The sequence below is a fragment of the Anolis sagrei genome, chromosome 4 (assembly GCF_037176765.1).
Source record: "Anolis sagrei isolate rAnoSag1 chromosome 4, rAnoSag1.mat, whole genome shotgun sequence".
NCBI lineage: Eukaryota > Metazoa > Chordata > Lepidosauria > Squamata > Dactyloidae > Anolis > Anolis sagrei.
In genome coordinates this window covers 214,081,431-214,225,609 of record NC_090024.1, presented here as the reverse complement: position 1 = coordinate 214,225,609, position 144,179 = coordinate 214,081,431, and the positions used below count along the sequence as shown (strand labels likewise).

The following is a 144,179-nucleotide window of genomic DNA, read 5'->3' as shown; positions in this document are numbered from 1 at the left end:
CTATGAAGACGTTACCCAGGGGACGCCCGGATGTCTTGCAATCCTGCGAGGATTAACCAGTAATGCACCACCTGACATCCGCCGGGAAGTAGCAGCCAATAGTGAAAGGACCAAGGCAGAGACATCTCCAGCTCATCCCCTGTTTGGGTATCAACCAGCACGTCAACGACTTAAATCTAGAAATAGTTTTCTAAGATCTACAGAGACACTTGCTGGAACACCTCAGCAAGCGAGAGTCCAAAAGTGGCAGGCTCAAACCCAGAACCTCAACCAATGGCAGATACCAAATGAGAGACTCCCCCCTGGGCACACAGAAAACTGGGCAACTTGGAAGGCGCTGAACAGACTGCGCTCTGGCACCACGAGATGCAGAGTCAACCTCAAGAAATGGGGCCACAATGGAGGACCACCTTGCAGCAACACCAGAAGCACTCCAAGTGGCCAGATACTGGTCAAAGGACATTTAATCAACTACCAAACTCACAAATTTTGTATTTTGTATGTTTCTTTGCTTTGTTCTGTTAGAAATGTAATATAATTGACTGGTTGCCCTGACACGACAAATAAATAACAATATGTTTACATAGTATTTTATATCTCAAGCCTATTGGTCTGAAATTAAATTCATCTTATGGAGGAAAGCAGACATTTGGTCTATAGATAAAACTTACAGTGGAAGTCAGTTTCTGGGTGCCTTAACATTTTGTACTGCTAGGTTGCTGAACAATCTCAAAGCTGAACAATATCGGTATACGTTAATTAATCAACAAAGTAAGGAAGTCATTGGAGACACGTCTAATCGAAAGCAAAAGGTTGGAGGTCTTTGTTGAAAATAGTCAATTGTAACCACTAAACTACAAGGCCAAGGCTCAATCAAAAGCCTGTTTGGGTGATGATAGTGCATGGAGCTTTCTCTCCACAAGGCCTTTTGAAGTTCATTAGTGTATTTAGGGGTCAGAGCTTTAAGTACAACTGACAGAGAGAGGGATTAAACGAGCAGGTCTGTTAAGGTAAGCTCATCTCTACTGGTATTTATTAGAGATCTCCCATACCTACTTTGCTCCAGGCTTACTTTAAGGGCCATGATAAAAGCAGTAGCTAGAGTTGATATTCTTGTTGCTGTTTCCTGCATAGAATACTGTAATTGAGTATTCCTTTTTCCAGCTGGAGATATTTCCTTATGCTCTTCTCCCCATGTTGCAGTACAGCCACAGTCTACTAGAATACGGGTGCCTCTTTAATTGACACGATTCAATGCTGTGGAATCATGGGAGTCATACTTTGGTTGAGGCACCAGCCCTCTTTGGTACAAAAGGTTAAAGACCTTGTAAAACTACAACTCTCATGATTCAGTAGCATTGAGCCATGGCCATTAAACAGTACGGATACACCGTCCAACTTCAGTCCTCTCTTCCTTGACTTGTAACTACAATTTCACTTTTTTTAATAAACTACACTGCAGCAAATGCCCTATTTTTTGTCTCTGGGGAACACTCAGGCCAGTATGGATTCAGCTCCAATGCGAAAACTACAACTCTCATGATTCAATAGCATTGAGCCATGGCCATTAAACAGTACTGACACACTCTCCAGCTTCAGTCCTGCCTTCTTTGACTTATAACAATTTCATTTTAAAATAAACGACATTGCAGCAAATGCCATGCTGTTTGTCTCTGGGGAACACTCAGGCCAGTATGGATTCAGTTCCAATGCGAAAACTACAACTTTCATGATTCAATAGCATTGAGCCATGGCCATTAAACAGTACTGATACACCGTCCAACTTCAGTCCTCTCTTCCTTGACTTGTAACTACAATTTCACTTTTTAAAATAAACTGCATTGCAGCAAATGCCCTACTGTTTGTCTTTGGGGAACACTCAGGCAACTATGGATTCGGCTCCAATGTAAGAACTACAACTCTCATGATTCAATAGCGTTGAGCTATAGCCATTAAACAGTATTGACACACTCTCCAACTTCAGTCCTGCCTTCCTTGATTTGTAACTATAATTTCACTTTTTAAATAAACGACACTGCAGCAAATGCCCCACTGTTTGTCTCTGAGGAACACTCAGGCCAGTATGGAATTGGCTCCAATGCAGTAAGAGCATTCTTTAGTAATAAACCTCAACAACAGGTTAGGGCAAAAAACCCATTTGCCCAGCTCTTGGGCCTGATGACATTAGATATACAGGAGACTTTCATGGCATAATGGTAAACAGCATGATTAGTTCATTCAAGAGACAGAAATTCTCCTAAAAGCATGACTCCAACACTGTCATTTAATAATGAACCTTCTGCAGGTTTGGCTTCTCTCTTCCCTATTAAGGGAACAACACTTACACAAATGCAGAATCTGGGAAAGTCATTTCTGAACTACAACCCCTAAAATCTCCTGACCAACATGGCTATTGAGGATAATTGAGTTACAATCCCAAAATTTATTTTTTCTATATAGTGTTGGCTGGTAACTCCCCCTTCAATAGGGCTATGGATCTGCTCAGGGAGTACTTTGGACTGGATGACTTGTGTGATGTCTTCCAGCTCTATGATTCTACAATAGCCTGAACCTCTTAAATTGCTGTAATACAGCCTCATCACATTGGTCTTTAACACAGACAGCCCTGGTATTTTGAAGCAAGCAGAATTCTGGGATATCTAATTTAGCGTGTGGCCTTTTGAATTCTCTGCCACAGATCCTCGCTTTCCCAAACTACATTTCCCAGAATTCTGTTTGTGCAAAAAGAACGGGGCTGTCCACATTACTGCCTTAATGTGATGGGGCTACAAATATCAGAAATCTGTCCTGCAAATAGATTCAGAAGCCAGGACTAAAACCCAAAACAGATCACCATTCTACTGACATGGGAACCACCAGCATCCACTCTTCCTGCTAAAATTCCTTCTTCTGCCTTTTGCAAGAATTGGATTTGGCAATCTGCTGCCTGGGGTGGATAAATAAATAGTAACCCATTTCCCCAGGTTAAAGTGCACATGCCTTAAGCCAGGTCATGTTATTTTGGTGCTTGAGGCAACTCCCCCACAAGTGTGTTTCCTTCTGTATAGCAGTAACAATATAGCAAAAATAAATCAATATCTCAGAAACTGTAACCTATTCATGACACTCTAAACTAGGTGCTTGCAGTAGTCACCTTATTCTGCCAAATGGTGAGGCTGGGCTGGACATCCTTTTGGTTCAAGGACAAAATAAGCCTTACCCATCATTCACTTTGCTCCGAGAAAACCTAAGCAGGCCCTTACGGCTACAAACCCATTACTTCTGAGCAGCAGAAAATGGCTAACCTAAATTGGTATGCCTTCAATGTTCCATGAAAGATATGAAAGTGAAAAGTAAACCATAAATCTCAGAGGATGGGAGAATCTGACAAAGCCTTCTGACCCAGATGGAAAATTAATGTGCTCAACTACCCAGCCTAAAAACAGAGAGGAAAGTTACAGACTAGAAGAGACTGGGGGCCTGTCTATACAGACTGGAAAAAAATCTGAGCTCACCTTGTAGCTGCCTTGATCCTGTCACACGGCATGCAGTGAAAGCACTTCATTTAGGCTTCAATGTAATGTAACAAAACTAATTTCTTGCTCCATGATTTCCAGGAAAATGCATTACACATGTGTTTTGCTACATGGGTATAATATTGATCAAGCTGGCTTTGAGGAAAGGAATTGGATTTGTTGGATGGTAAGTTTTGCTATATTATTCCCCTGATCATCTCCTTTTCTGCCAGGAGTGCCATGCTTTAATTCCCATTCCCAGCATCCACAGCCACATTTCCAAGCCCAGTCCAGATCCCCACAGCACTCTTTGTGCTGCAGAAGGGGACAAAAAATTGGTGTTGATCTGGATTTGGGGTAGAGACAGTAATATGAATTCAGTGCGGCATATGATGGGTAGGTGTACTGCTATTGGAGAAACAAGGTCTAACCAATTTCAATAGCAGTTGGATTATTTTGGTAGTGTAGACAGGCAATTCAAAGCAATGATTTACTTAAGATAAAATCAATATTAAAATGTAGTAAGGAATAAGTCCCATTACAATCAGCTGAACTTCTTTGGAAGCATATGTAGAAGTGGATGATGTATAGAGCAACATTACATGCAATATATAATGTACAAGATCTCTCTTTGTTAGCACAAATCACAGCATCTCAAAGTGAAATACAGCATGTGATAACCTGTAGGCACCAACATAAGTGTATTTGCCTTCTGTTTTACCCCTTTTATTGTTGCGTAACATGTATTCTATTGCACTTATTATGCCAGTGTATTCCATTGTTCTGTAAATAGCCTTGAGCAGTTTGCAGTGAAATGCATATAATAAAGGACAATATGTAGAACATGATTTTCCGTATGTTACAGTGGGAAGAGGAACACAGTGTGAATCTACTTGTAGCATTTATTTGAATATCAGTAACAGATGTAGTTATTTTTTAATTTTTCCAGTGGAAATAATAACACTTTAGATGTCATAGTAAATATCAGTCAGTATGTAAAGTTGCAAATACTGAAGCCAACACTGAAACAAAATACAACAAACACCCAAAATAAAATACACACACACACACACACAATCTTTAAGAATAAAAGCCTTGGTCCAAATTCCTGTATAAACTTATCTGGAAGCAAGGCTGCTCAAATTTACTGGGTCTCTGAAGATGCTATGCAAAGGAAAAGACAATTAATAGCATTTTCATTGTAAAATGAAATGGCTGTAGTCGCTGAAAGTTTACAGTACAATGTATCTATTAACTTTTAAAGTGTAACAAGATGCTATGCCCTACATTAAATGATTAAAGAAGGAGACCAATCGAACCAATGCAACTTAAATGTTGCCTTACCAAAATCTCATTGATTCAATAGATTTGGTCTTATTATATCTAATAATTCTGTGTGTGCATGCAGTAATGTGATAATCCCCCCCTAAAAAAAAACTTGCAAAAACAGGACTGTGGATATAATGAGTAGGATCAAGTATACCTATTAGAACAATTTAAATCAAATGCCAGTGTTTTGCTCTAGATCAGGGCTAGCCAAAGTGCCTTTGGGATGCCTAAATCCAGCCTCAGAAGTCAGCCAATGTTTGGGCAAGTTATTTCTGTCTGAAAGCTGCCCCAAACTGTGCCAGAACTATAGCAGTTTGCTTCCCTGACTCTCCAAAGCCACCCAAAAGACCTTTAAAAATTCAGCCACAGTGGCAGCCATAAATGTTGCCGCATCATTTTGGGCACATCAAAACATGTCAATGAGGACAGGATGAGAAAATGTCATCCAACCCCTCCACAGATGCCCTCACTTGCTTTAGAGTAGTGATTCCAACCTTGGTTCCCTAATGTTGTTGGCTTCCAGGGGTTATGGAATCTGAGATTAAACAATATCTGGGAATTCTCAGGAACTTCTGTGCTAGACTCCTTCTTTGGTGGAGGCTCCTTCTTTGGAAGCTTTTAAACAGAGGCTGGATGGCCATCTGTCAGGGGTGATTTGAATGCAATATTCCTGCTTCTTGGCAGGGGTTTGGACTGGATGGCCCATGAGGTCTCTTCCAACTCTTTGATTCTATGATTCTAGACTCAATGGGTTCACTGATAGTTGAGCAGTAGTTTATGGACTTGAGGTTGAGGTTTAGTGGGCATCTGCAAAGGGCAGATAAGATGATAGAAGAGATACTTCTGTCTGGTTTCTGAGTGAGAGCACACTAGACTTGAGGGTTCATCTTCCCTGTTCTACAAAATGTGATACGTACACACAGTCTGTTTGTGATACTCTTTTTTTCAGAACCTAAATGTTAAACATCTGTAAGTTTCACATTTATCAGAGATTTATTACAAAAATGCAGGACTCATCTTTCCCAAAATAGTTAGGAGAATTTATTACAACAGAAAATAAATGAACATCTTATTATTACAGCCTTTCTCTTCTAAAAATTTCAAAATGACAGTATTAATGGTAAAATACAGTACTCCCACTACAATCACACAGTGTTCCCCTCACTCATATTCTTGTTACAACTACACTCCTAAGGGTTACAATGTAAGAAGTCCTAAATGAGTTAATTGCTTTGCATGGAGCAGGGTTAGGAATCATGCAAACTTCTGGATGTTGTTTGACTCCAAATATTTTCCGTTATTGTATATGTTAGGAACTGCAGTCCAGCAACATCTGGAGAGCCATATGATTTCCAAGCTGGCATAAGAACAATCAAGCAAAGTGGAGCTAAGTTGCAAGAAATCCTGAAAAATGAGATAAAGAACCTGCATTTTAGAGAATAAGCAGATAAGCCGTAGTCTTCCAAGGACAGAGCTGGAGGAGTATATGTGTGAGAAAAAAAGCAGATCACTGCATATGGTACAAATTAAAATGCTTTCATGACCTTTCCAGCATTGACATGGAGTTCCAGATAAGTAAAGAGCAATGGTTAGATTACAGAAGTGATAGGGCTGCCCCCATAACTCCATCTTGTAGAAAGCTACATCAGAGAAGAGAAAGATAAATTAGTGAAATTTAGAGGACTTATGAATTTTAAGTTTCTCTTTGTCTTCCCTCTCCTTTGAAAATGGATTAAAAGTTTCAGGAATGGACCCCCACCCCACCATCTAAAATATGATGTGAAACCGATTGCAAAAATTGGAGGTGAAGCTAACTTAAACATGAAATAACAAGAGTTATCCTAGACATGTTGTCTCATAAGTTAACCCACTAAATACAGTAGTTTTCTTTCTGGAAAGGGTTATAAGATCATACCTTTGAATTCTGAGATGTATCCTTGCTTATCTTGTTTCTAGGATTGCAAAGCAGCTGAGGGCATTAAATACTGCTCTTGGGCCTCTACTATTTGTTGTTATGACTCTCACCATAGTATAGAAATAACCATGATTAATAAGTAAACACTAAACAGCTGCAACGATTACAGTAGCTGGTTGAAAACAAAATAATAACTCTGCTATAGTTTGTGGGGAAAATTGATAACTGCTCAAATAGCCAAAGGGGGCTGACCCCCATATGTGTTAATCCAGGATTGGTTGTAAAATAAGAGGATTGGAAAGGCTTTAGAGATTGAGAGGGGCAGTAGGAGGGAATAAGAACAGAGAAATAGAAATGGAGGTTATTTAAGGTTTTGTTGAGGAGGGGATGGAGTTTCAGAGCACTGTGGTGTAGAAGATGAAGGGGACATCTTAACAAGGGAAGAGGATGGATTTATCATCTAACTGATTATTTCAGAGTGATATTAATGTTTTTTAAAAAAGATTCATACAGAAATGGTTGTAGTCAGAGATATATAGGTCAGGCCAAGCCCTATAATCATCAGTGTCTTTGGACATCTCAAAGACTAACAAATGTTATTATGAAACATGCTTTCATGGATTAAAGCCCACTTCAACAGATATATGAAATATTACTTCCATTTGTAGATTATTGTATATGTAGGTGAGTGGAGAGCCATCATCAATGGAGTCAGAGGAAATCGAAATAGAAAAAGACAAAGGGTAAAAATTGCATTTAAAAATGGCTCTTTGAAAATACTTGGGTAGTAATACAGTAATCTCTGTATTGATGAGTAGCTTGAAACATGCAGTATTTTTTAAAACCAAAAAAGCCACTTCATCCCTATTCAGGTCATAGGTGGTCGTGTTGAACCACTTAATTATTGTTTGGTTCTTTTTGAAATCAGAGACAGAGTGTCCCAGGAGACTGATACGTTTTTCCTGGTTTTTTAACATTGCCATGTCTGAATGTTTGTATCCGTTTATTCTTTTTGAAGAAAGGGCTTAATGTCCCGACTCAAAGAAGACCTGTTTATATCAGCTAAGCACAAGGCAAAATAAAGTAAAAAGAAAAAGAAAAAGAAAAAAGATGATCAGTAGGACAGAGAAAATTAGCTGTTTTATAATCTCATTGATTTCAACAGAAAATATTTAAATGCACTTTTAAAAAAAAAAGCCAATTATTTAAAACAGTCTCCTCCAGTTGGATATGGAAATAATCACCTCCAACAGAATTAAGTGGTATTTGTACTTATTTGTTACATTAGATGATTTGGATATGAGGAACATCAGGTCCTGAGGCTGAATTCAGAAATCTGGATTTGCCAAGGCGTCTATGTCTACTTTCTCATCATGGTCTCATACTTTTCTGATTTTAGTATGACTTCCGCCAATTTCAACAGGTTGGAAGACTTCTCTTAAGTCTAAGATGGAATGTCTTACCTAAGGTTGGATGTTCCCTATTCTCTACTTTTCTACCGGTTCACCTCATTTAAAAAAAGATAATGTGAACTTGTGTACAAATAAATGTACATATCTAGTTTTTATTTTAAAAAATCAGACAGCCTGCCTATTGCAGAGAAACTAGTGCAAGAATATATCTTAACATTGGATGGCCTAGGAAGGCCTTGACTTACTGCTATATAGGTATTAAACATGCAACAGCTAACACTACAAACAAATAGCCTTATAGTGACTACTGTTGGAATATTAAGTCTGCCTGCCTGCCGATACTGTCAGCTTAGACAAAAAAAACAAAACAGAGATAGTTGATCAGAGCTCCAGTTTCTCTATAACTTTGCAAATTATATAAAAAGCTCAAATAATTGAAGGGCTGCCAGATACAAGAAGACAGACACTTTAAGAAGACCTTTCTAGCATGGGGCTGCAGAGGGACAAATATATACATATATCACGACAATTTTTCATGCTCCCTAATCTTTGTGCACTGTGTGTGTGTATGTGTGATTGAGCCCAATTTCATCCACTTCCCAAGACTCAATTCAAATTACAGGTCCTTCTTGCTAATGTGCAATTTCTCTACACCCATATACAAATCTGGGGCCACAGTATACCAAAAGTGGACTACAGCCCCTAATAGTTTTTGTCAGCAGAGGCAATGGTGACAAATGCTGAGTATTGTAATTCAGTAACATATAAGGTAACTCCAGAGGGTTTTGTGCTAGATACTTACTCGGCGCTCGGCTGCAGGCACCCCAGCGCTTTGGGCCTATGTGCCCATGCCTAGCAGGGCCTGAAGCCAAGCTCTGAATAAGGCGTACTTCTTACCTGTAGCTCGGCTGCAGGCCCTGCCAGGCTTGGGTGTGTAGGCCCAAAGCACTGGGGTGCCTGCAACCAAGCGCAGAGCAAGGTGCGCTCCTCACACGGTGCTTGGCTGAAAGCCCTTTGAGACTCGGGTGCATAGGCCCAAAGCCTGCACCTGTAGGCCTGGGCACTTTGGACCTAGTGGTGAAGTCCCCGTCCCCCCCTAAAGTGGGCCAAAATAAAAAACAGATATTTTGGCCACAAAAACAAAAAATAAATATCTGACCTCCTGATTTCGGGAGACTCAGACTAAAATGAATTGGGGTCCCTCGAAAGCCGGAACACAAACGGATCAAGATAAGTCCTGATTGCACATGACTACTAGATACCTGTAAAGTCTGGTTTCAATTTTGTAAAGATGCTACCTGCTCAGTTTTGGCAATCCATGTTGCTTCTACTTGGCAACCCCTGAACACTCATCCCATGCCAGGATCTCACTCTTCTCACTTTGCTGCAGAGGTGTAACTTGGATCTATGCTGCAAGATTAGCTTGCTGTAGTCAAATGATGAATAATTTTCACAGCTCTCACTCTGGCACATTCAGAGCAAATGGCAAACAAAAACAGGGTGACACTGTGATTAGAATGAGAGGCTCCAACTGTTCTTTTAGTCTTTTCTTTTTTTTAAAAAAAAGCGAGAGACACACAAACACACACATACACACACATTATATATATATATTGGTATAGAAATTATGTTTTTTCCCAAAACACTCAAAGCAGTTTACATACTTTAAGTCAGTAGCCTGGAAAAGTGAAACGAGCTCCCTGCTGAAGCTCATTAATTGTATGCTGCTATTGGATTTCAGACTGGAGAGAAACTTAAGACTGGAATATACCTGCTAGCTGTTCAGCCCCTTGAGGAGCCTGCAAGTGTCGTACTAAGATGATTCTGTGCTTGTCTTTGTTTTATTGCTCTTGTCCTTTTCTTGAAAATTTCCAAAATGGTTTTAGATACAAAAAATGTAATGCTTTCCCTTGCCTCAAACAAAGTAAGATGCAAGATATACATTATCCCTAGTCTTGAAATACAGCATCTCTGGCAACCTACTGAGGCCAGACCTCTCCCTCTTGGCTCTAAGCCTCCACCTGAAATTCCCCACAAGAAGTCTGTTTCAGAAACAGAACTGAATGAGCTATTTATCTGGTATTATTAGGCATTAACATCATATCAGTCCAGCTACCATAGTGGCATTTCCACTCTACAGGTACTTTCAACTTCATGTACGCAAGGAAAAAGACAACAATGGAAAGGTTAACTTTCTCAGTCTATAACTCCCAGAAACCAGCTTACATCATTAAAGTTGATGAGGGTTGTAGGCTAAAACACCTGGAAGGATCCAAGGCTGACTCTTGACATTTTCACCTTGAGGTTAAGGGCACACATCCACCAAATCACAATATCATGGGTACAATCTGACTGAACTGCCAGTTTAATCAGATTGGTGTGTGCATCTAATGCCACTGAGTGCATCTCTAGCACCATTCCTGAGACCTTTCAATTGTGTTTTTCACGAACACAAAGAGTGTACATCAAGTTTATCAAGAAAAGGCATATTTTATCTAGTACTAGATTCTGTGCATCTCTGTAGACAGAAATGCAACAAAGGCGCAGTAAGGTGCTTTAAGATAATGTTTTGTCTCCATCTACTATCTGATTTACTCTTAGCAAAGAGACAAACTTCACCCCTTGCAGACAAATCCTCTGTTATTGCACTTCAAAACCACAGGGGAAGCTGACTAATAAAGAAAGAACATTTTACAGCTGGGCCTTTTCAGCACTATAGAAAACAGGCGGGTTGAAGCAAGAATGAACACCATAGATAAGGCAAAGAGGAGCTTGGTGGCATGAAAGGCTGAAGTTCCATTGGTTTAATGGAAGTCCAGAATGACAAGTTCAGCTCCGACAAATCCTTCCCACAGGCATTAAATGACAGAGAAACCCCAAAAGTCCTAAGCATTACAACTGAGGATTTTTAAATGCACTGAAAAGTAATTAACTCTTAGAATGTAATCCTGTCTAGGCCGCTAATGTGACAACATCAATTATTAGAAGTATTTCAAAGCCAGGTGGCCTATCCTAGGCCTGCTTATTCGCAACTAAGTTCTATTATATTAACCAAACTTGCACCCCATCCTTCTTACCCCAAAGAGGGCTCAGAGTGACCTTACAAAGCAACAATTCGATGCCACATATATACATATTAACAAGATATCAATAAAATAAACAATTACATTAAAACTCAAAACAGTTAAAAATATCAGACATTAAAACTACTGAGTTCAGTGTAATTTATCCTGAGACCAAAACAGTTAATTTTTGAATTGTCGTTGCCCAGATTAAGAAACAGCTTGCTCAGATTCCTTTCCAATTTAAAAGCTGTATAGATGGGAGTGCAGAAATATAAAGGTTATGGAGAGTAATTCTTTCCAAAGCAAGGCATGAGTATAAAATCTTCTGCTCCTGTTGGAAATTACAACCTCCTTCAAGCTTCCTCTAGTAATTTGTTTGTATACGATCCTGTTGCTTACTTATTGTGTGTATGTTCTGGTATGCAACTTTCTTTCCTTTGCTCTATGTTTTCCTGAGAAGCTGTGAGAGGGGCTGCAGACCACATGATCAGCTCTGAGATGAGCACAGAGCTCAGACTCCATTAGACTTTGGGACTGCTCAGACTTGCTGTTATTGTAAGAAAGATGTCTTGTGCCATCTGTAAAGATATCTGTAACTGGACTGATAAGTTTTGAACCTGTGTATGCTGAACACATGAAGTTACGAATAAACCAAATATGTTACTTTTAACCAAAACCTATTTCATTTTTGTCTCTTGAGTGCATGATACAAAACAACTTGTTTTTTGGGAGAGTAGATATATTTTTGGGCAATTGAAAAAAGAAACATTTTTGAAACTCTGTTATTTTTATGCACTGGCATGATCTCTGTTTTCCTAACAGATCAGAGATACGTTACTCAGTCTAATAACTGAAAACATTGCCTTGAATATTACATTTGGTTGTATACTATATGAGAAGATGCTATTCAAACAGGTTTTTGGCTCTTCTCTGAAAGATCAAACTTTTCCAAAAGGTTGTGATCTCCAAATGGTTACGAATGACATTTTCCAAAAGTTCCTTCTAGATTTGGGGGGAGAGACAGGAAAGGGAGGCCACTTGCAAATATTTCAATACATTTACTGTATACACCAATGGAAGCAAGTACCTGGAAAACATGAAAACCAGCATCTTTACACTATAAGAAAAACCATGCCTGAAATGAATTTGAGAAAATCCTGCTACATATGAATATTTGTTTCAGATTGTTTGACACAATATGTATGATTTTGGTATTCTCATAATATCAACTTATGCCTCAAGAATAGAACGCAGGTAGGGACTTGGATATCAAATATAAGGGCAAAGCCACCCTGGCACCCTTTCAGAGTTCACCAAGACATTTATAATCTTGGAAAACATTAAAGGTGAAAACATTTTTTAAAAACTACATCAAATTCAGAAGTATATGTTGGGACCATTTTCTGTCACCACTTTTCAACAGGAGCAATATTTATGGTTTTGGCAGACACAAAATTCATTTTATCATGTACATGCTCAAATAGTTGATCAGAGAGATGTTTTGCAGAAATAATCAACACATATTCTATGTATACATCCTTCCTTCTCACTCTTCCTAGATTGATTTACTACTGTATAAATACAGAGGCAGCCTGACCCCCAAATTCCTTTTTTCTGATGCAGGACAAGATATCCCAAGAGCCCTTGACCTTTGATGATTTGACACAGTTTTTCAACAAAAACCATCTTTAAAACACTAGCAGAAACTTGAACGACCTAGAAATAGGAATGTATGTCAATTCTCAAAGTATTTTCAAAGACTTGAAAGGAGTTCAAAGCTTGCTGCTTTCCTTTTGCCACACAACTGCTAAGAAAGCTGCATCTAACCTAGCGGATCAATAGCTATAACTATACCAATGCTGTGTTTCTTATACATTATACACAAAGGACTTGCATGATGGTTATTTCAGCCCAAAAAGAACATTACTCTTAATAGGGTGAACAGGAGTACAAAGGCAGGATAAGAATACTTAATCCTTTCACCACCTGTTTCCCAACTACAGAGGCCTCTAACCTGCTTTACCTCCTCTCATGCCACCTTCTTTAGTGTCTTGGGGTGTATGATTATAACGACCGTAAACTCATTTGAACCTCAGTGACTGGGAAAATATTTTTTTTCCATGTCAGGAGCAACTTGAGGAACTGCAAGTCGCTTCCGGTGTGGGAGAACTGGCTGTCTGCAAGAACGTTGCCAAGGGGACGCCCAGATGTTTTTGATGCTTTACCATCCTTGTGGAAGGCTTCTCTCAAGTCACTACATGGAGAGCTGGAGCTGACAGAGGGCGCTCATCCATGCTTCCCTCTTGAATTCGAACCGGCAACCTTCAGGTCAGCAACACAATCTGCAGGTCAGCAATCCTGCCAGCACAAGGATTTCACCTATTGCACCACTGAGGGCTCCAGGAAAGACATCGAAGAGTAAGATAATTCAACTTCATTAGTTAAATGATTTTTATTTTTGTGTTTTATTGTAAGGCACCTTGAGAGGACTTTCCCGAAAAGATGGGATACAAAAATATATTAAAGCAGTTAATGAGACCATATTGGGGTAAAGACACTATAACATTTAGCAATAGATAAAACTCAAAGGTGTTCTGTAAGATTACAGCATTCAGTGCTGACCAGTCATTTAGTGCTATTTTCCCAAATGAACCCACTGAAATTTGCATGACAGCACTCAGTGTTGAAATCATGTGGCATCTATAAAAGAAACAAGTAACTGAATTATGGACTCTAAAGGACATTCCTGAGGTGACTTACAGCCTGACTAAACTACATCTATTCAGGTATGTTTTACTCTGTTCAAATGAAACATTTCCCCTGGAAGTTTGCACAAAATTGCTGCCTTATTTTGTAGTATGTTGTATCCTTCAACTTAAACGTAAGTATCTACTCCTGTACTGTTGATTTTCAAATGTTCCACTTGCCAAACCTTAATTTTCTTTTATCTAAGGGGAGGCAGCTGAAATCAACACTTCTCTTGTTATTTCCTCCTCATTACTTCCTGGTACACTTAATTGACCATTATTGTACTTAATGGTAGAGTTCTGGGAATGGTGTTTGATGCCAAAGTGCTGTTAAAAAGCTTGCCAAAGTAAGAGGGTGGAATAAAAATAGTAGCACCTGTTTATGCCTGCTTGATCACCATAGAACCAAGTCAAGGTACACGCCTATCCCATTTAAAATCAATGGGACCTAGTGGGAAAAAGATTAGCAGAACAAATATTATGTGAGTAGAGAAGAAGGAATGATGAGGTGTTGGGAATCATTACTCCTTTTTCAAGATATAACCCACCAAATTCTAGTAGCGAAACCAGTATGAGATTGGTCGAACAGATCTTTCTATAGGTTAACTACTGGCATTTTTAGTAGAACAAACACCATTCCAGAAATGGGCCTCCTTTTCACCCACAGAGCAGTGCCTCGGGATTTAGTATTGGAGCCTCAATCTCTTAACAAACTGGTAAATTAACCAGTATGGCAGCATATTTGAATCATAAAAATCATTTAAACTGCCAGGTGCCATTTTCCTCCATTCAAAGCATGTACAACAATTTTAAATAAGAATCTTATTTAAAACCATATTTCTAATAGCTGCCATTTTAAAGAGAGTGCAGGAAAATGGGTAAGTGTTCTAGCATTTAGGGAATTCATAGTTTGCCTGTGTTCTACCTTGGTTTCTGCACATCGCACACTCCTTTGAAGTGCAGTACAGAGGATAACGCACAAAATCTGAAGAGTTTGTTTAGCTTTCCAGTGAGGAATTACGAAGTTTACAAAATATGTCTTATTGTCTATCAAACAAGGACAGAAGAAATAAACCATCACTACCTTAAGTTGTGTTATGAGAAGCACTCCACATTCATGAACTAGAAAGAAATAAAATCCCTCCAGCAGTGAATACAAAGGATCTTATATGCAGCATTACATTTGGTTTTGGATACCATAATTCAGGAGTAATACCAAGAAGTTAAAACTGTCTTTGTATAATTACACATGCAAAATAAAGAAAACTGATGCAGAAACTAAACCATCTGGCACTTCCCTTGATGCTGTAATTTCAACAGCTACTCTTCCCTAGAGAATGGACTGGGATCAAATGTGTAATTTATTGCACAGGCTGATCTCTTAATAAGTAAGCAGGTGTCATGTTAGGTAATGCCAGAAAGACGTCATATTCTGGACTATGTGTGCATGCACAACATTACATAGATATTATACATGATCTCAGTCAGGTGTCTCTCTTTAAACTTTAGACAAATGTAATGAATGAGTGAAAAGCAATGACAGGTTTTTGCTTGAATCTATATAGGTCCACCAGAGAAAATATAGATATACCTACATATCTAAATTATATCTATATTATATTATATCCAGCAAAGGATCGGCACTTTGTCGTGGTGCTGGAGCTTGAGCACCTCAATGATGTCATAAGCGAAACCGTGAAGGACCACCCAAGATGGGACGGTCGTGGCAGAGAGGACAGACCAAGTGCGATCCCTGGGGAAGGCAATAGCAAACCACCCACTCTAGTATTCCTGCCAAGGAAACTAAATGGACCAGCACAACCAGAGATAAGTCGGTATGCCAATGGAAGATGGGACTCCCAGGTCGGAAGATGGTCAAAATGCTACTGGGGAGGAGCAGAGAATAAGTTCAACTAGCCCCAGATGTGATGGCACAGATAGCTCAAAGCCGAAAGGAAGGCTAGCGGCCGACTGTGCTGGAGGTGAACAATGAATCCAATGCTCTAAAGATCAACACACCATAGGAACCTGGAATGTAAGATCTATGAGCCAGGGCAATGGATGTTGTTGTTGGTGAGATATCAAGACTAAAGATAGACATTCTGGGGATCAGCGAACTGAAATGGACCAGAATAGGCTACTTCACATCAGATGACCACCACATCTACTATTGTGGACAAGAGGAACACCAAAGAAATGGAGTAGCCTTCATAATTAATAAGAAAGTTGCTAAAGCAGTGCTTGGATACAATAAAAAAAATGACAGAATGATCTCAATTCAAGTGAAAGGAAAGCCTTTTAACATTACGGTGATCCAAATATATGCCCCAACTACAGCTGCTGAAGAAGCAGAAGTAGATCAGTTCTATGAGGATCTGCAGCACCTACTGGATAATACACCAAAAAGAAACATTATTTTCATTACAGGAGACTGGAATGCCAAGGTGGGAAGTCAAATGACCACTGGGATCACATGCAAGCATGGTCTGGGACAACAAAATGAAGCAGGATGAAGGCTGATAGAGCTTTGCCAGGAAAACTCACTGTGTATAACGAACACTCTCTTCCAACAACCTAAAAGACGGCTCTATACATGGACTTCGCCAGATGGTCAACACTGAAATCAGATTTGACTACAGTCAAAGGTGGCGGACATCCATCCAGTCGGTGAAAACCTGGGGCTGACTGTAGTTCAGATCACTAACTTCTTATTGCTCAATTTAGAATAAAACTAAAGAGATCAGGGAAAACACACAGACCAGTTAGATATGATCTCACTAATATTCCTAATGAATATGCAGTGGAAGTGAATAACAGATTTAAAGCACTAGATTTAGTCAAAATAGTCCCAGAAGAACTATGGACAGAAGTCCGCGACAAAGTATGTCCCAAAGAAAGAGAAAACCAAGAAGGCAAAATGGTTGTCTGCTGAGACACTGGAAATAGCTCAAGAAAGGAGGAAAGAAAAAGGAATCAGTGATAAGGGGAGATATGCCCAATTAAATGCACAATTCCAGAGGTTAGCCAGAAGAGATAAGGAACTATTTTTAAACAAGAAATGCATGGAAGTGGAAGAAAACAACAGAACAGGAAGGATAGAGACCTCTTCCAGAAAATTAGAAACATTGCATTGCAGGTAAATTTCAGGCAAAAATTGGCATGATAAGAAACAAAGATGGCAGGAACCTAACAGAAGCCGAAGAGATCAAGAGAAGATGATGAGACTATACAGAAGATCTGTATAGGAAGGATAATAGTATCGAGGATAGTTTTGACGGTGTGGTGAGTGAATTAGAACCAGACATCCTGAGGAGTGAGGTTGAATGGGCCTTAATAAACATTGCTAACAACAAGGCAGCAGGAGACGATGGGATCCCAGCTGAACTGTTTAGAATCTTGAAAGATGATGCTGTCAAGGTGATGCCCATGAAATGCCATATAACACCAGTGCTGCAACATTTACAATGGCTTCCAACTGAGTACCGTGGCCTGTATAAGATGTTAGTTCTGACCTTTAAAATTCTTTACGGCCAAGGGCCATTGTACCTTAGGGACCGCCTCTCCTTCTCCCATCATCGGAGGTCGCGACGACCAGCCTAACGTGACTTACTCTATATACCGGGTCCTAGAGAAGTGCACTTGGAAAGTACCAGACACAGGGCTTTTTCTATTTCTGCCCCTGCCTTATGGAATTCCTTGCCACCCTATATGAGAGCCATGCGTGACTTAAGACCTTTTACTCTAGCACTTAAGACCTGGCTTTTGACTAGAGCATTCGATCTCTGTTAATTTTTAATTTTTTATGTATGTATTTTATCTTTTACAATTTAGCTGTAAATCGCCTAGAGCATTCTCGGATGGAGGGCGATTAATAAGTAATTAAATATGATGATGATGATGATGATGATGCATGCCATATGCCAGCATATATGGAAAACACAAGAATGGCCATCAGACTGGAAAAAATCAACTTATATCCCCATACCAAAAAAGGGAAATGCTAAAGAATGCTCAAACTTTCGTACAGTGGCCCTTATTTCTCATGCCAGTAAGGTAATGCTCAAGATCCTGCAAGGAAGACTCCAGCAATACATGGAGCCAGAGTTGCCAGATATACAAACTGGGTTTAGAAAAGGCAGAGGAACAAGAGACCAAATTACCAATATCCGCTGGATAATGGAGAAAGGCAGGGAGTTTCAGAAAAACATCTATTTCTGTTTCATTGACTATTCCAAAGCCTTTGACTGTGTGGATCATAATAAATTGTGGCAAGCTCTTGGTGGTATGGGCATACCAAATCACCTTGCCTCTCTTGAGGAATCTGTATAAAGACCAAGTAGCAACAGTAAGAACTGACCATGGAACAACAGGCTGCTTCAAGATTGGGAAAGGCGTATGGCAGGGTTGTAAACTCTCACCCAACCTATTCAACTTGTATGCAGAACACATCATGCGATGTGCGGGGCTTGATGAATGCAAGGCTGGGGTAAAAATTGCTGGAAGAAACATTAACAACCTTAGATATGCAGATGATACCACTTTGATGGCCAAAAGCGAGGAGGAGCTTCTAATCAAGGTGAAAGAAGAAAGTGCAAAAGCTGGGTTGCAGCCAAACATAAAAAAACACAAGATTATGGCAACAAGAATGATTGATAATTGGGAAATTGAGGGAGAAAACGTGGAGGCAGTGACAGACTTTGTATTTCTAGGTGCAAAGATTACTTCAGATGGAAGGAGAGCAATGACCAATCTCAATAAAAGAGTAGGGACATCACACTGGCAACGAAGATCCGCATAGTCAAAGCAATGGTATTCCCCATAGTCACCTACGGATGTGAGAGCTGGACAATAGGGAAGGCTGAGCGAAGGAAGTTAGATGCTTTTGAACTGTGGTGTTGGAGAAAAGTTCTGAGAGTGCCTTGGACTACCAGAAGATCCAACCAGTCCATATTTCAGGAAATAATGCCCGACTGCTCATTGGAGGGAAGGATAATAGAAGCCAAGATGAAGTACTTTGGCCACATCATGAGAAGAAAGGAAAGTTTAGAGAAGACAATTATGCTGGGAAAAGTGGAAGGAAAAAGGAAGAGGGGCCAACCAAGGGCAAGATGGATAGGTGGCATCCTTGAAGTGACTGGATTGACCTTGAAGGAGCTAGGGGTGGTGATGGCCGACAGGGAGCTCTGGCATGGACTGGTCCATGAGGTCACGAAGAATTGGAAACAACTGAACGAATGAACAACAAACAACATATTATATCTATATATAATATAGATATAAATTAGATAGATAGATAGATAGATAGATAGATAGAGATATAGATATATAATATGGATAGGGATATGAGATTATGACTCAACATTTTATATAGTTTTTAATCTGTTTGATTGATTGATACATGTTTTAATGTTTTATATTAATACCCGTTTAAATGTTTTATATGTTTAGAATGTTTTATATTTTGATGTGTTTTATTGTTTACCTGTGCGGCACTGAACTTTTGCTGAATTTGTAAGCCACCTTGCGTCCCCATCAAAGTCAAGAAAGGAGGGGTAGAAATGACGTAAATAAATAAATTAATAATAATAAACTTAAACAGCTGTATGAAGTCAGTGAGGTGTAATGATATGAGGGATGGCCTAAGACAGGGAAAGTCACATTTTCTCAGCCTTAGAGGAAAAAATAGCAAAAATCTCTGAACAGATACTGCCAAAAAAAGCCCATGACAAGTTCACCTTGGGGCCACCTTCTAAGTCAGAAATAACTGGAAGGCATACAACAAAAATATGAACTCAGCCAGTCCAAATCCTGAACTCAATCGTATTAAAGAATATAAACACTACAACATTAAGATCTACAGCTTTGATCGTTGCCTAGAAGAATCATGTTCTGTTTTTACTGAGGTAGTGCTTCAGTTATTGACTGAAACTAGAACAGTATCTGGGCTAATTGCTTTCTCTATATTTTCCCTGTGGCTTAAAGATTACAACTTTTTAAAATGTACATCTGAGAGTTTGATTAAACAGAGATGAAGTACAAGTGATTTACACATTCATTTAGAAGTAAAGTTGTATGGTAGTATGACAAGCTAAAATGCACACGCAAGAGCAAACAAAGAAGTGGTTTGTTTTGTTGTGCATACAAGGGGGCATGCTAGAGGGTCCAAAGCCATCAGCAGATCTGAAACTATATTCAATTAATAATCACACTATTGTAGGATGCCTTAAAATGAAAAATATTTTTCCCAGGGTGCATCTTCACTGTAGAATTAATGCAAAGAATTAAGAGAAAATTTCAGATGGTTTTAAAATATATAAAGATGTTTGAGATTAGTAGTATCTAAGGACATAGATAGATAGATAGATAGATAGATAGATAGATAGATAGAATAAAACTAGTGCAGTTTAACATCATTTTACCTGCCACTGCTCAATGCTATCCTGGAAGCTGTACTTTGGTGAAGCTCCTGCAGTCTTTGGGAGAAAAGACTAAAGATCTTGTAAAACTACAACTCCCAAGATTCCACAGCATTAAGTTAAAACTCTACAGCAGTGGTTCACAATCTGTGCTCCGTGGACCACCAGTGGTCCGCAAGAACAAAAATATGGTTTGCGGCTTCACCATTACGACACTGTTGCCTCGAAACCATGTGGCAACGAGAGCAAGTGGTCTTGCAAAACCCTATAATAGTACCGAGGCAACCAAGATGTCGGGAGGGGAGAGGCTAACTACCACATCAGCTCTAGATTATTAAATATGGCGTTCTGTGGGTAAGCAGATGACCACTGGATAGCATATGTTCTGTATCATAAACTAGAGCTGATGTGGTCTATCCAATGCAATTTTTTGAATCAGCACTCCAAATAACCAGATCGAATCTAAAATTGACCAAAAACTGATTTGTAACCCTTTCAGTACTAATGTTGGAGAGTATTCAAGTGGTCCCTGGTCAAAAACAGGTTGGGGAAGCACTGCTCTATAGTACTGATGTATCCTCAGATACCACTCATCTCAAACATCTTTATCTATTTTAAAATTCACCTGTGAAATGTTCTCTTCTGACTGGCATTGAATCACTTCTGACATTGAATCACAACTTCTTAAATTGCTGTATAGATGAGATCCCTTCCTTAGGGGACATTCTGGGGGTGGAATGTCCAACTATTTTTCCCCCCAAATAGATTTGATAGCAGGATATTTTTAAAAATCCACTAACTGGAAATCCCAATTTTGTTGATAGTTGTTCCCTTGCATATTTTTTCCATTGGACAAAGGCTCCCCCTTCTGGACAAGCATAGCCACTGGAAGGTCTGTTGAAATGGCCTTTACTACAAATGCGAACAAACAATTTAATACGAGTAATTAATTTAAAGGTGACAAAACCAAACCACAAGGGGGAAAATTGGACCACAACTCCCACAAGCCCCCAGCCTGTAAGATCAGTGGTTGTGCCTCCTAGATTTATGGAAATGATGATTTTGGTATGTTAGAAACACAATGTTTTGACACTGAAAGATTAAAAAAATTCCAGAGCTTTTATTTACATTGTTGATATATTTTACAATGTTGATTATTTTTTAAAAATATATACATTAAGACAATAGCCTCAAGGAGGCCAATAAGCATTTTCTCTGAAATATTTGTTTTGCTCTTTTCTCACCAAAACCTGATGCAGAGCATATAATTATGCCATGGTTACCACAAACCGGGCATATCAATGTGGAGACTAGACAAAGAGTTTTGTTACCACTTCAGAAGTTTATGTGTCCTGAAAATATCACATATAGTAAGCCAAGCAAGAAATGCTGAAGCTAAAATCATGTTCATTTGTGTTGAAAGGCAGCTACTTCACAGCTCTGAGAAACAGTATCTTCCACATGGTTCATTCCTATTTCCAGGTTACATATCCCAGCAATCTGCAGATTATGCCTGCTCAGGAGGATTGCTTGTGACTGTTCCTGGCACTTTAGTTGATGCTGATGTTTCAGCTGTCCTTGGGGCCTGCTTTGGAAGACGGATCGGTACGTAGATGTTGGAAGCACAGTGCTCCTGAAGGTATTCGCCACCTTTCTCTTCATAATCCTTCCGAGTAATCCAGCCTTCTTCTCGGTTCATGTACTCCAAGGCCCAGGCCCGAGCGCCATACCATGCATCCAGGACAGGGTTGGAAGCGAGATGCACCTTCATGGCAGCAAGACAAGAACAGAAGTCTTATTAGGGCCAGAACCAGAATGGCAACAAGAAGCCCAAAAAATGGTATATAGAGCAACCATCTGAAAAACCATTGTCTTCTATGTTAACCTATTTCTTCATATCCTATTCTTGGGCCTTTCTTCTCTAAGTGTTCCCAACCTTCTGCAGTCATGTATACTGATAGTCAATGATAAAGACCTAAATCCATTAATATCAGCTTCAGTAGCAATGGGGCTTTGATAGGTCAATACCTATGTATGTTTTATTGATTCAGTGGTTTACTTTAAGACTAACAATGACATTTAGATTAAAGACTATGTCCATTTATCCTTGTATTTTTCTTATTGGAGAGCTTCTCCAGAAAAAAAAATGTTTAGTGTCATTATATTCCAAAATAAATGTTTTGATTTTGTTAAAGATTAAAGAAGCATATTATTATTATTTACATTTGCTTTGACATTTGAAGTGTATTTTATTAGTTTTGCACACTAGGCTCCTTTTATGTTATTCTTCTTATGTACAGTGTTCCCTCACTTATTGCGGGGGTTCTGTTCCAGGACCATCCACAATAAATGAAAATCCACGAAGTAGGGACACCGTATTAATTTTAATATTTATACATTTTAAAATATATTTTATAAATTATTTTCTTACCAGCGCTTCCTTACCCACCTCCCAGCCCATCCCAAGGATGCCTGCCTGCCTCCCTGACCTCTGCAGAGCCTTTGGAGCCACGCAGGCAGCAGCAGGCCAGGGAGGCAGGCCTTCCCTGCCGTGCCTCAGGCCGCCACACTTCCGAGGTCTGTAGAGGCCAAGGAGGCAGGTCTTCCCCACTGTGCCTCAGGCCGCCGTACTTCCGGGGTCCCTGAAGTTTTATTAAGATTTTCAAAAAACCCGCGAAACAGTGAGTCTGCTAAAAGCGAACCGTGAAGTAGCGAGGGAACACTGTAGTGGCTTTGGATGCTGGTATATGGGATAGAAGTATATGTTTTTTTTAAAAAATACAATAAAGCAGAAACCCTAGTCTCCTATTTATCATTATAATTAAGAACATTGAGAGTCTTCCTGTATCAAACCAAAGATCCACATTATTAAGCACCATTTCCCAATAAAGGTTGGATAGATGTTCCCATAAGCAATGGCCAAAAAAGCAGTAACTTTCCTAAACTGTTCCTTCTCAGTAGATGTGTGCAATAACATACTGTATCTGACTACAGAAATCAAGTGTTTAGCTCACTTGTATTCAGAATAGTAATAAATTACTGTATATACTTGAGTATAAGATGACCTAAATATACGCCAAGGCACCAAATTTTACCACAAAAAACTGGGAAAATATGTTGACTCAAGTATAAGCCTAGGGTGGGAAATGCAGCAGCTACTGGTAAATTTCAAAATAAAAATAGATACCAATAAAATTACATTAATTGAAGCATCAGTAGGTTCTTAAATATTTACATTAAACTGTAATTTAAGATAAAACTGTCCAACTCTGATTAAACCATTATTCTAACCTTCTTGAATGTAAATGTGCTTATGTATCCTTCCAATAATAGAGTAAAATAATAAATGTAATAATAACAATAATAAAGTAAAATAATGGAAATGTAATAAAAACAGTAACAACAGAGTAAAATAATAAATGTAACAATAATAGAGTAAAATAATAAATGTAATAATAAAAATAATAAATAGAGCAAAATACTAAATGTAATAATAATCATAACAATAATAGAGTAAAATAATGTACATGTGATAATAATAGAGTAAAATAATAAATAACTTTGACTCGAGTATAAGACATGGGGGGCTTTTTCAGCCTAAAAAAGGGCTGAAAAATTTGGCTTATACTCAAGTATATACAGTACATTTCTGTAGTAGTTACCATAAACCTCCAGGCTGCCTAGCCATATGGGCTGAGAGATACTGAGAACTGTAGTCCTAAAATGTAATGGTCCCAAGCTCTAAAATCATACCTCATTTAACAAGGACTCTGACAAAGAAACTCCTTTTAAAGCTTTTTATGCTTGCCAGCATCCTTTTTTTTACTTTTCATCCTCAGTCTAGCTGAAAGAGGGGTTTTTTTTAGGTGTGACACTGGGAGGATGCTGAGAGAAACTCAGACCTTTAGGGTTAACTTCCAGTAGCACGTCTGTAGTGAAAATGGAATCACGCTTGAGCTAGGAAAGAGTGGTATTCTACAGCAACTGTTGCAACTGTAGCTATGTAAGCCTTGCCTACAACAGGGAAGGTAAGCAGCAGGTAGTTCTAGAATCCTCTGCTGAGCATGAGTAACCAGCAAAACAGAGAGAAAATGGAAGGACCGGAAAATCTGTTTCATCAGCTATTCCCAATGTTTTAAAAAAGCATAGATGCGTAACTTTGTCCAGAAAAATGAAAATCATAAGTGAAGTCTAGTGAAAGAAAAGGGATTTTAAATTACTGGTAAAAGGTTCAAAAGTTTGTCTTTACTTATTCAAGATCCCGCTAAATTCCTTGAGTTCACATGTGCACATTTTTGGTTTTAAATAAATCATTTCTTAAACCATGGTTTGAGGTTGGCTTGTTTCAAATTATAGTTAAAATAGACCACAGGTTTATTGACTGAATAAACTGAAGCATAAGCTTGAAGGTGACTGAGAATGAAGAAAGTCTACAGTTTATATATCGGATATATTATATCAGCATCTGTCAATAAATGGCTGAATTTCTGCTAGCATATTCAATCAATTAAAAAAAGCCTTCTAACTAACAATTTCACATGCATGACAATTGATCCTTCACTGATACTGGCATGCAGAATATTTAGATAGAATATGCAGCCACCACTTTGCCAAAATCAATACTACACCTGAAAAGATGACTGGAATGGTCTCATTTCAAGTAGTTCCTTGCAGATTCGTGCTTTCATTCCGGGATACATCACGTTGCCACCCGTAAGGAAGACATTCTGGACAAGCTTTTCCTGCTGCTCTTTAGGGTACCTTTAAAAAAAAACCAAAAAATCTATCACAATTTCCAGTTTCTAACAGCACCTCACTGACCTGAAAATAAATCTGTGGAATTTGTTCTTATATAAGGAATCATTTAATTCTTCTAATACAATGAGTTAGTGCATGCCAATCGTAAGAGAAAGGCTCTCTACAATAATGGTAGGGTTAAACTATTTCAACTACTGTTTTTTTTTAAAAAACCATTCTTATTTGTTTTTTCTATTTATAAAATCCTTCCACAGGTGACTTATTACTTCTTCAGTGACTGCACTCGGACATAAGGTTAAGATTGTGTGTTAGGTTCATAGTTTCAGTTTTGCACGTGTAGCTTTTCTCTCTCCACCTTTTGAAAAAAGTGAAACCGCATACATGTCTTAGGCCCCTTCCACACAGTTGTATAAAGTCCAGCTTATTTGCTTTGAACTCGATTATATAGCAGTGTAGACTCAGATAATCCAGTTCAAAGCAGATAATGTGGAATATCTGCCTTGATATTCTGGATTATATGGCTGTGTAGAAGAGCCCTTAGACTTCCAGGACAGTGGTTTAGTGTTATGTCTGAATGTAGCCACTGTGTAAATCACATCTGAATAGAAATGCATGTAGAGGCTTAATGGTCTCCCTATTTTTCTTATTTTTTTTCCAGGTTATGACTTGCCTTTGTACTATGGTCAAGACAGCAGATAAAACAGACAACAATACAATGCCCCATGTAACATCTAAACTCATGATTTCTCCAAATTCCTTCCAATGTGAGCTGTGATGCAGTCTCTCTCTTAAATAAATACAGGAAGTGTATTCCTTTGGATTCTACAGAAGATTATGAAACTATGCAAACAAATATTGACAGGCTTCCTGTCACTTACTAAACAATTGGTAGTTCAACACAAACCTGTCCAGGACTAACTGCATGGTTTCAGCTATTCCTGCCTGCTCTTCTCCTATCAAGGATGGCTGGAACAGAATTTCAGGAACTCTGATTCTTTCTGTGCCAATGAAAAGCTGATGGTACTCCGCCAGGTTAAATACAGGCTGTAAAGATATCAAAAGTTTCAGAAGAAGGCTTCACGACTATTCAAAACATCTGCCATGTTTTAGATTTTACTGTAAAAATGCTAGCTATATGGATCAAATTATTCACTGCCCATTTCCAAAGAAACCTCATATTTTCAATACTCTCTTATTAGCTGCCGTTTCATATGACTGCAACAGAGGAAGACATAAAGTGGTGAAATGAGACTGTCAAGTGTTTTTTTTCTCTTTCTCAAGTTTTTTTTTCAGTGACCACTCCACCTTATCATTAAACATTATCAGGATTTTAATTCTGTATCTTCTATGTTTCCTTGTTGTCATGCGCAGTTCGGGGGATAGAGACAGTGATCTGTAATCTTTCATGTTTTGTAGCCTATACAAGAAGACAATAGTAAACAATTTCTGAATATTCCTTGCCTAAGAAATTCATGGAGCTGCTTTAAGTAGACAGTCTGTTTTTGAAGGCATGTGTATCTAAGGTTCGGTGCATTAATAATAATCCATACAAGGCATAATTTGTATCGAACATGATTAAAATGACATACAACTATTTCTTCTTCTGTATCTTTCACATTCTAAATCCCTCTCAGGGCCATTAAAGCACTTAATGCTTTAGAAATGCAGTGTTCATGTGCAGAGAAACAATATCATCAAATACCAGATATGCCTAACATATTGAAAATGGCACCTGCATCTAGAGCTAACACAAGGAAACTTTTGAATCCAAATGTGCTAATCCAAGGACCACAATTCCTCATAGTGACCTTTCTACAGACTACATGCCAGTCATAGGTGGCTCCTCCTGCAAAACTCTTTAATATTATGTGTGCACATATCCCTTCTTAAATACATTCAAACACAGGAAAGACCATTTCAACCTCCCTCTGAGGCAGTTACACTTGGTAGAAAGCCACCAGTAGGAAGTTTTCTACCCCATTTACTCTCACGTTTCAATAGTTGCCCTTGCAAAATAAGCAACAGAGTTTAACTTTCAATAGAACGGTGGTTTTCAAATACAGCCCAGAGCAGTGGTCCCAAAATATGGGTTCCAAATGTTGACCTTCCATTCCCAGACAACTCTGCCAGCATGGCCAATAAGAAATTCTGGGAATGGCAATCCAATAGTACGTATCTGAAGACTGAGTGGATGCTTCACAAAAGATGCTTCATACAGATATTTTATAGCCACAAGAATCTGTTCATATACTGATTGAGACTCATGGAACGACAGGACGATGCAATGGAAAATGATTTTAATGATGAGATGCTGAGAACTGTACTTTATGGTTTTAATTGTTAATTTTTTATTGTTTTTACATGGTTTATATTATATGTATGTTTTTGACTGTATTTATCTTGTGGGGCATTGATTGCCAAATGTAAACTGCCTCCAGGCTGAGAGGGGCGGTATACAAGTATAATAAATAAATAAATTCGTATGAAGACAAACCTGAACGGTAATGACCGGCTTTTCTGCTTCAGGTTGTTCTTCAGCAAATAAAGGTTCAAATTCATTTATGCTTTCCACGTCTTCTATAGCTTGTTCACCACCCAATGGATCCAGATCAGGAATCTTAGAAAAGACAGATCACGGCTATGTCAGTAAACAGGAAAACCACACAAGCTAACATGGATATGTCATGGTCTAAATCTACCTGTGACAAGGATAAATGATCCTTTCCTGTCAGCTGAATATGTGCAGTATTTAGTTCTGAAAAAGGCAAATATTTTGAAAATTCTCACATTTACTTGAGCCTATGCCTACCTGACTTGGTTTAAGAAAATATTATTTCCAGTTACTCTTAAGTAACATTATTATTTGGTGGGGGTTTTGGAAGAAAAAAAAGTGTAATAAAAGTAATTTAGCTTTTCAATATGCCTTCAAAATTTGGTACATTTATAGAATCATCAACATTTCATTCTGTACCTTATTTATATGATCCTGGAAAACAAATATTTGCTGAATAAGCAAACATTCTGCATTTTGGAAAATTACTACTTTCAGACTGCCACATTTTTTTCGAAGTAATTATTATGCCCTCAAAGGACCGCCAAAACCAGGCTGCTAAAATGAAGACAAGTGTATGACTTCTCAGTTCTCTGTAGGCTTAAAACCATCATCATGTTAAAATATTATTTAATAAGAGAGGTTTCATACCCAAGGTAAACTCCTTTATTTAGTGCTGTAATGCTAGGCTAGGGAGGATTTATGCCAAGGATTTCTTTTAGCCAACTATAAACCAAAAGTGCTATTTTTATATTTAGCAACCATGAACAAAAGAAAGTTTACACAAGTTAAAAATAAAAACTTACATAAGAATAAGTATTAAACATTTCTCTGTATGTAAACAAAACTTGTCCTCAGAAAACTCCTGCTTAAAAAGATGTAAGGATTTTTAGTCAATTGTCCTCTTTCACCTACTTCAAAGGGGATGCACATCATCAATTCACAAAGCTATATACATACAAATGTCTACAAATTTACATATGCCAACAATAGCTGTTGTGTACACCTTTGCACATTAATTGTGGCAGACAAGTAGTGTTTTTTTGGTTGTCTCTAAATCAATAATAATAATAATAATAATAATAATAATAATAACTACTACTACTACTACTACTACTTTATTTTTATACCCCACCACCATCTCCCTGAAGGGACTTGGAGCGGCTTACATGGGGACCAAGCATATAACAAAATTTACCAACTAAAACACAGTTAAAATAATAACATATAATATAACATACGGAATTTAAACCCATTTAGAACACCCATTTATAAAAACACTGTAAAACTGTATCAAACCAACCTCAACACCCAGTAACCAGGGATATGATGGGCATAATCAGATTAGAGAGGGCAGGGCATGGGCTTGTTCCAAAAGCAAACTATAGGACCAGAGCTGTGGATAAAATGCTGAATACAACTTTATCAATAAATTAGGGCTGGGCATTCATAAAATCTAAAGTTTGTCGAAAACCTTGAGCTTTCTGCTTCAAAATTACTGGCACCGCCATCTCACCCTGTACTTCTACATGCATTCCTTTGTGGCCACACACGTTTTTCTATTGTTACACTCTTTATAATGCAATGTTAATATTTGATCAGTCTTATTACTCTATATTTATAGAAAGTGTTCATGATATACCATGTGATTTGACATTAGAGACCAACAGTAGACAGGTTATTGGGCCAAATCTTATCTCCTGTGTTTTGTTGTCCATTCACTTAGCATCATCCAAATTGCTGTTATGCTATAGAATTCAATAGTAGGACAGGAACAATGGCTGAAAAGGCCATGGTTTCCTTTTTTTAAAAGGAAGAGGCAGCATGATAGTGGTTATTTTTATAATTTTATAATTATAAAATTTTATATTGTTTAATTTGTATAATTTTATATTGTTTTATACTTATGTATCATTTTATGTTATATACTGCACTTGGTGTGCCTTGTAAGCCGCCCGAGTCCCTTTTGGGAGATGGTGGCGGGATATAAATAAAGATGTTGTTGTTGATGATGATTATTATTATCATGTCTAAAGGAAGAAAAGTATACTCAAAAGGGTGATTTTCCTTTTTTTTAAAAAAAGAACACATTACTTTTATACCTTATCATTAAAGACAAATGAAGATTTCCAGCCACTACTGCATTTCTGAATGTTAGTAGTGTCGCAGTTCGACTGAAACAAAGCACATTTTATAATATTAATGCAGTAGCAGGACAGAGGCCCCGAGAAGCTGATCAGACTTTTTCTCTATCTGGTTCAACAACACCAGCTAACAGTCAGCTCAGATTGCTGGCTTTCTGAGGCAAACAACTCATGATTTGTCTTCTAAGTAAACCTATGTATGCAATTATGCTGTTGGCATCTCAAACTACTATCAAAAATCTGTTTGGAAATGAAAATACGATTTTTTCTGAGAGTAAATAAGAAATGTCAGTTAAATATGAAAATGTCAAAGAAGACCTGGGCACAATTCCAATTTATACTACCTTCTTATTTCCATCTTCTCTTTCAAAGAGGTTACAGTAAAACTATGTGGACAAAACGTTGGCCCACACCTCCGGAATCCATTGATACACTGATAAGAGCTACAGTTTAATAGTATCACTGGTCTTTCCCACCTGATTTAAACTCTAAACATGCCACTAGTTTTCCACAAGAGTTTTTGAAATAAGAAGGGATTTTTATAACCCACAATTAGCATCTGTATCTATATATGGTGTGCCTGTCACTCCTTTCCACCTGCTACTAAGGAGGCTGTCGAAGTCCTGAACCGGTGCCTGGCCGCTGTGACGGTCTGGATGAGGGCGAACAAACTGAAATTAAATCCAGACAAGACAGAGGTACTCCTGGTCAGTCGCAAGGCCGAACAGGGTATAGGGTTACAGCCCGTGCTGGACGGGGTCGCACTCCCCTTGAAGGCACAGGTTCGCAGCTTGGGTGTGACCCTGGACTCATCACTGAGCCTGGATCCCCAGGTTTCGGCGGTGACCAGGGGAGCATTTGCACAGCTTCGGCTCGTGCGCCAGCTGCGCCCGTATCTTGGGAAGTCTGACTTGGCCACGGTGGTACACGCTTTGGTCACATCCCGCCTCGACTACTGCAACGCTCTCTACGTGGGGCTGCCCTTGAAGACGGCCCGGAAGCTCCAGCTAGTCCAGCGTGCGGCAGCCATGTTGTTAACCGGAGCGGGACGCAGGGAGCACACAACGCCCTTGCTGTCCCAGCTCCACTGGCTGCCAATTAGCTACCGGGCCCAATTTAAGGTGCTGGTGTTATCCTACAAAGCCCTAAACGGTTCCGGCCCAAAATACCTTGAGAACCGCATCTCGGCCTACGAGCCCACGAGGACCTTAAGATCATCCGGGGAGGCCCTTCTCTCGGTCCCGCCTGCCTCACAGGCACGCCTGGCGGGGACAAGAGAGCGGGCCTTCTCGGTGGTGGCCCCCCGGCTGTGGAACTCCCTCCCTGCTGAAATCAGACAGGCGCCTTCCCTCATGGCCTTCCGCAAGGGCCTGAAAACCTGGCTCTTTGAGAAGGCCTTCAACTAAGTGCTATGTTTTTGGAATGACCACCGGAATGGACCATGACTACGAGATTGATTATGACCCTAAACAAGACGAAGCGGATTTTTAGTTAAGTAGCTGTGTATTAGTAAGATGTGTGTTGTGGTCCTGATTTATTGTAACCTGTTGTCCTTTGTGTTCTATGTTCTGTACACCGCCACGAGTCGCCTTCGGGTTTGAGAGTGGCGGTTAACAAGTGCAAATAATAAATAAATAAATAAATAAATATATTCCTATACCTATTTGCACTCCTGGATACCAGTAAATCTGCTTCTGAAAACCTCAGGATTCCCATGGACATAATGCAATTCCCCTCTTGATTCTCACTTGCCCATTTTGGGATGCAATCCTAACATCCTTCAACAGCTGATTTTTCTATTTGAGTAAGGATGGCAAAATAGAAGACAAAGCAGTAGGAGTTAGCAGTAGAGAAGCCTGCATGCACTGGTAGGACAACATATTGTAAAATCTCAAAACTCTTTTACTTATGGTTATGTATTGAAGATAGTAATGTGACCACACTATCATACCTCTGGCTTGCTATCCACAACATCCACTTCAGCAGTAACTTCTGCTTGTAGAATTTTCTGCTTAGTTTGCTCAATGGCCAAATTCAGCTTGTGGATATAAGACTGAAGTTCTTCAGCAGAGTCCATGTTCAGTTCCACCAAAGCTTTGTGAAACTGATCCACCTGACCATCTTCCAACAGTTCCTGTACACAAAGCATAAAAAGCGATATAAATCTGATAGTTTTATCTATACATATACACACAAGTCATAGAGATAGTTGTTTTTAATATCTATCATTTGAACATAAATTCTAAATCCAAATTAGGTTTAACTAGAGCAGACTGATTCAAAAGATTTTAAGTGTCAATTTAATATGCATCAATTAGTGGGTCTACTCTAAATGGAATTAGCAACTGAATTTAAGCCACAGCTTATATTTAGTTCAACATTGCATTTTATGTACTTTCACCACCTATTTTCTCTCCTTTTCATTTCCTTATATTTTTAGATCTATAGTTTAAAACTTAATAGAAGAAAGGAATCAGGTAATTGTTAGCATTATTAGTATTGACCCTAACATATAGATGTTGCCTGTTAGATGTTATGCATTATAATTGTGGGAAATACTGAAAGAAGTCCCATCTGCTACAGAATCACAGAGTTGGACCACAAAGGCCATCCTGTCAAGCCCCCTGCCATGCAGGAATACACAATATGCTAACATATTCCCAAATAAATAACACACACATTATTATTTACTAGAAATCATGTGATATCTGTCTCTCCTTAATTGGTGTGATATCCAACAGACCCTATTAAAGGAACCTTTTCCACAGAATGAGGTTTGCTATTTGTGAGCAACAAAACTCTACTTATCCATTTATTTCTCATTCCACATCTCTCCCAGCATAGAACCCAAGTCAGTTTACAAAGACTAAAAACAAAGTTAACAAAAAGATTAATTAAAAAAAATATTAACACAAATAAGCCATCATCTCATTAAAGTACCACTGACCTTTAAAAAGAAGAAAATAATATTTTAAAAGTGTAATAATAAAGTTAAAAATATAGAACACACAAGCCATAAAGGGCTCCCTGACATGAATTAGTCAATAACAGCCTGTTGGAATAAAAAGGTCCTTGTCTATCAGCAAAAGGAAAGCAGAGAAGGAGCCAGCCTAGCCTTCTGTAGAAAGGAATTATCCAGGCTGGGTGCAGCTACTGAGAATGGTATCTCTCATGTCCCCAACAGACAAACGCTTGATGTTGGCAGGAGCAAGAGAAAACCCATCTCTCGGGCATCTTAGGGCTCTATCAGGAATACATAGGGGGAAAGCATTTTTCAGACAGTTTGAACTTAAGAATTTTCCCTGTAGCTTCCCTTTTTTCAGTCCTCACAAACTGGAAGTGCAACACATGCACACTGTGCAAAGCTACCTGAACATAAAGCAGCCTGTCCAACCTCTCTTGATCCAGTTGAAGCTTTTCCTCTCGTCGGCGAGCATTCAGCTCTTGGAGACGTCGAAGCTGCTGCTGCCTCCTCTCCTGCTTCTCTTCAGAGGTGAAAGTGCTCCCCAGGAGTTTATTTGAAAAAGGCAGCTGCATCTTATGCACATTGTTTTCATAATATTCTGGCGATCTCCACTTCTGCATCTCTGTTCAAGTGTTTTGAAAGCACAACAATGAGTTTCCCCGTCTAAGCATTAATGCTTTTGGAAGTATCTACTTAAGCAAATTAAGAAGAAAGTAATCTTGATAAAACAAATACATGTTACTTTCTATGCTCACTATTATCTCTAGTATTTTTTTAGAGAATCTACCACTGGGAGAATAATTAAAAGCATTAACAGATGGGTCTGCATCCACTAGAAGATAAGGAGCGATGTTTGCTCCAAAGTAGCTCAGTCATACGTAACAGATATTGGAACCCAACATGCCAAATTCTGGTCCAGAGAAAACTCAGACTGCTTGATACAGAAACATATAATCAAATAAGGGTACAAAAGGCATGCAGCAATGGAGCTTGCTAGAAGTGTGCAGTATAGTAGAAAACAGGGCTATGTATTGTCCCCGAAATGACTTCAGCATAAACAGTTATTATGTCATACTGAGCTGGATCTGGACTAAATTAGTTGGGCATAGGTCCCACTGTTATAAAGTCATAATTAACTTTGGCTGAATGATTTCAATTCAAACCAAGTAAAACTAACATTGTGTTTTGCATTACTTCAAGTGTGCATATAATTGTTCAAATTTTTTTCCACCACAAAGTTATTTCCAATAACCTGGGGAAGGGAGGGGAAAAGGTTAGCTAGTATATCTGATGGGTTGAGAAACACAGGCCTGATGAAGTATATTCAGACTCAGTTTGAATCTTAAGTCATGACATAATGTTACACTACTGTTTGCTTTTATTTTTAAAATTTGGTTACAAACAACCAAATTTAGAAATATATGTCTGAAACAGAGACAAATTGAAATATAATTCACGATTAAACAGATAAAATACTACGCAGTTAACTGGTCTGTTGTTGTTGTATTTATTTATACCCACTTTTCTCTCTTGATTGAGACCCAAAGTTCCTCACAAACTTAAAAAATGCTATTTAAAACCCAAAGAATAAAAACATTAAAATAGAATTAAACATGAAATTACTAAAGCAAATAAGTAGAAACCACATTAAATAAGTAAAAACTTTAAAATAATTAAAAAACAATGCAGCACACCATGGCTTTTTCCTTAAAACTTTCTGCTTTAAAAGCCTGCCTGAATAAAGACTATAGCATGCTGTTGGAAAAACAGCAGGGCAAGGGACATTTTAGCCTCTCTGGAAAGGGAGTTCCAAAGCCCAAAGGCAGACACTAAGAAGAGAGTGTATCTACACTTTACAATTAATGCAATTTGACACCACTTTAACTGCCATGGCTCAATGCTATGGAATCATGGAAGTTGTAATTTTACAAAATCCATGTATAAATCAACCCAGATCTTACTGAAAAAGAAACCACCCCTTTTCTGAAAGGGGAGAGCTTAGTCCAGGCTGGAAAATGGGAAAATTACGGTGACTGCTTTTTGCTGCTTCCTTTCAAAGGGGCACAAAATAAAAGAGAATGTTGGTGCTTGTTTTTAGATTTAAGCCAAGCAGTGTTCTCCACCTCAGTCTCTGACAATGTGCTCCGATCTGGACAGCAAAACTCTGCTCTTCCTCGGTATCTTATCAATAGTGCACAGCTTCAATCTAAGCAACCTGTGTGATTTTTCATTACGTGAAAAAAAAAAAACCAAAGCACAAGAAGCCACATTTGGAGTTTTCTAATTCAGCCATGCTGTTGTAACATTAAATAGTAATCTCCTTGTACATGAGTCAGACTCTGAGCAGTTATGAAATAGGAGTCTGGGGTGTTCCTAGTGGTCTGGTATTATATTGTGGTATAGTTGTACTGCATTTTAATTGTAACTTTTTAATATGCAAGATCTATATGACAATTATTTTATGTGGTAGTTTTACACTGTGACACTTTTATATCATATTGCATTTATTTTGCATGTAAATGGCCTATGGTCCAATTATTAATAAACTATGACTAGGAATGCCAACATGCAGTCTTTCTGCATGGATAAGAAGTTATCCAAGGACTCTTTCTTAGCACATCATTTCAAGACCAGCCTGAAGTCTCTTCAAACCCTGTCAATGATATTGACTTTTGTTGGGGAATTTGAGCTGTTAGGCTCAAAATAAGCGTCAGTTGGAGTGATCCCACCAAAAATATAGCAGTGTACCAGAAGTAAACTTCATAACCAGCAGAAACTTACGTGTGGTGGAACTGGGATAAGCTTCTATTCTTAGGATGGCACAGGATTGCAGAGTCAGAACTTTAGGTTCAAAAATATTTATTGAAGTGAAAGAAATACATTCTGCATAGAAAAGTACTTGGAGCTAACTAGCTTACAAAATCTCATCTTCTAAAGAATTAAAAAGGCAAAAAGTCAAAAAATAAATCCATGCAGCTTCATTTTGCCTAAACAGAAAGGCAAAAGGTGCCCTCACTGGAAGGAAGAAAAGGCAAAAGAGAACAATGGTGGAGACCACCTGGTCAACCCAGGGCAATAAACTTAAATGTGAAGTTCCTTCACAAAATTCTATTCCTGTATCATCAAAAGGGGAGGGGGGAAGGAGACAGTGGCTAGCAGGAGGAGTAAAGACAAAGCCCTTTTGGGAAACATGCATGGTAAAGTGGGGAAAGGAATCCCTCCACTTAATCCTATCTCTAGTCTAGCTACTCACTGAGGTCTGGAAATCTGATGACACAAGAGAAACCCAACAACTTTATTTACTGGATTTATACATTGCTTTTCTCCAGGGACGGTATGCAAAGCAGCAATAATAATAATTAGTAACAATAACATTAATAGTTGATCCCTTCAGAACTAATTATCATGATGCTGTCCTTTTTACTGTTGTGTGTGTGTGTGTCTGTGTGTGTGTACAGTTGTCTAGTCATGTTTGTGTATATACTCATATACATACATATACATTTTAGTTATTTTGTGTCTAATCATTTAACATTATTACATTAAGCAACATATAACAAATGAATAAATAAGCAGCATGAAATGTAAATTGAAGTTTCATGGCAGCTTTGATATCGATGCTTACCTTCTTTGTAATCTTCTGCAACATAGCTATGCTCATGGAGTATTTCCTCTACACGGCTCAGAGAGATGGCAGCAAAATGCCCAGGATATTTTAGCTGAAGAAGACGCTGAAGGTACATAGTAGCCTGGCATCCTCCCAGATTTATACGCTTACAGTTTCTAGCATCCAACCTACCAATCCATAGTAAAGAAGAAAAATAAATTTGTATGACTTAGGAAAGTAATGTAATGGGGATCTTCATATCAGAGATTTCAAGGCGATGAATCATCAAAGTTCAGAACAATACTGTTTATCTTTTATTCAATTGGGAACACAAGAGCTTCCTAAGCTGAAGACAAAAGCAACTATTAATGGACAACAATGAATGAGTAATTCATTCAACCATTCCAATTCTCCTGACATCACTTTTGCCACTTTAACCTGACACAAGGTTTAGCCACTTGCTCCTTCTGCCCATAACAAATGGCTTTTCTCTCCCTCATTCTCTTAACTCACACTTTGACTCCTTCTCACTACTACTCCCAGAAGCCTCAATTTCCTTAGCTACTAAAACTCCTTGAACTTAGTATAGCACATTTTGGTAATTGGTAATAATATTAAGAGTCCCTGGGGATCCAGGGAAACCCATTGAGATATATCCTCCACCAAAATGCCCTTAATGTATTGTCCCAGGTCCAGGTCTGTCTATATATGTCGTGTGTCTATGCCATTGAATGTTTGCCATGTATATGTGCATTGTGATCCGCCCTGAGTCCCCTGCAAGGTGAGAAGGATGGAATATAAATAAATAATAAGAAGATAAAAAACAAGGATGCCTATTCAGTATAAAGCAGTGTATACTAACTTGTAATAACCACCAAGCTTACCTTCCATCTAATATTGGTAAAATATGTGTGCATTGATATCCAGAAGAAACTATGAGACCACTGCAGGGCCAGCCCTGTCTTTTGTTGTGATAGAAGCTGTACAGACTGTCCACACCATAAGAAACCTTTGGGACCTGGTAACATTCAAAAAGCAGCTCTGACATCATTTGCCTTGAATACAGAGGATTGCAGACAGCTTCTGTCATCACAACTGGATGGTCAACACAGCCCTATAAAGAAGGTAAGGAGTGAGACAGAGTCAAGCATTAGATGTCAAAATATGTGTGCAAAACCTTACAAAAACAAAGCCAATATGATGCTCATAATAGAGAACACTGTTTAATTATTTATTTGTGATATTTGTATACTGCCTGAAGGGGTTGCCAACACTTACCATTCTCTAAAATAAACTTTTTGATATGTGAGTAGGGCATAATATTTCTCTGTTTTGGGAAGTATATTGGTCCTTCACACGGGCTTGACTTCTGTAGTTCACAGATTTGATTGAAATGCTATCTAGGAATCCTAAGGTCCACTAGTGTGGCTCCATGGTCAACTACCTCCAGAAGTTGACCACAGAGACACTGGAGTCCTAGAGATTCCCAGAGTGAATATTTTAATGAACACTTCTCTAGGAGTCTCTGGAAGTGCCTCTATACTGTAGAATTAATAATGTTTGACATCACTTTAACAGCCATGGCTCCCTCAATAATAATCTATCTATCTATCCATCTAAATAAAAATGTAATGTTAGTTTGTGGGATTGATATAACTCAAAAACCACTGGATGAATTGCTGCCAAATTTGGCTACAAGACACCTACTAACCCAAGGAGTGACCACCACTCACAAAAATTGATTTTGTCATTTGGGAGTTGTGGTTGCTGGGATTTATAGTTTACTTACAATCAAAGAACATTCTGAACTCCAACAATGATGGAATTGAACCAAACGTGGCACACAGGACTCCCATGACCAACAGAAAACACTAGAAGGGTTTGGTGGGCATTGACTTTGAGTTTGGGAGTTGTAGTTCACCTACATTCAGAGAGCACTGTGGACTCAAACAATGGTGTATCTGGACCAAACTTGGCACGAATATTTCATATGCCCCAATATGAACACAGATAGAGTTTGGGGGGAATAGGCCTTGACCTTTGGGAGCTGTAGTTACTGGGATTTATAGTTCACCTACAATCAAAAAGCATTCTGAACCCCACGAACGTTAGAATTGGGGCAAACTTCCCACACAAAACCCCCATACTCAACGCCATCCAGCTCAACTCTTTCACCAGGGCAAGAAAACATAATCAACGCCCTCCTGACAAAGAGACATCCAGCCATAGATATAGATAGATATGATTCACACACAGAGAGATATATTATCTTAGGTTTGAAAGGGACCCCTAAAGAAGGACAATTATATGTTGCATGTTCCAGAGTAGGCAAACCAGACACTCTTCACATCAACACTGACAAAGAAACAGCAAGAAATACTGTTTACCCACAAGCATAAAGATATTACACATATTAGAAACCAATACTTTCTCATTATTTTATTTTCCAGATCACCAGACTGGGCCACAGCAACGTGTGGCAGGGGACAGCTAGTCTATATAAATAAAAATGTTATGTTCATTTGTGGGATTAACATAACTCAAAAACCAATGAATGAATTGACACCAAATTTGGACACAATACACCTAGCAGGCCAACGAGTGACCATCACTCATAAAAACACTGAAAAACACAGCAGAAGAGACTTAAAAAGCCACTAGCTGTCCTCTGCCACACGTTGCTGTGGCCCAGTCTGTTGATCTGAAAAATAAAGTAATGAGAAAGTGTTGGTTTCTAAGATATGTAATATCTTTATGCTTGTGGGTACACAGAATTCCTTGCTGTTTATTTGTCAGCGTTGATGTGGAGAGTGTCTGGTTTGCCCACCTTGGAACATGCAACATATCACTGTTCTTCTTTAAGGGTCTCTTTCAAATCTATGATACTATATCTGTGTGTGTGTGAATAATATCTATCTATCTATCTATCTATCTATATATATCTATGGCTGGATGGCTCTTTGTCAGGAGGACTTTGATTACGTTTTCTTGCCCTGGTGAAGGGAGTTGGACTGGATGGCCTTAAGTATTTTCTGTTGGTCATGGGGGCTCTGTGTGGGAAGTTTGCCCCAATTCTGTCGTTCGTGGGGTTCAGAATGCTCTTTGATTGTAGGTGAACTGTGAATCCCAGTGACTACAACTCCCCAATGTCAAGGTCTATTTCTCCCAAACTCCATCTGTCTTCATATTTGGGCGTATTGAGTGCTTGTGCCAAGTTTGGTCCAGATCCATCATTGTTTTGAGTCCACAGTGCTCTCTGGATGTGGGTGAACTACAACTCCCAAACTCAAGGTCTATGCCCCCAAAATGCTGCTAGTATTTTCTATTGGTCATGGGAGGCCTGTGTGCAAAGTTTGGTTCAATTCCATCGTTGAGGGAGTTCAGAATGCTCTTTGATTATAGGTGAACTATAAATCCCAGCAACTACAACTCCCAAATGACAAAATCATAATTTTTGAGTGATGGTCACTCCTTGTGTATTGAGATGTTTTGTTGCCAAATTTGGTGTGATTTCGTTCATTGGTTCTTTTGTTTTTAAGGCACTCATTATGCACAGAGCATTTATATATAGATAGATAGATAGATAGATAGAAGATAACACATGTGCAAAACCACATATATACACGCAGACACACATATAAAAATATATATACACACAAAACACATATACACAGTCTGGGCCACTGTCACGCGTGGCAGGGGACGGCTAATAATAATAATAATAATAAGAAGAAGAAGAAGAAGAAGAAGAAGAAGAAATTTAGTCTTTGCTAAGACCTTTCACCCCAACAATAATAATGGCGGTGATGATGTATGCCAGCCCCCTCCTCACGAACAGTAGGGCTGACCTGGGCGGCGAGGCCGAGGCCGAGGCGTTGGAGGCCGTGGTCGAGGAGCAGCTCCTGCAGCTCCATCTGGACGGGGACGTTGCGGTCGAAGGGCGAGCGGAGGAGCCACCGGAGGGGCTCGGGGCTGCCCACGTCGTTGCCCACCTGCAGCTCGGGCCCGGCCCCGCCCCCGCCCCCGCGCGCGCCCCGGCTCCGCGCCACCAGCGAGCGGAAGCGCAGCAAGGGCTCCGCCGGCACCGCCGGGTCCGCGCAGGCCCAGCCCAGCCGCAGCTGGAAGGAGCCGTTGTCCAGCACCAGCGGAGCCGGGCCCGGGAGGCGGGCGCACGGCGGGAACGCCAGGGTTGGGTCCGGCTCCCAGCGGACGTCCCGGAAAGCGAACACGCCGCCGCCGGCTTCTTCCATGGCGCCGTGCTTCTGCTTTTGCGTCCCGTCCAAAGGGCCGCCTCCAACTCCCAGAAGCCTTCGCCTGCGTCGTCAATGCTCAAGAATTCTGGGAGTTGGAGGAACGCAGCTTCACCCTTGCCCACACAGGCCTGGGCCAACTTGGGCCTTCTCCCCAGTCGGTTTGGACTTCAACTCCCAGCATGCCTCAGTGCCTCAGGAAGGGGCCTGAGGCACTGAGGCATGCTGGGAGTTGAAGTCCAAACCGCCTGGGGAGAAGGCCCAAGTTGGCCCAGGCCTGCTAGAAGGAATACAGTTTGACACAGCTTTCACTGGCAGGGTTCAATGCTACGGAATCGTGAAAGCAAGTAACAAAATGTATAAATTGAAAGAAAAAGGTATATAAATACAAATGTAATGTTCGTTTGTGGGATTAATATAACTCAAAAAACACTGGGCGACTTGACACCAAATTTGGACACAACACAACGAGTGACCATCACTCCTAAAAACACACACACAAAACCCCCCCCAGAATGGACTTTAAAACACCCCAAAATAAGCCATACATACATATACACGTGCACACATACATACACACATATATATGCATATAAACAAGCACACATACACAATATACGTATACACATGTAAACAGAAATATACATATACACAAGCACACATACAGACACATATACACAAGCATACATACAGACACACATATACGCAAGCACACACAAATATACACACACATACATATACATCTACACACATATAAACACAATATGCATATAAAGCACACACATATACACAATATACGTGTACAAATATAAACACAAATATACATATACACATGCACACATACAGACACATATACGCAAGCACACACAAATACACACACAGTATGCACACACACACACACCTACACGCATATACATCTACACACATATACACATACATACACACATATAAACACACATATATGCATATAAACAAGCACACACATATACACAATATACGTATTCACATATAAACACAGAAATATACATATACACCTCCAGCAAAGGATCACCGCCTTGTCGGGGCGCTGGAGCTTGAGCACCTCAATGATGTCATGAGCGAAACCGTGAAGGGACACCCAAGACGGGACGGTCGTGGCAGAGAGATCAGACCAAGCGTGATCCCTGGGGAAGGCAACGGCAAACCACCCCAGTATCCTTGCCAAAAAAACTAAATGGACCAGTACAACCAGAGATATGTCGGTATGCCATTGGAAGATGGGACTCCCAGGTCGGAAGATGGCCAAAATGCTACTGGGGAGGAGCAGAGGATAAGTTCAACTAGCCCCAGATGTGATGACGCAGCTAGCTCAAAGCCGAAAGGAAGGCTAGCGGCCGACGGTACTGGAGGCGAACGACGAATCCGATGCTCTAAAGATCAACACACCATAGGAACCTGGAATGTAAGATCTATGAGCCAGGGCAAATTGGATGTTGTTATTGGTGAGATGTCAAGACTAAAGATAGACATTCTGGGGGTCAGCGAACTGAAATGGACTGGAATGGGCCACTTCACATCAGATGACCACCAGATCTACTACTGCGGACAAGAGGAACATCGAAGAAATGGAGTAGCCTTCATAATTAATAAGAAATTCGCTAAAGCGGTGCTTGGATACAACCCAAAAAATGACAGAATGATCTCAATTCGAGTGCAAGGAAAGCCTTTCAACATCACAGTGATCCAAATATACGCCCCAACCACAGCTGCTGAAGAAGCAGAAGTAGATCAGTTCTATGAGGATCTGCAGGACCTACTGGATAATACACCAAAAAGAGACATTATTTTCATTACAGGAGACTGGAATGCCAAGGTGGGAAGTCAAATGACAACTGGGATCACAGGCAAGCATGGTCTGGGAGAACAAAATGAAGCGGGACGCAGGCTGATAGAATTCTGCCAGGAAAACTCGCTGTGTATAACGAATACTCTCTTCCAACAACCTAAAAGACGGCTTTATACATGGACCTCACCAGATGGTCAACACCGAAATCAGATTGACTACATCCTTTGCAGCCAAAGATGGTGGACATCCATCCAGTCGGTGAAAAAAAGACCTGGGGCTGACTGTAGCTCAGATCACGAACTTCTTATTGCCCAATTTAGAATAAAACTAAAGAGATCAGGGAAAATACACAGACCAGTTAGATATGATCTCACTAACATTCCTAGCGAATATACAGTGGAAGTGAAGAACAGATTTGAAGGACTAGATTTAGTAAACAGAGTCCCAGAAGAAATATGGACAGAAGTCCGCGACATTGTTCAGGAGGCGGCAACAAAGTACGTTCCAAAGAAAAAGAAAACCAAGAAGGCAAAATGGTTGTCTGCTGAGACACTGGAAGTAGCCCAAGAAAGGAGGAAAGCAAAAGGAAACAGTGAAAAGGGGAGATATGCCCAGTTAAATGCGCAATTCCAGAGGTTGGCCAGAAGAGATAAGGAACTATTTTTAAATAAGCAATGCATGGAAGTGGAAGAAGACAACAGAATAGGAAGGACAAGAGACCTCTTCCAGAAAATTAGAAACATTGGAGGTAAATTTCAGGCAAAAATTGGTATGATAAGAAACAAAGATGGCAGGGACCTAACAGAAGCTGAAGAGATCAAGAGAAGGTGGCGAGACTATACAGAATATCTGTATAGGAAGGATAACAATATCGAGGATAGCTCTGACGGTGTGGTGAATGAATTAGAACCAGACATCCTGAGGAGTGAGGTTGAATGGGCCTTAAGAAGCATTGCTAACAACAAGGCAGCAGGAGATGATGGGATCCCAGCTGAACTGTTTAAAATCTTAAAAGATGATGCTGTCAAGGTGATGCATGCCATTTGCCAGCAAATATGGAAAACACAAGAATGGCCATCAGACTGGAAAAAATCAACTTATATGCCCATACCAAAAAAGGGAAATGCGAAAGACTGCTCAAACTTCCGTACAGTGGCCCTTATTTCTCATGCCAGTAAGGTAATGCTCAAGATCCTGCAAGGAAGACTCCAGCAATACATGGAGCGAGAGTTGCCAGATGTTCAAGCTGGGTTTAGAAAAGGCAGAGGAACGAGAGACCAGATTGCCAATATCCGCTGGATAATGGAGAAAGGCAGGGAGTTTCAGAAAAACATCTACTTCTGCTTCATTGACTATTCTAAAGCCTTTGACTGTGTGGATCATAATAAATTGTGGCAAGTTCTTGGTGGGATGGGCATCCCAAGCCACCTTGTCTCTCTCCTGAGGAATCTGTACAAGGACCAAGTAGCAACAGTCAGAACTGACCACGGAACAACAGACTGGTTCAAGATTGGGAAAGGCGTACGGCAAGGCTGCATACTCTCACCCAACCTTTTTAACTTGTATGCAGAACACATCATGCGATGTGCGGGGCTGGATGAATGCAAAGCTGGGGTGAAAATTGCTGGAAGAAACATTAACAACCTCAGATATGCAGATGACACCACTCTGATGGCCGAAAGCGAGGAGGAGCTGAGGAGCCTTCTAATCAAGGTGAAAGAAGAAAGCGCAAAAGCCGGGTTGCAGCTAAACGTCAAAAAAACCAAGATTATGGCAACAAGAATGATTGTCAACTGGAAAATAGAGGGAGAAACTGTGGAGGCCGTGACAGACTTTGTATTTCTAGGTGCAAAGATTACTGCAGATGCAGACTGTGGCCAGGAAATCAGAAGACGCTTACTTCTTGGGAGGAGAGCAATGTCCAGTCTCGATAAAATAGTGAAGAGTAGAGACATCAGACTGGCAACAAAGATCCGCCTAGTCAAAGCCATGGTATTCCCTGTAGTCACCTACGGATGTGAGAGCTGGACCTTAGGGAAGGCTGAGCGAAGGAAGATCGATGCTTTTGAGCTGTGGTGTTGGAGGAAAGTGCTGAGAGTCCCTTGGACTGCGAGAAGATCCAACCAGTCCATCCTCCAGGAAATAAAGCCCGACTGCTCACTGGAGGGAAAGATACTAGAGACAAAGTTGAAGTACTTTGGCCACATCATGAGGAGACAGGAAAGCCTAGAGAAGGGAATGATGCTGGGGAAAGTGGAAGGCAAAAGGAAGAGGGGCCGACCAAGGGCAAGATGGATGGATGGCATCCTTGAAGTGACTGGACTGACCTTGAAGGAGCTGGGGGTGGTAACGGCCGACAGGGAGCTCTGGCGTAGGCTGGTCCATGAGGTCACGAAGAGTCGGAGACGACTGAACGAATGAACAACAACAATACATATACACATGCACACATACATACAGACACATATATATGCAAGCACACACAAATATACACACACAGTATACACACACATACATATATACCTACACGCATATACACCTACACACATATACATATACACATACACACATATATGCATATACACAAGCACACACATATACACTATATACACACAGACACATAAACACATATATACACATATACACAAATATATACACACATATGCATATATACACACAAAACACATATACACAGACTGGGCCACAGCAATGCATGGCAGGGGATGGCTATTATATATATAAATAAATGTATAAATAGGTTTACAAGGGCTTTAGCTTTCTTTGCCAAAACAAAGAGGAAAAAAAGCCCAAACTTCTAGTTCCCAGGATTCCAAAGCATTGAGCCAAGGCAGTTCAAACCGAATCAATTCCACACCTCATCCAAACCTTTAAAACCAGATTCAAACTAGGAAAGTGTAAGACCAGACCAGAGACCAGAAGCAACAAGGCACAGTAAGGTTATGTACATTTCCACATTTTTCAATGTTTAAGTGTATAAAACGTTTGTGTTGAGAATTGAGGAGCCTGCCCACTCCTGCCCCCATGTTGAAATCCTAAATTTCTCAGTGGTTTTAAGTAATAGAAAATCCACAGAAAATGTATGTTTCCTGGCCAACGAAGGGTCCATCCACATGCAGGGTATAAATAATGATTATGATGATGATGATTATAGAGTTCATGTAGTTTGGCATCGCTTTAATTGCCATGGTTCAATGCTATCGAATCTTGCAATTTGTAGTTTTGTGGGTTTCATTCTAATTTTTAATTCTGTTTCTAATTATTTATCCCCCCCCCCCCGGGTGGTGCAGCAGGTTAAACTGCTGAGGTGCTGAACTTGCTGACCAAAAGGTTGATGGTTCTACTCTGCGGGTCGGGGTGAGATCCTGCTGTTAGTCCCAGCGTCTGCCAACCTAGCAGTTCCAAAATATCCAAATGTGAGTAGATCAATAGGTACCGCTTCTGCGGAAAGGTAACGGGGTTTCATCCAGTCATGCTGGCTTGGAGGTGTCTATGGACAGTGCTGGCTCTTCAGCTTAGAAATGAAGATGAGAACAACCCTCCAGAGTTGGCCACGTCTAGACTTAATGTCAGAGGAAACCTTTATTTATTTATTTATTTATTTACTGTATTTATATACCACCCTTCTCAGCCCTCAGTCAACTCAGGGCGGTTTACAATGGCAACGATTTGATACCCCAAAACACCATAAAACATTGGAGCCCCCGGTGGCGCAGTGGGTTAAAGCCCTGTGTCGGCAGGACTGAAGACCGACAGGTCGCAGGTTCGAATCCGGAGAGAGGCGGATGAGCTCCCTCTATCAGCTCCAGCTCCTTATGCGGGGACATGAGAGAAGCCTCCCACAAGGATGATAAAACATCAAAAATCATCCAGGCGTCCCCTGGGTAACGTCCTTGCAGACGGCCAATTCTCTCACAACAGGATGCTCCTGACACGACAAAAAAACAAACAAACATAAAACATTTAAAAACATTAACACATAATATAAAACCATAACAAGAATATTAAAACATAGAACATTTGCATCTCTTAAGAAAAAAAATTGTCCTTTACCTTTAATTATTTATTCATTAGATTTGCAGCCCATTTTTCTCCCCAATGAAACTCAATTTTTAAAGGTGGCAGGTAACCAAAACAAAAATGGACCAACCTGTATTTCTCATGCAGAAAATAAAGAGCTCCTTTGAGTAGCTGGAATGAGATTTCTGGTGGCTGTTGCAGATTTTAGGATTACACAAGCAAGGATTTTCTCAGTTTTATCTATGTTGGGGTTCAATTTTGGAGAGTTCCTTCTGATAGAGAGATAGGGCTATAATCTGTGGCTCTGCAGATATTGTCAGATTGCATCTCCTTGACCTCTCAGCATTGGCTATACTGTCTGTGAAGGACCTTGCAGTCCAAAACATATGGAGAGCAAAATGATCTTCACTTCAAATGCGTGAGGTTAGACTGGGCAAGGGGAGTTGTAAACCTAAAGCTCTATCTTAGGAAAGTACACACATAATCACCCTTTACTAAGTTTTAAAACAACCATAAGACAAATATATTAAAATAAAAGTAACTAAATTAGCTGCCAGCAACAAATATCCAAAAACAGGCCCACCCCAGTCCAGAATATGAGAATGGCAGTCACATCTATCTTCTCTGTCCTGCAACCTGTGGGTCCTACAACTCCCACAAATCCCAGCCAACTTACAAGCTGTTAAGATTTCTGGGAGTTGAAGGCCAAAACATCTGGGGATTCATAGGTTAAGGACCACTGCTACTGGCTTCATATGGTGCAAGCCTTTTTGTCTCATCCACCCTACAGACTGTTGTATATAAAAAGTAGTCTGACAAGAAAAGATTAATCTCTCTCCTTTGATTACAAGTTTAAGCAACATACATACAAACCAAAGGTCCTCTTGCAACCTAACCCTATTGTTTATTTACAGTATTTATGCCTTGTATCTCTTTTGCTTGCACAGTTCCATCGTAGTGGGGAGCAGTTTTAAAGGCTGCTACTTCTTTAGTATGTGAAGATCATCACGCATCTTATATTAAAGCAGATTTGTGCTCCAGAAGCCTTCCGGTAGTGGGAATCAGTTGTAATACAAGGCACATGCTCCCCACGTGCCTTGTTCTTAATACAAGTATGTGTCAGGGGGAGGTCCTTCTGTTGCACCAGCAGCATAGCAGCAATGTGAAAGAAAATAGGGTTCACAACAAAAATTCACAAGTGGTTTGGTCTGGCCACTTGTATCTGAAGCCAGCTTTATTGCTCCTACTTCTGGGAAACTTGCCTCACTTTAGTGTTAGATCAACAACTTCTACTTTAGAATTTTGTTTCTCTATAAATACTTACAACCTACCTTTCTGTACTCTGATTTCCATGTGTATATGTGTCTTCAAGCTGCCTGCTGACTTATGGTGACCCCATGAATTTCATAGGCAGTGTGTGGGTGGGTGAGTGTGTATTTGAAATTTTTTTATTAAGTATACAGTAAACAAATCTATGAATAAACTGTAAACAATCTGTATGCTATAAATATAAACACAGCATATATAGTAAATCAGTGCCGTACTAATGTTCTTCCAGCACCACCAACTTAGTCGTCCCAGTTCTCATCATCTTCATTGTCTACTCATATTATTCTTAGCTGCGGATACTTGAATTAATGTTGATGTAAAATGAGCACATATTCTGTATTTATCTAGAAGTCCTATATTTTGTGGTATTATATTCTTATATAAAACTAAATTTATTAGCCTTTTTGAGTCATTTTCTCAGGAGATAAAGTGGGGTATAAATACTTATTATTATATTATTTGATTGTTCCTGACTCTCCTCCAGGTTAACACATTCAAAAAGTTGTGGTTCTGTCACATTTCCCAGCTCATATCTCATATCTATCTATATCAAATATACATATCCTCCTGATTATTCTATTCAGTGTTGTTTGTCTTGTCAATATTGTTCCTTTCACCATTCCTAATCATTTATCATAAAATTGTTATATATTTTGCAAGGGTGGAGTCTAGTGCTTCTGATACCTACAACATATCTTTTAGATGTAAGTATATTGTTCACCTCTTAGTGAGGTTGGAACTGACAAGCACTCTTCTCACAAATCTTTAAGAAATGGCTCCTGTTCTCCTTTACATGGTTTGCACATTCAGCTTATTATTACTTTTAGTTAGAGATATAACCTCGCCCCAGTTATGTTTTCCTGGAATTAAGTGTCAGTAAAGTAAGTTTTCTTCTAACTAATGATATTTTGGATTGTAGTATATTTGAATTATACTTCTTTAAAAACAATTAAACAGAAATTGGTTAGTGTAACATAAAACTGGGCTGCAGTGGTGCAGTGCCATATACGCCAGGTTGTCCAGGAGTACTTTACACTGAATACACTGAAGCCCTTTCCACACAGCTGAAAAAAAACCCACATTATCTGCTTTGAACTGGAATATATGGCAGCGTGGACTCAGATAACCCAGTTCAAAGCAGATATTGTGGGATTTTCTGCCTTGATATTCTGGGATATATGGCTGTGTGGGAGGGCTCTGAGAAACATGCATAAGATTATTAGTTATGCAGCATAACTAACTATCTAAGTTTTCCCCTCATTAATTCATTTTTTTCTTGTAAAGATGCTAGAAGTGCCATTGTATCAAGTTACCGCAGTTTCTCCCATTATCCTCTGTCTAATCTGTTGCGCTCCTCCCTTAATGAGATTGAAGCCTTCTTTTAAAGCAGCTATGTAGGAATAGCAGCATAGCTGCTTTGTGATTCGGGCTGTGACGTAATAAGAGAGCGTAGTTACCCAAAGGTGTTTAGTGTAGCCCAGCAAGTATTTATTGAAACATGTGCCCAGTCAGCTGAGTTGGATTTTGAAGCAGCTATGAAGTACCCCCTGGTCCCTTTAATCAATGACTTAACATTTCCTGTCCTTTTCTTTTGGTTTTGCTTGCCTTTTGGGATATTACTGATCCTGTTGATTTTCTGGTTTCAGCGTCTTCTAAATGAAGGTAAGCCTTGCTGCATGATAGCTAAGATGGGCTTGTGTATTAAGGTATTAGTTTTCTTTTTAAAGCCATTGTGGTGTAGAACTATTTTTAGCTTCACGCTGATCATCTTGGAGTGAAGCTCAATACTCTTCCTATGTGCAGTTAGGCATTTAAAACAGTTTGATAGTTAATGCGTTATAGTGCTTTTTTAAAAAAAAAAACCCAGGTGTTATGTCTTACTATACCTTCATACAATTCTTGCAAAAGAATCCTTAATACTAGGAATGTTCTTAAAATGGGGTTGAATGAATGAATTTTATTATACGATCAGAAGTTCAAGAGGAAAGTTCAGAATATGCAACCATCTTTATTTGCTTCATAAATGACACTTAATTAAAACAGTTAAACAAACAATTTTACTGTTCCCCTCCTGAGCAAGTTATATAAACCCCAGACTAATGAGTGTACGATGTCACCAAAAAATCCCATACATTTCTCTTCCCTTACCCTGGTAATTAAAAAACAGTAACATTAATGATATATTTAATATGTAATAACTCTCTCTCTTTAATGAAGCCACAAACCATTTTATGAAGACAACTTAATAGTAAAGTCAGGCCTGTATGAAATGAGCTGTACAGTTTAATATGACTTGCAATTAATTTGATACCTGTATCAATAAATCTATTTATTAAAAAATGAATGTATGAGGATAGATTCTCTGTACACAGCTTGAGAAAAAAAAAGCTTTGCTTACATTTCCAGAGACAGAATCCTTCAATTTGTTTCATAGTATCTTCATTTCACACCTAATCGCAGCTTTGTCCATGTCTTCAGAAAACATAATGCAAACATATATGTAGTCTCTTGAGTTCCTGAACTGTGTAGAGCATAAGAGTTAGAAGCAAACACTATGGGTGCTTCTACACTGTAGGATTAATGCAGTTTGACACCACTTTAACGGCCATGAGTCAGTACTATGGAATCATGGGAGTTTGGTTTTAAAAGATCTTTAGCCTTCTCTGTTAAAGAGTGCTGGTGCCTCAACAAACTATAAATCCCAGGATTTTGTAGAACTCAACCATGGCATGTTATACCTGAAACAGATGTCCATTCTAGAACGAAGACAGTACAATCTAGCTTGAAGTTGTATCAAGGTTTAAAGTGTCAAAATCAGAAGAATTGGCATTAAAGAAGTGTAGAGATTGGCAGAGGCATCCCTTTTCTGACTGTCTTAGTCCTCTGACAGAGGGAAAACCCAAAGGTATTTGAGATACCTCACTTTTTTTTTTTTGGTATTTGCTCTCTCTTCCTGTATAGGCTCACCATTTTAATGTGTGCTGCATAAGAATGCATTGCTCCTTTCTATTCCATTTATTTTGCTTTCTGTTTCATGTTGTTGTCGTTTTAAAAATGTGTTAGTGTTTGTTTAAAGACAGCCTTGAAATTGCAAAATCCCATGAAAAATAGGTAATGTTCTGGCTGTTATGGGGCTTTATCTCTACTTTTTCTCCTCATTAGCTATGCTGACTGTTTCATTTATTTGGTTTGTTGCATGTGTATCCTGCTTTTCTTTCAACCATTGTAAGGCAGTATATATGACTATATATATTGCCTTACAATATATACTGCCTTACAGTAACCATTGTAAGGCAGTATATATGACTGTATATACTGCCCCACTTTATCCTCATTACACCCCTGAGAGAGAATGACCGAATTAAGGTCTCTGTGAGTCTTATGGCTCATTAGGGACTTGACCTGGATCTCTCAAGTCCCAGTCTTGACACTAACTACTACATCATACCAGCTTTCCAGGACGAACAGTGGTACTGCAGTCCAACAGGATCTGGAGGGCCATATCCTAGTCTATATTATCAGCAGGAAGGTATTTTTACAGTTTGCATAATTAATATAATGGAGGGGTGGATGCTGTTCTTTAAGTATGTACCAATAAGGGAACATTAGGTTATTTTTTGTCAATTGCTGGGCTTCTTTCTTTATTGTCCTCTTCATGCAGATCTCCTGAAATGGAGAATCTGTCGCACTGTAGAATTAATGCAGTTTGACATCACCTTAGCTGCCATGGCTCAATGCTATGGAATCTTGGGATTTGTAGTTTGGGTAGGCTCTAACACTATTTGGCAGAGAAGGCTAAAGACAACTCCCATGGTTCCATAGTACTGAGCCATGGCAGTTAAAGAGGTGTCAAAGTGCAGTGTTGGTGCACCAAATGATTGTTTGAAACTCATGGTTAGGGTTAGATGCTCTCGGTGAATGTCTACCAAAATGGTGCATTTTTAGTCAAATCATAACAAACTGGAATGCCTACTAGATACTAATTACATAAGTTTATAAACATGTCAAAAGGTTTCAGAGTCAGGAGTAGATGCACTTTAAGGAAGCTGCTTAGAATAGATGTGTTGCTGTTTCAATGAGATTTAATGAGAGGAATGGCAAAAACTAATAAGATGAATTGCTTATGAACATCTTCAGTTGATATTCAAAGGGGCAAGCATCTCATTTTAAAAAATTGTTGCATCTCTGAGATCAAAACTTGACATTTACATTTCATGAAATAGATTCAGCAATTGCAGCTTCTGACCCCCAGCTAAAAGATATCTAGCTCCAGTCTAGCATTTTGCTCTTACGTGTTGCTTATTATCCACTCCTTTTACCTTTTTTTTCTTCAGATCCAGGACTTATCGTTAAAAAGATAGAGATGCCACCATCTGATAATACTGATGGAAACACTGACTTCCAAACTGAAAGTGAACCCAAAGGAAATAACAGCCAAAGCAACACTCAGAAAAGAGCCTCAAAAAGTGGCCTGAGGATGATGCCACCTGTGAAAACAATAGGATCCAAACCTGCCTATCTGAGTTCCAAAGAAGGAGTCCAGGAGAAAGGTCTAGCTGCTATAATTTCAGAAAAACTGGACCAGTCTATAAAACAGTACTGCTCTGAGAAAAACTCCTTGTATAACACATCAATGGTAAGTAGAATTGGCGGTATTACCTGTTGGCTGAGTGCTGGAATGCCTTATGCCAATTTGCTCTTTAGTTTACCTAGATTTTAGCCAATTAATATTTTTCCTCATAAAGGAACAATAGATGTGGAACCTGTTTCTTTACATCTTTTGCGAGTTTTTGGCACTGTATTTCATTGGGTGAGGTATTGCTGTTGGTTAACTTGAAGGAATTATTGTATTTAAAAGTTTTTGATACAAGATGGGATTATGTAATTATCAAGTCATATTCTTAGAAACAAGCTATGCTTTAGAAGTGTGCACTGGTGATTTCTTATTGTTGGAAATGGAGGAGAAATAGAATCATAATGCAGCACTTGTTAGGGATGTCATACAAAAGTCTCACCTTTTACTTATTTCAACTTTACAAATGACATGATTAAAATACTAACATATTTTGTTATGCTTCCATCCTGTTTCCTTGAACTAGAAATGTGTAACATTGCTCCCTTGTCCCTCTTCCAAAGAGATTAAGAGTGAGTTGAAGATGCTGCCCAAGCAGCATCTTCTTTAACTCAGACAGAAATAACATATAATACAGATGAACAGAAAAACGGAATATTGTTAAAAGGAGTTGGTACAATTGGGAGATATTTGGAAATTACATCACCTTCAGTCCATACACCCTGAGTCCCCAAAAGGAGCTTCACGTGCCATTCCGGATGTCCAGTGTGCATAGATTCATCCAGAGCCCCCCCCCCCAATTGTGACAGATGGAACAAAGTATATAGCATTGTACTATATAGAATGGACATCCAATACATACAAGCAAAGAAGGGTGAGACAGATCATTGCACACATGTGGCAGCTGCTGTTACCCTCATAAACCACAGGAGACGACCTGAGTGAAAAGTGGTGGTGTTCACTCAGTCCCCTAATCCACAAAAGCAGGCATGCCAAGTCATGCAGACAAATTATTCTGGAAGTATTTAGTGAAGCTAAAGAAGACGACCAAAATCTAGCCAACATCTAAATTCTAATATTCATAAAATCAAAGCCTTCAGGTCACCAACCCCTTGAGTTTGCAAGATGTAAGCAGGACTGTTAGTAATGGAGTGTCTTGGGAATCTCTTATACATTGGACTGATATAACTCAAAGATGAATCGATGGTAATTAATAACAAAATAACAATCTCAAGATTAATCACATGGAAATTGTTTTTCAGTTTTGTTGGACTAACTGGAATGATTTTGTGTATAATGATCATTGTTGAATTTGTATGAATGTTGATTAAAAAAATGAGAGGCACATATAATTCTAAAGAGTATTTCTTATGGAGATGTTGTTCTTTCTTAGCTGCTGTGTGTTCTGCTGATCTCTCTCCTCTTCAGCCTTCTCTGCCAGTTGCTTGAGATCTCCAAGGTTCTGCGAATCCAGCTCCTGCCTACGTCTCTGTTTATCCGCATCTATCGAATCTTTGCCTGGGTGGGTGAAAAGCCTGTGAACATCATGACATCCCTGAAGCAAGGAATATTTGCTCTGTTACCTTCCATCCTGCGTAAAAAAGAGAAAAAGGACTTCTGGGACGAATAATATGTGTGAGGAAAATTAAAATGCAGCTTATTCCACCAAGCAAAGGAAAAGTAATGCATTATCGCAACAATCACTCACTTGTAAGGGGATTACTGCAGTGTGTTTCATTGCCATTATTTCAGGTTGGCAGGTTGCATCTGTTATACTATTTCAGATTTGTCCATGTCACAAGGAAGTGGCAGAATCAAAATCTTAAAATTGCAATCTTATTCTTTGTTCCAGGTAATTGTATCAAAATATACTGTTCTATTACATACATGGACAAGCTGTAAACTTTCAGATATTGTTGGACTGTACCTCCCAGCATTCCTCATCATAGACAATGTTAGCTCAGGTTGCTGGAACTTTTTCAGTCGAACTTCTTTGCCTACCTCTTTTCTGTGAAAACATGAGGCTTTAATAGTCATGCAGCCTAACAATTACCTTTACTACTTTGAGTAAAGAGTATTCTTAACTAGCACGCACACACACACACACACCTTACAACAATTAAGACAGTAAGTTTCTACTATTAATATAATGTTAGCTTTTTCAAAGTGCATTAGTGAAGAAAGGCTATCACATTGAACATTCTGACTTTTAGATCAATGTGTTTCCAGTCTTTAAATCCAAGAGTACTTATAGTAGCTTCCTCTTCCTCCTATTTCCAATAAAAAGCTTATGGCAAGGCAGTATTATGTCTGTATGGATATTAATGTTGTTAGTTTTAACCACAAATAGCAAATATAGGTTGAGCACTCATTGAATTCCAAAATCCTCCACATGGATGGGTAAGACAGTGACACCTTTGTTTTCTAGTGGCTCAATATACTCAAGTGTTATTTCATGCAAAAATTTAAAATTTTCACATAGAATTATCTTCAGGCTATATATAAGTTGTTTCTGAAACATAAATACATTCCAAGGTAGTTCATTATAAGTATGTAAATATTCAAAATCTGAAAAATTCAACATATGGAATATGGTACTTCTGGTACCAAGTGTTTTGGATAAGGGATACTCAACATGTAATGTCTAAAGCGAGCTTCCCAATTAGGGTTAATGTTAAAACTGTGTGCAGATACAATGGATTATAGCTGTGACCAAGACAATGTCTGTGTACAGGCTTCCCTTCTCTTCCAAACAATTAAGAAAGTAGAAACAATGTATCAACACAACATTGAAATACTCTATTGTATGTTGAATTGTGATGTCTTATAGTGATGGCTCTTATTTCCTATGTGCTATTAATTATTTCTCAGTTTTTAAGTCAGGAAAAACAGTAGTCCAATATATTATGAAAGATTTGAGTTTTAGATACTACCTCATTAATTTGTTGTGCTAAGTATATAAAAAGCTAGATATAGTTGTAGCCTAACAGTTAATGAGTGAAACATTTTAAACTGTCCTTCAAAGCCTTCTGAATATCTAGCTATGCTGTCTAGAATCGAGTTAAAAAGTTATGATGGACTATGACTGCTATAAATGTATTGAAAAGCTATTTTTGAGGTTTGCACTAGACATTAAACATGTATTTTTCTTGCATTTCTTTTCATTCAGCTATACTCCTTGATGTCTTCGGTGCCAGTTCTTGAGCAGTTTTATTCTAATTTCAGTTTTAATTACTATATCTGCTCTGGTGTTTGTTTGGGTTTTTAGAGCTTTTAGAGCTTTTTTGTAAGTACTTTGTGCATCAGTATTCTTCAATCCCAAATCGTTTGAGTTTCAAGTCAGTCTTCCCTCAGTTTGAAAGGATTGGATGCAAACATGAAAACTAAATAATTTTACTAAGGCATACCCTTCCATGGCTTTGGATAGCATAGGGAAAGATTAACACACCTGTGCTGTTTTGCTTTGCTGTCTTCTGCCCCTGTGGTAATTGGATTTTGGAAAAAAAAGGGGGGCTTATTGTGGAAACAAGGATTGGTGATAAAGTTTCAGTGGAGACCTCTTGCCCCCATAATTCTTTCAGAAGTGAATTCCCCTTCTGATGGGTAGATTTCTCTCACTTCCTGTTGTCTCAGCCCCGTTTGTAAGTCAGATGTTTGTAACCCGGGGACTGCCTGTATAGGGAAGTTTATGCCACAGAAAAATCTGATATGCCTTTAAAGTACCAGAAGACTTCTTATGGATTTGGCTACAATGGATCACATACCCAACAAGTATAACTCTATGATTTTCCTTTAATTGCCATGGCTGATAACCTGCGGAATCATGGGCTTTGTAATTTGGTGAGATATGAGAGCTCTCTGGCTGTGCTCCTCCTAATATGCAAATCTCAGAATGCCATATAATGTTTCTGTGGTCATTACATTGTATCATAGCACTATAATTATGTAGTATGGAAAGGACCTAATAAGGCTATGCACCCTGGGAAATTCTACATTAAAAATGAAATTATTGTTTGTTACTCAGATATTTGCTGCACTCCTTTGTAGAAGCAGACATGGGGCTCAGAAAAGATAGTCCCCCCCCCCTTACTTGAGAAATCCTGGGTAACAAATCAACACCATCAATGAATAAACTTTGTTTTGTTTGCTGTTATTGTGTGCCTTCAAGTCATTTCAAGTTGACCCTAAGGCCATGTTTCCAATGGTCTCTTTACATTCCAATTCTATAGCAACTAGAGAAACACACAAAATTAGCCAGGAAAAGTTAATAAAATTATGTGGATAGGTAACAACACCTCACCTATGCTGTGTTTGCTTGGGGGTGAACTTGGAAAATTTACTTTTTGGAATACCTCACTGCAGGATTCTGGGAAATGTGATCCAAAAAGTAATTTAACCCAAGTAAGCACGTCATACATGAAAATCTATAGTACCAAGTTCAAACAAAACATACATATATGTGAGTATGGAGACTGGCTCGCAAGTCATTATGGATTTTGTGTACTTGCAAACTGTAAAACACTGAAAAGTGAATAGTAATGTATGCGCATGTCCCTTCTATCTGCCTGCAGACTAATGGCATGAATTCTCATAGCATTTTCTTAGCCAAGGAATACACAGATGTGGTTCTGTCATGAATGGCTTTTCAATAACTTTGAAGCATAGGTTCTTTTTATTGCAATTTCCAGTGTGAGAGGTTATATCAGATTACAGAAAAACATTTAGACACAGAACGACATACAGATTCTATGCAACTACATTGGATTTACAATTACATTGGTCAACAAACAAAGGGGAATTACATTTTCACTCAACATTCACACCACATGTACATGCATTCATCCTCATGCATCCAAAATATTACCATATCATTTTCTCACTCCTTGGAGAAACACCTGTTAGACCAGACCTTGCTTTCCTGCAACCTGCCAACATATCGTTCCATAACTTCCATAACGCCATAACTTCTTTCCCTAAGAACAATGCCAAGGACCAGATCTCTGTTTTCTATACAGCAGAACCTGACTCCCTGCACAAAATCTAAGACTCCAAAAGTGCACTTCTTCCTCTTCCCTTGAGAAAGAAGGCCCAAAGTGATCAGACTGCTCCTGTGCAAATCTGCCATTCTCCATAGGTACACTATCTCTCTCTCCTTCCCATGGAGCAGAACCAGATTCCTCAGGTCAGTCACAATTGGAGCATTATTAGTCTGAGTCATAGAATATTCTGTTGATGTAGTCCCAAAATTGTAAATTAATGATAGATGACTTCCATCCTAGCTCTATCTCAGTTTCCTGGCCAAATGTTGATCTTCTTGATTGGTGTTGATCTTATGTTGACTTCCTTCATAACTTAAGGCAGGGGTCCACAAACTTTTTAAACAGAGGGCCTGGTCACAGTCCCTCAAACTGTTGGCAGGTTGGATTATAATTCGAAAAAAAATGAATGAATTCTTATGCACACTGCAAATATCTTATTTGTAGTGCAAAAAACATTTAAAAACAATACAATAATTAAAATCAAGAACAATTTTAACAAATATAAACTTATTAGTATTTCAGTGAAAAGTGTGGGCCTGCTTTTGGCTTATGAGATAGGATTGTTGTTGTTATTATGTGCTTTCAAGTAGTTACACACTTAGGTCAACCCAGAGAGAGGGCCGGGTAAATGACCTTGGAGGGCCGCATCCGGCCCCCGGGCCTTAGTTTGAGGACCCCTGACTTAAGGAATGTTGCAAACATTTCCTTAAGTTGAAAGAACCATTGTCACAGTTCTTATCAATTCTCATTAGCAGGTTTTGATCATAGTTCTAGCAAGCAGGCCTTAATATTATACTGGTGTTTCCAAAATTATTAACTCCAACCGCTCATCCTTCCATTCTTCCATTCATTCCCACACATCATATTAAATACATATTTGTCAAATCTGCACATTGAATTTCTTATTACAGTTCTGTAGTTTGTTCTTCTGAAATACAGCCCTTAGCACCTGATAGTCATTGGTAGTATCTGATCCAAATAATGGTAGTATCTGATCCAGATGACTCTGCTTAGTTTCAAAAATCAGAATTGATTTGGTGCCTTTAAAGTACTTGGGCAAGTAAAGCAGTTATCAATGCAACTACCATGAAGTCGGTAACAAAAGTAATGAATGACATAAAGTATTATACAATTGTTTAAAGTATAAAATAAATATGCCAGTAATGTTCACTTGGATACCTGCCCAAACAACATCAGAATGTGGTCAAGTTGGTAAAATTAATGAGGAAGAACACACAAACTAGGAGAGGCCACAGCAATTTGATTTTATCAGAGGGAACATCTACACCAGTGGTTCCCAACCTTTTTTTTTTTTTTAACCAGGGACCACTCTCCAACATTAATACCAAAAGGGTTACGAATCAGTTTTTGGTCAACTTTAGATTCAGTTTCATTCTTTGGGGTGCTGATTCAGAAATTTGATTGGATAGATCACATCAACTCTAGTTTCTGGTACAGAACATATGCCGTCCAGTAGTCACTCACAGAAAACCATATTTAATATTTTAGAACTGATATGGTCTATCCAATGCAATATTCTGAATCAGCACCCCAAATAACCCAAGGAACAGGCCTAAAAACGAAGACACCAAGGTGCCCTGCTTCCAGGCACAACATAGAATGGCTCTGCTCAGGGGGAGGGAGGAGGAGGAAGAGGGGAAGCAGCAGTTGGGAGGCTTGTTGCACATTTTGTAGGTAGTCAGTCTCTCCCCTCCAGACACCCTCTACATGTCTCGGCACTATAAGACGGTTTTTTGAGACCAGTTGCTCTAGATGCAATGATGTAGTAGAGGTGAGGCCGTGGACCACATTTTAATTCTTGGGGACCACTGGTGGTCCACGGACCACAGGTTGGGAACCACAGATTTACACCATGTTATGCTACACAGAAAGACAGAAACACTGAAATCCACAAGCATGTAGACAATTTCAAGGGAAAGGAGTAGACCATGAAAATGACCAAAATTTGGCTATCAGTATTTTAAAAACTCTAAAATCAAAACAATAAACACAGAGTGACACTCAAAAAAACAGGTGAATTCCAGACCAGATTCAATCAGGACCAGCTTATACCTCCCAACAAAAGATCTTCCCAGGCAGGAACCCGCCAGGCTTTGAAGCGACAAATATTGAAAATAACAATCTTCCAAGCCTCTACTAACAGTTTGTGTATAATTGTTAACCTATATTTGTACTGTATGTACACTTTGCTTTGCCAGTTTGACTGTACCTCTTTGGTGTGGAAGGGGCTTCAGACATAGGACTCCATTTTGTACTCTGCTTTTAGACCTCAATGGAAGTGGATTGCAGTTTGCCTCCTTTCAGACTTCAGTGAGTACAGTTATATAGTTTGGACTATATCTATATGTTTAAAGACATTGGACTATGGACTAGTATGCTGAATATAAACAAGAAGTTTGTTAGTAAACAAGATACGTTATTTTTCAAATAAGACTTTGTTTTTTGTCTCTTGAGTGCATATTTTAATGAAGAGGTTTAAAGGGAGTCCATACCTTTTGGGCAATTGCAACTGCAAATTTCAACGTCAAAGAAACAACCATCATCTACTAACCAATATACAGGGTGCATTGGCATAACTTCCTTTTTTCAAAACTTAATAAAACCCATTGTATTAATCAGATTTTTTTTATAATGTAGGCGCATACCTAAAGTTTTGTTTTATGTAGTTTTGAAGATCAAATTAGGTAGGTGATGTCCCCCATTCTCTATACACTTAGTAAACCGATTTCTGGCATTTGTCATGACTCTTGCCAGCATAGCAGGCGTTATGTTGGCAATTTCTTCCTGGATGTTGGTCTTCAAATCTTGTATGGGTTTTTTGAAATACCGTATTTATGTGAACCATTCACGGACCCTACAAGGTCACAAGTTCGAATCCAGAGAGCGGCATGAGCTCCCATTGTTAGCCCCAGCTTTTGCCATCCTAGCAGTTTGAAACATGCAAATATGAGTAGATCAATAGGTACTGCTCAGGCAGGAAGGTAATGGTGCTCCATGCGGTCATGCTGCCCACATGACCTTGGAGGTGTCTACAGACAACGCCGGTTCTTCAGCTTAGAAATGGAGATGAGCACCAACCCCCAGAGTCAGACACAACTGGACTTAATGTCAGGGGAAAACCTTTACCTTTACTTATGGAATTTCCAATAACAAGGCCATTAAATGGTACTCAAGGTGGTCATTTGCAACCTTCACATTTGCCTCAAGCAGACAAGAATTCTTTCTCCCACCCTGGACATTCCACAGAGATATAAACCCCACTTGCCTTGTTTCCAACAGACTTCACAACCTCTGAGGATGCCTGCCATTGGTGTGGGTGAAACGTCAGGAGAGAATGCTTCTGGGACATGGCCATACAGCCCGGAAAACTTACAACAACCCATTTAGCTTTTCTGCTTAAGAGTGCTGGTGCCTCACCAAACTACAAACCCCAGGATGCTTGGACCATGACAGTTAAAGTCGTGGCAGACTGCGTTAATTAATTGTTTCTACTGTTTTTAGAAGGCTTATATTATATGTTAATGTTTTTAATTCTATTTTATGTTGTTGGGGGCATTGATTTCCAACTGTAGAGTCGCCTTGAGTTGCCTTCGGGCTGAGAAAGGCGGTATATAAATAAGGTAAATAAGTAAAATAAACTAATTCAACCATGTAGATCAGTGTTTCTCAATCTGGGGGTCGGGACCCCTGGAGGGGTTGTGAGGGGGTGTCAGAGGGGTCACCAAAGACCACAAGAAAACACAGCATTTTCTGTTGGTCGTGGAGGTTCAGTGTGGGAAGTTTGGCCCAATTCAATCGTTGGCAGGGTTCAGAATGCTCTTTGATTGCAGGTGGACTATCGTGTCATCCGCAACCAGAACATTGTATTACATTTCTAACAAAACAAGACAAACAAACAGATAAAATAAAATAAAATAAACACAAATTTTGCAAACTTGGTAGCTGATTAAATGTCCTTTGACCAGTATCTGGCCACTTGGAGTGCCTCTGGTGTTGCCGCAAGAAGGTCCTCCATCGTGCATGTGGCAGCCGGGCTCAGGTTGCATTGCAGCAGGTGGTCAGTGGTTTGCTCTTCTCCACACTCGCATGTCGTGGATTCAACTTTGTAGCCCCATTTCCAGCAACTACAACTCCCAAATGTCAAGGTCTATTTCCCCCAAACCCCACTAGTGTTTACATTTGGGCATATTGAGAATTCGTGCCAAGTTTGGTCCAGATCCATCATTGTTTGAGTTTACAGTGCTCTCTGGATGTAGGTGAACTACAACTCCCAAAGATCAAGGTCAATGCCCACCAAACCCTTCCAGTATTTTCTCCTGGTTGTAGGAGTTCTGTGTGCCAAGTTTGATTTAATTCCATCGTTGGTGGAGTTCAGAATGCTCTTTGATTGTAGGTGAACTATAAATCGCAGCAACTACAACTCCCACAGGACAAAATCAATACCTTCCCCCAATCCCACCATAATTTAAATCTGGGTGTATTGGGTATTTGTGCCAAATTTGGTCCAGTTTATGAAAATACATCCTGTATGTCAGATATTTACATTACTATTCATAACAGCAGCAAAATGAGAGTTATGAAGTGGCAATGAAACTAATTTTATGGTTGGGGGTCACCATAACATGAGGAAGCGTATTAAGGGGTCGTGGCATTAGGAAGGTTGAGAACCACTGGTGGAGATGCACCCTGGCATAGCCTTGGGGATCCTCAAGCCTCGCCAGACCCAACGCCCGACACTGCGCGCAAGTCCCCGCAAAGCCTGGCCCTCTGCTTGCCCTCTCCCCCCTTTTCTCTCCTCCCAAAGGCAGGCTCCTCCTTTGTGGGCTCTTCTTTCTCCTGGCAGGGCCCCGCCTTCCCTCCGGCCTCCCCGGCTCCATTCAAACGCGTTTCTTTCCCTCGGCGTCGCGGCCACTCGAAGCAGCTAACCTTGAAAGGGAGGCGCCTTTCCCTTGCTGACCCGCAGCTGGTAAGCCACGGGGGAGCCGGCTCTCTTTGTTCTTCTGGGGGGCGAGAGGGACTGCCCAAGGTCAGCAACGGTTGGAAGAGAAAGAGGGGAGGGGATCATGGGGTCGAAAGTCCCCTCCGGCATCTTCGGCTCTCAAGTCCTGGCTCTTTACAAGGCAGGGAAATCGGAGGAATATTGGGCAAAAAGGAGTCTATCCACATTTTTGCCTCTGTCGGAGGCACACTGAAGAATGTGTTCTTTCCATCGAACTGGGAAAAAAAGGGAAATCTCTCTTCTGGTCCTTGCAGTCAAGTGGGAAGTGTCTTCCTCTTCTCGCACGCATCTGGGTGGCTGCAAAACGCGCTGCTTCCCTTTCGCGTTCCTGGAATGAGTCTTTACCTTCTAAAGGCAGTGGTTTTAAAGCTGGGAAAATGATCCACCCCGACCTGAAAGCACTTAGATCCCTATGATTGTGGGAAATAAGCTGGGTCACTCCTGGTTAGTATGTGGATGGGAGACCATCAATGATTATTGTATCTCAAGAGGAAGGAAATGTCAAAACCGCCTTTTGAGTGTTCTTTATTTTACATAAGAAAACCTTATGCAGTTCATAGGAGGAGCCATAAGTTGACAGGTAGCTCTATACTGAAGAATTAATGCAGTTTGACACCACTTTCACTACCTCAATACTGTGGGAATCATAGCAATTTTAGTTTTGCAAATTTGGCACCACTTGGACTTTTTTTCGTATCAGGAGCGACTTGAGAAACTGCAAGTCGCTTCTGGTGTGAGAGAATTGGCCGTCTGCAAGGACGTTGCCCAGGGGATACCTGGATGTTTTGATGTTTTACCATCCTTGTGGGAAGCTTCTCTCATGTCCCCGCATGGGGAGCTGGAGCTGACAGAGGGAGTTCATCCACACTTTCCCCGGATCCAAACCTCTGACCTGTTGGGAACTCCACTTGGACTGCCATGGCTGAATCCTAGGAGTTGTAATTTGGGGAGGCACCAGTATTCTTTAGCTGGGAAGAGGAAAGACCTTGCAAAACCACAACTCCCAAGATTCCATATACTGTGGTTCAATACTGACAATATAATGCAGTTCAATGCTCATAGTCAGTGCACTAGAACCAGCCCGAGACATTGAAAATCCTACATAGCAGAACCTTAACATTAGCTGTGTACTCTTTTTTTGGGGGGGGGGGGGGGGTGTGCCTACATTCTTTTCTAAGTGTGCCAATTAAATTTATCACAATGCTAGATGTCTGAAGACTGGAGGAAAATTCCATTGAGGTGCAGATTTGACCACTCACACACATGCATCCCTGTAGCTACACGCCTGAAGAGAGTGTAAGGCATGGACTCTGGTTTCATAGAATCATAGAGTTGGAAAAGACCTCATGGGCCATCCAGTCCAACTACCTGCCAAGAAGTGGGGAAATCGCATTCAAAGCACCCCTGACAGATGGCCATCCTCTGTTTAAAAGCCTCCAAAGTAGGAGCCTCCACCACACTCCGGGGCAGAGAGTTCCACTGCTGAACGGCTCTCACAGTCAGGAAGTTCTTCCTCATGTTCAGATGGAATCTCCTTTCTTGTAGTTTGAAGCCATTGTTTCACGTCCTAGTCTCCAGGGAAGCAGAAAACAAGCTTGCTCCCTCTTCCTTGTGGCTTCCTCTCACATATTTATACATAGCCCTCATCATGTCTCCTCTCAGCCTTCTCTTTTGCAGGCTAAACATGCCCAGCTCTTTAAGCCACTCCTCACAGGGCTTGTTCTTCAGACCCTTGATCATTTTAGTCGCCTTCCTCTGGACACATTCTGGCTTGTCGACATCTCCCTTCAATTGTGGTGCCCAGAATTGGACACAGTATTCCAGGGATGGTCTGACCAAGGCAGAATAGAGGTGTGGCATGACTTCCCTGGATCTAGACACTATACTCCTATTTATGCAGGCCAAAATCCCTTTGGCTTTTTTTTGCTGCCGCATAACATTGTTATTTTAATTTGCTGGACATCCCCATTGCTTTAACTCTCTGCTCTTTTTGCGTGTCGCTGCCACAATCCAAGAATGGACTTAACTTGCCATTTTAATCTGCTGGCCTTTGTGCAAAATTCAAAAAGCTCATCCTTGTTAGCATTCAGGCTTTGAACATTGGAATCCCATGTGTGTTTTCTTGGGTGTAAGATTGCTGTTTTGAAGAGGGCTCCCTCTCTTGGTAAGATTTCACACATCCCAATGTTTTAGAGTTGGGGAGAGCTTGTTGAGGCTTAGTAAAGATTGTCCCCTGACATTAAGTCCAGTCATGTCTGACTCTGGGGTGTGGTGCTCATCTCCATTTCTAAACCGAAGAGCCAGCGTTGTCCATAGACACCTCCAAGGTCATGTGGCCAGCATGACCGCATGGAGCGCTGTTACCTTCCTGCCGGAGCGGTACCTATTGATCTACTCACATTTGCATGTTTTCGAACTGCTTGGTTGGCAGAAGCTAGAGCTGACAGCGGAAGCTCACACCGGTCCCTGGAATCGAACGTGCGACCTTTTGGTCAACAAGCTCAGCAGCTCAGTGCTTTAACCCACTGTGCCACCGGGGGGGCCCTTTTGGGTAAATATTTCCAAACAGCAAGCCGTGCAGAGGTGGTGCCTATCTGAATCCTGTGTTTTCCTGGCACTTTTTTGGTAGTTTGAATTATGGAAACTTTTCTTGTTCACCACGTTGAGGATGATTCATGGATATGCCCTGGGAGAGAGAGATATTGCAAGCTGAATATCAGAAGTTTAAAAACTGATGAGTACAATGAAATGCTTTTAAAGGGGTGTGTGTGGAAAACGTTATCTAGGACTTTGCAAAGATGTTACTAACAGTCATCACATAGGAATGTGCATTCTCCTAATTTTTTCTGCCTAAAGGAAAAAACCTAGCCTTTTCCTGGTGTTGGTCAGCTGGCAACTACATTGTCATTGGGTGTTTGCTTGCAAATGAATGAACCGTTAGTTCGACTGCTCCCTTCCCTGCAGACTCAGCCTTTCTTATGACAAACAGATGGTGTTATTGCTTGAGCTAAAACCTCCCTTGATTATAAACCAGAGCGATGCTACTTCAGCTTAAGAAAAAAAAAGCAGGAATATTTAATTTTTAATAAAAGAAAATGTTTCTGTGATATAGGAAAAGCAGTACATGTGGAGAAGCCAGACCTGAATTTGTGATTGCATTGTTTGGAGTGGAAGTTCATTCTAGCATGCATAGCTTTTTAAAGCTGCCTGGGTGCTAGTCCATGCATGATCTTGAGTTGGATTGAGAGGAAAGAGCTGGACATGAATAATTCTAGTTCTCTAGAGTATAGCAATATAGATAGTTCATGTAAGCATTTGCAAGTGCTTGGAGTGTTATTGTCCCATGTTAACACTTTAGCCTTCTCTAGCTTGGTTCATCAAGATCCTGTTTCCTTCCCCATTGACCTGTGCCTGTATCTTGCTCCCCTTGGCAGTAAGTCAACATCCAGAAGGATTTCCTGTCCTGTCTTCATCCTGCAGTATCTAATTTATAATCCCCCTTGCAACAAGTCACCATTTATGGGAAAAAACAGCAACATAATCAGGTTTGAGATGTACCTCCCCTCCCCCAAAGGTCACATCTTACATAGTATTTAAAAGTTCCTTTTTAGAAATGCAGTTCCCAGTCATTGTGGTAAATGGTCATACTACCAGGGGCAGGGGTGAAGTTTGGGGAGCTGTAGTTCACAATGTGATGTCCCATCCCCTTCTATAGTGGTTTCAGTTGTACCATGGCATGGTGTGTCTGTGGCCAGTTGCGCCCATACCTTGAGAAGCCAGAGTTGGCCATGATGATCCACGCTCTTGTTACATCCTGAATAGACTATTACAATGTGCTCTATGTGGGTTTGCCTTTGAAGACTGTTCAGAAACTTCAAGTGGTCCAACTGGCGGCAGCCAGGTTGCTCACTGGAGCAACATACAGGGAGCACACAACCCCTCTACTTCATCAGCTCCACTGGCTGCCCATCTGCTACCAAGCACAATTCAACCCATCTTACCTGTCTGAATGCATCTCCTCCCATTAACCACGTGGGATATTAAGATAGTCTGGGGAGGTCCTGCTCTCTGTCCCACCTCCTTCGCAGGTGCAGTTGGTGGGGATGACAGACAGGGCCTTCTCAGTGGTGGCATCTCAGCTGTGGAACTCCCTCCCCAATGAAATCAGGTCAGCCCCCTCCCTCCTGATCTTTAGAAAGAAAGTGAAGATGTGGCTCTGGGACCAAACCTTTGGGTAAAAATGCAGTGCAATAAGAGTAGAGGAAATGTGCAATCATGATTGGAACGGCCTTGATTATGATTACGGATTGTGTGGTTTTTAAGCATTGGTTATAATGTTTTATTGTTTTTTAATTATAAGTTTTTAATATATATATTTATTTTATCATTTTCTGTTTGATAAGGCATTGAATTGTTGCCTATTGTAAGGCCCCTCTGATTCCCCTATGGGGTTGAAAAGAGCAGGGTACAAATGCGGTAAATAAATAAATAAATTTCCAGATATTGAGGTTACTGGCTACTGACTTTTGTCTTAATCCAATAGTTTCTCTGAATTTATAATATTTTGCCCTATAAATTAATAGTTGTAATTTGCATATGTCAGTAGTGACCCTGTGGGGGCAGGTATAGAGTCTGCAGTCATTCATCATAGTTGGATTTTCTAGATAAGGCTGATAGGAACTGTAGTCCAACAACATCTTGGAGGGCTGCACATTTGCCACTACTCTTGCTGTTTCTTTGTGCATTGTATGTTGCTGTTTTTATAGAATGGAACTCATGGGTGAGCCAGTCTTTGATTCCCTGTTAATTATTCTGGTCATGCAAACTACAAGGCAGCAGCAGACTGTGCTGTGATAGATGGGTGAGTGAAAAACTCAAGGTGACTTCTATCGTAATATCACATTTTTCTCTGTTCTTAATGAACAGCGAATGCCTCCACATGGAAGAATAAGGCTGGATGTCCAAAACAAGGGGGATGGGGGGGGGGGGCGGTTCCAGAAAGCACCAAATCACACACTTCAGTCAGGGGCAAAAAATCCTGGGACTTCAGAAGAGGTCGACATACAGACCTTTTTAGTCCTGGAATTTCTGCCTCTGTCACCCACACTTGCTGCTTCACTGTGGGATTTAGAGGATCCTAAGATGGCCACTACGGGACTTCTGTTGGAAATTTTCTGACCCACAAACAAAGTTTTCACATTTTACTCAACTGTCACCTTCTTTTTAGGAACTGACCAATCAGGAACAAGCATCTATAACCTGGGAACAAACCTAGATAAAAAAAATCCTGTGATTTCTGAGTGCAGACATTTGAAGATGCATATTTTTGGCTCAGAAGCGGGATGTTCCTGCACCTGAAAATCTTGTGTGTTTTGCTGTTTGAAGCAATTGCTTCCATGTTTACAGGGAACAGTGTCTGGCCACCCTCCTGTTTGCTGTGGGAGCTCCTGGCACAAAGGTACTGCTTGGATGAGCCTGGAGAGAGCCAACATAAAGTGATAGTTTGAATGTCAGAGCAACACTATGGGAGTGTGAGCTGTTCATTGGCAGTCTCCCATCCAAGTCATAACTAGGGAGACCAGGACTCAATTCCACTCACCTAGAAAGCCCAGTAAGTGACCCTGGATAAGTCACACATTCTCGGCCTAAGAGAACGAGAGTGAAAATTTCCTCTTGCCAAGGAAAAGCTTGTAATAGTGTGGCTATATCACTCAATGTTGTTTGTTCATCTATCATGTCAGAAGTGAATTGAGAATATAAAATGTTATAATGTATAGAAATAAAAAAGTTAAGTTGGACGCATACAACAGCAACAGGTAATTCACCTATGCAATATTGGATTTTAATATAGTGGGCTGGGAAACCAGAATAGAAGAAATTATTTATTTATTTGTTTCATATATTTATACCCCGCCCTTCTCACCTCTGAGATGGCCCTGTCTCTCGTCCTCACCAATCGTGTTTGTGATGGTGGCAGGATCGAGAGCAGGGCCTCTCCTGATGATCTTAAACTTCCTGATGGAGATACGTTCGGACAGGTAGTCTGGGCCAGAACCGTTTAGGGCTTTAAAGGTTAAAACCAGCACTTTGAATTATCACACGGTGCCTCACAACAGGCACCGTACAATGCCATCACCATCATAAACAATTCAATAAAAACATTAAGAACAATTCATTTAAACAATTGATTAAACACGCCAGTTAAAAACAAAATCCAGGTCTGGGTTAATTCATTGTCACGAATTGCCTAAGTCTTCTTTCCTCTTGCCACTTTTAACTAGTCGAATGCCTGGCCCCATAGCCAAGTTTTCTTGTAAAAGACAAGAGGGAGGTGGCTAGTCTGATGTCCCTGGGGAGAGAGTTCCACAGATGGGGAGCCACTGCCGAGAAGGCCCTGTCTCTCATCACCACCAATCGTGTTCGTGATGGCGGTGGGATCGAGAGCAGGGCCTCTCCTGATGATCCTAAACTTCCTGATGGAGATACGTTCGGACAGGTAGTCTGGGCCAGAAACATTTAGGGCTTTAAAGGTTAAAATCAGCACTTTGAATTGTGCTTGGAAGCTGATCGGCAGCCAGTGGAGCTGGCATAACAGAGGTGTTGTGTGCTCCCTGTGCATCGCTCTGGTGAACAGCCTGGCTGCCGACAGTTGGACTAGTTGAAGCTTACGGGCCGTCTTCAAAGGCAGCCCCACATAGAGTGCATTGCAGTAGTCTATTCAGGATGTAACAAGAGCGTGGACCATCGTGGCCAAGTCAGACTTCCCAAGGTACGGGTGCAGCTAGCGCACAAGTTTTCAAAGGGAAGTATTTTGGCAAAGTATGTGCTGTCCCTGACTCCTTATTTGACACTTCCATTCTCCAGATTGGTTCTAACTATTTGGGTATTTTGCCAGTATCAATCAAGGTACAACATTTGAATGGTAATAATCTTTACTACATAATTGGTGCTTAATTGTGGGTGCAAGAATACTTAAGGTTTGTGATGGTTCACTTAGAATAGCCTGTTGTTTTATCTTAGGTCCATACCAAGATTTTGAATTTTCTAAAGAAAACTGCATTTAGCTTTTAAACAGGAGTCACTGTCTTATGTTTAAATGCTGTTATGGTACTTGTCTGCAGTTACTGTTGGAGCACAGGGTGTTCTGTACCCTTTCTCCAGTTCTTTGACCTGTTCTTTCATCTTGTGAATAGCTCTGTGGATCACAGTTTTGTTTTGGTTATAGCATTCTATTGTGTAAGTATAAATAATTCTTCTCCTCCTTCAATAAAATTTCAGGGAACAGTTATTTCAGGTAGTAAGAAAATGACCAGGAAATGATTTTAATGTCATTTTCTTGCATTTCTGCTCTGTATTTCTTTTCTTGATTCACTTTTTTGAATTTTAATTTTAATTAAAAAGAAAGAAAGGAACTGGAACAATTAGCTATTTATTTATTTATTTATTTGCTCCATTTATATACCATCGCTCTCAGCCCACAGGCGACTCGGGATGGTTTACAGTTGGTACCAAGACCATAAAATATAATTTCAATATAATAAAACAATCAAATAATAAAACCATAACAGAATCAATTAAATCAATAAAATATGTATCATTAGGATTTCCTCGTTAAAAACATCGTCCAATCACATCATTAAACCATTCCATTTTCTCTAGGCAACTGCAACAGGTTTGAAGGCCATTTTTCTATCCTTAGGACTCCTCAGGGGTCATAAACACTGGCTAATATGCCCCTACCCCCCCCCCCCCCCCCCACCACCACCAAAAAGGAAAATGGCTTAATTAATACAACCAGAAATGTTCAAAAGTCCATTATTGGAGTAGATGAGGGCAAGCAAAAGGAAACTTAATTCAGACAAGATAGAGATTATCATAGTCAGTTGAAAGTAGGTCAGGGAGTAGAAACTTCCCCCTGCGCTAGATGGGAATGACAGTCCCCCTGAAATATCTGGCTCACAGCTTGGGTGTTCTCCTGGACTCATCTCTAAACCTGGATACCCACATTTCAGCAGGTGACAGAAGTGCATTTGCACAGCTAAAACTGGTGGACCAGCTATGCCCGTTCCTTGAGATTTCAGATTTGGCTAAAAGTGACTTATAGATTATATCGTATTTGGATTGCTGTAACACACTTTATGTGGGAGTGCCTATGGACATTTTAATAGATTCTATAAACAGTGCCCAGAATGCTGACAGGCTTGTTACAGGGGGTGCATCTACACTGTGGAATTATTGCAGTTTGACATCACTTTAACTTCTATGGCTCAATGCTGTGGAATCATGTGAGTTGTAGTTTCAGTGTTGTAGTTTCTATAGTGCCTAGATCCAGAGAAGTCATGCTACCCCTCTATTCTGCCTTGGTTAGACCATATCTGGAATACTGTGTCCAATTCTGGGCACCACAATTGAAGGGAGATGTTGACAAGCTGGGATATGTCCAGAGGAAGGCAACTAAAATGATCAAGGGTCTGGAGAACAAACCCTATGAGAAGTGGCTTAAAGAGCTGGGAATGTTTAGCCTGAAGAAAAGGCTGAGAGGAGACATGAAAGCCATGTATAAGTATGTGAGGGGAAGTCATAGGGAGGAGGGGAGCAAGAGTGATTTCTGCTGTCCTGGAGAGTAAACGCGGAATAATGGCTTCAAACAAGAAAGGAGATTCCATCTGAACATGAAGAAGAACTTTCTGACTGTGAGAGCTGTTCAGCAGTGGAACTCTCTTCCCCGGAGTGTGGTGGAGGCTCCTTCTTTGGAAGCTTTTAAACAGAGGCTGGATGGCCATCTGTTGGGGTGCTTTGAATGCAATTTTCCTGCTTCTTGGCAGGGGGTTGGACTGGATGGCCCATGAGGTCTCTTCCAACTCTATGATTCTATGATTCGACAAGGTTTTTAGCTTTCTCTGCCAAGGAGTACCGCTGCTTCACTAAACTACAGCTCCCATGATTCGATAGCATTGAGTGAAAGCAATTTAAATAGTATCAAACTGCATTAATTCTACAGTAAGATGCACCCGGAGATTATAAAACTTGTAAAACAGCTTCACTGGCTATCTGTTCGTTTCCAGACATGATCTCTAAAGCCCTATAGAAGTCCAGACTGTCTGAAAGATCATATCTCCTTATAGAAACCTTCTAGAGTTTGAAAATCCACAAGGCAGAGATTTCTTTTGGTCCTGCCATGACTACGGAGAGGTCCTTTTCAGTGGCTGCTCCCATCCTCAGGAATTCCGCTCCACTCGAGACTAGGCTAGCCTCCTGCTTGCTTCTCATTTGCCCGCAAGCAAATACCTATTTTTTTAAAGCAGGGTCTAAATATATATTTGTTCACTGGAAAATATGTTAATGCTCGATAAAGTGATGGGCAGTAGGCAGAGACCACACTACAGGTGGATTGATTCAGTCAAGGAAGTCACGGGCCTGAGTTTGCAAGACCTAAGCAAGACAGTTGATGTTTGAGGCTCTTGACGATCTCTAAATTATAGCAACAAAAATGATAAAGCTGATAGAGATTTACAGGAATTTTCATAATGAGGAGGAAGTGTGAGTTAAAAGAAGACTGAGACAAAATATTGATGATAAAAAAGATGAAGGGATTAAAAAACATTTCCTTCAAAACACCATTAATCATTTAAAAAATAACCGAAAACGTCTAGTACATCCCCAACCCTGTGCACAACCAGTTAATGATCTGATGAAATAAAACAAACCTTATCAGCCAAGGAACTGTTACCAATTGTTTGGTTTCAGGAGGATTTTAAAAAGAGGAACGCTTTAATGAGTTTTCAGTTATGTATTTAACCAGCTCCCTTCTTTAAGTGTTTTTATTCATTGTGCTTTGCCTCAGGGCCCTGGTAGGTCAAAAGTTGAGAAACAAATACTATAAATCAATGTTTCCCAGCCTTTGCTCCTCCAGGGTTTGGACAATTCCTCCCACAATTCCTAACAGCTAGTAAGATCGCTGGAATTTTTTGGAGTCGAAGTCCAAAACACCTGGAGGACCAAAGATTGGGAACCATTGCTATGAACCAACAAAACAATCACACAAACAGAATGAGTTGGAATGAGTCTTATAGACCATCAAGTCCAATTCCCTGTGAAATGAAAGCTCCAGCTAAAGCATCCTATCCAGTCCCTTTGTGTGGATAACACAATAAGGACTGGGATAAAATATTTTCTTATACTTATTCCACACTTGTAATAGCAATCTCTTTATGTAAGGTAAAGTAAAGGTTTTTGCCTGACATTAAGTCTAGTTGTGTCCGACTCTGGGGGTTGGTGCTCATCTCCATTTCTAAGCCAAAGAGCCATAAACATCTCCAAGGTCATATGGCCAGCATGACTGCATGGAGCGCTGTTACCTTCCCGCCAGAGCGGTACCTATTGATCTATTCACATTAACATGTTTTGAAACTGCTAGGTTGGCAGAAACTGGGGCTAACAGCGGGAGCTCACATCGCTCTCTGCATTCAAACCTGTGACCTTTCGGTAAGCAAATTCAGCAGCTCAGTGGTTTAACTCACTGCGCCACTGGGAGCTCCTTATGTAGTGTTATTAAAATTAGAGTCTGCCTTTATTTTATCATATCAAAGCTAGTCATGAATCACAAATTCCACACCTTCTCCTTTTAGTTGTAATAAATGTTCATTTCTCAAGAATGGACAGTTCTTCAACCAAGTCAAACAGGGTGCATGATAGTAGGTTTTAAGAGTAGGATGATATAGTTCTCTTGTTATAATTTGAATCTGACCCTTGGTCTTTTTCCTTGCCAAAGCAATGTCGATAGTTCTTTTTCTGCCATTATTTAAATGGGGTATCATTCAGTATGACTGGAAAGGCTTGGAAAAGATACAGCAACTTTGGTAGTACATTCACCTTTATAGCTGAGATTCAATCCATAAGAGATAGGTGTAGACCTTTCCAGCTATGTAAATCTTTTTTTTTTTTACTTCTCTCCATAGTAAATCATAAATGTTCTTAAACAGGCTGAGGTTTTAGTAGAAATATTAATACCTAGATATTTAACTTTTTGTACAGCTTGAAAACCCAATTTCTCAGATAAGGTTTTCTGTTATGTTTTTGTCATATTCTTGGTCAACATTCTTGTTTTCGCCTTATGAATTTTATATCCTGATACTCTTCCATATTTTTTCAGGATAGGGTTCAGACCTTTATAGGTATTCAAAGAGTCCTATAAGAAAAATATCACAAAGCCATTTGCAAAAGCTTTCAACTTATAACTTTGTCCTTTTATCCTTACTCCTTTGAAAGTTTCCTGGAACTCACTTCCATGACCAATGATCAATTCAGTTGGCTTTCAAGGGGAGTTAGACAACCTCATGAAGCTATCTGTGATTTAACTAGATATAAATTATATTGCCTCTGTCATACATAGCAATGATAACTATACATACTGCAAATTCAGTACAGTCTCTGAATAACACATGATAGAGAGCAAAAAAAGGAAAAAGCACTATATCAGAGACATATCTTCTATCTAGGTAGCTGTTTCACTGTGGGAAGCAGAATGCTGATCTAGGTCCAGTGATAGAGAACCTGTGGTTTTGGTGAAAGATGGAACTATCCTTCTTTAAGATGGTGGTAGTGATGATTAAGGCAGTCCTCAGATTTTTTTTTAAAAAAATCCTTATTTTGGAACCTATTTATCTCTTTAAATATTATTATTTCAGTAAGCGTGGTTATTTTGTGGATACACATATATTGAAATGAGGGGATATTATTGTGTGCCTTATATTGAATTCTAAAATCCAAATCACTCCAAAATTAAGGATTGTCTGCATGGGCGACGAAATTAGCAACACCTTTGGTGTATAGGTTGGTGTATACAAACTATATTTCATGCACAAAATCATAAAAAATGTTGTATAAAATTACCTTAAGACTATGTGTATAAGGTATATGAAACAAAAACGAATGCTCTGTTTAGGTTTCAGTCCCAAATCCATTATGAACATATATGCAAATACAGATATTCCAAAAATCTCACTCCCTCTGAAATCCAAAACATATTTGGCCCCAAGCATTTCAGATAAGAGATACTCAATCTGTACTTCCTTTTTTTCTCTATCTCATAAGAGTTAAATGGATAATTTAAACAAATGCTAGCTAATTAAAGCTTTTGCAAAACTTTTTAATTTTTTTTTTGTCGTGTCTGTAGCAACCTGAGAAACTGCAAGTCACTTCTGGTGTGAGAGAATTGGCCGTCTGCAAAGGACGTTGCCCAGGGGGCGCCGGATGATTTGATGTTTTATCATCCTTGTGGGAGGCTTCTCTCATGTCCCCACATGAGGAGCTAGAGCTGATAGAGGGAGCTCATCCACCTCTCCCCGGATTTGAACCTGTGACCTTTAACCCACTGCGCCACTCGGGGCTCTCTAACTTTTGAATTGGAAGAATTATACCCTTCCTTTCCTTCAAGTACGTTTCTTGTAAGACCTTGTGAAGGAGTGGGACTACATGCATTGTGACTGCATGGATGATAACAACACTGACTATATATGAATAGTTAGTTTGTCAGTTCAAATTGTGCTTAGGCCACATGAGAACAATTGTCCTACTGCTGTCCTTGGAAGTCCATTGCTTGAAATGTAGATTGATCCTACTCCAGTGTATTTGTTTTGTTTTGTTCATGAGGCTAATGCAAAAGGTTGGCGGGAGTGGAAGAATTGCTTCTGTCAGCTTTCTTCATCACTTGTCACCTGGCTCTGCTAGTCCTCTTGGCAAGCTGTGCCTTCTAGTTTTCATTGCCAACACATTTCCCAGCAGACAAATTGACCCTCCAACTCAATTGTTAGCACAGTAGGTAAAGCCTGATCTTAATTGCCAAACCTTAGGAAAGGCCAAACCTTAATTACCAAAATGGAAATCCAATGCCATGCTGGCCTCGTATTCACTGTTGGCAAGAGGAGAAGAAAAGAAGAAAGCTATTTGAGAAACCAGTAACTTTTTGATGGCTCTATTTTTCAATTTCATTTCTGTGTTCTCTAATGATGGTTGGCATTGCAGGAAGGTTTGAAATGAAAAACTTCCCAGTGCCCTGAATCATAAATAGACAACTTCTAAAGGGCCATTTTTGTCTTGCTCTGAGCTTTCATGGGCCTAAAATAGAATATGTTATAATTTAGCAGCTTTGGTTAAAAGCAAAGTTTTTCAGTTATTTGAACTGAATCATCTGATTAGCGGGAAAATACCCCAAAATGTACTTAATGTAATTTAAATGTTATAGTCCAGAGGTTGCCAAGCTAAGATTTGCAAGCTGGATGCCACCCTCCAAGGTTATTATTTACTTGGTACTCACCCTAAACTTTAGACTTAGGGTCGCTGTAAGTCTGAAATGACTTGAAGGCACACAACAACAACAACAACAACAACAACAATCCTAATTTTTGGCCCACCCTAAGTGTGGGCCAAAAACAGGCCCACACTTCCCATGGAAATACGGGTAAGTTCAAGCTGGTTAAAATTGTTCTTCTTTTAAATATTGTATTGGTCTTCCATGTTTTTTTGCACTACAAATAAGGTACGTGCAGTGTGCAGAGCAATTCGTTCATGTTTTTTTCAAACTATATTCTGCCCCCCCCCCCCCCAAACAATCTGAGGGACCATGATCTGGTTCTGCGTTTGAGGACTATTATAGTGAAACAAATTCAACTTTAATGTGTAAGCGACTTTTTAAAAACTATTTTGTTTCTACATTTTTCCAGTGACATGTACTTCCTTTGCATTGTTTGTTTGCTTTTAAAAGGAAAAGACAATGGAAACTGTTGATGGACTAATTTTAGCACACCAGATAAACTGTGTATAATGTGTAATGCTTGTTCACTCATCTAATTCTAAGAGAACATGACTGCAACTCTTTTCCACAGAGGTCATGGTGGCATTTTCAGTTTTACTGTTACTGCCTGCAAATTAACATTGTTTTGTTCAATTTCAGATTGAGGCAGACTCAGGACTCTTTGAACTATATTGTTAATGAATTATGTAAAACATTTTTGTCAACATTAAGCACTGTGCAATTTCTTACAACCTTTCAAGCAATTGCAGCTTACAGGAACTGGAAACTCACAGCCAAGTTTATGTTTTTCCTTCTTTCTAAATCCCCTTTCCTTTTGTGTGATGTGTCTAACATTGTATATCTGAGGGTAGGGGTCTACCTTAGTTGTCGCTTTGGAAATTTTTGAATAAAAAACTGAGTTTGAAATCCTTGAAATTAGCCAGTGTGGGTATGTTTACAGAAGCTGTCTTGTATATCTAGCAAAGGCAGCCACTCCCTCTAGTGGTTGGTTTCTGCTAGGAAGGACTAATTGCAAATAGTGATTCTAGACTTAAACCACAACACTTTATAGAAAATGGAAGTGGGACTTCCCAGAGTTCAGAGCCAAACTTGGCCATGATAGGCAGCTTCGCCAGTTGCCAGACTCAATCCAGTTTTAGTACAAGTGTTTCTGCAAAAGGCCTGTTTAGCCCTTAAAGTGCAGGCTGCATAGGAGGCACATAATGATGTGTTTCCATATTTGTCTGCTTCATCTTTGATCCTCTTGCACTGGACAGGAAGTATAAAGATGGTTTCTGCATGTTTTGGGCTATTAGTTCATGTCTTTCAATCTTCTAACAGGAAAATTGGGGACAGAGCTGATATGTGAAAAGATGTTGGGAGTGAAATCAGCATGAAGATCACTTTTGGTTTTGTAAATATCCTTTGCCAAGCTGATTGTCAAATGATTCCAATCATTGGAATAATAGCCAGAGCCAAACCTTAATTACCAAAATGGAAATACGAAATTGCATAATGTGCAGTATTGTTCTTCCTGCACACACTGCAGTTTTGTTTTGTAGGGCTACCAATCCAGAGCATGGACCATGGTTTGGTGCTCTCAGGATCAGCCCAACCAACAGGCAGAATAAGACAGTGGCAATAGTAGATGGATGCTGGTTTGGGGCCAGCAGTCCTGAAACTCTTTCTGGCTGACCTGGTACCTCAGCAGCATGGGTGGTCATAATTGCTGGCTGTCTGGCTTCCCTCATTGACTTCTAATCCCTCTCAAACAATGTTGCTGGTGAAATGGTCCCCCCCCTTCCCCCCATCTCCAGCTAGCAGAAAGAGAAGCTGTAAAACCCACAGTCTATTCTTCACCAGGTATCCCACATATGTTTATCTTTCTCTATTCATCTGTTGGAGTGGGCAGATTACAAGTGGACAAGTGCAATGTGCTGGTGGACACAGCTATGCGTTCCACACAGTTTGTCCAGCAAGTCCCTAAACTAACGTTTTGTTGACTGTGGTGGAAGATGCTATCTTATCAGCAGTGTTGACATGAGGCTAAACTGATTCTCTATTCAGCATGGTTATATATGTGTTGGAGACAGAACAGAAAGATAACATCACCTTTCATCTTTGGAAGTAAACTTGCTTGCCTGGCCATCCATGTGCTAATATCTGGGATATATTTTTGTGACTCCTACAATACCACTTCAGCTGAGAGCTCCCGCATAAGAGTTTGAAAGACTGTCCTGTAGAAGGTCAGTGGTGTTTATTCAGATATTGTGGCTCTACTTAGCTGAGCATAAATATTTTTCTATGAATAGTTTTGCAAAGGGGTGTGGAGGTATGCAAACAAACCTAATGCAGATATTTACAGAGCTCCTACAGGCTTGCTCTCCGCACATGCCTAAAAAGCCAGCAATGTGAACAAATGTCAGTTCCGGTAACTGGTGTACTCCACTTAAACTTTGCAAACTTTGACTTCATAGGACCCTGAAGGACCAGTACTCATGGTCTCCTCTACCCACATCCAATAAAATATACTATCTCAAGGGATTTTCTAAGTCCTCCAGATTGACTCTATTGTAATGTCCAGCATCGTTCATTTCAGTAGTGTTTGTTATTAACCATGGCTTCCTGTTTCCACTGTTAGTTCAGGAATGTTTCCTCTGCAAATATTGTGTGGCTTTCCTCTGTACTGTGTGGCTTTCTCATTTTGCTGCAATTGAAAAACCATTTAGATTTATCATCTAAATGGTTCACAGCAAGATTTTAAAAATTCATTGCATCCTTTTACTAATACAGGATACAGCATGAGCAACTGCAGTGAGCCTAGGGATAATTTTCAGCCCCTGGTAAGAAGCATAGAGGGTCAGAAATAACAAATAAAAACCTCCACAAGGGACTGGAAGTTCACACCTGGTTTTGAAAATTGGGTATTTTGCAACTAGTTTGAAGGGGCATTGCCCCTCTGGAGGTTCTAACCTGGAAATTAAAAACAGATAGACAGCCCACTTGAAATCCTTTATCCCAGTTAAAAGGTGAAAGCCTGTTGGAATAAAAAGGCCTTTACCTGCCAAAGAAAAGAGAGCAGAGAGAGTTCCAGCTGAGCCTTGTGTGGGAGGAAATTTCACAGCCAAGCAGCCCAAATGAGCCCATGAGAATGGTAAGACTGTGAGAAAGCTCTCCCCATGGCTGTCATGGTTTCTTTTCCCTGGTCTCACTTATAATATAAGCTCTGATAAATATTGTGGCTTAAATGTATAACTGAATCGCTTATGGATATTTCAGTGACTAACTTTCCAAATGTGATACAATGAAGTTCTATTTTATCATCTGTTCATTCTCTTGTGGCTTACTTGCCTGAATCTCCATTGCAATTTGTGATTCAGAATAGGTGTCTGTTGTGATGCATCAAGCAAGGTGATTTTTGCTGATGGCTAATAAATACTTGTACACCTAGCTGTGGTTTGCACATGAATCTTGCAATTATCTGATTACAAGCATTTAGCACAATCACCCTGTTATAGTATGGCTACTACTCATCCAGATGATGTGACATTCATCGCAAAGCATATGACACAACTCATCACTTGAGAGATACACCTGATTGTCTGAATTAGTTTTTGTGTGATCAGGTGTTTCAGTTGTAAAAGTGGTGTCTAGAATAGTGTTCAAAAACCTTTGCCAACACCACCTTCCTGCCTCAGCTATTAGCAAGTTAATTGAGAAGGAAATTAATAAAATATTATAATTTAACAAGCCCCCAATCCACAAAGAAGAAAAAATGTTCTGGGAAAAAAAATTATAGTCTCTTGATCTGCAAGCTCTCTCTCTCTCTCTTTGTGTGTGCATGCATGCATGTGCATGTGCCTTCCAGTTGACTATCACCTTATGGGGACTTAATACATTTCATAGGGTTTCATTAGGCAAGAAATACCTAGAGATGGTTTTGCCAGTTCCTTCATCCGAACCTATAGTACCTCATATTCATTGGTGATCTCCCATCTAAATACTTATCAGGCTGACCCTGCTTAGCTTCCAAAATCAGACAGGATCTAGTGCTGTTAAGAGTATTTAGATTCTACTGTACTGTTAGTGAACTTGTAAGCATACATTGTAGTTAAGCTGCTTTAAAAGTGATTGGTTTCCCACAGGGAATTCTACTAGTCTTAATATTGCAAGCTGCTTGTGTGTGTTACGGACTTCTAATGTAGAATTCTCAGCATCTCTCACAAGGGAACGATAATTTGAGCAGAAGGTTGATGTATAAAAGCGCAATTCAGATTTGAAAGGAAACAATTATAATTAATCTATAATTAATCAAACTAAGGCCCGGGGGCTGGTTACGGCCCTCCAAGGTCATTTACCCGGCCCACACTCAAGGTCAGCTTAAGTCTGAAATGACTTGAAAGCACACAACAACAACAACAACAACAACAACAATCCTATCTCATCAGCCAAAAGCAGGCCCACACTTCCCATTGAAATACTAATAAGTTTATATTTGTCAAAATTGTTCTTCATTTTAATTATTGTATTGTTTTTAAGTTGGGTTTTTTTGCACTACAAATAAGATACATATAGGAATTCATGTTTTTTTCAAATTGCAATCTGGCCCTCCAGCAGTTTGAGGGACTGTGACCTGGCACTGTTTAAAAAGTGTGAGAACCCCTGTCTTAGACTGACCTTTTGTCTTCTTTGCAGTCATGTCATGATTCCCATATCTTATATGTGAAAATTGGCTTTACTTTTTAAAAGATATGCAACTGGTTTCTTAAGCCAGCATGACATTTCATAAATGATGTAGACTGACTTGAATATGTGAGGAAGTTGTTCTATGAGGAAGAAGGCCAGTGCATTCCCCACACACTGCTGCCACACCTGTCTGTGGGAAAGTCTAGAAGCTCTCAATACTGTGCATAATGAATATAGAGTGGGGGACTCTTGACAATTCATCCCTCTTTCACTTTTGTGAGTACAAAAAGCAGTACCCATGTTACAAACAAGATAGGGTCTGTAGGTTTGTTAGAGAGAGAGAGAGCATAAGAATGGTTAACACCCCCATGGTGTTTATTTGCTGTTTGTGCTCCTGTTCAGAAGATTTCACCTCACTTTCTGTCCCTGTGATAATTGGATTTTGAAAAATTTGGCTTGGTGTGGAAACAAGGATTGATGATAAAGCTTCAGTTGAGACACCTTTTTCTCGTGATAACTCTTTCAAGGTGTGGATTTCTCTTCTGAGGGGTAAATTTATCTCATTTTCTGATGGTGTACTCCTTTCTAAACTGTAAGTCCTTTGGAAGTCATATGTAATAACTCGGGGACCTCCTGTACAGTGATTCCATAGGTCAGTTACAGAAAGGTTTAACTGTAAATGCTATGAGAAAAAGCCAGAAAAATAATCTACTTGTATAAAATCATTGTATTTTGTGTGATAGCAATGGTGTGCTCTAGAACTCACGGCAGAGGTGAGGCAATAGTGGTCATATAGACCAGTGGTGGCAAACCTATGGCACATATGCCAGAAGGGGCACACAGCACCCTCTCTCTTGGCATGTGCGCCACTGCACACCTCCACTTGCCATACCGCCCCTGCTCACTTTTTTGCCCAACCCCTTGCTCGCCCGCACACTCTCCCAGCTTGTTTGCTTGTTCACTTGCTTGCCTGCCTGCTTGCCCACCCCCATTCATACACCACCCTGCTTGCCCCCCCATTTGCTCCTCTGCTGCCCCCCTCCTAAATTCCCAACCTACCCTTCCCCCAGTTTGAGCACTCCATCTCTAAAAGGTTTGCCATCACTGATATAGACATTCGTGGATTCTCCCTCTCATCTGTCCTAGATAGCACAGCAAGTATTGAGGTAGGATGGGAGTTGAAGATAAATAACATCTGGAGAGAGATTGAGTCCTCATCTTGGTTAACGGTGGGGTTGTTGATGCTGATTGATGTTTTGAGAACCATTTTGTGTGATATTTGCTATGTGGGCAGAGGTGTAGACCTATTTCTTATTTTTTTCCCTTTCAGGAACAAGGTGGATTTCTTTTTTCTTTTTTTTAAATGTTATGGTCAAGAACATTGGGGAGGATTTGCCCTTTAATGTCAACACTGGAGAGCTTCTTCTGTATTTGTTGTTGCTAAAGTTAACATCATCCTACACACATTTCAGATGAGAAATGCTATGTTTACGGTCCATCCTGTCAAGATGTTAGAAAAGCTTAATCTTAGATACATGTTCATTAAAATGGCAAAATAATACGTTATTTTAACCACCTCCTAAATTGAACATTCCTTAGTTTTAAATGGGAGTGAACGTAACGGTTAGGATATCTCTTAATCCTCTTCTATAACTTAACATCATATGAACAGTACTGATATAATGTTGTGGTATGTGACTTTCAGCTGATTCTGACCCATGGTGACCCATAAAGTGAGTGGAATTTTCCCAAGTAAAGTATAAAGCCTGGAGTGAGCAATGAGTCCATGAATTTTCAGCATGTTTAGTTGAGTAGCAGGTGGCCTCTGTGTATCACAGAACTTAGAGGATATCCTTTTGGGGAGAGATGGATGAACAAAAACATTACAGATTGACTTAAACTGTGTTTGCCAAGCCAAGAATCTCAAAAGGAGCTGGTATTTGTAAATCACACTATCAGCATAAAGGAAATCCTGTCTTTTATGCCAGAATTGGCGAGTGGGGCAGGCACATATACATCCTTTATAGACGATCTAAAAACCAGCTGCTTGGAATTGAATAATTATGGTATTGAGAACTATTGATTAAATAAAAATGGTTGTGTACCAATATCTTGGAGAACATCAATGAGAAGTAGCAAATGTGGAACTAGGGGGTGTCTTTTATTATATGTATGCATTAGTCTGATAATGTAGGGAGACCAACTCAATGGGTAGTTAAAGTGCTTCTGAGGACATTTTGCAGGGAATTGATCAGAGCCAGGCATTGTTTCCTTTATTCAGGGAAGGCACACTGGAACAGCCACATTTTCAGGCTCCTCCTAAAGACTGCCAATGTGGGGGCTTGTCTGATATCCTTGGGGAGTGAGTTCCAGAGACGGGGGGCCACCATAGAGAAGGCCCTCTCCCTTTTCCTCACCAATCGCACCTGCGAAGAGGGCGGGAACGAGAGCAGGGCCTCTCCAGGTGATCAAAGAGATTGCGTGGGTTCATAAACACCACATTGCATTACAGATTAATTGAAAATAATAGCCACCGTTATTGAATATAGTTTTTTGTCACAGGTGCTTTCATAATACATAATTTTGACCCTACTTTATCAGCCATGTTTGAATCCTGAGAGGTTCAGGAGTTATGCAGAATTCTTTGCCAGAGAGCTCTAATTCCTCAGCAAAGTACAAATCCCTGGATGCCATAGTCTGTAGACATGGCACTTAAAGTGCAGTATCTTTATTGTGCAGTGGAAGTGGGTTCCTGAATGGAATGTGTTCAGATTTAAAACCATTCTTTATGGATTCTTCTGGTAATCCAGGAAAATCTACCAGTATTCTGTTTCTGAAGTTTACTATGCAGCTTATTGTTTTCAAATAAGATTTTCATTAAAAAATGAAAACAAAGTATTTTAATATTTTTTCATTACTGTGTACACTTTTTTTTCAAAGAATTAGAAGTGTGTGTGTGTGCGCGCGCAAGTGCGTGCATGTTTGTACAACAGTTGGTTGTCTAGCTGGTTAAGTCCTTTCTCTTCCTGTCAGGTTTTGGCAACTGAGTAGCTGTTGGGTTGGGGGGGGGGGGGTTAGTTGGAGATAAGTATCTTTTCTTGAAGTTTGAAGTGCGTTAGTTTTAATTCCCTCATGTTTACATATTGTAACTGTATTTTCATTTCCATCTTTTTTTTTTTAAAAAAAAGCTTGCTGTGAGATATCTTGAGTCATAGTCTTGAGTTCAATCAATAAAATTAATATATACATCAGTGAACTCATATTGGAACCTACTTGGTATGCATGAGAGTAAATTGTGGATGATCCAGCTTTGGCACTGATACAGATCAAGTGATATAAAGTGAAACCAAATATGGTAATCCTGGACATCAATGTGTACTAGGATGGGAAGGAAGAAATTAATGGCATCTTCCAAACTACAGAAACCCTACAAATGCTTAGGAAAGTATCTCTCATTCCACTATTTTGCAGTAGATATTTCTGGACTGTCGATGATTTTGAGCTTAAATGTTGACTACATCAAAAAAAAGAAGAAAAGATTGAGAGAGGGGGGAAAGCTTGTTCATCCTTAAGACATGGCACAATTGTAACAGCAATGCTAAGTACATTTTAGCAATGTTAAGTAGTAAAGTTAAGAACTATTAAGTAAATATCAGAAATACTGATGAGAAAAAATGTGTCCTTCCCTGCTTGTGTTTACTTGAAAATCTAGTCATCAATCCATAGCAGAAAAGCAAAAGAGGAGAGCAAAGTAAGAAAGGAAGTGTTTTGAAAACCAGGAAACAAAGTTTGGCTTCAGATTAAGACAGCTGTTACCTTAGATAAACAAATCACTTAAAGCATTTATTATTAGCTTAATCTTAGGTTAACAGTGGCACATTAAACCATGCAGATGAAAAAAGAATAGTGGTAATACATCCCCCACCCTTCTTCTTCCCCGGCAGACTTGTTGTTAAGATGTGCATGTGTAAGATACAATGGCTGGCTTGGATCCAGAAATGATTCACCTTTTAGTGGAAAAAAAACCCCACAAACTCACAAACAAATCAGGACATCAGAATCGACCCTCATGTGTAATACACAATCAGTGTAATTGTTTTGCTTGATGCAGCTGTGTGCTTCATATGAAGAACTCTTGGGACATCAGTGGTCCCACAAGTGCCATTGCTTAGTCTCAGCCCAACCATGAGCCAGGCAGTGGGTCTTATACTATTTAATAGATTTTGTACTTGATGCTTTTTGAATCAATGGGTGTCACAAAGTAGTTGTAACCATGTGTTCACAGTAGTAGAATCAATTTTTAAAAAATTAGAAAGATTTGTACTGAACTCTCATATAAGGATTTTATTTTATTTATCATGTCAGAAACGAATTGAGGTTAAATTTTTAATGTATTTAGAAACACAAAGTTGAACACTTTGCATTATACTAAATGTTCTTTAACCAGTAGTTGGCTCTTGGAGTGCCTCTGATGTTGCTATAAGGAGGTCCTCCACTGTACATGTGGCAGGGCTCAGACTGTATTGTAATAGGTGGTCTGTGGTTTGCTCTTCTCCACACTCACATGTCGTGGACTCCACTTTGTAGTTCCATTTCTTAAGGTTGACTTTGCATCTCATGGTGCCAGAGTGCAGTCTGTTCAGCACTTTCCAAGTTGCCCAGTCTTCTCTGTGCCCAGGAGGGAGTCTCTCATTCGGTCTTGGCCATGGATTGAGATTCTGGGTTTTAGCCTGCCACTTTTGGACTCTCACTTGTTGAGGTGTTCCTGCAAGTATCTCTGCAGATCTTAGAAAGCTATTTCTTAATATAAGATGTTGGTGTGCTTGCTGATATGTTAACAGGGGATGAGCTGGAGATGTCACTGCCTTGGTCCTTTCATTATTGGCTGCTACTTCCTGGCAGATGTCAGGTGGTGCAATATCGGCTAAACAGTATAATTTCTCCAGTGGTGTGGAGTGTAGACATCCTGTGATAATGCAGATACCATGGGGGTTTAGAAGAATAGGAGCTCGGAAAGCTGCCTTATAGTGTGCCAGACCTCTTTGGGGACACAAATGTTGTGCACACTCACTTTAGTTACATTCTAAGAAGATTTGGAATCTGAACATTGTTACTCCTGGAATCTGCAGGTTACTATTTCCCCAGTGCAGCAGCATACACTCTTTGTATATTTGTAAACAACTATTAATTGCAAAGGTATAACTCTCTAAAGTGTTCCTTGTTTACCAGGAGAGAAGCAATACAAAATAAAAACCAAAAATTTCAACTTAATGCTATATAAGATAGTGGATCATATTATATATCTTATGCTCTTTTATTTTTGAATGCATTATTTTGTTTCTCATCATTAAAAGCATTTTTTAATTTATCCGTTACTAATTGCCCAGTAATCCAATACATTAATCCAATACACAGAAGCACACAAAGCAAAGAAAATATTCTGTTAAGCTAGGAGTACATAGCTGTGGAAGGAGGGGGGACCTCTTAGGAGACCTTGAAGGGCTGACCCTATCCCCTATTTCCCCAAAAACAAAACAAAACAAAAAACCCAAACAAAAATAAAGATGTTTTGCTACTAGATGCTTCTGAGGGTATGGAGGGCTTTTGTAATGTTTTGGGTTAAATTGGCCTAAGAGATTTGCAAAACATTGTGGAAATGCATCCTATGCTCCTTAGAAGACATTTTAAATGTAGAGCATATCAGAACAAATTATTTAAAAAATAATACATTTTTTTCACCTGTGGGGTGCCAATGAGCCCTCCAAATGTGGAAGAAATACTTTCTAAATCATTTAGAAATCATTTGGATGCATTGTTCCTTATTCTGACCCCTAGGGCAACAAAAATGGCCCAGAGAGGCTATTTGTTGCTCAGCCCTATCTTGAACACACGCATTTTCGTAAACCAATTGTATCCCACATGTTCTTCAGGGTGTTTGTTTATCACAGTATTAACAGGAGCCCCCGGTGGCGCAGTGGGTTAAAGCCCTGTGCCGGCAGGACTGAAGACCGACAGGTCGCAGGTTCAAATCCGGGGAGAGGTGGATGAGTTCCCTCTATCAGCTCCAGCTCCTCATGCGGGGACATGAGAGAAGCCTCCCACAAGGATGATAAAACATCAAAAATCATCCGGGCGTCCCCTGGGCAACATCCTTGCAGACGGCCAATTCTCTCACAACAGGATGCTCCTGACACGACAACCCCCCCAAACCCCCCCAGTATTAACATGTCCTATATATAGCAACCATCTCTACTGAATGTCTTGCAGTTCCACTTTTCCAACTGCTTTTAGCATGTCACAGTTTCTTTCTTCTTCCATTTTCTTTATCTTAGGTTTCAGTCTCTGCAAAATGTGTTCAAAGTACTCAGAAAACTTATCCAGGAGAGAAGAGAGGAGAATTTTGCCCTTTGCATTAGGATCTGGCAAAAACAAACTGTTGCAGCCTCTCCTATCTTGTGGGTTCTCCCTCATTAATATATTTTGCCATATTGGCCTGCTCTGATGTTGCTTGACTACATGTGTCCGGGTATTCATCTTTCAGAAGTTAGTGGGTATGCCTATGCTACCGCCTTCTTAAGTGCCTTTGTGTTGCTTAAAACACAGCCCTCAATTGCATGTTACATGCTTTTTCAAATATTATAATTTCTGATTATGAGTTTCAATGAAATTACTTCTTGCTGTGTGGGAAGCGGTGCATTTAAGAATGCCAGCTCGTTGTCTTCTCATACCAGTTCATCTGCTTTTGAAGAGGTGCTTCCTTCCCACACCAAAAAAACTGGCTGTTGTCCAAAACGCAAACCTGTAGGGTGGCATTTAATTCTCAGAGAAACCAATATATATTCTCTGTCTATCTCCTTTTAACACACAGGTGTCTGAAGGCAAAGTTGTTTTTTGATACTGTATTGTTGAAGGCTTTTTTGATATTGTTTTTAAATAGAAAATTCCTATTTCATAATGTTTTGAAACAAAAATGTTTCTAGTAAAAAGCTAAATTGTTCTTATTATCGAATATTTTCTTCCATGTCTAACCCCCCCAAGCAGTAATGATATCTGTAAGGTGTATGTATATATATATATATATATATATATATATATATATATACACATGAGCAGTTAATCCTTTACAAGGTATAACTATGCAGTTGAAGGTTTGACTTTTGTGGATTTGATTATTCATAGATTTGATGGACATGTTTTCTCTAGGACTCTCTAGAATCTAGACCATAGAGATTCCTAGAGGGAATATTTTTCTAGGTATTTCTAGGTCCTTCAGTGTGATTATATGGCCAGCTTCCAGCTAACATTGACCATAGAGTTGTGCTGAAAGAGTTAGAAATTCCTGGAGAAATGTTGTCTTGGGTAAGAAAATATCAATTATATTATTCGGTTTTTCACTTTCATGGTGGTCCTGTATTGCTAACCCCAGTAAATGTGGAAGGTTAACTGAACATAATGCTTTTCAGTATAATCTGCAGGAGCCCTTTGTGACTTTCTGCAGTGATTGCGTGCCCATTTAGAACAGTGGTTCTCAACCTGTGAGTCCCCAGATATTTCGTCCTTCAGCTCCCAGAAATCCTAACAGCTGGTAAACAGGCTGGGATTTCTGGAAATTGTAGGCCAAAACACCTGGAGACCCACAGGTTGAGAACCACTTTTTTTTTGTTGTGTCAGGAGCGACTTGAGAAACTGCAAGTCGCTTCTGGTGTGAGAGAATTGGCCGTCTGCAAGGACGTTGCCCAGGGGATGCCCAGATGTTTTTTGATGTTTTACCATCCTTGTAGGAGGCTTTTCTCATGTTCCCACATGAGGAGCTGGAACTGATAGAGGGAGCTCATCCCAGGATTTGAACCTGCAACCTGTTGGTCTTCAGTCCTTCTGGCACAGTGGTTTAACCCACTGCGCCACCGGGGGCTCCACTGATTTAGAATAATAGAAAAGACCACAAGAGCCATCTACTCCAACCCTCTGCCATGCATGAACACACAATCAAAGCATGCTCAACAGATGGCTATCCAGCTTCTGCTTAAAAACCTCTAGAGAAGGAGATTCCACCATCCTGTGAGACAGCATGTTCCATTGCTAAACAGCTCTTTCCAACAGGAAGTTCTTCCTAATGTTTAGGTAGATATTTTTTTCTTATGATTTAAATCCATTTCTCTGTGTCCTAGTCTCTAGAGCAGGAGAAAAACAAGCTTGCTCCTTACTCAATATCCCTTTAAATATTAAACATGGCTAACATGTCCCCTCTCAGCCTTCTTTTCTCCAAGCTAAACATACCCAGCTCCCTAAGGCCAGTCTTCATAGGGTTTGGTTTCTAAACCTTTGATTATTTTGTTTGTCCTTCTCTGGACAGGTTCTTGTGTTTTTCATGAAAATACCAGTAAATGTTTAGCTATTTAGTTAGTTATTCACTTACCATGAGAAATAATGTACGGAATCACTGGAAATGGACATTCTTGGTAGTTGTGCCATGCTTGTAGAGGGACCGCTATAGCAAGACCCTATACTGAAGCACTGTATCTTTGAGTCTCCTAGCCGCTTTGAGTCTCCTTGTCAATAGGAAAAAGCAGGGTATAAATAAACATAAACATTAATACCTTTCTATAATGGGGAAGTGGTCTGGCTTCAATCCTATCACATTTCTAGATACTTCTTAATAGTTGCTTCCAAGTTTGGAACCATCCTTCTTTCTTCTTGTTCTCGTTCTACTGGCAAATGAAAACTATTCCAACAGCCTTTAGCAACTGATCACAATGGACTTTTAATGGTGTGTTGACTTGCTAAATTCATTAAATTTTATCTTCTGTTTTAATTGCTTTTTCAAACCATTACCAGTGATTTAATTGCATGTTAATATGATGTATATAGTTTTACTTACTGGCATATGTATTTTAATTTGTATTGCTTTTAATATTTTGTAAGCCAATTTGAATTCCATCATTGGGAAAAGCTGGAATATAAATGAAGAGATAGAATGTGGTTAAGATAACAGAAGTTATTAACAGGGAAGAACACAGAACTTAGAAGAGGTTGCTGCAGTTTGCTTTTGTCTGACCTACTGGAAAGGGCAAGATTCCACTTCCTTTTTCTTTACCTCTGCCAAATTAACAAATTATTTTTGCACTTTGCACTCAGTTTGCAGAAATTGAAGGAAGATGAGGACAAGTGCACTTAGAGGTTAGGAAAATATAGTATGTGAAATGACTGTCTGAAGTTTCTGCTTTCTGTAAGCCACTTCCCGAACATTCCCCATAAATTGAATGGTTCTGATAAACTACAGAACAAACTTTTCCTTTTTATAACTTTTTCTATTTAAAAAGTCAAAGGAGATGTAGGTTTAGTTATTGTTTTGGATACCATCCCAGGAGAAAGGCAGAGTATCAATCCAATGATACATAAACACTCAAACGACCACCTGAGATACACCAGAACATTATGGCGTCAGGGCAGAGGGAATTAGAATTCTTTGGAAGAAGATCTGAAATCCAATGACCCAGAAGATGCAGTTCAGTTAACAAAGGTACAGTCACCCCTTCTTGGCATATATGCCCATGACACATTGATAGGTGACTTTCTTAGGGCCATTTGAATTGGGTTATCTGAGTCCACACTGCCCATATCCCAGTTCAAAGCAGAGAATCTGGGATTTTATTTAGCTGTGTGGAAGGGGCTTTATTGTTGCTGTGTATGGTACAGAGAGAAGAGGAGATGAGAAAAAACAAAAATATATAAAGCAGTCTAGTTACAGTGAGTAGACTTGGCAAGACAAACTCCATTTGATGATCATCATGCATTATCTTTTCCAAGTTATCTTCTTGCAAGAGATAATGCAAGACTCTGGAGATCAGGATTGTGGAAACCTACTGGGGACCCTTCCACACAGTCATATAACCCAGAATATCAAGGTAGGAAATCCCACAATATCTATTTTGAACTGGAATATATGACAATGTAGACTCAGTTAACACAGTTCAAAGCAGATATTGTCGGATTTTCTGCCTTGGTTATATGGCTGTGTGGAAGGGTCCTAGGTCACCTTGGGCAAGTTGCATATTCTCATGTGATAGGGTTCACTTTAGAGTTACTGTAAATCATAACAACAACAAAGGCCTTCAGATCACCTTGAAAGTAGTTTGGGACCAGGTTATCCTTGGGCCCTTCCACACAACCATATAACCCAGAATATCAAGGCAGATAATCCACAATATCTGCTTTGAACTGGATTATATATGAATTATATGAACTGCCATATAATTCAGTTCAATGTGGATTTTATACAGCTATGTCGAAGGAGCCCTAGGAATACTTAAATAATTTGAGACTGGGGTATCGCCAATCTTCATCGTCTGAAGCTGGTACAAAGTTAGTGTCATACTTTGACTGATTGCCTCCCACAATCAACTGTATTAGTTGAAGCTTCCAATACATCTTTATGATAGCAATATAGTTCAGCCCTCTTGATGATGGGCAGATCTGAGCTGGATTATAATTTTGAATCAAGATTACCTTGATTTAAGACCCCACCCATAGAGAGAATGAGGAATACATTGATCTGGATCACTGGCAATTTGCATGAATCCTTTTTTGGGCCTGATGAATAAATGTGCTTCCCAGAATGCAGCTTCAAGACATCGATTGTCAGCAGTCACCATATCAGATAAAAGAACTTCATGTGAAATGTACAGTATTTATTTAAGCATTTGCTATCCAGGGAATTGTAACCATACCTCTACCAAATAAAGAGGAAGATGAAAGGGGGGGGGGGGTATGGCATTATCTTTAAGACTAACTTGTTTTTATTTTCTCATGAGCTACTGTGGTTGTGCAGTACAAGGCCAGTTCATCTAGAAGGCTTTAAAACCTGTTGTGTTTTAACTACTGTTCTTTCCTTGTGGGTGAAACAGTAGTTAAAATATTCTGAGCATATTTTCTTAAATTTATAGCTTTGAACAAGGAACAAGTCAAATTAAATTTACTTATAAGAACAATTTCATCATCTCCAAGTTGGGAGTTGACTTTTACTTGGACTGTATAGATGTGGCCATGCTTGGTCTTTTCCCTAAGCAGAACTGGATGATATCTTCAGGTAGCAGACGATGGAAGGCAGCATTTACTTCCACTTGCTTTTTTTTTTTTTTTAAATTGAAGACAAAGTTTATATGTCATACCTCACCCTCAAACCAGATATTCTAAAGTAGCGTTTGGTAAACACCATCATCAGCAGTATGTGTTCAGTTTCTCTACATGGACAAAAGTGTGTCTGCATTGAAGATGGGGTCAGCTTATCATTTGTGTCACCCAGCAAAATGTTTGGGCTTGCCTTGGCCAGTAGATGAACACCAGTGGACAACAGCTTCATTGATTTTTCATGCTTCCATTCTTTCCAGCTTCATCTCTTAACTCCATCTGTTTGTGCCTTGCTTATAACAGGTTCTTTGCTTTCTAATAAATTGTGACCATCTTCCCCACCTAAAGTCCTAATCCTCTGTTTATCACATAACACATGGGTGCTTTTTAAAAGCAGCTTAGGAGTGGCTCCATATGGAGGCATGCTATGCCTTCTGACATGTTTCCTGTGGCTGTGATCTACTTAGGTTTTCTCCACTCAGGAGAGCCAAATCTCTTTAGCAATTGGATTGAGGAGGCAAAAACTGGATAACTGTGGTGCTTGGAAAGCATTTGCTCATCATCTACTTTGCTCAAGACATTCAGAGATAACAGCACTGCTGGACTCCTTGAAACACCATCAGTGTATAGAAAGGTAAAATGATTCGTGATTTTAAGGGACTAGCAATATAGTCAGTCACTGAATTAAAGTGTGTAATATTATAGATTCATTTTGTGGGCAGATGGAGGGAGAGAGGTGTAACATGTGAGTGAAGGAAAACGGGGGTGGTGGATTTATTTGATATGTTCCTTGGCTGATGTGAGCCCTTTTACTTCATGAATATCCAAAAAAATCAGCTTTTAAGACACACATCAGACACAAGTGTGTCACAAACACAACTAGTGTGGCTCTGGTTGAGACAAACGTTTGTTAGAATTCTCTTTGTCCATAATTCAAGAGTAACTATACCAGGATAGATTATTATGACCGGTGGAAAAATATTATGGAACAATGGCTGTGAAAGAGAACAAGGCACCGGAGAAATAGGACCTCATCAGATAGAGGTCCATAAGTCGGGGGACAAGGGGCAAATCCATGTGGCAGCAGGGGAAATTGTTGGGCAGCACCCCACATCACCCCCTTACCATTCCATGGCATTCTCCATGTGCTCTCGGATTTGTCCCGCGCTGTTCCTGTCTTAGTCAATGAGAACACGGGTATTCACCTGTGTTCTTAAAGCAGCCTCTGAACATGCTGCCGGGACAGAGCCCCACCGGAAGTAGCCTTATGTCATGTGATGGGCTCCAGCGGACTTTGCCCTGGCTTTGTCTCAGCAGCATCCTAGGACAGGGAAAACGTTCCATCTGATGAGGTCCATAGATTGCTCAGAGTTAGCAGATTTTAGCTTGAATTATACTGGTTAATCTAGAATAGACCCTTAGAACCATCATGGTTCAGTAGTTGGAGTTTTCACCAAGACTTTGGGAGACCATGGTTTGAATCTTTGATAGATCATGGTATCCCACTGGATTACCTTAAGCAAGTTACATTCTCTGAACCTCAGAGGAAGGCAATGGCAAACTGACTCTGAACAAAACTTTCTGGATAAAGACTTCTGATAGGGTCACCATAAGTTGAAGGCACACAATAAGAATAAACTAATTGAATCAATGAATGGTGAATGATTGAATAGTGCAGGTTTAGCTTACCTTATCCAAAATGCTTGGCATTGGAAGTATATCTTCTTTTTGGATTTTTCCCCCAGATTTTGTAATACAAGTCACACAGCGCATACTGTGTGAGGCTGGAGAGAGATGGAGGCTGGAGAAATATGGATGCTCACTGAGCACTCCATTTGGATTCCTGCCATTTTGCATATCCTCAGTTTTTCTCCAGCCTTGTGCCTCATACACAACAGAGCGACTGAATGAGATTTAAGAATGGTGAGAGACTATGGATCTGTAAAATGGCAGGAATTCATGCCCCCTGCCATTACAAAGATACTTACATCTCTTTCTCTTCAGCTTCACATCTCTCATGGCTGTTTGCAGCCTTTCTTTAGCGGACCGACCAGCCATCCACATCTGCCTTGAGCAGGAATATTATAGTCCACACCTCAAAGGAGAAAGTGGGTAGCTAATGGCATTTGGGGGGGGGGGGTGTTGGGTGGATTTCAGGTTTCCCAATTAGGAAGGATCAACCTGTACTTGTTAAATAGATTGCTTGGAGCTAATAGGTTTTGTTTGCCTTCCTTTACTGCTCCGGTGCAATTGTTAATATCATGCACCAATGGGATTCCAATCATTCTTGAGGCTGAAAAAGTGACAGAAAATGAATTCATCCTTCTCCTTTCTCCACCCTTATCATTTTTTCCCATCTAGATCATATACTATATTTATTAAAATCGAATGCTCACCTTTTGTGGCTAAATTACCTCACCAAAATTTGGGTGTGCATTAGATTCATGTAATATATTTATCTTAGTGCTGAACCAAAGCAAAAGGGGAAGCTGCCCCAGGTGTGCCTGGAGCTCCTATGTGAGGGGCCTAATATCTAATTTAATTACCATGGTTCAATGCTATGCAATCCTATGATTTGTAGTTTGGTGATCCACTAGCATTCTTTGGTAGAGAAAGCTCGAAAACTTGTAAAACTATATGATTTCATGACATTGAGCCAGGGTAGTTAAAGTAGATTCATCCTCCAGCAAAGGTGCACCCCAAGGTTTCTTTTTCATTGCTAGAAACGTTGGTATTCTCACAGTTTTGTTTTCAAAGAAGGAATTCTAAGCAGGCAGCAAATATAATGCACACACTTTTGGGGGGTGAAATTACAAAAAATGCTCTTTTTTGCCACTGCACATTATGTTTCCCAGCAAATACTTTTTTTAGCTTTGGGGTTTTGAAAATTGAGGTGCACATTAGATTTGATGATTCATTAGACTTGAGTAAATACAGTAATAGTTGTGTGTAAATTTAATCATACAGTTAAATTTACTGGCCACTGGAACTAATATGTTTAATTTTTAATAGAATTATATTCCACTTTTCAACTATAAATGGGATTCAAGAGGGCTTACAATAAAGTAAAATACAAGGAAACATGAAACACAGACTAACCAATTTAAAACTTCATTTAGAAATGCATTGAATAGCACAATATCTAGCCATCCAGTGAAAAGCACTTTTTGCAGCAAGTGACTAACACTTCATGCCTATTTAAATTAAAAGGTAACTTTTTACCAGTTAAAAGACAAGAATTAAGGGATCAACTTATCCTTACAAAACTGGAAATTCAAAGACCTGACAAATGGAGTACAACACAGCTTTCCAGCACCAAGTCCTTCTGTCAAAGGAGGCAAGCCAAACAGTTGTATCCTTTTCCAGGATAGGATACTCCATCCCATCCCACCACTGCACTTGTCAGCATGTTATGGCAGTTGAACTTGTTCTGTTCTCATTGACCTTTTCTCCCTTTGGACTCTTTCCAAGATATTTTTTCTACTTCACGTATCTACCTCATGCCTGCAGATGCCTCTCTTTGGTATGTGGAAGGTGCATTTTTTTTTTAAAAAAAAAGGTCTACAGAAGAACCCTACAGGGAGAATTGGTTTTTATTAGGAAGTAGGATTTTGGGAAGATGTGACAACATGCAATTGAGCTTTCACATGACCACTAAATTGCAATCACAAAATAATGTGATCCTGAGCAGGTCTTCCAACTCAAAAATGGGTACGGAAATCTGCCTTTCACATGCTGTTTCTTTCTGAAAATATACTGCCTAGCATTTTAGTGTGTATTAAATAAATATAAAGTACTTCTTGCAAGATATTCTAAAGCTAGGCAGCCAGGAATAGAAAAAAATGAAATTATTCACTCGAAAGCATGAAGCATAAGGGAAATGTTGGTCAGGGTATGAAACCCACTGGGTGACCTTGGGCAAGTCACACTATGTCAACCTTAGAAGAGTACAATTACAAGTTCTGAACAGCTTGCATGTTCAAAAGGCGAGCTTAGGGTCACCATCAGTCAGAAACGACATGAAGAACACAACAACAACAACAATGCATTTAAAATGTAATTTTAATTAAAAAATTAAGCTGCAGTGTGGAAATGTTTCCATCTCTTCTATCCTGAGAAGAGATGGGCGTTTCTGTTGGCTACTTGAAGTCTGTGGAACTCCTGTCCATGGAAGGTTAGATTGGCATCCTCTGTTCTTCCATTGGTAAGCAAAGACTTTTTATTTAACCAGACATTTGACCATGAACAGAAGGATTGTTAAAGGGAGGTGCCTAATTTTTCTTTGTATCAGCTATGTTTTAATTTATTTTCAACAATTCTTCATTTGAATTGGTTTCATTTATTTATTTCAAACATTTTTATCCCATCCTCTCTCCCCCTTCCCCCCACCCCCCCGGGTGAGGGGTGACTCAAGGCAGATTACAACTGCCAACCATTAGATGCCAACAAACTGTAGCAAAAAAAAAATCACAATTAAACATTATTTATTTATTAATTTACGACATTTATATGCTACCCTTCTTACCTGAAGGGGACTCAGAGTGGCTTACAAGATATATATATATATATATATATACATACAATATATTATATTATTAGTATAGTACAATACCAGTATTATATATTACTATATTGTACTATACCATTATATTGAAATATTATTCGTAATATTACATGTAATATAAAATAAATAATTACAATATTGTATTATTATTTTAGTATTAGATTGTACTACATTATAATATTATAAATATTATATGTATATACAATATATTATATTAGTTAAAATCAACAGATTATAAACATCAATTTAAAATATTAAACACAGCCAAATCCAAATCTGAGTCCAGAGTCACAATCCGAGGTTTGTCCATTGTCAATCTCATGAATCATTGCCTTATTATTGCTGCATTTGCTGCTTGAATGCTTGGTCCCACAGCCATGATTTGAGCTCCCCCCCCAAAGGATAGGAGAGAGGGGCCCAACTTGATTTCATTGGGGAGTATGTTCCACAGATGGGGGGGGGGGGGCACCACTGAGAAGGCCCACTCTCTTGTCCCTGCCAATTATGCTTGCGAGGGTGATGGGATCGAGAATAGGGCCTCCCCCAACAATCCTAAACTCTGAGGTGGCTTTTAGAGGGAGATATGTTCAGACAAGTAAGCTGGGCCAAAACTACATACAGCTTTATAGGCCAAGGCCTGCACTTTGAATTGTGCACGGTAGCAGACTGGTAGCACACTTTTTACCATTATTGTTAATTTTACCAAATAAATGTGATTACTCTTAGCCACTCTGCTGTGATTATTCCAAAACGTTAGAGCTTTGTGCTGTAACAATATAGCAGTTTGGGCTATAAGTCAATGTTTATGTATCTGTTTGCTTCTGTAAAAGGATATATGGATGCCAGGGAGCTGCTTCACAGATTTTGATGACCTTGTTGCAATGATAATTTCAAGCAATTGGAGAAAAAACTAAAATTTTCAGCGGATACTTTCCAAGTTGTTATTGCCATTTAAGTAGGTTCTAATTTGAATTTATAAATAAGCAAATGAACATTAAAGTAACTTGTAGTGGTGAGGGCATGGCTGTGTGCATATAGTGACAATAGAATTTTGCAATGGGCTTGCAGGTGCTGAAGTCATCCTGTTCCACTTCATTGTGAGGTGAGCAACCCCAAACAAGTTCCCATATGAAATAATGTTACACAATCTTAACATCTCTCATTTTAAAATGTAATCCATTTGAGTGCTTTCTTTTAAAAAATGCAAGGTATTTGTATAATTTTCACTGCTACTGCATTTTACCATTATAGGTATTCCATGACTAGCATGAAATATTTGGAGCTTGTTTGATAATAATAAAAATGCTTAGTATTTCATCTTCCCCGTCCAGAGGACATAATTTGAATTATGTTACATATGCTATTTGCTGACATTAGAAAGTAGGATTTGTTAGAGATGGGCTTGGAATCTCATAGAAAATGGTAGTAAGTTCCCACCAGTTGTTTAATTATTGCCTGCTACATTTCTTTTTCTACTTGTGTGTGGGCTTTTATAATTCTCATTGTAGCAAAACTTGTGGCCAGGATAAGATCTATGTTGTTGCGGTGCTTGTTCTTACATGTTTCAAGGTTGTTAAACATTTAATTGTTGCTCAAAAAGTTCTTCCTTCCTCCCCATCCACTTACTATTTGAACAGCTGTCTGAATGCACCAAAGGGAACATGGATGATGAAATGAATAGGACTGGTTCACTTCTCCCATTTAAAAAGAAATCAATAAATAATACTGGGTTTCTCTCTCTCTCCAACCTGGTGAATGTAATCATTCTCCTACCTCACCTTTGCTCGAAGGATGTACCACATTATGATGACAGCTCAACCAAAACCACCAGAAGTTTTGATGAAATTCCAGACAGCCTCTGGGTTTGGATTGATTTGCTTCCTTTTATTCTTGTGCCAAGGAGTCTTTCATATTCCAATGTTCAGACTTTCTAAATCTTGAAACCTTATTATGTTCTCTGGATAAGTCAAAACTTAATAAGCTGGGAACATATTTACTAAATGATTGCACTACTGACCAGGTCATGTACGTGTTCATCAGTGCATCAGCCATGAATTACATATGCTCCATTGCAGAGAAAACTTCCATGCCTTCATATCAATTACATTGTTTTTCTGTGACATCAGTAGCCACATGTCTACCTGAAGAAAATTTGTTCTGTGGATGTGACAGGCATCATTGTGGATGTGTAGGTTGTTCAGTATATGACTGGGGCCATCGCTATGAGAGAGTGGACCATCGCTATGAGAGAGAGGACATGGCTTGCATCTCAAAAATCCCACATTCCATCAGCATGTCCTACTAGGATTTGGGGAGACTCCTGCCTGAAACTCCAGGGAAGGTTTGGCTCTATCTACACTGCCATATAATCCAGTTTCTGAATTCAGATTATCTGCTTTAAACTGGATTGTATGGCAGTGTAGATTCATATAATCCAGTTTAAATTAAAAAATCTGCATCCAGAAACTGGATTATATGGTCAGTGTAAATGGAGCCTTTGACAGATTTGTATGGGCAATACCCTTAATTTTGGTCCCTGATCTCCTGGCCCATGGAAATGTCTCTCTTGCAATGAAGTCTGTCAGAGAGGGCCTCTTGATGATACCAGAGCAGACAATAACACATTATGGGAGAAATAGGAGATAACCTGCTCTTCCATGGCACCCCTGTTATGAAATACCCTACCGTGTTTATCCAGTTTGCACATGTGCTACATTTGATATTACGGTGTGACACCCTTATCTGTGGACTCTATATCCATGGTTTCACATAACTACACTACAAAAAATCCCCCTTCTGAAATATTGTTGGGCCTTCTTACATCCTTCAGAGCTATTCTGTGATATACTTCCAGCCCAAGTATAGTAAAACTACAGGATTTGCTGGTATCTTCAATTTCAGGTAGATACAGTGGTCATACTATATTTAAAACAAACAAACAAACAAACAAACTGGTTTAAAGCGATAAATGATTTAATATAATAGTAGTCTTTAAAAACTATTTTTGTCATATACGGAATTGATTTTACTGCATGCATTTTTACAGTGTCCCACAATTTTGAGGGATTAGGAGGCAACATCAGTTATGTGGGGGCATTTGTAATGCTGAGCTACAAACTGCCACGACCATAAACAATACTGTATTTGCTCAATTGTAAGACACCATTGATTGTAAGATGCATGCTAATTTCAGTGTCACCACCAACAAAAATACATAAAATACATCTGTGATTCTAAGATGCACCTCATTTTTAGTGATGCCCATATAGGAAAATAATCTTAGAATTGAAGAACTTCAATACATTTTTAAAAATACACATATTGCGCCTAAATGCTTCCCTTTACTCATTGTGGGACTTAGCTGCTTTAGGCACAAAAGAGAGGTTTTCTTTGCCAATTGGAATTATTCAAACATCTTATTTCAGGTCACTTTCTATGGGAAAAGGGCCTCTCCAGGACCTAACATAGCCCCCCCCCCCAAACATGATAGCATTGCTATATACACTTCCTTGTTGGGGACATTTTCATGTAAAAACTTTTTTGAGGCCACGGGGACAACAACAGCTTTCTGAGCCACGGGCTTTATCTCTCCCCAAACACAATTGTAGTTGACTGTAGAGTATCCAGTGCTAGAGTTTCACTGGGTAAAATTCCAATTTCTAGCAATCTTCATAGCGCTGAGAACACATCTTGAACTTTCTCCTCCCTGTGTTGCCTGAAACCCACCCCCAGGTTGTTCCTCCATGAAATACATAGCCATAGTCTATGTGAATGTATGTGTTCCATCCTTGTCTTTCTGGATCTTCTGGACATGTACCAGAGTCCTGAGAAAAACTGTGTGGTGATGATGTTTGCATAGCTGGCTATATATTTGGTGTAGTGATCTACTATTAAGCTGAAGAGAAAACAAACAGAAATTCTGGATCTAAATCTCTTAGAGCTCTAGTCCTGTCTTTCCACTTTAATCCTCCTGTCTGAGCCAGGTCTCTTGTTGTGTTCCAAGCATGAGAGAATCAATGGCAATTTCTTGGAATGAGCGTCTGGCTGTGTACTTGAAGTCATGGGTATGTTGATTAGATTTTTATCTCTCTGTTCTCAGAGAGAGAGAGAGAGAGAGAAGGTGTAGACCTTGCTGCCCAATTAGCAGCATTCCTGAGGCATGAGTGGGCGGTGCCGCAGCCTGTCTTCATTGCAGTCAGCTGCTAAACAATCCAAAGGTGTTCCAGCAAATTCTCATGTTATGGGACTGCTAGAAGACAGACACGGATAAGTTGGTTGCTGCTTCTCTTACTAGAAAGGAACGATTTGTGCTCCCTATAGAAAAAAAATGGAAACAACTGGAAAGTATGGCAGTTCTGGATTTGTTAGAACTCGAATTCCTAGACCTCAGATTGTACTGCAGCTACTCCAGCCCTCTGCCGTTTGCAGGTATGGTCTATAGTTCCATTGTTTTGGGATACCATCTCTTAGCTGCTCTAGGGTCGAAGGCAACAAGAGGTGGAAAGGTAGTGTTTTATATGGCTTCAGTTCAGCTACTGAAGATTAAAGGAGACATTCCAATCTAAAAGACTCTTGGAAGAGGGAAAACACAGCAGAGAATAGTTCTATCAGCCTAATTGGTTGCGATTACTTGCAATGGGTTGTGATTGTTTGGTTTTGATTACTTGCAAACGTTTTGATGTAAACTGCCCTCATTTGACTATTTTGAAAAGAAGGTCTTAATGCACTGTCTCAGGAAGTGTAAAAGTGAATATTTACTTAAATTCCTGACACAAACAATTAATTTGAAATTATATTTGTTCAAAAAGCTACAAGCAGATCTAGAGAATTAAAAGGTGACCATGGGTGGAGGTTTCCAATATACATTAAAATTTCTCATTCAAAGTTTAGAAATGCTGCATGAACATTCATCATGCTTATTTAGCTAAAGCCAAACATAGAAATTAATTGTGCATTTGAATACATTATTCCTAGGTTTCTGTTCTCAGGGTGCAGTGAAATAAGTAGTTTGGTTTTCAATACTTACATTTCATGTCACAGTGATGGTTTAATTGGTCAGTTAGCACACATGCTAAAACCAGGTAAAATTTGTATTTTAAACTACAGTACATGGCAGGTGGAGGTTTGTTTCTTTGTTTTGTTTTTGCCTTACCACCACCATATTTGACAGCTAGTGATTTGTTTTGTAGAGTGTTTATTGTCAGAATGTTTCTCTTTAGGTTTGTTGTGCATTATGAAAAACAGGCTGTACTACGTTTTTGTTTAGTTCTGTTTCGTTTGGCTTCTAGGGAGTTCTTGCAAGGCAATGGCATCTCAGAATTCCTTAGAATACAACTCCTTCTTGTAAAAGTGCTCTGTGACTGTGGACTAAATTCTCATTTTGAAAAAATTACATTGCAGGCAACCCTTCCTGCTTTGAGAAGTGTTGTATTGTTTTTAAATTTCTATCACAGTTGAAATGTATCTGTGATTTTTTGAGATACGACCTTTGTTGTAACATACAATTCGTCAAGATTTTCTAGTAAGAATCCTTTCTGGTTTTAAGTTCTAATACGCTTTTTGAATTTAAGCATAGAGTGGTCCTTTATATCCACTAAGGCAGTGTTTCTCAACCTTCCTAATGCCCTGACCCCTTAATACAGTCCCTCATGTTGTGGTGACCCCCAACCATAACATTATTTTCATTTCTACTTCATAACTCTAATTTTGTTACTGCTATGAATCGTAATGTAGATACCTGATATGCAGGATGTATTTTCATTCACTCTACCAAATTTGGCACAAATACCAGATATGCACACATTTAAATATTGGTGGTGGGGGGATGATTTTGCTAATTGGGAGTTGTAGTTGCTGGGATTTATAGTTCACCTACAATCAAAGAGTATTCTCAACTCCAACAATGATGGAATTGAACCAAACTTGGCACACTGAACACCCATGACTAACAGAAAATACTGGAAGGGCTTGGTGGGCTTTGACCTTGAGTTTTGAAATTGCAGTTCACCTACATCCAGAGAGCACTGTAGACTCAAACAATGATGGATCCGAACAAAACTTGGCATGAATACTCAATATGTCCAAATGTGAACACTGGTGGAGTTTGGGGAAAATAGACCTTGACATCTAGGAATTGTAATTCCTAGGATTTATAGTTCACCTACAATCAAAGAGTATTCTGAACCCCACCAGCGATAGAATTGGGCCAAACTTCCAACACAGAACCCCCATGACCAACAGAAAATACTATGTTTTCTGGTGGTCTTTGGTGACCCCTCTGACATTCCCCCATGACCCTGTACTAAAATTTGGTTCCAGGACCCCATGAATAACAAAATCTGTATGTGCTCAAGTCCCATTATATACAATGGCATACAAAAATGGTGCCTCTTATATAAATGATAAAATCAAGATTTGCTTTTGGATTTTTGTTTGTAGTATTTTCAATGAATAGTAGAATCTGTGAATACAGAGGGCCCACTGTACATAATGAATTGCATGATTAATTACATGATACTTATGGAAATATATGCAAAAGATTTCTAATAGTTTTCTTACCTTCCAAAACCACCACTTGATCAATTGGTGTCATAGTCACCCTATCATAGGCAGCAGATAATTATTGAGATGTCTGCTGTCTTTGACCACAGTAAGATTGCATGCATCAGGAATCTTGGTACTTTTTTTCCCAACAGCTGACAACTGATGATAGTTATTGAAAGAGCTCCTCCTCCTTAGCAAATTCTGATTTCCAGCACTGCCAAGTTTTCTGTTCTGCAGGCTGGGTGCCAGCTGTCCTACATTTTCTCTCAACTCAGAAACTGACTTAGCCACATTCCACAAGATGACCAAACTTCATACAGGAACTATTCTTGCATTCTCAATGATTGTGTGGCTAACCTGTCTTTCACAGTTTTTAAAAATGTTTCAACAAACGCTTTTGTATGTGACACTCAGTTTAATCTTATTTTCAGATCTCATTTGAAGGAAGGCTTTTAATGACAGATGTAACATTGAAGTGTGGAATATGTTTGATTTTCCTTTTTCTGTGCAGAATTGATGTTTCTCTAGAGGGATTGGTGGAGGGGAAGGGGAGATTAAGCAGCTTATGTATCTATGTTTTCATTTCCATTGCTTCTAAATCTCTTAAGCATGCAACTGAAGTTGATGTTTGAGTAGATCCTTTTTGGACTAGTCGGGTTAGCAAGTAGTTCAGTCTTGCTTCATTTAAACCATTTCTTGCTAGCTACTAAGTTAGAAAGTTTTTCTAATGTTCTTTGGTGAGTAAATAACTCAAACTCCCCAAAAGACAGAAGAAAATTTTATTGTTGTATGGTTATGATTAATATATGAACCACATGTTTAAGTTGGATTTATGAGAGAATCTCCTTTAATTGTATAAAGTCAGTGATAACCTGTGCATTGACAGTCTAGGTGCAAACCAGACTTGAAAGTATATTGTAGTTGTAAATAATTTTGACATAACAAACAATGAATGAAGTGAATTTGTACTTCATACACATAGTACCATATGGTAACACCTGGAGAAGCAGCATGATAAAGATGTTTGTATCTATGGACCTTCAAGTTGTTTGTCAACATATGATGACCCCATGAATATCACAGGATTTTCTTAGACAGGTAATACTCAAATGTACTCTGAAATAGAGTCACCAGGACCTGGTTTTCGGTGGTGGTCTCTCATCCAAATCCAAACCAACAGTCTCACCCTACTTAGCTTCCAATGTTAAAAGTGTTCTGGTGACTTTAGAGCAGGCCTGTACAAGCTGTGGTCCTCCAGGTGTTTTGTACTCTAGCTCCCAGAATTCCTGACCATTGCACAAGCTAACTAGGGCTTCAAGGAATTGGAGTCTAAACCACTTGGAGTGTGTTTATCCCCTATGTTACACATGTGATGATGTGTGAAGGCCCTAAAATATAAAACCATATAATAATACAAAAATTGGGATTCACAGATTTTAATCTTCGTTCTTGGTTTGCTCTTGTGGTGCACCATCATGTACTTGTCAGACTTTTTTTTGAGGAAAAAGGATATCATATTCTTACTACCTTATGTTTATGGGAATTCGTTTCTCATACTGTCCAAGCAACATGGCTATAGTGGGTGTAAAAACAATATAATGTATGCTCACTCGCTTGAGTTTCCTCACCAATGTTTGGGAGTTGAAAGTTTCACAATAGGTACAGTTCCTTGTCAGAATTGGGCCCCTACATTTCAGTTCTAAGTCAAATATTCTTTCTGCTTGAGCACCATTGTATCCCAAAGATGTTTTGAAGTATATATAGTCCCTTTGAACTGAATTTTAAAACTTTGTTGAAATGTTCTTCCCTAAATCAAGAAAAAAATTGTTTAACCTGAGCTGAACTGTTGAAGCTAAGCAGAGATTGGGTTGGCTGGCAAAACCCTGATCTAACTGCATCTTACTGTGCATTAGGCTTCATAGCGGGGAGGGATTCCGGGAAGTAGAAAGCATAAACATACACCAGGTACTTCTAGAAAACAGTTTCACTTGTGACAGTCACACTGACTCCTTTATGAAATTTAAAATCTGAAATTGCCTTCTGTTCGTAATGCTCTAGTGTCTATCCACAGTGGCTTCCATTTGTTTCTCCCTTATTACAGAAAATCCATTAAGGTAATAAAGCTGAAATAAAAGCATTTCTTTTTTTGACATTAGGATCTTTTCAACTAATAGAATTCTTGGTAGATAATTTGTTTGTCCCAGAGTTTAAACAACCAAGTGTCGTTCAAATGTTTTTGTTGAGAACTCTAATAATGTCATATGTTGACCATGCTGGTGAGTGTTGCAGACCAAAACATCTATAAGAATCAAGTTATGGCTAGTTTACTCTGTCATTATTGATTAATTAGTAGGAGGCAGTCTGTTCCTATTTCCCATTTAGGAAGAGAAATCTTTAATAGGTCAGGGATTCAAAGATAAGTTATCAGTTGGCTGGAACTGCTTAAGCGAAATCATGTAAATGCTATTAAAAACTTCACTGCCAGGGATTATTTGTAGAAATCATCTACAGATACAGTTGCTTGGTCTGACACAGTATGGGCTTAGCAGTGTTTGAAATGCAAATTAACTTGTTTCTACACCCTTTGGATTTTGGCTTGATTTGGTCAGATTCACCAGATTTATGGCAACTAGATGTTGAGAAATGGAATGCCTTATATACTTGGAATAGCTATACCTACCCTAGTGCATGTGGAGAAAAATCTGGGAGTGGTGAGAATTGCCCCATGGCATCATTACTCCATCTTCCCATTTGTTTCCTAATTACTACCTGTCTGTTCTATTAACTGTTTCCATTCATCTTACCACAGTGTTGGCATTACTGCAGCATTGCTGAGCCCTGTGTTGAAAATATATCTGGCCAATTGCATTTCTATAAGTTCAACTAGTAATTGGAGCCCCTGGTGGTGCAATGGGTTGAACCCTTGTGGTGGCAGAACTGCTGATATCCAGGGAATGGGGTGAGCTCCTATAAGCTCCAGCTTCTCATGTCAGCTCAAGCTTCTCATGCAGGGACATGAGAGAAGCCTCCCACAGGATGGTAAAACATCTGGGCATCCCCTGGGTAGTGTCCCTGTAGACGGCCAATTCTCTCACACCAGAAATGACTTGCAGTTTCTCAAGTTGCTTCTGACATGAAAAAAAACCCTAGTAATTACACATAACAGAGCCACTGTTGCACAGTTAAAAGAGGGTGGAAATTTCACATTGATTCCAAATATTCTTCACCCACAAAAACTTCATTAGTTGATTAGTCACTAACTTTTATTGCAGGCTTGTTGTAAAATCAGAGAGGAGGGAGCTGTACATGCTGCTAGAAAATGAAGCTAGCCTTCACTACCCTTTAATAATATAAAATATATGCTAAGACATGAGAGTCAAAACAACCTGTCTGCAGGAACTTAGGTTTGTTTTTTTAAAAAAGACAGCAACTTACAATGTCTTTAAAATATGTCTTCACCAGATAGCTGTATGTGGTGGTGGGACTGAGAAAGACAATACAGTGGAATCTCTGCATAAGAGTATCCCAACTTAAGAGTGTTTTGAGTTAAAAGTGACCACTCAGCCTCGCTGTGCTTTAACATAAGAGCAGCATTTTGAGTTAAGAGCATACACCAGAGGGAGCGCTCATGCGTGAGTACAGGGCTGTAGTGCTTCAAGGGAGCGGCCTCTGTGCCTTGTGCCTCATGCCTCATGCTCTTGTTTGCTTTGAGAGATTGCTGTCCGCTTTGAGGGATTTTGGATTATTTTATTTTGTGTGATTTTTATTCCTGATCTGTTTGGCTTCCTGAAAAGAAAGAGGGAAATAGAAGGAGGGAGCCTGGAATGAGTACAGTATGAGGAAAATGATGCTTCTTCCTCTTCACTTTGTGCTTTGTTGCTACAACTTTGTGCTTCTATCATTTTAAACTTCATATTTCTTTTTTATTGTTCCATGTGAATGTATACATTATTTGTTATTTATGAAGTACATTTTCTTATTTTAAAACTCATAACAAAAATTGGTTTTTTGTGGGGGTGGTGGAACAGATTGATAGCATTTCAATGGTAAAATTTGCTTTGAGAGAAGAGCTCGGTCACAGAACAAATCAAACTCTTAAGTCAAGGCATCATTGTATTGTCTTTCAGATAGTATGGATCCAATTCAGATTTTTATTTTAAAGTGGGGAGGGGGTAGGTTTGCTCTATTTCTGCTTCAATTCATGACTGCTTATTTGAAATACCTGCATAAAAATATGTATTCATCTGTGTGATTGTATTTATTCTTCTTTATATTTCTCTTCCTATGTGTAATTGGTATACCATTTGTCATTTTATATACACTTTTACAATAAGCCCCACCCCACCCTTACAATATAGCATTGAAGTGTATTATTTTTGAAATCCAGGGTGATATCGTTCTTTGCATGTTGGACTGCGAATCCAAGATGGAAAACCACCGTATGATCTCGTGAGCTTCAGCTTTAGAGGAAGCAGCGTGGTGCAGTGGTTTGAGCATTGGGAATGACACTGGTGACTGGGATTTGAATCCCTGCTGGCCTTGGAAATCCACTGGATGGCCTTGGATAGGTCACACTCTCTCAGCCTCAGAGGAAGGCTAAGACAAAACCCAACTGTGATAGGTTCGTCTATCACATAAATGACTTGTAGGCCCATAACACTGTGTGTGTATTTATAGATAGATGGATAGATAAATATCCCATAGACATGAAAAACTGCAATGCAAAATTTGGAACATTCAAACATTGCATATGTGGTTTCTGTGTTAAGGGTGCACAAGACAATATTTTTCTTTCAAGTCCCTAACTGTAACACCCCTTCATAGTGTAGCTTCTTTCATTTTCCTTGTGTTTGGCAAGCAATTTTATGGTCTTTTCTGTCAATGTAGTGCTGCATTTAATTTTCACTAAGGTTTTTCCGAGAAGTGCTGAAAGCCTCCCCTGAGAAAGACAGTATTTTTTGTTCTCTTTTTCTTAAATTGTAGTGAACGGATTCTCCTATATTGTCAAAATGGCTCCATTCACACACAAGAGGAAATTAATTAGAATTCTGGAATGAGGAACCAGTGTTTGCAGAAGTACAAAAGGACATTGGGAAAATAAATACCCACTTGGGGCAAAACCCCAAAGGATCCCAGTGAAGATTGAACATGTGCTGTAGAGATTGAATTCTGCCTTTTGAGAGAAAAATCAAGCGTAGGAATGGAGCAGGAGTGAAGTATTGTGGAAGAAGGTGTGTGTGGCTTGATGATACCTTGAATGGGAGCACCCCACATCACAGTATTTTGTACTAGGACCCCTTCCACACAGTTGTATAAAATCCACATTGAAATGGATTATAGGGAAGTGTGGACTCAGATAACCCAGAGTCCTTTCAGACAGGCTCTATATCCCAGGATCTGATCCCAGGTTTTCTGCTTTAAACTGGATTATATGAGTCCACACTGCCAGATAATCTGGGATAATCAGAAAACCTGGGATCAAATCCTGGGATAAAGGGCTTGTCTGGAAGGTCCCCCAGTTCAAAGCAGATATTGTGGGTTATCTGCCTTTATATTCTGAGTTATATGACTGTGTGGAAGGGCCTTGGGTCATTCTTAGTTTTTTTAGTTGGTGATTCTGTGTTGTTGTCTTTACTGAACGAATACAGCCTACCAGCATTCAAGGTTTAATATGATGAAGTTGTAGTGCTACATAACTAATTTGGTTTTATTTATTTATTATTTATTTCCAACATTTCTACCCCATCCTTCTCAACCCCCGAAGGAAGACTCGGGGTGGCTTACAACAGCAGCAATTTGATGCCGATAAAATGCAAAACATTACGTACAACATTATACAAAAGATAAAACATTAGATTAGAATACCTTTAAAGCATTATTATCATGTAGCCGAATCAAAGTATGATTTAACAACCGATGACCCAGTCTGAGAGCAGGGCCTCCCCAGATGATCTTAAATTCCGAGGCGGGAAGTAGAGGGAGATACGTTCAGACAGGTAAGCTGGGCTGGAACCATAGAGGGCTTTGTAGGCCAAGACCAACACTTTGAATTGTGCTTGGAAATGGACCAGCAGCCAGTGGAGCTGACATAACAGAGGGGTGGTATGTTCCCTGTATGTCACTCCAGTTAGTAATCTTGCTGCTGCCCATTGGACTAGTTGGAGTTTCCGAACAGTCTTCAATGGCAACCCCACATAGAGTGTGTTGCAGTAATCTATTTGGGATGTAACCAGAGGTGGACCACCGTGGCCAGATCAGACTTCCCAAGGTACAGGTGCAGCTGGCGCACAAGTTTTAACTGTGCGAAAGCTCCCCTGGCCACCGCTGAGACCTGGAGTTCCAGGCTCAGTAATTAATCCAGGATCACTCCCAAGCTATGAACCTGAATCTTGAGGGGGGGGGGGGTGTAACCCCATCCAACATAGGCTGTAACCCTGTGTTGTTAGAAAGGTGCCATGCCAGGGAGCCGAAGATACAGACTTTTCAGAGTGTTTAATTTCTTATAGCAATGTCCTGCATGCCACGATAATAACTTCTGTACCCAGCTAGGACACACATTGCTTGTGTTTGGAGTCAGCCATAAGCCAGAACTCCAGAACGTCTTTGTGCATCAGTTTTGAACAGTGTGGTGATGCATGTTTGTCCAGTCATTTCTGGGGCCACTAAACAAGACATTCCACCTGTGCTTTGTTCAATCTGTTGTCTGAATCTGTGATTCTGGCTTGTCTCTTCCCAAACAAGCTGATCATAAGCTAATGTGAGATCATGCCTTGTGAGTCTGGTTTGTTTAAGAAGCCAAAATTTGAACTATCAGATTAAAGCAGCCATAGATAAAGGGTCTGCTGTTTATTTGGTTGTTTTCACTGGCAGAAGCAACCATGCTTGTGCAGTTAGCTTCCTTGTTCCACCATGTTACTTATTAAGAATTAAGCAAACTTAGAGTTTTTCATATCTATGGGATATTTATATATTCACCTATCTATATATACATATACAGTGTTATGTGCCTACAAGTCATTTCTATGATAGGCAAACCTATCCTATCACAGTTGGGTTTTGTCTTAGCCTTCCTCTGAGGCTGAGAGAATGTGACTTATGATGGTGACCAAGTGTGAATATTCAGTTTGAAATGTGAAAAATAATTATTCTTTACATGCTTAAAGTGCATTCTAAAATAAGTTTGGGTTCTGAGCACCTTCCCTCTCAGTTGGTGAGGCCACTCAGAAAGAATGGACGTCTTAAATCATTAAAAAAAAATCTCAGACTAAGAGGAAGCTTTAAAAGTTTGCATGTAAAACCAGCTTCTTAGGTCGCATACCTAACCTACGTAAATATATGCTGGAGACAAAATTGATCTCCCTGGAAGAAATAAATAGAAGGCAGTACTTAGTTCTGCATGCCTTCAGGCAGTCTACACCAGCTGCAGCTGGATCTGCTTAGAACTTACAATGCATTTCAACGATGGTCTATAAAAAAGGCTTAACAGTGGCGGAATATCTATGGTGCCTAAAGGCATTTGGTCAATATTTAGACTTATCAGTGTTTAAAGTGAGATGTTTCTCAGACATCGACATATCGTTTTCACAAAAATATTTGAATAGTTTAGGGTGAGGGAATGCAAAACATGTTTGCAAATTACTGGCATTTTAAAGCTCTGCAGCCTAAAGTAATTACTAGTCCTTGCCAAGTCAGCCTGTTGTTGAATGGCTTTTCAAAATATGAGTAATTTCCATTGATTCAATGAGTCTCGTTGGAAGTAAATAGTTGGATATTGCCTTGCATTTCTCACCTTCTGTTTGTTTAGACTGTATTTGTGCTAGCTGATTCTTTAGCAGATAACTCCAAGGTCATGTTTGCAAGGAGGAGTTAAACAGATTTGGAAGTATACACACAGCAGACTACCTTCGTTCCAGTAATTCAGCAGGAGCCAGAAACTTAAACCTGTAGTCAATCCTGGTTCTCATGAGTTGCAGAATGTCAGGCAAAATTTCAACCCATGTGCATTACTGTCCTTTACCAAAGGAAAACAATTTTGTTCAATAGCCATGATCAGGCAAATCTTCCTTCCACCCATCAGTAAAGGTTACTAAATCAGTTTAGCTTACATCTAAAAGCAATCACACTTACATGCCAGCTATGGCCTTGGTCTCATTTCCACAGGGCCTAAGGCTTGAGATGAAATCAACTATATATTGACACCATCTGTTAAATTCCTAATTCATATTTACAAAAACACTTTGGTCTTCTTCCATACTTGGCCATTCCTGTCATTTTGACACTTCTAATCATAGCACACTTGATGTCTGTGTAATTATATTTTTTAGGGGGAGTCGGGTGGGAACCAGTGATGGCCATGACTCAGGTTGAAACTTCCCAATGGCTAAGCTAAAACCTGGGGGTGGATCATGACCGTATTTGTCTGAACATTATAAGTCAATGCTCATTTATCCTCCCTTCTTCTAACACATAATTATATCAAAATGAACTCCTTTTGAGGCCAGGGGGAACTATTCTAAGTAAAGGGTTTGAAGAGCATGATCCAGTAAATAATTTCTACCTCAATGGTTTGGCAGACCAATTCTGAGAAACATTAGGTAGGAACTGAAAGGAGGAAGTTATTCTTCCACCAAGTAACTAACGATCAGGTTGGATGTGTGGGGAAAAAGAACATGCAATGTTGAGTAGTTCTGTACAGCCAGGCTACTTTTGGGGCAGCCTCTCTTCAGAATGGTGATGGATATTAGATAATGATGGTTCAGCTGGTTCCCCTCGTGCTCAGTTTTTTTGCTAGTCTGATCTAGCTACATTTCCACCTTTTTTGCTTACACAGACCACAAAATTCTGTGCCGGGGGGATGTTTTATCAGTTGATCTGGTCCACATAGGTTTCAGTAATTGCCAAGTACAATCCATGACTGGAATTAGAATGCTTCAGGCAAAGTCTTGGAAGAAAATTAAAGAGGTACTTAGTTCCCCATTGGACTACCTCTACCCCCTTTCTATAAGATCACTTCCATCCATCATTTCCCTGCCAACTGATTATTTGACCTTCAGAGGCTAGTTGACTGTTAGAAAAGAGTCTCTAGTTTCCTCCAAATATATCCAGAAAATGCTTTCTTGTTAAATATGTCATATTGTGTGCTGTACAATTCCATAACTGAAACAAAAAACAGATTTAGACCCACATTTACCATTCTTAGTTGTATGAAACAACATTTTCCCTATGTTGTGATGTTAAAAGTTCTTTGCCCTTTGTGAATTAGTTTTCACTTCCGTTGTATCTTACCTTTCCTTAAAGAGGCTCAAGATAGCATACTGGGTAGGTTAGACAGAAAATGTCGTAGAATCATTTCTGATTCTGCATTTTTTTCATAGAAAGTGTAATAGTTACCTGGACAGTTGTGCTATGATCAATTGTGTGAGAAGGGCTAAAAGAGTTAAAATCTAGCTCTGAGCAAGCATTCACAGATGCAGTGTAACAGGCTAATTTAGATCCATGGAACAATTAAAAGATGCGATTGGAAAATGATTTTAGTAATGAGACGCTGAGGACTTGTATTTTATCGTTTTTTATCGATTTTACTGTTTTTATATGGTTTATACTATATGTTAATGTTTTAACTATATTTTATGTTGTTGGGGCATTGAATTTTGCCGATTGTAAACCGCCCTGAGTCGCCTTCAGGCTGAGAAAGGCGGTATATAAATATGTTAAATAAATAAATAAATAATAAAATGGAGCATGTGAAATTCTAGTTCAGTGGTTCTCAACCTTCCTAATGCGGTGACCCCTTAATACACTTCCTCATGTCATAGTGACCCCCAACCATAACATGTTTTTCATTGCTACTTCCTAACTGTGATGTTGCTACTGTTATGAATTGTAATGTAAATATCTGACATGCAGGATGTATTTTCATTCACTGGACCCAATTTGGGGCAAATACTCGATATGCCCAAATCTGAATACTGGTGGGGTTGGGGGGGATTGATTTTGTCATTTGGGAGCTGTAGTTGCTGGGATTTATAGTTCACCTACAATCAAAGAGCATTCTGAACTCCACAAATGATGGAATAGAAGCAATCTTGGCACACAGAACTCCCATAACCAACTGAAAATACTGGAAGGTTTTGGTGGGCATTGCCCTTGAGTTTGGGAGTTGTAGTTCACATACATCCAGAGAGCACTGTAGACTCAAATAATGATGGATCTGGACCAAACTTCACCTGAATATGCTCAAATGTGAAGACAGGTGGAGTTTGGGGAAATACACCTTGACATTTTGGAGTTATAGTTACTGGGATTTATAGTTCACCTACAATCAAAGAGCATTCTGAACCCCACCAAAGGAGGAATTGGGCCAACATTCCCACATAGAATCCCCATGACCAACAGACAGTACTGTGTTTTCTGATGGTCTTTGGTGACCCCTCTGACAACCCCTTGTGACCCCTCCAGGGGTCCCGACCCCCAGGTTGAGAAACACTGTTCTAGTTATTCTCTTTTCTTCAGCTTGAAATGTAATGACAACTAATTCAGAGAGTGTATGAAGCTGAAGATAGTTATGTTACCTTTAAAAAACAGTGTTCTTTCAGATATAGTCATTTGTGTTAAATATAAGGAAAATATTCTCTTTGCACTATTAGATATTTTAATAAGGTAATTTATACATAAAGTTTTGAATGTGTAGTGGAGTCTCCTTCTTGGGAGGTTTTAAAGCACAGGCTGGGTGGCCATCTATTGAGTGCTGTGACTAGGTATTCCTGCATAGCAGAATGAATGACCCTTCAGTCTCTTACAAGTCTTTGGTGTTAGCATTCTATGTATAATTGAATAATAATATTTAAACCAAATGTACTGATCACATAACATTATTTAGAGCAAAAGAACATTTTTCAGTGCTACTTTTTCATGAAAACCAGAATTTATATTTTAACCATAATAGCTTCACGGGGAAGCAGGAATTTGAACCTTGGCTCCTCTAGTCTCAATTTAGCATATTCTAGCATTCTTCTCAAGTTGCTCCTGACACACACACAAACTCTACTATTATAATACACTAGCTATGCCCCTAGCATTTAGAATTCCTTTATTCTAGAAATGATAGCCACAGCTCTAAGAGTGACCACTGTTTTCTTCGCATTTCAAGTCAATTGGAAACTATGCTAAAATGAAGCATATTTTTGTTGGCACCTCCCTGTGACAAGCCCATATGCCTTTTAAAGCAGCTGAGAACAATAGAAGGAAATGTTCTTCCTTAATGCAGCTTCTGAATTGGAAATGTCTTTGATTTCATCCATGTGGAAAGAGTAGTGAAAAAAATGCTAGACAGAGAGCCTGGGGATTTCGGCAACTTGTTGTGTTGAACAGTTTGTGCTTGGAACAGCCAACAACATAGTAAGTGTGCTTTATGTTTATGGATCAGGTGCATGAAAGGCATGCAATAATGGCTTTGATATCTCCATCTTTTAATCTTCTTTTGCTTCATATGGCAAAGGTTAACATCACAGACAGCAATCCAAAATTAGAAACCAACATTATTTTGACATCCACTTAAGTTTTTTTAACAGTCACAATGCTTTTGAATGGGCTTGATTGTTCACAATATCCCAAACCCCTTCTCTGCTGTGCTGTAACAGCTGCCTTCATAACTCACAATCTCTGTGTATGTGTCTTTAAGGCATCTATCAACATATGGCGACCTCATGAATTTCACAAGGAGTACTCAGAGGTGGTTTTGCCAGTTCCTTCCTCTGAAATATAGTTTACAGCACCTGGGATTCATTGGCGGTCTCCCATCCAAGTGCAATCTTTACTTCTATCTAAATTGCTACAACCCACAAAGGTCACTCAGTGTTCTTTCCTTCCATACTCTCTTCAAAGGGAAATGTGTTTTTTTAAATCTTACTGACGTATGCTTTGATGACTCCAGGATTTCCAGATGTTGCTTATTTTTAAGTACTCCTTGGATTACACAAAGTTATGCTCTCAGAAAACATAATGGATTTTAAAACTGTAGCTCTGAATCATGTGTTTAATTTCCTTTCATGCCTCGAGCAAATATATATCTATATTTATTTATCAAATTATTTCTAATTTACCATTCAACCCAGGAAAATAAGAACCAAGATGACTTACAATTACATTGTAAACCTTTAGACCAGAACACAGCAAAAGCAGGAACAGATTTAAACAGTCTTTTGAAACCAAGAGTGGACCATATACATTTAAAATAACTAAAATAGTTTTAATCACTCATCAAAGAGACAGCAAATAGGGGGTTAAATTTTGCTTTTTAAAGAAGAGTTTTCTTTAATTGAAGTCCTGCCACAAATCCTTTCCATATACCTACTCTCTTTTGAAGGTCCTTTGAAATAAATATTACACTACAGGAAGGTTCCTGGAGTGAACAGCCATATCCCAAATATCCTGGCCCTAAACTATTAGGGCTTTATAGTCAAGGACCTCTTTATTGTTTGGATAAGGTGGCAGCTAGAGCAGGAGTCATATTTTGCATTAGATACAGTTTCCAGATACTCTGTGTGAGGGGTCCACAAAGCAGTGTTGAGTATCCAAAATTTATGTTGGTTGATCATCAGATCACTGTAGCCAGATCTGTTTTCTTGAGAAAGGGACACAACTGGAACACCAGCCACTTGCTGGGCAGAGACATGTTTTTCAAGATCAGCTGCCTTGCTTTCCAAGAGCAATGCCAGATTCAAAATCACATGTCAGAGGGGAGTGCAAACCCTACTCATCATTGTCGTCATCATCGTCATCATCATCATCATCATCATCATCATCATCATCATCATCACCATTCTGGCTTGAGGCAGGGTACAAAGCGATTGAAACAGACAAATAAAACACACCACTATTAGAATGCATATAGCAAAATGCACACAACAAAGACCAACATCAATAAAATACAGTTTTAAAGTTACAGTTTAAAATTCACAAAAGAATCCTAAGTGCTATATGGAATCACAAGTAAGTTTCTAGTTCCACCTTCTGGAAACACACAGCCAGATGAGATCAGAGTCAGATGATTATCCTAACACCTGTATTGCCCAAATGCAGAAATATGCCAAATGCAGATGTATGCAATGTCTAATGTCATTGAATGTTGTTGAGAAGGACCTGTACAACCAGCAGGGCTATACCCTATGATTAAAAAGAGAAAGCATTTTTGTTTTAGATTTGAGTCTCATATTCAAAAGATATCATTTTCTATATTCAAATGCAGGCATTCCAAAACAAGAGAAAAATCTGAAATACGGAACACTTCTGGGTCCATTCATTTTGGATAAGTGATGCTAAAATTAGTATTTGAATATGTAATACTTTGATTTTTCTTCCCCTCTCTTTTATCAGAAACTGTCCTTGCAAAATGAGCCATTTCTCTCGGAAGAGCTCCTTGGAGCTCCAGCAGTCGGAGTGCAGACATTCTAGGGCAGACTCCTCTAGCAACTTATCAATGGATACTTTTTGGCTTGAGGTGGAGAGCATCAAAGAGAATACTGAGTCGGAGCCAGAAGAGTGCAACCTTATGGACGCCAAACCTCCAGAAGGTAAAGTTGTGTTTGGAGCTTACGTGACTGGGTGGAAATAGTTGTGGGCACTTACAATAAAACTTTGTGAGTATATTCTTTGGACTAATCCTGACTGCATTGTTAAAAGAAATATGGTGTATGCTACAGGGATTGCTGCCCAATTAGATAAGTAAGTTGTGTCATTAGTCTTTGTATGATGGAAAGTCAGTGACTAAATGTAGCAAGAGAAGTATCTACTGGATTGGGTCTTTAGTGGTGAGGACATGAGGGGGTCTTTGACCTCACATGTGCCTGTTGCTTGCCTTGGAAGGAAAGCTTCTGTTAGCAGCAATGGAAGCTTTTCTCCTGTGACAAATACCATAAAGAATGGGGGTGTTGAAGAGTAATAGCATTCCTCCTGTTATGCCACACTCCTCATCCAGTTCTCTCTCTGACCCTGTTTGTGAAAGGTTATTTTGTGTATGGCTGTTTAAAAGTTACATAAGGCCTAACGACTGTGATTAAGATCAGCTCTAGTTTTACCTTGGCTAATAAATCTGAAAACTGGAGATATGCCATTAATTTATTGCTTCTGGAAGAGCCTAAAATATTTCCTCCTCATGTCAATCACCAGTAATCCCCATCTTCTATGCAGGATAGTTGTAGGGATTCTTGTATTATTAACTGAACTACTGTATAGAATCATGTGCAAATGTGTAATATTTTGCACTCATTGTAAAGTAACACACTAGAAATATGCACACAGTGGAAATTGTCTCAAATTCATAGGGAAGATTGTGTAAGATCTAAGGATGGGTATAAGCCCAGTTAGACAACACATTTCTTCAGATCTAAAGCTTCTATCCATGGTTTTTTGTTAGCTGACAAATAACCTTTTCTGCATGCTGTGATTTCCCAGTCCATGTGCAGAGTACTCCATAATTCACAAAAAGGGAGGGAAAACCCCTATGTGCCTGGAGCTATAAATCACAATTATGTACATCACCTGTACATCACAATTACGATAATATGGAATACCATGTAGAAACAGTCTGTTATTTTCCTTTCTGCAAAAGAGGAATCATAGTCATCTACTTTTAATTGCTGTTAACACCAAGGAGGGTGGTCTGTAATGTTTTCTATACATCATAGAAATATATATTTATACCTTTATCCCTCTAGCCCTCTTGTAGATAGTGACTGAAATCCAAAGGGAAGTATTAATCCCTTTATCTGTGGATTCAGGATGTTTCATCACCTTCTAAAAAGTTCTTATTAGAGGTCCAGTTTCCCTCTAGAGTTGCATTTTACTAAACACCATGGAGTGTTATCAAAGAGGAAAGGTGTTTCAGTGGTGGCCACTAAGTCAGTGGATGGTGAACCCACTCTAGGCTTTAACTCGCTTTAAAAAATATATATTTCCAGGATGCTGAACCTTAATGCAGAGATAAAATTTAAAATATCGGATAGATTATGTGAAACCAGAATATAACATAGAGCAGATTCATCATCTGACTGACATGGAAGATGTTACCCACCTTCCTCCTCCCTCTCTGCAGTATGTACATGCATATATGGAAAGAATTTGTATGCATATACAATTTTCCCTTTGTTCCAACTTTTGGTTTTTATCTCTTTTGTTCATAATCAGAGTAATCCTGTAAAGGTATACTATGTATATGTTATGCTCAGGTGTAAGAAGCTGTATGTTTTTCTTTTGGAACTTTGCAATACAAGTTGTTCTTGACTCTACTAAAATATCTTTAATGTCTTCTTCCCTTTCTCCCCAAAATCTATTTTTTAAAATCTACGTTAAACTACTGTATTATCTTTTTTTATTCCTTCCCCAAGAAGAGTTAGTTAGTAAATGTCAGGATTTGTGGTTCCTCCTCTCTAAGGTATAGTATGTCTGACTAGACATAAGGGAAGGGGAAATGAAAATTGTGACTAGAGACAACTATCTCCACCTGTAGTAAGAGGAACCGAGAAGCAGTAATCTGCTTGTTTGGAATTTTTCTTATTACTTGTGGAAAGTATGTCTCAAAACAAAGCAATGATTATTTAGTAATATGTTTATATACTAAGGTTTTCTGACATGTTTGTGATGGCAAGAGAAGAATGTTACTAAATTCTAAACCATTGTAAAAAGATAATTTAAGGCCACTAGATGGTGCTGTAAATAGTCCATCAGCTCAACCTATGTTTATGTGTATGTGCCTTCAAATTGCCTGTTGACTTATGGCGACCCCATTTCATAGGGTTTTCTTATTTATTTATTTATTTACTATATTTGTATACCGCCTTTCTTAGCCCAGAGGTGACTCAGGGCAGTTCACAATTGACAACAATTTGATGCCTCAACAATTATAAACAATTAAAACAACCATAAAATACTGTTAAAACATATAGCATAAAATATATAAAATATATAAAAAACCATACAAAGCCATAAAACATTGTCATGAGCATCTCCTTAGTAATGGAATATTCAGATGTGGTTTTGGAGATTGCTAAATATTCCAAACAGCAAGTGGGGATTTTACAGGAGCAGTAATAAATGTGGAAATGAAGTCTAGCTAAAGTAACTTGACTGTGGAAAATAAATGTAATCTAACGATTAAAAGGTGTCATGTTGCCAGGGGTCTGACGTTATTTCCGGCAGAGGTCAATCAAACAAACACCTGGTTTGTGCTAAACAATTTAATTAAAACAGCACTTACTTTCTGACTGTTTCAATAGTGCAAAACATAAAACATAAAGATAGTAATCAGCCACAGAGTGCTGATAGCAAAAACTGATAGCAAATGCTACACCGTAGTCAAAGGGTCCAGTCCAGTGGTCAAATGCCGCGAGTTCAATAAACAAAGTTCAGGGATCAAGTGTCTATACCGTAGTCAAAAGCTAGTCCAGAGGTTCAAAGTTCCAAGATTACAGGAGACAGGTCAGGATACTCAAAAACCAACAAACCTGGGGGAAAACCAACAGCATCTACTACCAAAATAAAACAAATACTTTTCTCCCAAAGATCAGTCCCCAGGATAGCTCCTTAAATCCAGTAACACCCAGCTGCAACCTATCCCCTGCATGCCTCCACCCTTGATTGCTTTTACCTGTAACCTGTTACTTACAAACTACTCAGCCCTTTAGAACCAAGACTTACACTAACCCTTCCATCACCAACTGCCAGGTCTGCCACCACCAACCACCATCAACTATGGGACATGATGCATGACACATTAGTTCCAGCAGAAGTAAAATTTGAATGTCTTACTTGCAAATTATGTAATGTCACAGAAAACAAGCTGTCATGCTAGGTTAAAAGAAGGGTCTCGTCACTCAAGGATTCTGTTCTAATATCAAACAACCAGATACTTGGGTGAAATACCAAAGCAGAACTTCTAATCCATAGTTCTCACTAGTTTTATATACACTAATCGCTTGTATTCAGAAGCCTTCTGCCTCCAAACCATGGCTTCTGCTCTCAGTGACTAGTGGCCATCTGTGAATTTGTTCAGTTTCCTGGTAAAGCTTTTCAAATCGGTGGCTGTCACAACTTCTGGCAGTGAATTCTGTTCTGTGTGAAGACATAATTCCTTTTTGTCCCATATCTGCCATTGTTCATTTTATATGAATGATTCTTATTTATTATTTATTTACTTCATTTATATACTGCTTTTCTCAATCCTATGGGGGACTCAAGAGCGGTGTACATTGTAAGTCTAGGCAAACATTCAATGTCTCAATTACACACACAGTTAAACATATATTAAAATCATTAAACAAAAACTTAAAACACAATTTAAAACCATTAACCATGTTAAAACATGAATCCAAAACACATTTGATTCACATTTAATGAGGAAGGGAAAATAACTTCTCCAATCATCTATTTTCTGCAGAATGCTATACAGGCATCCTCACTTTTCCACAGCTTGTTTTTTGAAGTTTTGCTATTTCAAAAGATCAAAATTGTAATCACATACCACTCTCTACCTCTGGTCTGTGGTTTTGACCAATGCTTCAACCCCCCCCCCCCCAGTGTGTTTTTAGTTTACTTTCACATTGGGCTTATTTCTCAGCCTATTTTCCACCACCCAGTGTTCAGTCTTGCATTTGCATGCTAATAAAAGACCGAGTTCTGCTTTTCAACCATTTCCACTCTTGGATAGTGCACTGCTCTCCAGACCTTCAAATAAGTGGGAAATACCTATAATACATACTCTCTTCACTTTCCCCAATCACCCCAGATTCCTCAGAGATTAAAAAAAAAATCTAATTTACGAGTCTACCAGTATTCTCTCTTGCATTAAAATCTTCTCTCGCCATGCAACTACATTTCTTTACAGTTCCTGTGCAGTATTGGTTGTGCATTCTGATCTCCTGCTGTTACAAATGCTACCAATGGCAATGGCTTTATATCTGTAAACCTTCCAACCCTATAGTTTTTAAGGGAACCCTGCAAGACAGTGGCTATCAACCAGTGGGTCCCCCCAGTGTTTTGACCTACAACTCCCAGAAATCCCAGCCAGTTTACCACCTTTTAGGATTTCTGGGAGTTGAAGGCCAAAACATGTGGTGACCCACAGGTTGAGAACCACTGCTGTAAGACATGTCTTGCTGAGATAAGGATGGATACATTTTTAAACATTGTATTGTCCTGCATGTGATCCTTGCTGTGGTTGACAGATGACATCCTGCCCCTTGACATTTTTGGTCTTTTTGTCTCCTTATTTCCTGCCTCTTAGAAGGGGAAGCTGAAGCCGAATGGCTGCAAGATGCAGGGCTCTCAGACTTGATTGGAGACTGTGCTGAGGAAAATGGCAACATCGTTTTGCTTTCTACTTTGACGAAGACTCAGGCTGCGGCTGTGCAACGACGGCTGGATACTTATACTCGTTCCCGAAGGAAGAAGAACAAGCAGCCAGTCCGGGATGTCAGAGACATTTTTGGTGTCGTTGGTTCTGGGGTGTGTTACTTTATTTATTGTAGTTTGCAGCACTTCCTTGCCTCTGATTCCAGAATTGCCTATGTTATTATATATATATATATATATATATATATATATATATATACACACACACACACACACACACACACACACACACACACACACGGTTGAATTCTGTTTCCAAATATCTGGGTTTGTCTAGTCTCACCATGGGCATACTGTTCTCTTTTCCTAATATTTCCTTCCCTGAAATATTATAATTAAATGTTTTCAACAATTCAATTTAGTAGATCTTGGGGTTTCTAGAAATCTGAAACAATTTGAAAGCACACAATAATAAAGCATTTAGCAGCTATCTAGGATTCTTAAAATATTAATATTAAAGATAGAATTGTTGCATTAAATTAAGTAATTGTATAGGAGCCCCCAGTGGCATGATGGGTTAAACCCTTCTGCTGGCAGGACTGAAGACCGACAGAGCATGGATGAACTCCCTCTGTCAGCTCCAGCTCTCCATGTGGGGACATGAGAGAAACCTCCCACAAGGATGGTAAAACATCAAAACATCTGGGTGTCCCCTGGGCAATGTCCTTGCAGACTGCCAATTCTCTCATACTAGAAGCAACTTGCAGTTTCTCAAGTAGATTTTGACATGAAAAAAAGTATAATTCTTGTGAGTTAAAAGGTCCTCTTTTGTTCCTTTCCCTTTTCATTCAGTGTTATGTTGACACACCCAAACTGAAATAGCTGCTTAAAAAAGTGCCCCCTCACTTGCAGCTGAAATCAATTAACCCCTCACTTACTTGATTCATTGACAGTTAATTAACTAACTAATTAATTAAGTTTGCAGCCCTGATATCTAGTATTTTAACGGTATTCCATGGAACTGATGATTTAAATGTAAAACACTATGACCTCCCCGCTCCCTTATCAATGGGACTGGTATCCACAGTTTCACTTATCCACATCCAACAAAATCGGTTATCTCTAGGCATTTTCCAGATCCTCCAGTGCATTCTTAGGTCAGAAGTCTTTAATTTCAATAGTTTGCTATTACCTATGCCTCTGCATATCCTTGTGAGGTTTGAATACATATTCCTCATGGATGAAAAGGTTATACTGCAATTGTTGCCATATAAACAATAGCTTATTCTTCAGCTATGATTAGTAAACAGTTAAATTGTTTCTGTCTTAATGAAATGCATGTAGTAGTTTCCTTATTTCTAGGTTTGGTTTACTTTTCTAGCTTTGCACCCCACCTTAAGCACTTTCCCCACTGGAAAAAATAAACAACAACTATTTTTAGCCTTTGAAACAACCTGATGGTCTAGCTGAGTACTTTTTTGCCCTTTCACACGCCCAGATTGTTCAGTGACTCTGTACTGCATTTTGGGAGGCCATAGCATACCTTCTGTGTGCTGACCCATAGTAGCTTTGTTACTGAGATGTTTGCAGGTCTTGTTCAGAGAAATGAAAAGGTAGAAAAGCAGAAAAGTCTGAATCCAATTGTTCTGCTTAACTTACACTAGCACCAATTTACTACTTGCTCTTTGATCTGTGTTCGCCATGAAAACATTTTAATTTGAACTGGAGCTTAGCAAAACACCTTAATTCATGAGTCAAGCACTAGAACAGATACATCCAACATGAGAACACCCACTCACATGCAGAGTGTCTTTTTGGTTAGTCTGGAAATTTGAGTTTCCCACGGTTACTCAGTAGATTGGCTGAGCAGGAAATCAGATATTGGTCTTCCAAAATTGGTCTTCAAAGCACGCCACCATACTGGCTCTCTTGCACATACAATTGAGCATATATAAATGCATATGCTTACATGCCAACAATATGTATATATCAACATACATATCAATAATAGAAGATGCTTGGTTGGAATGTGGCACCAACAAGAAGGGAGAGCTTGGAATAGATTGGAATTTGATCATTTATTTTGGACAATAGATACCTTTTGGGAAACACCATCTTTCCTTTCTCTTGCTGTTCTTTTTGTATTGGATTATACCTCTTGGGTGTCTAGGACACTGGTGGTAATCATGCAACCATATAAATACTATAGAAATGCAAGAACCAGTATTCCTCACCATGAACTAGATCTGATGTGAGTTGCAGTCCAGCAAACTTTTTGCATGACTCCCATCCCTAGTCTAGGATTTAATTGGTTTTTGAAGAGGCTTCTTCACTTGTGTTTTCTGTCTTGTATTCTAGACGGAACCTGAAATGGAGTCACAGATGGATCGATTACACTGCAAATCAGCATCATCAAATGGCATTCAGAAATGTAAGAAGGAATAATTATTGTTATGAATAAACAGAGTAAATAAGTTTTAAAGTTATGGACGCCTAAAACAAAAGGCCTACATCCTACATAGCCATTGATAATTTTCTACTGTTAGTGTGAGATGGCTTGTGTCCTTCAGCACTCCACATTGTCAGCAAATTTGCTCCAGAGGATTACCCATACCTACAAAGCAGAGTTTGGTAGTGCATGTATTTTTCAAATATTATCCAAGAGGATATTTTCCCTCATGAGCATATTTATTTATTTATTTATTTATTTATTTATTTATTTATTTAAACTTATATGCCGCCACTTCCTTGGGGCTCGGAGCAGCTTACAAGAATGGCTAAAATCTAACAAAATTTAAAAGCAATTTAAAACAATTTAAAAACAGCAATATCAAACATTAAAAGCCTGTTGAAACAGGTATGTCTTATATGCCCTGTGGAAAGTTGGTAAGTCCTGCAAGGTACGGACTTCAGGTGGCAGAGTATTCCAGAGTGATGGTGCCACTGCTGTGAAGGCTCTGCGTCTGGTTGCTGTTAGACGCAAGGTCTTGACACTGGGGACTTCCAATAGATCTTGGTCCTCAGAACGGAGGGATCTCTGGGGTTGGGAGGGGGTGAGGCGGTCCCTCAGATACATCGGAGGGATCTCTGGGGTTGGTAGGGGGTGAGGCGGCCCCTCAGATACAGATACATATGTTGAATGCACATATGTATCTGTATCTGACAGGGGTGTTTCTAAGACCACACTTTGAACTTAAATATATTTTAAGTTTAGAAAAATGAGGATTATTTATACATTTTGAATTATAATGGATGTTTTCTACTAATGTTCATGCTTTTCATCAAGAGCTAATGTTTTTAATCAATATACTGAATACAGATTAGCACTGAATTAAAATTAGTTAGAATAGACACACTTGTGTAGGCGTCTTTTTGTCACTCTGTAAAAAGCCCACTTGTCTAAAGTCCTTGTCATATACATTTTTTGTGAATTGTGACATAAGTTTGCAAGGAAAAAAACATAAAGTAGAAACTCAACTGTCTCAATAGATCAAACAAAATTTGTTTCTTATGTAAAGGTATGCAAACAGAATGTATTGATTGGTGTAAAACAAATCACTGGGTTTAAATCCACTAACTAATCCTGGTTAGATCAGATTTATCAAATCAGTTGAATTTGCATGAATGTTGATTTTCATGGTTTCATTGATTTTATGGTCTATTGTACTTGGGCCTTGGACATTATTTCCACTGTTGTGTGTAACACTTCAATAAGACATAGATTGGAAATGTGAAAGGACAGTTTAAATCATTGCTGGTTATAAACTAGGTTATAAAACCACTTGATTCTGACAGCAGTGAACACTCTGCTCATTCAGGTTATAAAACCCAGGCTCAATGCTTTGCTTCATAATGTTCTAGGAGACTGAAATAATTAACCTAAAGTAGAATTAGACCAATGTTTACATTAATGTAGGTTCTTAAAATACTCTGTGGTCCATGATCTCCTGGGTGAGGTGAATGTCATAATGGACATGTATTTTAGCTTTTACAGCATCATTGTTTTTGGATTTACTTTGCTTTGCAATGTTTATGTACAACATAAAGGTTTTTCCTATCTGAACACTTCTTAGCAGATACAAAGGGGATTCAAGAATTTTCCTCACCCCTGAGAGGTTCTGTGAGAGAGGAATTATTCAACACTGAAATTGCTTATTCAGAGCAAGCTGCCATCTTGCTCAAAGGATCCTTCCCAAGGGACTCCAGGAGGATCAAGGATGACCTTTGTTTCCCCGTAAGTATTTATTGTTTCTTGGGGAACCCCTGTAAGTATTAACACTGATATAATCATTCCTCTTGATTGTACATTGCTCCCTTCAACTCTTGCTTTTTGTCCTTTTTTGGCTCAGAAAATTAAGATCCCCAAGGGCAGACTGGGAATGACCAGGATTGGAGATTTATCTCAACAGGACATGAAGAAGATCCCCACTCTGGCACTCATTGAGCTGACTGCTCTTTGCGATGTCCTTGGCTTAGAGCTGAAGAGAAACAAGTCGTTAAAGCGGAAGGCGGCAGGTAGATTTGCTTTCTACTCTCTATTAAACAAGAATTATGCATCCTTTGGTTCTTGTTATTGATGAATATCAGTAAAGTGGGATAATAGATGGTTTGCTAGATCTGAAAGTGAAAGGAACCATCTCCAAACCAATATGTCTATATCTCCTCTCTTGGATTGCATTTGTGGTCATTCTGATATGTACACAAGGGATGTGGAATCTTTGGTTTGCAGCACATTTGGGTCCCTTTTGAGGTGTTTTCTCTTTGGCAGGAGGAACTGACATCACCCAAGCCCCATTCAATGCTCTAGTTACTACAAGCATATAAATTATGCCTATTCTGTCATTCCTCTTTCCTTCCTCTCTTTCTTTTGCTCTTCCCTATCCCACTTACACTCTGTCTCTTTAACCCATCTTTCCTTGAGACCAGGCCCATAGCCAGGAGTTTGTTTCGGGGGGGGGGGGGGCTGAGTGTGAGTGAAAGAGGGTCTACCCTAGCAAACCTTTTGTATCGTTACCCCAATACCCCCATGCATATGTGATATATTGAGCATGGTGATCAGATCATTATATGAATAAACATAACAGTTTAAATAATGTACCAGTAAGGCCTTCTCGCAGACCACCATCAGAATTTCGGGGGGGGGGGGGGGGGGGGCTGAAGCCAAGCCCCACCCGGCTACATGCCTGCTTGAGACAATCAAACTTGGAAAGGTGGATCCTGTTTATATGACTAGGACCAGCTAGGCAGATAAAGTGATAAGTGTTTTAGGGAGTGTTGTTATTGTTATAGCACCAAAGGATGAGCCATCATGTCTTCCTTTCCACTGAGACTATTTGGCTTATGTACAATTTTTGCCAGTCATTCTCTTCCCCCACTATATCTTTACTACTGTATGTAGGTGATAGTTAATTTTGAATGGATGTGGCAGAGAGAAAAATAGTTCATGAGATGCCTTCATCCCCACCCACCAAAGGCATGCTGTACACCCATGATCAATTAACCTTGTGGAGGTGTGGCATTCTAAAGAGGGAAAGGTTGTCCAACCCAATGTAAGGTCTTTGTATCCAGAGCTGTGTCTCTATCAAACAGAAGCCTAGTGCAGGCTGCCACTAGGTTGCACACCTTGTATACAAGCTGTGCTGCATTCTCGGATAAAATCATAAATTCATAGAACTGGAAAGAGACCACAGGGTCCATCCAATCCAACTCCATTCTGTGATGGAGTACTCCCAACACAAAGTACTCCCAACAAATAGCCACCCAAACTCTGTTCCAAAACATCCAAATTAAGAGACTCCACTATACTCAGAAGGATTACATACCAGTGTTAAACAGTTCTAACCATCAGGGAGAGTTTCTTAATGTTTATGTAGAATTTCCTTTTCCTGTAATTTCTATAATACTTAATAGTAGGAAATTACTACTCTAGAGAAGTTCACTCACTGACACACTTTCAAGTTGTAATCAGATGTTTGAATGTATTGTGATCATCAAGCGGATCGTAGCCCAATGATCTCCAGGATTTGGAAAATATACTGCTTTTGGGCAAGAGCTCCCTAAATGCCCTAGCCAGGGATGATGCTGACTGTGACCTTTTGTAGCTTCTGGAGATTTTTCATATGTAGGGAGATTGTGCTATATAATGCTTTGGAAATTCATCCCAACTACTGGCATCACAATATTAAACATGTTATTTTTAGCAAAATATTCAACTACTTCAGAATTACCTGCCCTTTGCTATTTCTTACCAATTTGTCCTTTTAATGATTTCCATGACATTTCTTTCTAAATTTGTGCTGATCATTTGGATAAATTCTGTATTTCTTTCTAAATTTGTGCTGATCATTTGGATAAATTATGTATTTATGGACACTATCATGTATATTCTCTGTTGCAGAGCACAAGCTTTTTGGTGTCCCCCTTGGAACTTTGTTAGAAAATGATCAAAAGCTCCTACCGAATACCAGAGTTCCACTGATTCTGCAAGCGGCAAGTTTATTTTGCATTACCTTTCCTTCTTGTTTTTGTTGCTGAATCCATGTCTATTCAGTGCTTTGTTTTGCTACTGAATAGTTGGTACTTTTTAATGATCATGTTCTTCCATTTTGCTTCATAGTTGCTGTCCTGTTTGGAAAAGAAAGGCCTGGACACAGAGGGAATCCTTAGAGTCTCAGGATCACAGTCCCGCATTAAGGTAAAGCATAGCACTTTTCAGTTTCCTGATGAAACCTAAAGTTCTTTGAACCCTTTAGCAGCAGTCATTCAGGAGGAGATTTTTGATAAACAATTTTCTTGCAAGTGCAGTTGACTTTTACTACTCTCCCTTCTCTTTGCAGACATAGAGACATAGTGATGCTGTATGCTCTGTCCTGGAGTTTGGAATGATTTTGGAAAGGGCTGCACACACCCCAATACCAAATAATTAAATAAAATAAATTAAGACTTTTTAAATCCCTTATGTTTTCTAGGGATATTTTAGGCCTAAGAGATGCCTTTTTAAAACTATCAGTAAGTGAGCAGTAGTCAGTTCTTATTTACTTGTTCTTTTGGAAGAAGGGAAGGAAGCATAGCAAAAGTGAGGCACATGCCCCAGTAGGCATTTGGAAGCAAAATATGTCTTTGAAAAAAAAATACTAAGGACCACCAAAACAAATCTACAGCTCACAGACCACTCTTTGTCCATAGCTATTCTAGACTAAGGGTGAAGCATCTCTTTCAGTCATAGGCGGATTTCAGTTTCAGAGGAGTTCTTGGGTGGGGTCAAATGCACAATGACAGTTCCAAGAATAATAGTGTATTTTAGCTTAAATCTCTTCTTGCAAATAAAGCAGTGGAAAAGGCATCTAAACCTTTGTAGAATAAGAAAACACTTGCACCTCATTTAAGAAACTGCCAAAATAATATTATGGGGCAAAAGAGTTGAGGGCCAAATTCAGCTCAAGGATTTGAGTTCCTTCACATTCTTGTTATAGACAAAGATGACTATGGGATACAGTTCAGTGTCTGGTGGACCACCTGCTACCTTCTGGTTATTGGGATTCTTTGTCTATGATAGTAGATGTGTACTTTTAGTTAAATTTTGAAAGGAAATAAAGCTCATACTAATAGCTGAGTTCCATTTTAACACCAATCACACACACACACATACACACACACACATACAGTCTTGTATTTGTTTTAGTTTGGAAGCTGCCTTGAGTGCTAATTCTAGAGGAAAAGGGTATAAATATTTTCTTTTGTTTTTTAAAACATTTTTAAAATGTATTTATAAGCATAATAAATAGATATACCACACACAGTACTGTGTGTAAGACAACCCTCTTACCCATATCCTACACAAAGTTGGCCCCAATTCCACTCACCTGTGCACCCACCACCTTGACTTCCATCTCTAGTCACTGTGGTGCCTATGGCAGTTCTTATTTATTAGAAGGAGAGTGAAAGAAGTGAATTGTATACAGTCTCGAGAGGAATTTATGGCTAAGCAAGTTAGAAGGGTAAATAAGAATATTTATTTTTGTTGTTAATGATGACATAATACCAAGCCCTGTGAATAAAAGGCCACAGTACCATTGAATGTAAAGATTAGATTGGGATTGTCATAAAAAGGAAGCTGGGAAGCACCTTGAAAACCAGGTTGATTGGTGGGATGATTGACTGAGTCTCCATTATTAAGTCTTCTTGCCTTTAGCTGTTCCTTATGTCTGCAGTTGAATTCTATTCCCGTTGTTTGACTAAGTGTGCCCAAAACACCTAATCCTTCTTAAGAAGAAGGTATTGCTCATTTCCCCTGTCTAAAGAAAGTGCTAGCTGTGACAGAGAACTTAACAATGTTTCCATCACCAATTGGACTGCTGCAATTCAGTTATCTCAAAGTAATAAATGCAATATATGAGCAAGAATATGAAGTTGTGTAGTGCCACTCTCGCTGTTTTGTGTGTTGCATCGCCCTGATCCATTACCTCTATCTTTCGCTATCAAACTGGATGGCTAATGCCCTACTTCAACAGAGGATATGCTTCACAAGCTTCTGTAACAGGAATTCTTAAAATCCCTTTATGTAGATATTTCCACATTCAAAAATGTAACATGGTGCCTCCTCCTGTAACTTACATTGCTTGCAGAAAATTCAACAACAGCTATGATGAAAAGAGCTCCTTTCAAAGCATAACTGTGTTCATGGACAAACCAGAAGGGGGCAGCAGTAAGCAAAAGAAAACTGGAGTTAGAACAGGCATGGGTAAACTCTGACCTTCCAGGTGTTTTGGACTCAACTGGCTGTTAGGAGTTGTGGGACTTGAAGTCCAAAACACCTGGAAGGCTAGAGTTTACCCATGCCTGAGTTAAAAGATGCAAGAATATTTCCAAATCGTTTCTATTTCCATGTTGCCCACCTATCCCCTGGCAATTATAGAACAGGGAGCTGAGGATTCAGTAAGGAAATTCCAGGGCTGGGGGTGTGAACCTATTTTAACCCCTGTGCTGTCATGGCAGACAATTTGTTTTCAATTAGAAGACGCTATTCTGAAATGACTGGAAACATACATACCATTTCATTATTTTTATACTGTATTCTCAATTTGCTTCTGACATGATAAAGCTGATTTTTGCCTAGTTTGAGTGATATTTGGATGGTTAAATCATAAGCTGCCATTTAAGAAGTGGTGATTAACTTTTCAGTGATGTATTTTTTTATTCCCATAAAAATATTTTTAGAGGGGACCGGGACATGCCATAAGCTTTAGAGATTTAAAAAAAGGAGTTGTGAGGCTCCATGCAGGCTACACATACCATTGCTATAGGAAAATTCTGGCTTACTTTTCTTAAGATAATGCTTCTTTTATAAGGACACACTATTTTTCCCAGGTATTGAATTGGTGATTGGTTGTTAGTCACCTAGTACAACTCTCAGTTCCTATATTAGCAAATTACAGAAGCAGTAGTGGGAGAACACTGGAGGTGTGACCATTGGAAATCAACAATATCTGCACAGCCCAGTTGCCAAGTAACACATCATGACTGTGGCAAAGTAATTGCAGGAGAAAAGTCTCATTTGGAAGTACTCTGCTCTCCTGATTACATCTGCAATTGTTTCACCAAACGTAAATGACAAATGAAATAGCAGAAGACGTTCTGTGGAAAAGCTGGTCTCATTTCTCTTGTTTGTTTCAATGTTAAATGTAATTATCTATGGTTTTCCATTGCTGAGATGGGTCTCTCTCTCTCTCCTTTTTTCCTTCAGAGTCTGGAACGAAAACTGGAAAGTGAATTCTATACAGGCTTCTTCCAGTGGGACAATGTCCATCAGAATGATGTGTCTGGCTTGCTCAAGAGGTTCATCCGGGAACTCCCTTCTCCCCTGCTGACAGCAGAATACTTGCCTGCCTTTGCAGCTGTGCAAAGTAAGCCCTTGGTCAAAAAGGCAATTGTTTTGTCACTAGTTTCTGTTGGGTCCATTAGAAGCAGCATATACTTATTTAAATTGAGTTATTTAAAACATTTATATTCCGCCCTTCTCACCCCGAAGGGGACTCAGAGCGGAGCACAGCATATACATGGCAAACATTCAATGCACAGATTCACAATACAATATATAATATTAAAAAACATTTATCAAAATATTAAAATACACCATTTAAAACCCTCCTAGTCATCCGCGTCAAATCTAATTGGCCTGGTCAATTGCCACTTTATTGTCTCTGCGATGGTTCATAAGGGGAGATGCGTTCGGACAGGTAATTTGGGCTGGGGCCATTTAGGGCTTTATAGGCCAAAGCCAGCATTTTGAATTGTGCCCGGTAGCAAACTGGCAGCCAGTGGAGCTGCCGTAACATGGGAGTTGTATGCTCCCTATATGCCACCCCAGTTATTAACCTGGCTGCCTCTCGTTGGACTATTTGAAGCTTCTGAGCAATCTTCAAAGGCAACCCCATGTAGAGTGTGTTGCAGTAGTCTACCCTAGATGTAACAAGATCGTGGACCATTATGGCCAAGTCTGACTTTCCAAGGTACGGGCGCAGCTGGCGCACAAGTTTTAATTGTGTGAACGCTCCCTTGGCCACCGTTGCAACCTGGGATTCCAGGCTCAGTGATGAAAACCAGGAGAACTCCCAAGCTGCGAACCTTTGCCTTCAAGGGGAGTGTAACCCTATCCAGCACAGATTGCAACCCTATACCCTGTCCGGCCTTGCGACTGACCAGGAGGACCATCAGGATTCCACATTTGCAAGTTTTATTTTTGCAGATTTAATTGTTATGGATTTGATGCAAATGTTCTCTTTTGAATCTCTATGTCCTCTAGTGTTACTCTATGGTCAACTTCTACCCCCCTCCCTCTCTCTCTATATATATTTAAAACTTTAGACACATAGGTATTCAGACTATAAGGGAGGGAGCAAGTGTCAAAGGGCCCAATCCATTTTCACTTTCAGATTAAACGGAACTTACTTGGGTTTTCTTCTCTATAGTTATTCAACTTTGGATGTGTTTTCTTTTCTCCACTATAGATATCCCAGACCTGAAACAAAGACTACAAGCTCTCAATCTGCTCATATTGATTTTGCCGGAACCAAATCGAAACACATTGAAGGTATTGTGACCACTTTTTAAGGTCTCAGTTGTCAGTACAGTGGTGCCATGTAGGTAGTTGAGCTGGACAAGAGTTTCAATCTGCAACTTCGAAAAGCTCCAGGCCAGCATTACCAGTCCTTAAAACCAGGGTTTCCAGTCTTTTATACTGCTCATTCTTGTGACAAGATGTGTCAACATGTCATGACAGTGTGTTGGGAATTCATGAACACCCACAAGATTTCTTGCTCAAGAACAAGACAGGTAGTCCATTTGGGGTGGAGTGATTGAGATTCCTGTAATTTGCACAAAATACGTTAATGTATAGTAAATGTTGTCCCCCCCCCCTTTGTGTGTGTGTGTGTGTGTGTGTGTGTGTGTGTGTGTGAAGCAAAGTAAATAGAGAGCAAGTACAGAAGGACTGGCTGATTTATTAAAAAGGATGCTAAAGCTCATTTGATACATCTGTCATAGCTTAGCTATATAATTTGCACAAAATTGTTCTCCCAGATGGGAAATCTGTTTCAAGACTGAAGAAAAAATCCCTGCAGGTGAAGAAGGATTTGTGGGTTTTTATTCTTGCATAAGATAATAACACTAGCAAAGATTTTCATCTTTTGGAGAGAGCTTCCACATGTTGCAAAAGCTTTTCAGATCTCATCACTCTCCAACGGAGGAAAGTGTCAGAACTGATTATGGATGGAGGAGGGCTGAGCATGTTCTCCTCCTCACATGCTGATTCCACATGCTTTTAAAGAGCAACTGAATTAGGGTTCTTAGAGACTGCAGTACTGTAATGGTAGTAAGCTTTCAAGGTGCAAAACTGCTACATTGTATGAACAGTAGTAATGTTAAGCAGACAACATTGTAAGCTCATGAAGTTGTGCAATTTGCTAGAACAGCGGTTCTCTACCTGTGGGTCCCCAGATGTTTTGGCCTTCAACTCCTAGAAATTCTAACAGCTGGTAAACTGGCTGGGATTTCTGGGAGTTGTAGGCCAAAATACCTGGGCCCCCTCAGGCTGAGAATCACTGTGCTAGAACAAAAAGGGTTGTTTGTAAATATGCAGAAAGTGATGTTATATCTCACTGCATCTAAATAATGTGTTGGAGTTGTGTGGCCTGTTACATGTCTTTGGACTGTTGTAATCCAACAGTATATGGAGTACTATATTATTCCTACTCCTGATATCAAATTAAAGCTGATTACCCTTTTTGCTTTTTTCACATACAGCTTTTCTCCAGTAATGGGAATAATTCTCCTCTCTGTGTCTGTCTGTCTCTGTCTCTTTCTTTTTCTCTCAGGCTCTGCTGGAGTTTCTGAGGCTGGTGGTTACCAGGGAAAGAAAAAACAAGATGAATCTCTGGAATGTTTCCACAGTCATTGCACCCAATCTCTTCATGCACAAAGGCTTGCCAAACAAGATTCCAGAAGGGAAGGAAAAACAGCTGGCTGAGGGTGCGGCTGACATTGTGCGAATGATGATCCACTACCAGGATTTGCTTTGGACTGTAAGTTGGGTCCTGTTTCCACAGACATTCATAAAGTGCCATAAATGCACGGGGTTGTATCTATTTGTTGTATTCCAGAGGAGACACGTGGAAGTGAATGAGATATAACTTGACTAATATAAGTTCCATTGAGTTCAGTGAATATTTTCTGACTAATCTAGAGATGTAAAGGTCTGTTTTAATGGAAAGCGGGGGGGGGGGGGGGGGTGCTATAAGTTGATCATAGATTTACACCAAAGTACATAAAAATGTCTAGAGAGTGCATTTGTACAGTTGCACTGGAGGACCTGGTGAGAACATATTAATAAAAAATTCAAATATTCAAATCTGTAAAATATAACCCATATTCAACATTCAGATCCAATGTGCATTGTGCAGTTAGTGGGTGCTGTCATTTTCTTGAGATAAATATACAGAGTATGCTGATAGCTTACACAGTACTATGACTTCATGAGACTGGTTTTGTCCAAAATTTGTATTTTCTGTTTTTACTTTTCGCTACCTCACTGGTGGCAAAAGCTAAAATCCATGCATTTGGGCAGCACAGAGCACAACAGTCAATAGTTTGCGCTTTAATAGATGATATGTTTTGCATATCCAATTTTTTATAATTTAAAATTCCATACATCTGTTATGTACTACAGTTGTGTATGCTTACTTTTGGGTGAAGCATTTTATTTTCCTAAGCAGTAAAAATATGTTTTAATGTACTAGTCAAATAAATCCTATGTATGTTTATGTTTTCATAAAATATCTCGTTTCCCACAAAACCCTCTTGGGAACTCTTGCCCAATAAATTTGGAATTTCCAGAAATTTTGCATATTTGATCCAACTCAGTCTTTCTGTGGAAACTTAAGATGCCACTTTTTTGCCAATTACTGGTTGAGTATCTCTTATCCAAAATGTTTGGGACCAGTAGCTTTTGGATTTTCAATTTTGAAACACCCTATATTTGCATATACATACATAATTAAATATCTTGGAGATGAGGCCCAAGTCTAAACAAGAAATTTATTTATGTTTCACCTATACATATACACATCACATGAAGATACTTTAATGCAATATTTTAAAATAATTTTGTGCATGAAACAAAGTTTATCTACACTGAACCATCAGAGATGCCATTATCTCAGGTGCCATTGTCTTACAATTTTGTGTTTTGGAATATTTCGGATCTTGGAATTCCAGATAAAAAAGACTCAACTTGTACTGGTCCACTAAAGGGACTTGCTTGGGTTTAAAATTGGCCTGCTTTTCCTTTCTTTTTCCTAGATCTATATCTTTCTCTCCCTCTTTCTTTTAGGTTCCATCTTTCTTGGTAGCTCAAGTGAGAAAACTGAATGAGAGCAGCAGTAGGAAGTATCAATTCTACGACAAAAGGATCAAAAACTTGTTAAAGAAGATCCATGCAGATAAAGAAAAGACAGAAAAGAACCATGGTGAAGTGAGTGAAATCCTCCATGCAGTCCCATTGCATTGCTGTCTCACTCAGGGGATGGGTCTATAATTGCAATCTCTGTTAGACATGAAAAAAGAACGGGAAAAACTGTCCATTCTAGTTGTTCTGAATTTTAGCACATTTGTATCACATACCAGGGAAAGTTTTCAGTAAGCAACTACTTTTTAGCTGGTTTAATGTCATGTAAGGATTTATTTCTTGGCATTCACATGCGCACCCATAAATGGAAATTGTGAGGACAGAATCATGTTATAGCTCACTAGTAAAGGACTGTAGTGACACCAATTTCCCAATGTTTCCAGTCTGCTGTGTCTCTAGATTCTCATTTCTAGCGGCCCCTTGAAATATTTTGAGCTGCATGTTCCCACTCTGAACTTCAGCCCTTAAGTTAAAGGTGCTGGAAGAATATCAGTACTGATTTATCGTATATGACATATTTATATTGATAGTGTATGGATTCTTTACTGTTTACTCATAAAGCTGTGTAATTAATACAAATGATTTTTAAAAAGAAATTCCTGATATTTTGCTTTGAAATAATGGCAGGTGTTTTGTTGTGTTTTCTGCGACAATTCGTACTTGAAATATAGAATTTTCTTTTGTGTGAACACAAGGGGGTGCTCACAGCTATGCTGTTTCTACTCCATTCTACTCCAGTACTGCCAACTCCTATGGTTATATGATGGAATTGGTTATAATATTTATGGCTTTGCATCAGTTCTGTCATTTGCCATCACTGCCTGATATGGTGGCCATTGTACATGCATAACAGAAACACAAATCACTGACCTTTTCAAATAGAGTTCTTGATTATTTCTGTATTGCCTTGAAGTTTGTGCATGTATTTGGATTTTCTTACCCAAATCTTTTCTTTTTCTTGTTACCTCATCTGTCTTTCAGCCATCTAAAATAGTAAAAGTCCAGACCCCTTTGCTTCTAAAGGATTCTCTAGAAGTTCACCTAACCAATGGAATCAAGGCTGCTGATGTGTTGAGGCAGTTCCAGAAGAATATCTGTCAGAACGGCTGGAATATTGTCAACACGGTCCATCTTATAAAAAGGTAATGCTCCCTCTCTTTTCTGAAGTCATCAATGGATATAGCTTGGGGAAACATTTAATTTTTTGGAATGAGTAACATTCAACAGAAGCTGTTTTCACATGGTACTTCAGATCACTATTCATGTCTGGAGAAGGAATAGTTAGGGTTGCTAGATCAAAACCTTGGTTCAGGCCAATGACTGTGATCGAGGGATGTCACATCAGACAAGCCTGGATGGGGTCACCAAGGGTGAGATGGTTGCATAGCATGTGCCAATCAAATAAATACATTAAAAAGAAGTTATACATGTGCATTCGTATTTGTGTGTGTGTATTGGGTATAATATATGACAGCATACTAGTACTGTACTAAGTTTACCTGAATGGAGACAGGTCCTGTGCCTTTAATGGTTGTGAGGAAGAAGGAATTTCAGCAAGTGTTGCTCATTATCAGGTTGTGTTCCCTGCTGAAGTTCCCTCTCACAACCACTAAAGGCACAAAAGCCCTCTACACGTTGCCATCTGGAAATCATAATTGCATACTAGAAACAACACAGAAGGCTCATGCTAACTAAGGAAAATACATTTGGGAGTCAGATGTTTAATTTAACCAGAGACTGGCTTTAGAGTTACAACTTAGAAGAGTAGAAGAAAGAAAGGAATGAATTGGAAAAAGGGAGTAAACCTGCCAAAGGCTCAGAGATTTTTCGGCAGATGAAAACATATTCATAAAATGTAAGGACAGCAGAATCAACATTAGATTTCCCGCCTGTGTTCCCTTGCAATTTAACTTCTTAATCTGGTGTCTGATGAAAACGTAGCCTTCTGTAAATCAAATATAAATGTTGATTCTTGTGACTGCTGATATGTTAAGGTATTTTGTGTCTATGGCAACCAAAGACAAGTCTCACCTTGAGGTAGAAAGAATGGGGTAGATTGCCATAAAATGGTATTCTGGAAAAATTTGTGGGTTTTGTTGTTGTTGTTGTTGAACTTTTTCAGATAGGAGATTTTAAAGATGACCGAAAATGAACATAAAACAATAGTGTGAGAAATGTCTTTCCTGAAATCATTTTGGAGTCTTGGCCTCAATGTGCAGAGTGTGTGTATGTGTGTGAGCTAGAAATGAAAATTGCATTTGTGAGAGAGGAGAGGAATTAGAACAGGTTTGGAAAAGAAAGATAACTGCCTGTAACCAGAAGAAAGTTCTCTACTAGCTAGTATGGTATTGGAAGCAAATACTTCTTTGTATTGAAAAAAGACCCCTCCTTTCCCACAAAAGTAAATACTACATATATTGGGGAAAATAATATTCCTGAAAACATTAGCAGGGAGAGGAAGTGGTTAAATTATCTCTCTAGACTGCTCTGATTCCCCCCCCCCCCTTTGTGCAATTTGCATTTTTAAGCACCTGCATGTTAAAATGTGTTTTGTCAGGTGTAGCTTAGCCCTCAAAGTATTCATTCTGCTCTACACAGTGATTGCCTGCTGAACTTTACAACCATTGCATGGCTGTGACCTTAAAGTGATTAAGGTTCATATAAACTGTTTTGCGTCATGGTCCAATGAATTATCTGAATGCATGCAATTCATTTACTGAAATGAAGCTGATGTGGTCCTTAAAGGAGAAACCACTTGGGAGCCATTTTTAAATATCTCTGAGCTCTCCAAAGGAGGCATGGATGTAAGTGCGCAATAAACACCAACCACAGTCACAGTTTGACGATGACAGGTTACGACCTGAAACCAAGACTGACTTATAAAAGCTTCTTAGGTAATTCATGCATCTGTCAGCAAGTTCCATAGGCCTTGAGAGTTTCTGGCTTTTCTCCCCCAGTAAGTGACATGGACATCTGAATAACAGGAAGTTAAAGAGGAAGAAGGGGGACCCTAGTGTGACATGATGGATTTCAGGCATTAGCACTTAATGCTCTATTAACAACAGCCATTTTCACCTGGGACTGCTGCAGTTTTTTTCTTCACACCTTCAAGCATCTCCAGAATTGCTGTTGAAGCAAGCCTAGTGTTGTTGATAGGCATTGATTTTTTAGCCTTTTTTATTTCTGTCATGAGAGAGTAGCTCTTTTTACAAGGATTGGAGTGTATGTGAAAGTATTTGCACAAGCTACCCAGACTGTAATAGTCATCCAGTCTCCACAGGGTACCCTGAGAATTATCATTTTTTCAAGACTTTTCTGAGTAGGGATCTGCGAAACTATGGTGTAGAAGATGGGTACAGTCAGTCATCTCCGTATATCTCTGTATAGTGACTTTATGAAAGTTTCTTGAAAGACCATTTGCTACAGTTTTATTGAGTTCCATCACTCCTCTTTTTCCATGGATTCAATATACCGTATTTTCCAGTGTATAAGATGATTGGATGTATAAGACGACCTCCAACTTTTCCAGTTAAAATATAGAGTTTGGCATATACTCACCATATAAGACTACCCCTCTTCCAACGCACACAAAATATTTTTTTAAAAAAACCCATCAGATTTGATTTAAATATGGTAATTTTCCTATTACTGTACCTCTTTTTCTGCCTCTCAGATCTTGCACATGCGTGCCTGTGCTCCTTCACTGCAGTCCTCAGGAGCAAGATCTGAGAGGCAGAGAAAGATGTATGGCAATAGGATACAAAGGTGGGCCAGATGGGTGAAAGAGGTGTGTTTTTCTGGGCATAGTGCAGCTCTGTCTCTTTTTTCCTCCCTTCACTTACACCTTCCCGGTGAGGCATACCCTCACCTCATCATTGGGACTGCGTTAAGACACTTCTTTCGAGAAATTTTGGTGAGTGGATTTTCTTCTACCGTACTTGTACAGCACTGCCCTTTCTGTTTTCATATGGTCGCTACATATGGCAGGGAAGCAGCCACAACCTTTTTTGAGTTCCCCTCACCATATGCGGCAACCGCAGATTCACCAGTCCAGCTCAGAGGTTTCAGCACCCGCCCTATAAGACAACACCAGGAGTATAAGAGGACCCCCTGACTTTTGAGAAGATTTTCCTCGGTTAAATGGAATCTTATACACCAGAAAATACAGTAGTTTTACAGTTTTAGCTGTCTCTGCTGGTGCCTCACCCAATTACAACTACCATGGTTTAATAGCATTGGGCTAGGGCAGTTAAAGTGGAATCAAACTGCATTAATTCTTTAGTGTAGATGCAGTCCATGAATGTCTTAGTGTCAGGATTGCTTGTTAACCATGTTATATTTCATTTTGCTTTGCAGTAATGGTTCGGTAGATTCAGTGAACCTGCTACTTTATGAAGTTGGTGGCAACATAAGTAAGTGAATTTGTAATACTGAACATTTATTCTCAACGGTGGGGAGTGTAAGGTCAAGTGGGTGAATAGCTGAGATTGCGTAGTTGAAAGCAGAAACTGTTGGAAGAATGATTCAGCTAGGAAGCAGTGGGTGTAGAAACCAATGTGGAGGTTGCTGAGCATTTACATGCCATCACAGTGCTGTCTTGATTTAAGAAAGTCTTTCTCTTGTTTCATTGACATTGAAACAGAATCTGGCCATCAGGCAATAACTCTGGCAATAAGATTAGTTTGTAGAAATGTGTCCCACATAGAAGAGTAGAAGTACAAATTTGGAAAATTCAATAAAATTCAAAAGGTATGGGAAGAAACCTAAATCCAACATCATGATAGCAGGCAAGACTCTCTACTCATTTGCAGTTCTGAAGACTCAAAGACTTGCTCTTTAATTTCTCAATACTCTGAAGTAGGCTTTGAAAATATTTAGGGATGGTGCGGGAAACAATAATTCTTTTCTGCTCCTGCTGATGGGAGCAATTATTTAGCAGAGCAGTTCCGTTGGATACCAACTATATTACTGTGTACCTTGTAGTTTTTGTAAGTAATGAAATGATTCAGGTGCATCTTTATATAAATAATTAGGATAATGTGGGTAAGAGTGATGAGATGGATTGTGCATGCTGCCTATCTAGATACAAAACAGATAGTTTTATCACTTTTCCAACTTCATTAAAAATATATTTTCCTTTCTAACAGGTGAGCATTGCCTGGACCCAGACACATACCTCTTAGACTTGTACCATGTAAATCCTCATGCAGAATGGATTATAAGGCCAAACCCATCTTTTCCAAGAATGTTCTAGGAAGATTGCTCATAGGAAAACCCAACTAACTTGTTAAATAAATTGTCAGGAGATGGGATTTTCAAGTATAATCTGTGTTTCGGTATTTTATTAATGAGTGAACAAACAATGGAAGAAGAAACAGTTTGTTTTCAATATTCCTATGGACAAATTAACCAGTGGGAGTTCCACAGAATATATATATATGACTATTAATGAGAGTTGCCAGAAGACGAAATACTAAAAGAAAGAACAATTTCTGTCAAACTGGTGAGCTTTCATTCATTTATTGAAGATGCCTAAATTCTTCACACTGGAAGGAGGTGAATCCAGAATTGCGATTTGCTGCAGTTGAACAACTTTATAAAAGGAAGCAACAGATTTGGATTAAAACTTCTTGGACGGATAGCGTGTTTTTTATTATTATTATTTCTAGAAAACACAACTGATAAATTACTCAGAGTGTCAGGAGAATAAGAAGAAAACCATAATGGGAGTTTCTACCTTTAAATATCACAGTCTAATCAGACTAGTGGTGAGATATTATCTATGCACAAGTGTATGCATTGAATGTCTTCGGTGAAGCATTCTAACATTATAGTCCAATATATAAATTGTTTTTGTAAGCATGCAGAGTTTTTCTGTGATCTTTTCAAAAATGTAATGTGCTCTGAGAGCACCTTTCTACTTGGCTACACTAAACCACTTCAGTATTATGCTTTAATTACTATTTTCTAATTTTCAAAGTAGATTTACTATCCCGATGCGGTAGTAATAATTCCCTCCTAGCCAGAAAATTCAACTAAGGACTTATCTTCCTTCTCCATGCTCATACATCAGTTGTTCTGTCAAAGACAATCCTTAAACACCTGAGCCATATAGATTTTTTAAAATTTTCTTGTCTTTATTTTGTTTTTTAATGTTATTGTTTTTTTAAAAAACTGTGTTCGTAGGTATATTTACCAAAAGCCTGTGGAATGTGTGCAGATATTTTTTTGAACAAAATTCTTACCTATACGTGGAGATTCTTGTGATAACCTCTGTTTTTTTTTCTAAAAAAGAAACAAGCTGAAATAGCCATCTAACTTTCAAGAATGCTTTCCTCCCTTTCCACTTGTAATTGGACAGGACCCTTTCTTTCTTGTTTTTGAATTCAGGAACAAATAGAGACATTTAAAAGGGGTGTGTTATTTTGCCTGCTTGCAGACTAGAGCATCTGGGAAGGCTGCACTCCTATGCAAAAAGTCCTCACTATCAAAGATCCCAGCAGAACAAAATATAAACAATTTGTTCAAGTAGATACTACAGGAAGGTTTCATTCATTTTGATATAAAAGGATGTAAAAGAATATATTTGTGTTAACTTGCCATGAATGGATTTTGTAAGGTATCATCTATCTCCTGTGAAACAGACTGTCTAGACCAGGCAAGGGCAAACTTCATCCCTCCATGTGTTTTGGACTTCAACTCTTACAATTCCCAACAGCCTCAGGCCCTTTCATTTCCCTCCTCAGCCGCTTAAGCAGCTGAGGGGAAAAAGGAAGGGGCCTGAGGCTGTTAGGAATTGTGGGAGTTGAAGTCCAAAACACCTGGAGGGACGAAGTTTGCCCAAACCTGGACTAGAAGTTGCAACATGGGGAGCATACACATTTTTCAGGGTTTTTTTTTTTTTTTGCAACCAGTATTCAGAGTAAGGAACCTGTCACACTACATAGTTATCACACTATGGTTCTGTTTTAACTGTGATGGCTGCATCCTATGGAATTCTGGAGTTTGTAGTTTGGCAAGACACTAATGCTTTCTGGCTGATAATTCTAAATGTCTTTGCCTTAACATGCAAATTCCAGGATCCCATAGCAGTCAATGCAGAATCATAGTGTTACTGTTGTGCTGTGTAAAAAGGGCCAAAGCAGCATTGTTTAAAAGTTGTTTTTGTATAATTGGGCCACAGTTTAATAAGAATTAGTAATATCATTATTTTTATTTTCCACTGAGAACATTTAGTTTTGTACTTGAGGCCAATCTGAATGGAAAGCAATAAGACTGAAAAGAAATTGCAGGATTAAACTCTGCAAAAACAGTAACAAAATAATGTGGAGAATCATATTGGGGAAACATACCTTATAAGATATAACAGACTAACATTTGAGGAGTAAACATCTCAACTCTGATTGTAATGTCAATCTTCTTTCAAATGTTTTTGATGTCCTTTATCTCTTGTTGACAGCAGTTAAAGCAGTGAGTCATAAAATGTTCTTTTGTTCTTGTTTTCATATGTGTGTGTTTTAATTATGAATTGTATTAATATTTTAATGCTGTATTTAAAACAGTCAATAAAGAAATGGACATATTTTCAAAACCATTTTTACCCTCTCTCACACACTAAATTTTGTCAGTTGTTTAATTTTTTTACACACACACACACACACAAAACAGTGGGTGGAGGTGACTTGAACTATGAAACAAGAAGGAAGAAAACATGGTTACTGGGGGACACCTGTTCAAACTCACAACCATTGACTTGTGGGGTCCTGCAGGGTTCTATACTGTCTCCCATGGTGTTTAACATTTACATGAAGCCACTGGGAGAGATCAGAGTTTTGGGGTTAGATGTCATCTGTACACAGATTATGTTCAGCTCTATCACTCCTTTCCATTTGTTACTAAGGAGGCTGTGCAGGTCCTGAACTGGTGCTTGGCTGCTGTGTTGGTCTGGATGAGGGCAAACAAATTGAAACTGAATCCAGACAAGGCAGAGGTACTCATGGCCAATTGAAAGGCCGAACAGGGCATAGGGTTACAGCCTGTGTTGGATGGGGTTACACTCCCCCTGAAAATGCAGGTTCGCAGATTGGGAGTGATCCTGGATTCATCGTTGAGCCTGGAACCACAGGTCTCGGTGGTGGGCGGGATAGCTTTTGCACAATTAAAACTTGTGTACCAGCTGCGGCCGTACATTTGGGAAATCTGACTTGGCCACAGTGGTCCAGGCTCTCGTTACATCCCAAATAGATTACTGCAATGCACTCTACATGGGGCTGCCTTTGAAGACTGCCCGGAAGCTTCAACTAGTGCAATGGTCGGCAGCCAGGTTGCTCACCAGAGCGGCACACAACCCCTCTGTTATGCCAGCTCCACTGACTACCGATCAGCTTCCGAGCATAATTCAAAGTGCTGGTTTTAACCTTTAAAGCCCTAAACAGTTCTGGGCCAGACTACCTGTTCGAACGTATCTCCTGTTACAAACCATCACGAAATTTAAAATCACCTGGAGAGGCCCCGCTCTTGATCCCACCACCATCACAAACATGACTGGTGGGGACGAGGGACAGAGCCTTCTCAGCAGTGGCCCCCCCCATCTGTGAAGCGCTCTCCCCAGGGACATCAGACTAGCCACGTCCCTCCTGACCTTTAGAAGGACCAAGCGTTCAACCAGTGGATGGCAGCAAGTGAAAGAAGACTAAGAAACTCGTGACAATGAATTGACTCGGACTTGGATTTTGGATTCTAATTTTTAATAGGCATGTTTTAATCTATTGTTTTAATTATTGTTTTAATATTTTAATGTATTGTCGAATGTTTTATAATGCCAGCATCATATGGTGCTTGTGTGAGGCCGCCCTGAATCCCTCCCCCTCGGGGATGAGAAGGGTGGGGTATAAATATAGGAAATAAATAAGTAGTTCCAGGACCCCCATGGATACCAAAATATGTGGATGCTCAAGTATTATTATATTCAATGCTATAGTAAATGACATCCTTTAGACAAAATCATACTTTATTTTTTGGATTTAAAAAATATTTTCAAGCTATGCATGATTGAATCCATGGATAAAGAGAGCTTTCTTGTGTCAGGAGTGACTTGAGAAACTGCATGTCACTTCTGGTGTGAGAAAATTGGCCGTCTGTAAAGACGTCCAGGGGATGCTTGGA

The 144,179-nt window shown here is 39.4% G+C and overlaps 3 protein-coding genes across 6 annotated transcripts; 2 read left to right on the top strand and 1 right to left on the bottom strand.

Annotated features, from left to right (window-relative positions):
- Window positions 1-21,499: 21,499 nt before the first annotated feature.
- On the bottom strand, window positions 21,500-40,821 carry ACTR5 (actin related protein 5). The gene is made up of 9 exons (XM_060772238.2): window positions 40,273-40,821; window positions 37,309-37,538; window positions 36,443-36,612; window positions 33,222-33,439; window positions 31,804-31,986; window positions 27,652-27,774; window positions 26,062-26,201; window positions 25,028-25,160; window positions 21,500-22,164 (listed from the first exon to the last, which is right to left on the bottom strand). The coding sequence occupies exons 1-9, from the start codon at window positions 40,672-40,674 to the stop codon at window positions 21,907-21,909; spliced, it is 1,857 nt and encodes a 618-aa protein (XP_060628221.2). The 5' UTR covers window positions 40,675-40,821; the 3' UTR covers window positions 21,500-21,906.
- Window positions 40,822-49,136: 8,315 nt separating this feature from the next.
- On the top strand, window positions 49,137-56,589 carry ADIG (adipogenin). The gene is made up of 3 exons (XM_060772240.2): window positions 49,137-49,528; window positions 52,201-52,502; window positions 53,833-56,589. Exons 1-3 carry the CDS (start codon window positions 49,402-49,404, stop codon window positions 54,067-54,069), a joined length of 666 nt encoding a protein of 221 aa, XP_060628223.2. The 5' UTR covers window positions 49,137-49,401; the 3' UTR covers window positions 54,070-56,589.
- A 5,738-nt stretch (window positions 56,590-62,327) lies between these two features.
- ARHGAP40 (Rho GTPase activating protein 40) lies at window positions 62,328-142,608 on the top strand. 4 transcript variants are annotated; one of them, XM_060772243.2, is made up of 15 exons: window positions 62,328-62,465; window positions 116,084-116,280; window positions 120,987-121,207; window positions 123,413-123,485; window positions 125,128-125,288; window positions 125,404-125,569; window positions 127,452-127,543; window positions 127,671-127,748; window positions 130,797-130,956; window positions 132,061-132,143; window positions 133,426-133,632; window positions 134,940-135,080; window positions 135,996-136,156; window positions 139,371-139,426; window positions 140,162-142,608. In XM_060772243.2, the coding sequence occupies exons 2-15, from the start codon at window positions 116,100-116,102 to the stop codon at window positions 140,266-140,268; spliced, it is 1,887 nt and encodes a 628-aa protein (XP_060628226.2). In that variant the 5' UTR covers window positions 62,328-62,465; window positions 116,084-116,099; the 3' UTR covers window positions 140,269-142,608. The 4 variants fall into 4 exon arrangements, with proteins under 4 accessions (XP_060628226.2, XP_060628227.2, XP_060628225.2 ...); XM_060772244.2 differs by lacking the exon at window positions 62,328-62,465 and adding an exon at window positions 92,071-92,236; XM_060772242.2 differs by lacking the exon at window positions 62,328-62,465 and adding an exon at window positions 100,352-100,594 and having other exon boundaries at window positions 125,131-125,288.
- Window positions 142,609-144,179: the final 1,571 nt, after the last annotated feature.

Excerpts from the sequence above, each read along its gene's own strand:
- ARHGAP40 (XM_060772241.2), top strand. The coding sequence starts at position 100,494 with ATGGAAACAACTGGAAAGTATGGCAGTTCTGGATTTGTTAGAACTCGA. Across the intron at positions 125,570-127,451 it reads GTTAAAGCGGAAGGCGGCAG|AGCACAAGCTTTTTGGTGTC; the intron begins GTAGATTTGCTT and ends TCTCTGTTGCAG. Across the intron at positions 130,957-132,060 it reads TGCCTTTGCAGCTGTGCAAA|ATATCCCAGACCTGAAACAA; the intron begins GTAAGCCCTTGG and ends TCTCCACTATAG.
- ACTR5 (XM_060772238.2), bottom strand. The coding sequence starts at position 40,674 with ATGGAAGAAGCCGGCGGCGGCGTGTTCGCTTTCCGGGACGTCCGCTGG. Across the intron at positions 33,440-36,442 it reads TGCAGAAGATTACAAAGAAG|AGATGCAGAAGTGGAGATCG; the intron begins GTAAGCATCGAT and ends ACACTTGAACAG. Across the intron at positions 25,161-26,061 it reads ATGCAGTTAGTCCTGGACAG|GTACCCTAAAGAGCAGCAGG; the intron begins GTTTGTGTTGAA and ends TTTTTTTTAAAG.
- ADIG (XM_060772240.2), top strand. The coding sequence starts at position 49,402 with ATGAAGTACCCCCTGGTCCCTTTAATCAATGACTTAACATTTCCTGTC. Across the intron at positions 49,529-52,200 it reads TCAGCGTCTTCTAAATGAAG|ATCCAGGACTTATCGTTAAA; the intron begins GTAAGCCTTGCT and ends TTTTTTCTTCAG. Across the intron at positions 52,503-53,832 it reads CCTTGTATAACACATCAATG|CTGCTGTGTGTTCTGCTGAT; the intron begins GTAAGTAGAATT and ends GTTCTTTCTTAG.